The following is a 144,179-nucleotide window of genomic DNA, read 5'->3' as shown; positions in this document are numbered from 1 at the left end:
CTTCTTGTGGCTGGAGCAGGAGAGTGGAAGGGCATTTCTGACAATCATTTTGTTAGGAAAACCCAGGCTCAGGGATCAAAACAGCTCTCTTTCCCCCAAACGAAGAAGAAAGATAAACGTCTGGGTAGTCAGGAACTCCCACCCAATCAAGAAATGCTTGCCCTGGAATGGAACATTGGAAAGTTGAGCCGCTAAGAGCATTTTAGAGCCTACAACCAGGCTTCCATTCTGCCATTCCTAGAATGTCTTAGAAAGACAGGGATTTCATAATCGAAAATTAAAACATCTGGCATGCAAATGTAAGAGTTTATTTTCCCCCTTTGTAAGGACACTGAACATTTTTGCTAAGCGAGAGGAAATCAATTCTTCATTAAAATAAGATGCTCAATGTAAACAAGGCATACCATTTGTTTTGTAATTATGGACTTGGAGAGATGAAACTGGCAGTGGGATATGAACCAGACATCTCTCAGCTGTAGCTTCACACCTGAGCTTTTTTTTTTTTTAATCATTATCTGGTTTCTCTCCATTTGCTATCATTTTCTAGAAAACAAATTTTGGCCACCATTTGATTTTTCTCAAAATCACGAAAGATCATTTATTTACTCACCAATTTATATGGTATAGCCAGCCAGTGTCAGGTACTATGCTAGACACAGGAAACATAGAGCTAAAGGCACAGAGTCAGAATACAAAGGCAGTCAGACAGATTCAAAGCCTGTGCTCTGGGGCTTCCCTGGTGGCGCAGTGGTTGAGAATCTGCCTGCCAATGCAGGGGACATGGGTTCGAGCCCTGGTCTGGGAAGATCCCACAGCCCGTGTGCCACAACTGCTGAGCCTGTGCTCTGGAGCCCGTGAGCCACAGCTGCTGGGCCTGCGTGCCACAGCTTCTGAGGCCTGTGCGCCTGGACCCCGTGCTCTGCAACGGGAGAGGCCACCCAATGAGAGGCCCGCGCACTGTGGCGGGGAGTGGCCCCCACTCGCTGCAACTAGAGAGGGCCCTCGGGCAGCAACGAAGACCCAACGCAGCCAAACATGGGTAAATAAATTAATTTTTAAAAAAAAGCCTGCGCTCTTCCCCATGACACTAGGGATTGGGTGGGATTGAAGTGGGCCTGGGATGGGCAAGAGTCAAGGAAAGCTCTTCAGAAGAAATAACAGCCTCAAAAATACTTCCATTGGCCATGTCAGCATGAATATGTGTGGAAACCTAATCGGTGTGCAAGGCAGAAAACTGAGGGTAAGGCGAGAGAGAGCTTCCAGGACATGACTCCATGGAAGAAGCATCCACACTGCCCTATGATGGCAGTGCTGTGGCCCGTATTTCCACAGCTGTTGTCTTGGAACCTTCGTGCTCTCTGAGACAACGGTGGGCACTCTGACAAATAGGGTTCCAGGATCAAGTAAGTCTGGGAAGTGTTTGTCTCAACAAAGGAAAATGGGTTTCTTTACTTCAGATTTGCAAGGCCCTTTCACATACTCATGTACACTGTGAAACTCCAAGAGGGGAATGGAATCTGAGTACAAATTTCTTTCATAGGAAGCCCTACGAAGATCTCCTAGAACAAGTGGGTCCCAGAGAACACAGTCTGTGCAATGACGTCTTCCAGGAGGCATGGAGGGGCTCAGGCTGGCTGGAACCCTGAGGACTGCTCTGCCCCTTGACCGGATGGTAAAGGAAGCCCTATGTTGGGTGATGGGTGGTGGCTGGCGGGTGGTGGGTTTGATGTTTAGTGCCTGTTTTTTTGTCAGTGACCCAGCTCGTGTCTAATTATTTGAGCCCTTTCCCTGCTCCCTGCTCCTTTGGCTCCTGGTTTTGTCCTCAAGGTTGTAGAGTGCTTTAGTTCACCTGCCAGGACCTGTGAAGCCAGCCTGCTCCAGCAGGAGCTGACTTTTCTGGACTTGGCCTTTGAACACAAGGGACCTCTTAGCCTTAACCTTCAAGTTGGCTTAGCTTCTCCTGCTAGTTTTTCCTAACTAAACCTGCCCTGACCCTCCCCCCTCTTCCTTCCTCCTTTCCTCTTTCCCTCCCTCCCTTCAGCCCTTTCCTCCTTCAACATTTACCATGGGCGTCCTATGGGAGTCACGGAGTTATAGGTTTCAGTGCAGTCTTTCCTGCCTTCCGGTTCCGAACCGACTGGCTCAACTCAGGTCACATGCCTGCCCCCTAGCTCGTGGGTTGAGGGACGTAGTTATCGTAAGGGGCATGTATGAGGGGTCGTGTGAAAGACCAGATAAGTAACATGTCCTTCACATATGTTTTTCAAATGCATGTAGATCCTGTTGTGATTAATAAAACATTATGTGTAGATACTATTGGGATTTATAAAATGTATCTTAACATATATGAATTAACATTGCTTTTGTTATTATGTATTTTTTAGTCAAAACATACTATAAGCACTATTATCTTGTTGGTGTCTATGAATTTTTTGATGTTGAAAGGGGGTCCTTTATCCCGCCTAAACCTCAGGCTTTGGAGTCAGCCAAACTTGGGTTCACATTCCACCTCTGTCACATATTAGCTCGGTGGCTTTTGGCAAGTTGCTTAACTTTGAAAACCTTAATTCCCTTACCTGAAAATGGGAATGAATCATCATATCTGCTTCATGGGTTTCCATGGAGATTAAATGTAAATCATCTAACAAGTTTCATGTGGCTCAATAAATAATTATTGATTTTGTTATGAAAAAATAGAAAGACGGAGGAAGAGGAGGAAGGCGGGAGGAGAGTGAAGGAAAGGCGTTAGCTGTGAGCTAGTTAGGAGATGAGGATACCAAGGGAGGTTGAAAACAGCCTTTTCTGGTATTACGTGTCTTCCACCGTATCTTTGACTCATCTGAGGTTTAGCAGAAACTCATTAACTGAAAGAACAAGCAACATACTGCCAAGTGTGCTGGCCAATGCTAGGAGATACTTGTATTTTTGCTACCCCACAACTGAGCCCCCTTCCTATATTTCTGGATGGAGATTCGTGGGAGACAAGGAGCTGGGTGGCACCCAGTGTTTAGTGGTGACCTCCAGTGGCAGTGGCAGCGTTCAGGGGCAGCAGTGCCTGGGATTCTTTAACCAGGCTGGTCTTGCTGCATGAACCTGTATACGCTGGTGGTCACGAGCTTCTTTTAATCATCTCATCTTGCTTTTTAAAAAAAAAAAATTATTTATTTTTGGCTGCGTTGGGTCTGCATGGCTGCGCACGGGCTTTCTCTAGTTGCAGCGAGCGAGGGCTACTCTTCCTTGCTGTGCGTGGCCTTCTCATTGCCGTGGCTTCTCTTGTTGCGGAACGTGGGCTCTAGGTGCGTGGGCTTCAGTGGTTGCAGCATACGGGCTCAGTAGTTGTGGCTCGCGGGCTCTAGAGTGCAGGCTCAGTAGTTGTGGCGCACAGGCTTAGTTGCTCCGTGGCATGTGGGATCTTCCCGGACCAGGGCTTGAACCCATGTCCCCTGCATTGGCGGGTGGATTCCCAACCACTGCGACGCCAGGGAAGCCCCCATATTCTTGCTTTTTTGTCAAGTCTGCGAGCTAATCAATATCCTACCAATAAATTCTTCTTCAACTTCAATTCTCTAGGGTCAGTTTCTGAGGTTTGTAACCAAGAGAGCTGCCTGGTACACCCAGGATATAGACTCCATCTCTTCTGGCTCATCTTAGATGTTCAGACTCCAGATCTGATGGCCAAACCAAAACCTTTCTGCACAGCCCTGTTTACGTGGCAGAGATGTTGTGAACGGCATTCTCTCCTGGTTCCACAGACTGTCTGCCAGCGTGGTTGGCAGCAGAAACCCCATCACGCCACATTTCATCTCTGTCCCTCTGTGTCTGACTGTTTCTAGCTGTCGTGGGAGGGTCGGACAGTGGAGGAGTGACTGCAAAGTCTGCCTAGGGCAACGTATAGCAAGGTCCTGACTGGTGGCTCTGTTCTACTGCTGAGTTATCTTTGTAGGGTCACTTCATTGCAGAGATGACAGCAGTTAAACCCATGCATGGGGTGGCAGGTAATGCTGGCTCTCACTACTCTGACCTCTCCTCCCTCCCTCCACGTATTGTACCCCAGGAATCAGTCCTCCAGGACAACCTATGGATGTCCCAGTCCAGCTCACACTGTTGTTTGTTGTGGGAAAGGACAAGGCAAGGGTGAGTGCTGCTCTAAAATCTCAGGCTCCCTGAAAGTGTTCTACGGACCCCACATGCCTGCAAAGCACCCTAGTTTTCTTTTTGCATTTCAGATGTTAATTATAAGGAAGAGAATTAGGCATCTAAAACAAATTACACTGGCAGAGTTTGCTTCACTCGTGCACCACGGGGCCCAGGCACCCCTAATGAGATGTGACTACCGATCATCATGCTTCCTACAAACAGCCAATTGCTTCTAAGTGACAGAGCCTTACTTGTGTTGCCTGAGAATTAGCCACAGGTGTAGCGTTTGACTTGGGCGAGCATCACCTGCTCAGGGAAGTGTGGTTAGGTCAACAGCAGGAAGAGGAAGGGGGAGAGAGGGAAAGAGAGAGGCAGACACCCAAGGCTTTAGAGCTTCCTCATAATTTCCATTAGCTACTCCTACTCCAACCCTCACAGCCACCCCAAATAAATGCTTAAGCCAAGAAAAAGCAGCGTATCTCTGTCCTTTTATAGAAAGCAATTCTGCAGCTGCCACAAGATACGGGCAGCGAGTGGTGGGCAAAGAACAAACGCGCACTCTACCATGGTTCGAAAACTGTTTGTGGGCTAATTGGAAGACATTACTTAATGTTTTCTTTAATGAGAATTAATTACAAGACCCTAGTAAAGAAATAAGTCCATACATGAGATTCTGAGACCTCACACTGATGTGAAATTTCCCTAGGAGAGTTCTTCCTAAGAGAGTACCTCTGGCAGCTTATAGAATATGTGTACCTAAATATCTGTCTCCCTTGTGAGCATGAATCTTCCAACAGTATTGAGATCACACAGTATAATTGACTTATTGGCTTAAAAAGTAAGGAGAAATATGATATTGGATCAGAGGGGCCTACTTAGAGAGGGGGTGTGACTTTTAGGGCCAATCAGCTACTAATGGTTATGGGATCTGGAGCCTCAGTTCTTTCATCTGTAAACTGCAGGGGTTGGACTAGAGTTTTCTAAAGTTCTTCTAGCTTGAACATTCTGGGTTTCTCATTTCCTACCCCAAGATTTTGTCTTGAAATTGCTGGCTGTGAGATAGCAGAATTGGAAAAAAAAAAAAAAAGGCAAAATTTTGATATAATGGAACAGTTCCAGAGAAGTTTATTTTGATTGGAGTTTCAGCTTTGTTTAGGGATACTTAATGTATTTATCTATGGAAACTGATTTTTTTAAAGGAGCAATACAGCAATTCTTGAGCTGAGTCAAATGTGCAGTTCCTTTGAGAACAACCCGGTAGCTACTCCTGATTGCATATGAGTTTGGATGAATCAAGCTATATTCTGCAAAACCGTATATGCATATAGACACAACCATCCTGTGCTGTAAAAGTCTCCCAAACCATGTTCTGAGGACCAGAAGTGTTCTGGGATCCATAAGTATGGGTGCAGTGGAGGAGATGGGCAGCCTATGGTTAAATAAGCTTTGGGAGTGCTGAATCAAATTATTATACAGGTTTCTTCATAACAGGATCCTCAGAGCATTTGTCATGCCAAGGGGCTTTGCGACTTTCCTGGGACATGCAGTTTGCAGTGTCTGATCTCATTTAACTTTTGAAACCCCTTTTATGAGCATGTCAACAATTCATGAAAGACCAGTGTTCTGCAGAATTAATTTGAGAGATAAAATGCTATGCAATTAGCACACGTTATTTCAGGATTTCAGCTGAAAGTCCAAGCAAAGCAAGCATAGAAGAAAGAATAAACTAGAAAAATACAGAAAAGTGTGGACTTTGATCAATTTCCTTAGTGATAGGATTCAAATCAGTATATGAAAGAATTCGCCAATAAGAATCAGAATAATCATTAAGTTAGATTAAATACAATCAAATGATTTCTTGTAAGTGGCAAACGCAAAGCCCAATGGTATATAAAGTAAATTTGGTTTCTTTAAAAGATAGACAATTCTATTTTGCTCTTAGAAGATTTTTAAGTTGCATCATTTAGAGGGCTATAGAAAAGATATATGATTGATAGCAATTTTAGTTTTCCATTTTAATAGCTAGTAAATCAAAATCTATCCACGTAAAGAAGGAATCCTATTTTCCTTGTGCTAAGAAAACAGCGGATAAATTTCTAAGTATCATGAAGGGAACTGTGGGTATGATGTTCTTGTTATTAATCACGTGAGTTAGGTATGATATATCCAAAGAAATTCTGTTTTGCAAGTGACCATTAAATAAGGCCTCCTCTAGAGAGCAAAGATGACCCCTGGAATGTAGTTAGCAAGACAATAAATAAAGGTTTAAGAATCAGAAGTTTCCAGAATTAGTATATTTCTTATGTGGGTAGAAATTTTTTTTCCAAAAGTCATAAGATTCTGCATCAACAGAACACATCTCAGGAAGAAATCTTAAAATGAGTACAGAATTTCATCCTGAGCATAAAGAGTTTGTGTACTTATTTGTTAGAAATGCCATCTAAAACTCAAATTATTATTTTTTATTTTGATTAACAGTAAGTCTTTCTTCCTCTTTCTTCTTCCCTTTCCCATGTTGCTTAGCACCCGTGATCAGTGATGTCAGGAGGGAGGAAAAAAAGGATCAAAAAAATACCACAGAATAATTTATCAGAAGGAGTACTTCCTGAGTACACTGTAATTTTGCTCTCAAGTAAGAATTTTAAACCTTCAATGAATGATTCTTTGTCTCTTGGGAAAAGGAGGTTTCCCTTCCTGGGTGGGTCAGTGATCCTGTCTGCTCACACCAGACCATCCCTCATCGTAACTGCGACTATTATGCTTCTAGTTGAAAAGACACTGGATTTATGCTGTACAGCATGGGCAAATGGGACACCGGCCTGTCAAGTTTGATTGATCAGATTTGTAGGAGGCCATCTGAATGCCACCGAGGCATGTGGCTGGTGTTCCCTAGTCCCTGCAGCAAGCTGCCATGGTGGGGCTGAGCTGGGCCAATTTAGGCGGCCTGCACGTCTCAGCCTTGCTCAGCTTAGCTGTGGTGACACAGGCCAGGGGCAGCACAAGCTGTTTGGGGCTGTGCACTAACCACGTATGACAGATACTTTTGCCACCGGCTCTGGCTTCCCTGCAGTAGAATCTTAACTAGAAACGGTGGGAAAACCACGCTTCTACTCCAGAGGAGACTGCAGAGGTGAGGCCTGACTTGTATTTCATACTATAATGAAAAGATGGTTACATGCCAGCAGGATAATAAAACTATAAATACTATAAAAGAAGAGTTGGCAAACACCATTTCCTCAGAGAAATCTTTTCTTATGCCCCAGACTGGTTGAGGACCCTCTGTTATATAATGCCCTGAATTCCTCCTTTGTGGCACTCACTGGTGTTGTCATAAATTAATCCATTATTTAATTATTTCTTATTGGTCCTCAAATATTTAATGTTAATTCCATACAGATAGAGACCTCTCTGTCTTTCTCCCTAACACTCAGGGCAAAATGCAATTGTAGCCCTCCCCTCCCCTCCCCTCCCCTTCTCTCCCCTTCTCTTCATAAATAATTTAGTCCTAAAGCCATTAGGTGGGGCAGAACAGGATGGGTGTCCACAGTGGAAAGGGGAGTGGGTGTGGAGTCCTACACCTACATGTTAGAGCCCTAGCAGAGGAAGGAGGGCATCCATGCCCTCATATAACCAAAGGATGGGCTCGTTTGACTTGTGTCCGATAACAGGAAGCTCTTGGCCTACTCAGCCACTTTGGGAAGGGGGGAGAGGGCCATCAAATTATGACTGCAATTAGACAAAACATCTGTTAGATTGATTTTTTTCATTGTTTCAACCAGTTCCTGTGGCATTGTAGAGACAGATCATTAGTTAATTTAGTTTGATGGCCAGTAGTGTCTGTGCTAATTGAATTTTTGACTGGATGTTTGGGAATCATAAAAAGATATGCATATTTGTGTGTGTGTGTGTGTGTGCACGTGTGTATATATGTGATGTAATAGAAAGACCATGGCCTTTGAAATCATACAGATTTGGCTTTAGCCTCAGTTTCCTCATTAATACAATAGGATTGATGATAAATTTGCCTGTGGAATTGTGGTGATTATATAAAATAAGTTGTCCATATTCATTCATTATAGACTCTTGACATAAGATGCTCAAAGACAGGGGTGCTTCATAATTTTTTGTGCCACGGACCCCCTTGACAGTCTTGTGAAGCCAATGGATTCCTTCTAAAAAAAATGTTTTAGAGGGAGACCTTCAAGATGGTGGAGAAGTAAGACGTGGAGATCACCTCCCTCCCCATAAATATATCAGAAATACATCTACATGTGGAACAACTCCTAAGAACACCTACTGAACGCTGGTAGAAGACCTCAGACTTCCCAAAAGGCAAGAAACTCCCCACATACCGGGGCAGGGCAAAAGAAAAAGAAAAAACACAGACAAAAGAATAGGGATGGGACCCGCACCTTTGGGAGGGAGCTGTGAAGGAGGAAAAGTTTCCACACACTAGGAAGCCCCTTCACTGGGGAGATGGGGGCTGGGCGCGGGGGAAGCTTCGGAGCCGCGGGGGAAGCTTCGGAGACGCGGAGGAGAGCACAGCAACAGGGGTTCAGAGGGCAAAGCGGTGAGATTCCCGCACGGAGGATCGGTGCCGACCAGCACTCACCAGCCCGAGAGGCTTGTCTGCTCACCCACAGGGGCAGGCGGGGGCTGGGAGCTGAGGCTCGGGCTTCGGAGGTCGGATCCCAGGGAGAGGACTGGGGTTGGCTGTGTGAACACAGCGTGAAGGGGTTAGTGCGCCACGGCTAGACGGGAGGGAGTCCAGGAAAAAGTCTGCACCTGCCTAAGAGGCAAGAGACCATTGTTTCGGGGTGCGCGAGGAGAGGGGATTAAGAGCGCCGCCTAAACAAGCTCCAGAGACGGGCGCGAGCCGCGCCTAACAGCACGGACCCCAGAGACGGGCATGAGACGCTAAGGCTGCTGCTGCCGCCACCAAGAAGCCTGTGTGCGAGCACAGCTCACTCTCCACACCTCCCCTCCTGGGAGCCTGTGCAGCCCGCCACTGCCAGGGTCCCGTGATCCAGGGACAACTTACCCAGGAGAACTTACAGCGCTCCTCAGGCTGATGCAACGTCATGCTGGCCTCTGCCACGGCAGGATCGCCCCGCATCCATACCCCTCCCTCCCCCCAGCCTGAGTGAGCCAGAGCCCCCAGATCAGCTGCTCCTTTAACCCCGTCCTGTCTGAGTGAAAAACAGACGCCCTTCGGTGACCTACAAGCAGAGGCGGGGCCAAATCCAAAGCTGAACCCCAGGAGCTGTGCGAACAAAGAAGAGAAAGGGAAATATCTCCCAGCAGCCTCGGGAGCAGCGGATTAAATCTCCACAGTAAACTTGATGCACCCTGCATCTCTGGAATACCTGAATAGACAACGAATCATACCAAAATTGAGGTGGGGGACTTTGGGAGCAAATGGAGACTTGGGGTTTGCTTTCTGCATTTAATCGTTTCTGGTTTTATGTTTATCTTAGTTTAGTGTTTAGAGTTTATTATCATTAGTAGTTTTGTTTATTGATTTGGTTGCTCTCTTCCTCCTTTATATATATATAAATAAATATATATATATATATATTTTTTTCCTTTTTCCCTTTTTGTGAGTGTGTATGTGTATGCTTCTTTGGGTGATTTTGTCTGTATAGCTTTGCTTTTACCATTTGTCCTAGGGTCCTGTCTGTCCGTTATTTTTTTTTTTAAGTATAGTTTTTAGCACTTGTTATCTTTGATGGATTTGTTTTTTGGTTTGGTTGCTCTCTTCTTTCTTTCTCTCTTTTTTTATTATTTTTAATTTTTTTATTTTTAATAATTATTTTTTATTTTTAATTTTAATAACTTCATTTTCTTTTCTTTCTTTCTTTCTTTCTTTCTTTCTTTCTTTCTTTCTTTCTTTCTTCCTTCCTTCCTTCCTTCCTTCCTTCCTTCCTTCCTTCCTTCCTTCCTTCCTTCCTTCCTTCCTTCCTTTCTTTCCTTTCCTTTCCTTTCCTTTCTTTTTTTCTCCCTTTTCTTCTGAGCCGCATGGCTAACAGGGTCTTGGTGCTACGGCTGGGTGTCAGGGATGTGCCTATGAGGTGGGAGAGCTGAGTTCAGAACATTGGTCCACCAGAGACCTCCTGGCTCCATGTAATGTCAAACAGTGAAAATCTCCCAGATATCTCCATCTCAATGCTAAGACCCAGCTCCACTCAACGACCAGCAAGCTACAGTGTTGGACACCCTATGCGAAACAACTAGCAAGACAGGAACACAACCCAACCATTAGCAGAGAGGCTGCCTAAAATCAAAGTAAGGTCACAGACACCCCAAAACACACCACCGGACGTGGTACTGCCCACAAGAAAGACAAGATCCAGCCTCATCCACCAGAACACAGGCACTAGTCCCCTCCACCAGGAAGCCTACAAAACCCACTGAACCAACCTTAGCCACTAGGGGAAGACACAAAAACAACAGGAAATACAAACCTGCAGCCTGAGAAAAGAAGACCCCAAACACAGTAAGTTAAGCAAAATGAGAAGACAGAGAAAAACACAGCAGATGAAGGAGCAAGGTAAAAATCCACCAGACCAAACAAATGAAGAGGAAATAGGCAGTCTACCTGATAAAGAATTCATAGTAATGTTAGTAAAGATGATCCAAAATCTTGGAAATAGAATGGAGAAAATACAAGAAGCGTTTAACAAGGACCTAGAAGACCTAAAGAGGAAACAATGATGAACAACACAATAAATGAAATTAAAAATTGTCTACAAGGAATCAATAGCAGAATAACTGAGGCAGAAGAATGGATAAGTGACCTAGAAGATAAAATAGTAGCAATAACTACTGCAGAGCAGAATAAAGAAAAAAGAATGAAAAGCATTGAGGACAGTCTTAGAGACCTCTGGGACAACATTAAATGCACCAACATTCGAATTATAGGGGTCCCAGAAGAAGAAGAGAAAAAGAAAGGGACTGAGAAAATATTTGAAAAGCTTATAGTTGAAAACTTCCCTAATATGGGAAAGAAAATAATCAAGTCCAGGAAGCGCAGAGAGTCCCATACAGGATAATTCCAAGGAGAAATATGCCAAGACACATATTAATCAAACTATCAAAAATTAAATGCAAAGACAAAATATTAAAAGCAGCAAGGGAAAGACAACAAATAACATACAAGGGAATCCCCATAAGGTTAACAGCTAATCTTTCAGCAGAAACTCTGCAAGCCAGAAAGGAGTGTCAGGACATATTTAAAGTGATGAAAGGGAAAAACCTACAACCCAGATTACTCTACCCAGCAAGGATCTCATTCAGATTCGACAGAGAAATTAAAACCGTTACAGACAAGCAAAAGCTCAGAGAATTCAGCACAACCAAACCAGCTTTACAACAAATGCTAAAGGAACTTCTCTAGTCAGGAAACACAAGAGAAGGAAAAGACCTACAATAACAAACCCAAAACAATTAAGAAAATGGAAAAAGTATCATACGTATCGATAATTACTTTAAATGTCAATGGATTAAATGCTCCAACCAAAAGACATAGACTGGATGAATGGATAAAAAAAAAGACCCGTATATATGCTGTCTACAAGAGACCCACTTCAGACCTAGAGACACATACAGACTGAAAGTGAGGGGATGCAAAAAGAAATTCCATGCAAATGGAAATCAAAAGAAAGCTGGAGTAGCAATTCTCATATCAGACAAAATAGACTTTAAAACAAAGACTATTACAAGAGACAAAGAAGGACACTGCATAATGATCAAGCGATCAATCCAAGAAGAAGATATAACAATTGTAAATGTTTATGCACCCAACATAGGAGCACCTCAATACATAAGGCAAATGCCAACAGCCATAAAAGGGGAAATTGACAGTAACACAATCATAGTAGGGGACTTTAACACCCAACTTTCACCAATGGACAGATCATCCAAAAGGAAAATAAATAAGGAAACACAAGCTGTAAATGATACATTAAACAAGATGGACTTAATTGATATTTATAGGACATTCCATCAAAAAACAACAGAGTACACTTTCTTCTCAAGTGCTCAAGGAACATTCTCCAGGATAGATTATATCTTGGGTCACAAATCAAGCCTTGGTAAGTTTAAGAAAATTGAAATCATATCAAGTATCTTTTCTGACCACAATGCTCTGAGACTAGATATCAATTACAGGAAAAAATCTGTAAAAAATACAAACATATGGAGGCTAAACAATACACTAATTAATAACCAAGAGATCACTGAAGAAATCAAAGAGGAAATCAAAAAATACCTAGAAACAAATGACAATGGAGACACGATGACCCTAAACCTATGGGATGCAGCAAAAGCAGTTCTAAGAGGGAAGTTTATAGCAATACAATCCTACCTCAGAAAACAAGAAACATCTCAAATAAACAACCTAACCTTACACCTAAAGCAATTAGAGAAAGAAGAACAAAAAAACCCCAAAGTTAGCAGAAGGAAAGAAAACATAAAGATCAGCTCAGAAATAAATGAAGAAGAAATGAAGGAAATGCTTGCAAAGATCAATAAAATTAAAACCTGATTCTTTGAGAAAATAAACAAAATTGATAAACCATTAGCCAGACTCATCAAGACAAAGAGGGAGAAGACTCAAATCAATAGAATTAGAAATGAAAAAGGAGAAGTAACAACTGACATTGCAGAAATACAAAGGATCATGAGAGATTACTAAAAGCAACTGTATGCCAATAAAATGGACAACCTGGAAGAAATGGACAAATTCTTAGAAATTCACAACCTTACAAGACTGAACCAGGAAGAAATAGAAAATATAAACAGACCAAACACAAGCCTTGAAATAGAAACTGTGATTAAAAACCTTCCAACAGGGCTTCCCTGGTGGCACAGTGGTTGAGAGTCCGCCTGCCGATGCAGGGGACATGGGTTCGTGCCCCTGTCTGGGAGGATCCCACATGCTGCGGAGAGGCTAGGCCCGTGAGCCATGGCCACTGAGCCTGTGCTCCGCAACGGGAGAGGCTACAAAAGTGAGAGGCCCGCGTACCACAAAAAAAAACAACAAAACAAAACAAAACCTTCCAACAAACAAAAGCCCAGGACCAGATGGCTTCACAGGCGAATTCTATCAAACATTTAGAGAAAAGCTAACACCTATCTTTCTCAAACTCTTCCAAAATATAGCAGAGGGAGGAAGACTCCCAAACTCATTCTGCGAGGCCACCAGCACTCTGATACCAAAACCAGACAAAGATGTCACAAAGAAAGAAACCTACAGGCCAATATCACAGATGAACATAGATGCAAAATTCCTCAACAAATACTAGCAAACAAAATCCAACAGCACATTAAAAGGATCATACAACATGATCAGGTGGGGTTTATCCCAGGAATGCAAGGATTTTTCAGTATACGCAAATCAATCAATGTGATACACCATCTTAACAAATTGAAGGAGAAAAGCAATATGATCATGTCAATAAATGTAGAAAAAGCTTTCAACAAAATTCGACACCCATTTATGATAAAAACCCTCCAGAAAGTAGGCATAGAGGGAACCTACCTCAACATAATAAAGGCCATATATGACAAACCCACAGCCAACATCGTTCTCAATGGTGAAAAACTGAAACCATTTCCACTAAGATCAGGAACAAGACAAGGATGTCCACTCTCACCACTATTACTCAACATAGTTTTGGAAGTTTTAGTCAGAGCAGTCAGAGAAGAAAAGGAAATAAAAGGAATCCAAATCAGAAAAGAAGAAGTAAAACTGTCACTGTTTGCAGATGACATGATACTATACATAGAGAATCCTAAGGATGCCACCAGAAAACTACTAGAGCTAATCAATGAATTTGGTAAAGTAGCGGAATACAAAATTAATGCACAGAAATCTCTGGCATTCCTATACACTAATGATGAAAAATCTGAAAGAGAAATTAAGGAAACACTCCCATTTACCATTGCAACAAAAAGAATAAAATGCCTAGGAATAAACCTACCTAAGGACACAAAACACCTGTATGCTGAAAACTATAAGACACAGATGAAAGAAATTAAAGATGATTCAAACAGATGGAGAGATATACCATGTTCTTGGATTGGAAAAATCAACATTGTGAAAATGACTCTACTACCCAAAGCAATCTGCAGATTCAATGCAATCCCTATCAAACTACCAATGGCATTTTTCACAGAACTAGAACAAAAAATTGCACAATTTGTATGCAAACACAAAAGCCCCCGAACAGTCAAAGCAATCTAGAGAAAGAAAATGGAGCTGGAGGAATCAGGGTTCCAGACTTCAGACTATACTACAAAGCTACAGTCATCAAGACAGTATGGTACTGGCACAAAAACAGAAAGATAGATCAATGGAACAGGATAGAAACCCCAGAGATAAACTCACACACATATGGTCACCTTATCTTTGATAAAGGAGGCAAGAATATACAATGGAGAAAAGACAGCCTCTTTAGTAAGTGGTGCTGGGAAAACTGGACAGCTATATGTAAAAGAATGAAATTAGAACACTCCCTAACACCATACACAAAAATAAACTCAAAATGGATTAAAGACCTCAATGTAAGGCCAGACACTATCAAACTCTTAGAGGAAAACATAGGCAGAACACTCTATGACATAAATCACAGCAAGATCGTTTTTGACCCACTTCCTAGAGAAATGGAAATAAAAACAAAAATAAACAAATGGGACCTAATGAAACTTCAAAGCTTTTGCACAGCAAAGGAAACCATAAGCAAGACAAAAAGACAACCCTCAGAATGGGAGAAAATATTTGCAAACGAAGCAACTGACAAAGAATTAAATCCAAAATTCACAAGCAGCTCATGCAGCTCAATAACAAAAAAACAAACAATCCAATCCAAAAATGGGCAGAAGACCTAAATAGACGTTTCTCCAAAGAAGATATACAGACTGCCAACAAACACATGAAAGAATGCTCAACATCACTAATCATTAGAGAAATGCAAATCAAAACTACAATGAGGTATCACCTCACACCGGTCAGAATGGCCATCATCAAAAAATCTACAAACAATAAATGCTGGAGAGGTTGTGGAGAAAAGGGTATCCTCATACACTGTTGGTGGGAATGTAAATTGATACAGCCACTATGGAGAACAGTATGGAGGTTCCTTAAAAAGCTAAAAATAGAATTACCATACAACCCAGCACTCCCACTACTGGGCATATACCCTGAGAAAACCATAATTCAAAACGGGTTATGTACCACAATGTTCATTGCAGCACTATTTACAATAGCCAGGACGTGGAAGCAACCTAAGTGTCCATTGACAGATGAATGGATACAGAAGATGTGGCACATATATACAATGGAATATTACTCAGCCATAAAAAGAAATGAAATTGAGTTATTTGTAGTGAGGTGGATGGACCTAGAGTGTGTCATACAGAGTGAAGTAAGTCAGAAAGAGGAAAGCAATTACCGTATGCTAACACATATATATGGAATCTAAAAATAAAAATAAAAAAATTGTTCTGAAGAACCTCCGGGCAGGACAGGAATAAAGACACAGACATAGAGAATGGACTTGAGGACATGGGGAGGGGGAAGGGTAAGCTGGGATGAAGTGAGAGAGTGGCATGGACATATATACACTACCAAATGTATAATAGATAGCTAGTGGGAAGCAGCCGCATGGCACAGGGAGATCAGCTCGGTGCTTTGTGACCACCTAGAGGGGTGGGATAGGGAAGGTGGGAGGGAGACGCAAGAGGGAGGAGATAAGGGGATATATGTATATGTATAGCTGATTCACTTTGTTATAAATCAGAAACCATACACCATTGTAAAGCAGTTATACTCCAATAAAGATGTTAAAAAAAGAATGTTTTAAAAATGCTATAAAAATCCACAGATTTAATAAGGGAGACAATTATACTGAAATATAGTTATCAAAATATTAGTGAACACATTTGTGATAATGTGTGTGTTCTGTTGGTATATTCAATGGAAAGGTGTAGTGACAGATCCCATAACTGCCATAGTTTTGAGGTGGAGATGAGCATAAATGATATATTGAGATATTCTGAACAACTGTAACGATACCAACGAACCTGTGATGCTTATTGGTAGCAAAGCCACAACAATTACTAATAAAACTGTGGTCTGTTTCCTACAGTCATAAACAAAGAAAATACTGTATTTTAGTTAGAGGTTAGCGAGTATAAAAATGTCAAACTTTTCCCATCTGAGTTCACAGACCTCTGAATGCTATCATCGAATCTCTCCACGGAGCCCATGTTTAAAACCCCTCCTCTAAATAACATTGACTTATACAAACATTTATACGCCTCTCAGCTTCTCTGAAAGTTACTAAATAGAGCCTCTCTGTGATGGCTGAGGAACTTTCTGCCCTGCAGCTGCAGCTGGGTTTGTCTTCACCTGGGGATCCTGGAGGCAAGGCTTAAGGCCACCTGCGTCCCACTCCGTTGTATGTTTGATGTGCCAGGGCGTGAGCCAGAGGAGCCTGTGTGTGCTTAGACCTTTGAAATGTCCAAAATCAGGTGCCTCTGCTTGCTGATCGAGGATGTGTGTGTGGCCAGCATCCTTTACACTTTCTAATTCCTGTCACTGACCATGCTGGCCAGGCTTGCTTCTGAGGAAACTCTAATGTAGCCATAGCCACTTGTGTTAAAAGCTATTTGTCCTCTGAACTTTATTTATAAACATCCCCGCGGTTAAGGCATCTGTTTGTTCATGTTAATTTCCCCGGCCCCGGCTTTCCTAGCCGGGAAGGAGAGTTTCAACCCATGGGTAGGCCAGGCGAGAGAAGCAGGTAGCCTGTGAACTAGGCTGGGAAAGAAAGGCTCACCACAGGCCCTATGGAACAGGCAGATGGGAATGCAGGGGAAGCGCTGTTTCATTCCTGACCTCCTCTGGAGGTTCGGGGGGACAGGAAAACTGAGTAGAAGCGTGATTTTTGTCTCTGCTCAGGCTGTAGAAACAAATGAGGTGGAGAAATGAAGAATCCAAGGAGAAAATAAAAGCCTAGTTCCTACATCAGGAAAAAAAAAAAGGCACAAAAGTTGGAAGAAAATGTCTCCTTGCTTTTATCGTTGGTAAGGATAAAGAATACGTGTGGCCTTTCCTGCTTGGAAACTGGCCTCTCACGTTAGCACGGAAGAAATGATTAAGAAACAACACAGAACTTGCAACTTCGCAGTTACTGTTGTTATCATGTCCTCTTCTGTATCCACTGGCTGAAGTTTTCACGAGCTCCCTTGTGCCGCTTTTGGGAAAGAAGTGTGGAGGAAACTAGGTCGCTTGGAGTTGAAAACAGAGAAAGGAGAGAAGTGTAGTTTTGTGCTGGCTTTGGAGGTGAGCTGGAAATCACCAGCGAGAGGCCTGAGCAGGGACTCCCTGAGGTGGCTTCTTGATGTATCACATTAACAGTGGAAACTGTCCACTGAGAGAGCAGAGAGTGCTGTTGGCAGGTAGAGGAGGAAAAGATGGTGTGCTAGACAGCTTCAATCTCTGTCTGAGGAAAGGATTTCCCCCCCTAAGGCACGGATCGTTAGTAGCAGTTCCAGGCCCCTGGGTAAACAGAGGACAGAAGGATGAGAGGATTATTAATTAACAACACAGGTTGACCCTGAAATGATCAAATGAGTACTAATGAATCCCATCAGCCTCCTTGGTAGAAAAGAAAGTATGCTAAATGCTTAGAACCGGCATTAAGGTCCTTATCAGGCTACTTTTCTTACTTTTCTAGTTTGGCTGAAGTCTTATGCCTGATTTTTGCTATATAATGTAGTCAAATTTCAGGCCTTTGGGAATGTCAGTGTGTTTATCTGTAAAATAAGCTTTCTCTAACGATAATTAAAGCTATGCTTGGTCAAGGACATGTTATTCCAACCACAGTGGGGGCCTTCTGTGATAGAATGGAGGAGAAGATTCTGTACCCCTGACACTGGGATCTTTCCTCTACTTCTGTATCTTTAATTAACACTGTTATTTTCTGTGAACAAAAGCCGTACTTCCTCATTGTAGATCATTAAGTACATAAAAAAAAGAAGAGAGAAAGGGAAAATTTAGCCTCTAGTTTTACCACCCAGAACTGCCCATAGTTATTAACAGCTTATCTTCTTTATTTCTTCTCTTTTCTTGATTTCAATTTTGTCTATAAAATTATAGATTGGATTAGATTTATTTGAAGCTATTTGTTGAAGGGAAGAGAAACTGATAGAGGTCAAGCCTTTGGCTTCAGGTTGCTCACGGTTCACTGTGTCACACAGTTGGTCTCTGGCCTGTCTTTCCCCACTGGATGATGAGTAACTTGATTGCCCCGCGCAGTTAGACCCTCCTGCTTGGTGCCCCTTGCCACTTTGGATGGCCGTCTCTTATCACGCTGCCAGTTCTTTAAGGTGAGCACTCAGTACTATTTTTTTCAAAGATCATTCTTTTAACCAACAATTTTCAATTCCTACTTTAGGTCAGGCCCAATGCCAGGTGCTTTAACATACATTCTTTTATTTAGTTCTAATCATTTTTATATTCTTAGGGTGTGGGCAGTGCCTGGAACCCGGGAAGTTGAGGTAAAAAAATAAGGTATTTTGGAAGGAATGTGAGCACTGAAGTTAGACTGGGTTTGGATCCCATCCCTTCTGTAAAGCTGTGTGAAACTCAGGCCAGGGATTTAACGTCTCTAAGCCTCAATGTCCTCTTTTATAAAATAGGTGTAATACAGTCTTCAACAGAGGCTCATGGTGGAGATGAAATGATAAATGGAATATTCTGGCTCATACTATGTGTTCCATACATAGAAAATGAACGAAGGAATGAAGAAAGAATGAATGACTGATTAGAGTCCAAGAAATCAGTTCAAGGGCTACCGTGTATGTTCATGTGGAAAACGAGGAAGAACTGAGGCTCAATCTTTGGGCCCCAGGGCCTTCATTCTCTCCCCTTCAAATCTGGTCTCAGGAGAGGTCCTAATGTTAGCCATTGAATTTTAGGTGTGAGTTTAAGTTGACATGCCCCCTCTCTGAGAAACATTTGCATTTTAAATCAAATTTCTAATTGTCCGGTTTAAGTAATGTTTTGTATAATTTCAGAGGGTTCACAGTTTTCCCCAGAGCCCATCTGTGAACTCTGTGCCACCCATTAAAAACCCCTTATGTCTCAACAAGTATTGACTGGGAGGTCACAGAGAAGTAGATGAGAGACTTGTCGGGTAGGATGCATTTTAACTGGGAGCAAATCAAGATACGATTTTAGTAATTGAGGCAGGAAGCAATAATCGCCCGAACTCTGGTGGTTCCCATCTGTGTGGAAAGGAAAAACAGATTCCAGAGACCTTAAATGGTGAGAATTGAGCATCGTGAGGTCCAACTAGATGTAAGGAGAGACATAAAGAACAATTGAGAGAGGCTCTCAGCTCCGAAGCTGAGCAGCCGAGGTAATGGCACTTCCCTTGGGAACTGTAAGGTAGTGTAGAGGGGAGCTGGCTGTCTGGGGAATAGACGATAAATTTGGCTACAGCCATAGTGAATTTGGGGTGGCTGGGAAGCAGCCAGGATGGGGGGATGTCTACCAAGCAGTTAGACATGCAGAGTCCTGCAGGAAAACGGTTCCTTTCAGCCCCAACATTGTGATTCTCTGATGACTAGGGGAAAAAATGGGGCCAGAGCTTTAATCCGGGAATCTTCGCCTTAAGTGGGAGGTTGGAGGAGTCAAGAAGGTGGATAAATTGCCTGAGAGAAACAACGTGGAAAAAATTCATACAGGACCAAGTACTGAATCTTGAAATAAACCCATTTTTAGGGTCTAAGCTACAAGAAATCAAGAGAGAGAGAGACAGAGGCAGAGACAGAGAGACAGAGAGATGGAGATGTAATGCCAAACAGGGGGACATCTCAGCAAAGAATGGACCACCCAGCCAGGAGAAGAATGAGGACATAGGCACATCTCAAAAGACTGAGACAGATGGAGACTGAGAGGGGGCTTCTCTTACTGCTGATGGTGAGACAGCATTTGGGTGAGGCATGAGCTGAGATCCAGCCCAGGAGAAGGAAAGGGGGCTGCACAGGGAATTCTGAGTTTGTTTGAGTTTTCATCTGGATGACTGAGAAAATCACTGAAATGTCTGACAGCCTATTAGTGATCAGCCTGTTTTCTGCTTCAGACAGATGGGAGTACCAGGTAGAATTTAAGTCCAGTTTATAGGAAATTTTTAAAAGTTACAATTTTGTGTACTTGAGTCAGTGACTATAAGATCCATACTGTCCAAACCATAATAGCTTGAATGCACAAAAACATTTATTGTCTTCTCTCTTGACAGGTGTATTGATAAAGCACCCCTCCGTTATCTGATTCTCCTCATGAGGCAGGTAAAGCAGGTATCAAAGTTCCCTTTTACAGATGAGGAAACTGAGGCTTGGAGAGAGGAAGGAATATTGCCAAAGTCACAGGGTTTGTAAGTGGCTATGCAAGAACCACAACCCAGGACTTAGGACTTCTGAGTCAGTGCTTCTTCTGTACCAGAACCTCTTCCGAGGATAAGGCAGTGGTTCTTACCAGCCCCCTGTGGGAGTCTGTTTAGTTTATATCTTTCAGGTTACATAACCCAAGTTATAGAATCTAATGGATCTTTTGGGTTAATGTGCTAACAATTCTGCTTATTAATTGTTGTGAAATAGAAGTGGTGTGTGTGTGTGTGTATATGCATGCACTTTGGATAAGAGACAATTCAAAGATAATCTTGAACCATGGCCCTTTCAGCATCCCTCAAAGTGTAGGATAAGGTAGTAGCCAAAAGCATCGACTTACTATATGAATTTGGACATGTTCTCTCCCTTCCCTTTGCCTCAGCTCATTATCTGTAAAATGAGGATAATACCTATTTTGTAGGGAGGCTAAGAAGATTAGTATTTGATGATATTTTTGTGTATGGTGTTAGGGAGTGATCTAATCTCATACTTTTACATGTACCTGTCCAGTTTTCCCAGCACCACTTATTGAAGAGGCTGTCCTTTCTCCACTGTACATTCCTGCCTCCTTTATCAAAGATAAGGTGACCATATGTGCGTGGGTTTATCTCTGGGGTTTCTATCCTGTTCCATTGATCTATCTTTCTGTTTTTGTGCCAGTACCATACTGTCTTGATGACTGTAGCTTTGTAGTATAGTCTGAAGTCAGGGAGCCCGATTCCTCCAGCTCCGTTTTTCGTTCTCAAGATGGCTTTGGCTATTCGGGGTCTTTTGTGTATCCATACAAATTGTGCAATTTTTTGTTCTAGTTCTGTGAAAAATGCCAGTGGTAGTTTGATAGGGATTGCATTGAATCTGCAGATTGCTTTGGGTAGTAGAGTCATTTTCACAATGTTGATTCTTCCAATCCAAGAACATGGTATATCTCTCCATCTGTTTGTATCATCTTTACTTTCTTTCATCAGTGTCTTATAATTTTCTGCATACAGGTCTTTTGTCTCCTTAGGTAGGTTTATTTCCAGATATTTTATTCTTTTTGTTGCAGTGGTAAATGGGAGTGCTTTCTTAATTTCACTTTCAAATTTTTCATCATTAGTGTATAGGAATGCCAGAGATTTCTGTGCATTAATTTTGTATTCTGCTACTTTACCAAATTCATTGATGAGCTCTAGCAATTTTCTTGTAGCATCTTTAGGATTCTCTATGTATAGTACCATGTCATCTGCAAACAGTGACAGCTTTACTTCTTTACTGATTTGGATTCCTTTTATTTCCTTTTCTTCTCTGTTTGCAGTAGCTGAAACTTCCAAAACTATGTTGAGTAATAGTGGTGAGAGTGGGCAACCTTGTCTTGTTCCTGATCTTAGTGGAAATGCTTTCAGTTTTTCACCATTGAGGATGATGTTGGCTGTGGGTTTGTCATACATGGCCTTTATTATGTTGAGGTAGGTTCCCTCTATGCCTACTTTCTGGAGGGTTTTTATCATAAATGGGTGTTGAATTTTGTCGAAAGCTTTCTCTGCATCTATTGAGATGACCATATGGTTTTCTCCTTCAATTTGTTAATATGGTGTATCACATTGATTGATTTGCTTATACTGAAGAATCCCTGCATTCCTGGGATAAACCCCACTTGATCATGGTGTATGATCCTTTTAATGTGCTGTTGGATTCTGTTTGCTAGTATTTTGTTGAGGATTTTTGCATCTGTGTTCATCAGTGATATTGGCCTGTAGTTTTCTTTCTTTGTGACATCCTTTTCTGGTTTTGGTATCAGGGTGATGGTGGCCTCTTAGAATGAGTTTGGGAGTGTTCCTCCCTCTGCTATATTTTGGAAGAGTTTGAGAAGGGTAGGTGTTAGCTCTTCTCTAAATGGTTGATAGAATCCGCCTGTGAAGGCATCTGGTCCTGGGCTTTTGTTTGTTGGAAGATTTTGAATCACAGTTTCAATTTCAGTGCTTGTGATTGGTCTGTTCATATTTTCTATTTCTTCCTGATTCAGTTTTGGCAGGTTGTGCACTTCTAAGAATTTGTCCATTTCTTCCAAGTTGTCCATTTTATTGGCATAGAGTTGCTTGTAGTAATCTCTCATGATCTTTTGTATTTCTGCCGTGTCAGTTGTTACTTCTTCTTTTTCATTTCTAATTCTATTGACTTGAGTCTTCTTCCTTTTTTTCTTGATGAGTCTGACTAATGGTTTATCAATTTTGTTTATCATCTCAAAGAACCAGCTTTTAGTTTTATTGATCTTTGCTATCGTGTCCTTCACTTCTTTTTCATTTATTTCTGATCTGATCTGTATGATTTCTTTCCTTCTGCTAACTTTGGGGGTTTTTTGTTCTTCTTTCTCTAATTGCTTTAGGTTCAAGGTTATTTGAGATGTTTCCTGTTTCTTAAGGTAGGATTGTATTGCTATAAACTTCCCTCTTAGAACTGCTTTTGCTGCATCCCATAGGTTTTGGGTCGTCGTGTCTCCCTAGTCATTTGTTTCTAGGTATTTTTTGATTTCCTCTTTGATTTCTTCAGTGATCACATCGTTATTGAGTAGTGTATTGTTTAGCCTCCATGTGTTTGTATTTTTTACAGAACTTTTTCTGTAATAGATATCTAGTCTCATAGCACTGTGGTCAGAAAAGATACTTGATACGATTTCAGTTTTCTTAAATTTACCAAGGCTTGATTTGTGACCCAGGATATGATCTATCCTGGAGAATGTTCCATGAACAGTTGAGAAAAATGTGTATTCTGTTGGTTTTGGATGGAATGTCCTATAAATATCAATTAAGTCCATCTTGTTTAATGTATCATTTACAGCTTGTGTTTCCTTATTTATTTTCATTGTGGATGATCTGTCCATTGGTGAAAGTGGAGTGTTAAAGTCCCTACTATGAATGTGTTGCTGTCGATTTCCCCTTTTATGACTGTTAGTATTTGCCTTATGTATTGAGGTGCTCCTATGTTGGGTGCATAAACATTTACAATTGTTATATCTTCTTCTTGGATCGATCCCTTGATCATTATGTAGTGTCCTTCTTTGTCTCTTGTAATAGTCTTTGTTTTAAAGTCTATTTTGTCTGATGTGAGAATTGCTACTCCAGTATTCTTTTGGTTTCCATTTGCATGGAATATCTTTTTCCATCCCCTCACTTTCAGTCTGTATGTGTCTCTAGGTCTGAAGTGGGTCTCTTGTAGACAGCATATATATGGGTGTTGTTTTTGTATCCATTCAGCCAGTCTGTGTCTTTTGGTGGGAGCATTTAATCCATTTACCTTTAAGGTAATTATCGATATGTATGTTCCTATTTCCATTTTCTTAATTGTTTTGGGTTTGTTATTATAGTTCTTTTCCTTCTCTTGTGTTTCTTGCCTAGAGAAGTTCCTTTAGCATTTGTTGTAAAGCTGGTTTGGTGGTGCTGAACTCTCTCAGCTTTTGCTTGTCTGTAAAGGTTTTAATTTCTCCATCAAAACTTAATGAGATCCTTGCTGGTTGTACAATCTTGGTTGTAGGTTTTTCCCTCTCATCACTTTCAGTATGTCCTGCCACTCCCTTCTGGCTTGCAGAGTTTCTGCTGAAAGATCAGCTGTTAACCTTATGGGGATTCCCTTGTGTGGTATTTGTTGTTTTTCCCTTGCAGCTTTTAATATGTTTTCTTTGTATTTAATTTTTGATAGTTTGATTAATATGTGTCTTGGCGTGTTTCTCCTTGGATTTATCCTGTATGGGATTCTCTGTGCTTCCTGGATTTGATTAACTATTTCCTTTCCTATATTAGGGAAGTTTTCTACTATAATCTCTTCAAATATTTTCTCAGTCCCTTTTTTTTTCTCTTCTTCTCTGGAACCCCTATAATTCGATTGTTGGTGCGTTTAATGTTGTCTGAGAGGTCTCTGAGACTGTCCTCAGTTCTTTTCATTCTTTTTTCTTTCTTCTGCTCTGCAGTAGTTATTTCCACTAATTTATCTTCCAGGTCACTTATTCGTTCTTCTGACTCAGTTATTCTGCTATTGATCCCTTCTAGAGTATTTTTAATTTCATTTATTGTGTTGTTCATCATTGCTTGTTTCATCTTTAGTTCTTCTAGGTCCTTGTTAAATGTTTCTTGCATTTTGTCTATTCTATTTCCAAGATTTTGGATCATCTTCGCTATCATTATTCTGAGTTCTTTTTCAGGTAGACTGCCTTTTTCCTCTTCATTTGTTAAGTCTGGTGTGTTTTTATCTTGTCCTTCATCTGCTGTTTTTCTGCCTTCTCATTTTGCTTATCTTACTGTGTTTGGGGTCTCCTTTTTGCAGGCTGCAGGTTCCTAGTTCCCCTTGTTTTTGGTGTCTGCCCCAGTGGCTAAAGTTGGTTCAGTGGGTTCGTAGGCTTCCTGGTGGAGGGGACTAGTGCCTGTGTTCTGGTGGATGAGGCTGGATCTTGTCTCTCTGGTGGGCAGGTGCACATCTGGTGGTGTGTTTTGGGGTGTCTGTGAACTTATTATGATTTTAGGCAGCCTCTCTGCTAATGGGTGGGGTTGTGTTCCTGTCTTGCTAGTTGTTTGGTATAGGGTGTCCAGCACTGTAGCTTGCTGGTCGTTTAGTGAAGCTGGGTGTTGGTGTTGAGATGGAGATCTCTGGGATATTTTCACCATTTGATATTACGTGGAGCTGGGAGGTCTCTTGTGGACCAGTGTCCTGAAGTTGGCTCTCCCACCTCAGAGGCACAGCACTGAGTCCTGGCTGGAGCACCAAGAGCCTTTCATCCACATGGCTCAGAATAAAAGGGAGAAAAAGTAGAAAGAAAGAAAGAGGATAAAAGAAAATAAAATAAAGTAAGGTAAAATAAAATAAAGTTATCAAAATAAAAAAAGTAATTATTAAGAAAAAAATTTAAAAAAACAAAAAACAAACAGACGAATAGAACCCTAGGACAAATGGTGAAAGCAAAGCTATACAGACAAAATCTCACACAGAAGCATACACATACACACTCACAAAAAGAGGAAAAGGGGAAAAAATAATAAATCTTGCTCTGAAAGTCCACCTCCTCAATTTGGGATGATTCTTTGTCTATTCAGGTATTCAACAGATGCAGGGTACATCAAGTTGATTGTGGAGATTTAATCCCCTGCTTCTGAGGCTGCTGGGAGAGATTTCCCTTTCTCTTCTTTGTTCTCACAGGTTCCCGGGGTTCAGCTTCGGATTTGGCCCCGCCTCTGTGTGTAGGTCGCCGGAGGGCGTCTGTTCTTTGCTCAGACAGGACGGGGTTAAAGGAGCAGCTGATTCGGGGGCTCTGGCTCACTCAGGCCGGGGGGAGGGAGGGGCACGGAGTGTGGGGCGGGCCTGTGGCGGCAGAGGCCAACGTGACATTGCACCAGCCTGAGGCGCGCCATGCGTTCTCCCAGGGAAGTTGTCCCTGGATCCCAGGACCCTGGCAGTGGCGGACTGCACAGGCTCCCCGGAAGAGAGGTGTGGATAGTGACCTGTGCTCGCACACAGGCTTCTTGGTGGCGGCAGCAGCAGCCTTAGCGTCTCATGCATGTCTCTGGGGTCCACGCTTTTAGCCACAGCTCGCGCCCGTCTCTGGAGCTCCTTTAAGCAGCGCTCTTAATCCACTCTCCTCGCGCACCAGGAAACAAAGAGGGAAGAAAAAGTCTCTTGCTTCTTCGCAGCTCCGGATTTTTCCCCGGACTCCCTCTCGGCTAGCTGTGGTGCACTAACCCCTTCAGGCTGTGTTCAGGCCGCCAACCCCAGTCCTCTCCCTGCGCTCCGACCGAAGCCCGAGCCTCAGCTCCCAGCCCCGCCCTCCCCGGCGGGTGAGCAGACAAGCCTCTCGGGCTGGTGAGTGCCGGTCGGCACCGATCCTCTGTGCGGGAATCTCCCCGCTTTGCCCTCCGCACCCCTGTTGCTGTGCTCTCCTCCGCGGCTCTGAAGCTCCCCGCCTCCGCCACCCGCAGTGTCCGCCCGCAAAGGGGCTTCCTAGTGTATGGAAACTTTTCCTCCTTCACAGCTCCCTCCCACTGCTGCAGGGCCCGTCCCTATCCTTTTGTCTCTGTTTATTCTTTTTTTCTTTTGCCCTACCCAGGTACGTGGGGAGTTTCTTGCCTTTTGGGAGGTCTGAGGTCTTCTGCCAGCATTCAGTCGGTGTTCTGTAGGCGTTGTTCCACGTGTAGATGTATTTCTGATGTATCTGTGGGGAGGAAGGTGATCTCCACGTCTTGCTCTTCCTCCATCTTCCTAGATCACCCGACTAAGCTTTTCTGATCAAACGTGTTGTCACTTTACATCTGTGCTTCTTGGGGAGGTGTTTCCATTTTAAGCATGCTAATCAGGGAGCAGGTTGGGAAGGTTTTTGTGAGGAGCATGAGGAAGGAGTCTTGGAGGATGGGCTGTTGCTGCCTACTGTACCCCATTGCAGCTGGGCCTGATCAGTACCCCTGCGAGAGTCTCTAGGCCCTAGCAGCCCTGAGTACAGCACATGGGTCTTTCTATCACCAGCTTTGGTTAGAGAAGACAAATCATCTGCCTTTGAACTGGTTAGCTGGCTAAGAATAACCAACTAGAATAGAATTCAGAAAGGGCTGATTCCTCTCTGCCAGTCTCAGAGTTCCTGAGTGCCCTCAGGAGAGCGTGGTGCCTGTCTTGTGATCCGCTCAATCCTTGTCACCTTTCAGAAACCAGCCAGTGTGTGCCTTCTGGTTTCTTCTCAAGCCCTGGCTTGCCCTACTCCTCATTGAAATCTCCTTTCTCTCTCATGCAGTGGTGTCACATACAGTCTATATCAGCAATTTTCATACCTGGTTATATTCCTGAGTCACCCAAGAAACTTACACAATGTTGGTGATAATAGTTCCTGCTTATTACATGCTGGGCATTGTTCTAAGGAGCTTATGTATATTCATTAATTCTCACAGCAACCCTGTGAAATAGGATTCCTCTTATTGTCACTACTTTGCAGATGAGAAAACTGAAGCTCAGAGTGGTACAGTCACCTGCCCAAGGTTCTATAGCTATGATGGCGTCAGGATTCAAAATGGAGACTTCAGTGTTCCTGCTCTAGATCTCTCCACTCCACTCTCAAGAGTCTGCCTTTCAGAGTCCTGATACTGACCTCCCAATCAAGAGCTCCTTGGAGTGGAGCAAGAAACATTTATTTTTAAAACTTCATGGGAGACTCTAATGTGAACCAAAAGATGAGGGTCTTCATAAATAATGAGAACTAATTCTTATACTTGGCCAGCAAAGAATGTGTAGAATTTTCCAGGGAGCTGGTAAATGCCCTGTAAGTGTCAAGTTTCTAGGACAGAGAGGAGCCCACCCTTACTTTCTCCTTCTGGGGGACAGAGAATATACCTTTGTTCATTCATTTATTCGTTCACTCAACAAAATGTTGCTGGAAGTGTGCTATGTGCCAGGTGCTGTTCTAGATCCTGGGGAACATGGAGCTTATATTCTATATGAGGGAGGCAGACGCTAAGCAAATAAATATATAACAGGCTGAGTAGTGATAAGTGCTGTGAAAAACAATAATGCAGGTGAAAGGATAGATGGTGGGGTGGGATGGAGTGGTGAATGTGTGGATGACTTTAGATAGAGGGATTTTGAAAGACCTCTCTGGTAAGGTGACATTTGAGGAGAGACCTGAATGAAGACAGGAAGGAAGAAATGTAGATATAGGGGAAGAACATTCTAAGCAGCGAAAATAGCAAGTGCAAAGATCCTGAGGTGGGAGCAGCTTGGGCAGGTTTAAGGGCCATCAAGGAGGCCAGAGCAGCTGAAGTGTTCTGGGACATTCCAAAGTTTAGGATAGGGAGAAGTGAGGGGGATTCAGGGAGGTGAGATTGAGCCAGTGAGGTGAGAACTATATCAGAGGCTGCCGAGGCTGAGCCAGATGAGATGGGGCATGGGTCACTGTGTTTGACAACACAGAAGTCACTGGTAGCCTGGAGGAGGATAATTTCAGTGGTGTGGATAAGGCCGGAAGCCTGATTGGAGAGGGATCCGGAAAAACTAGGAGAAGAGAAAGTGGAGACAGCAAACTTAGACTGATTTCATTTTAGTTTAACTATAAAATGGAATAGGGAAATTAAGCGGTAGCTGGCAGTGACAATGGGATCAAGAGAGCTTGTTAAAGGTGGGCCGCACTTTAGAATGTTTATGCGCAGATGGTATGACCCAGTCAGGAGGGGAAATTGGTGATTGCAGGAGGCGCATCTTTGATGAGCTGAGAGCCGGTGGGATTCCAGGGCACAACAGAAGGAGTTGGCCTTAGAGCATTGTGAGAAGACCCCGTACAAGGGAATGTGGAGCAGAGCGTAGAGTTGCAGGGAGGTGGGGCTAGTTGGTGGTCAGCTCATGTGGGATTTCAGTTCTGATGACTTCAATTTTCTCAGTAAATAAGAAAGCCCTGAGCTGAGAGCAAGGAGGGAGTCTTCTATCTTATTCTACTATATGGAACAGCCAAGAATTATAATTTAAAAGTTGTCCTTGTAGGTTTATCCTTTAGAAACATCAGTAATCACGATAACATATTTTTATAACTTTTCAAGCACAGTTTTTGGGGGTACTCAGCAATTTCAGGTATGCATGGTCTTTGGGGATGTTCTCTTCATAATCAAAACCCAGTGCACTGGTCCCAACTGACTAGTTTTTCAATGGAAAATTCACCCCCATCTTCCTCAAGGAAACATCAGATAAGGTCTTGTTAACATTATAACATGAATTTGAAAGAGTTATTTTTTCCTCTGGTTTATGGCCATTTTGCTTTTCTTAGATATTGATAACATTCATTTCATTCATTTTGTTTCATTTCAGAGGTCATATGAGAAGCACCTATGAATCCTAATGTTTCTATCTCATTCTGTGACACAGAAAAATTGCTCCTTCAGTTGACTCCTTAGTAGATAACCCTGCCTTGTTTTTCCTAATACAGTGGTTGTCAAACTTGAATGCACATCAGAATCCCCGGGAGGGTTAGTTAAAACAGATTGCTGGGGGCTTAGTGGTTAAGAATCCACCTGCCAATGCAGGGGACACGGGTTTGAGCCCTGGTCTGGGAAGATCCCACATGCCGCGGAGCAACTAAGTCCGTGCGCCACAACTACTGAGCCTGTGTGCCACAACTACTGAAGCCTGAGCACCTAGAGCCCATGCTCCGCAACAAGAGAAGCCAGTGCAATGAGAAGCCTGCGCACCGCAACGAAGAGTAGCCCCCACTCGTTGCAACTAGAGAAAGCCCACGCACAGCAACGAAGACCCAACGCAGCCAAAAAATACCCCCAAAAAACAGAGTGCTGGGCCCCACCCCCAGAGTTTCTGATTCTGTAGGTCTTGGGTGGGGCTCCCGAGATTCTGCATTTCTGGCAAGTTCCCAGGTGCTGCTGGGGCCGCCAGTCTGCGGACACACTTTGAGAACCGCCACCCTAAGAGATTCTATTTGTAGTCTCTTCCAATAGATTTTGAGGAGGGCCAGGCAGCTGCAGGGCCTCTTTCTGTACCTGCAGGAGTGATGGGGAGGATGATAGAAAGGAGGACGGCTCACAAGCTTGCTCCACCCCTCTCTCTTCCCCATAGAAACTCTGGAGCTACCCCTGACAGAGGAGACCCTGGGTTGGGTGGACCTTGGGTCGCCCCCGCAAGCATCTCCAATGATTCTCACGTCTGTCCTTGCCTGAAAGCAGTCGTGACTACAGCATCCCCAGGATGCTTTCATCTTTCAAGTCCTGATCCCTAGTGCCCCTTCCCACCCTCCTCTCACCCAAATCGCCTGGCCCTGCTCAGATCCCTGATCTCTGGCTTCCCCCTGTCTGCTGCTAGTTGCTCCCAGTGAGCTCTCGGTACAGGATGGATGGGCCTTCATAATAACCCTGGCAGGCAGCCGTTGGGCCAGGGCCTCCCCTTTGAGGCTGGTGTCTTTGATTTCTTGACAGATTAGCGGCACACAGAAGCGAAGCCTGCGTAAGAGGCTGGAGTGAAAGGACCAGCTCTCCACATGACACACGCCTGTAGTACACTGTGACTGGCAGGTAAGGGGAAAAGCTATTTGCAGAGCCCAGCAAGCGAGACGCTAGTTCTGAAGAGCCTGCACGGCCTAAAAATAACACAAAGGGTGGGAGGGGGAGAAAGGAAACTTTAGCATGGAATATTTAAAAAAAATTAAAAATAGAAAAGCTTTGGTAAATGAGAGTCGCCAGTTGCTGTGCCGCTCACCACCTACAGGGCTTTTAGGATTCCCAGCAGACAGCCAGTAGCCGGCGTGACAGGAACAGTGAAATTATTTCGGGGAACGGAGTCAGGCCACCAATGGATGGTGGAAGCAAGTGCGGAGAGACAAAAGTGCCACGTGGCGGGCTGAACTGCTTGGGATTGACGATAAGCCGGTCTGGGAATTAATGAGATCCAATAGATGTGGGGGTTTGCCTCCAATTTGATGAACCACTTTGTCAGGCTTGCTTAACCTCGGTCTCAAATCAGTGGAATTGTAAGTCGGCAATAGGACTCTGATTCTGCTCCTCTTCTTGTTAGGATGCTAGGATGCCGCCTTAGATCTTGCACTGCCTCCTCTGCCTTCTCCCCTCCCCGCCCCTCCCCTCCCTGCAGCCTCTTCATTCATTCTGAGCTCCGGCAGATAAATGATTTGGTTTAGTTTCATCCTTATTGTCTTTCTTGGGAAATGCATGGATTAGCAAGGTAAACGAATGTCCTCCCCATGAATGAGTTGCCCTGATCAAGGACCTCATAGGTAGATAGACCCGGCCCAGCATGAACAAGATACGAGGGGACCAAAGCTGTCGTGTGTTAACAGAGTCCAGGTTTACCTTGTACCTCTGTCCAGTTCTAGGAGAAAAATGGCACCTGAAAAAAGACCAGAATTGTACAGAGGAGGAAACCGGATTTCTGCTCTCTAAGGAGTTCAGTAATTCAACCCATGGTGGGGGGCAGGGGGGCAGGTGGGAGGGGTTGGAAAAGGGGACACATGCTTTTAAAAAGACACTTCCATGAGGAGGCCCAGAGTGGAAATTCAGACTGCAGGCTCTAGAGACAATCTGATTTATTTTCCAGTTCCCATATAAGAGATGAAGCAGAGAGGCCCCTCAGTAAATGTTGGCTGATTTCAAATAAATGAGTGATGAGCTGAGCTGGCATTCATGCCAGACTCTGGGACCTACCATCAAGGTTGTTGCATTTGACTAGAGTTTTTTTTTCAGTGAGGGGTCCAGTGAACTGTCTTAGGGTACTCTGAGGACTGGCTGATTATCACCCCAGCAGTGCCTGGGTCACACATTCCCAGATCTCAAATTACCAACTGCATGCCAGGGGTCAGGGCCAGCTCCACACAGGGAGACAGTTGGCAGGGCCTCTGTGTCAGCAGCGCGGGGCGAGCATGACCTTAAGCTGCCCTCACAGTTCAGCCCCATTCCGCTCAGCTCTTGAGCACGGTTATCAGGCCTGTGTGTATATGAAAGCCCCTCCTCCCATGAATGAATTCAGTTGACAGGTATTAAAGATTGCTGAATCTCCATGGCACTCTCTGAGGATTTCAGAAGGCTCCATATCATGGATATTCTTAAGATGTAAAATGCTGTATCATATAAGATGCATCAAAAGCCACTAGGGGTGTACTAGGAGACACTTCGATAAACAGATAAACTGGGCAAAAAAATGGTCTCTTATGGAGTCGATAGTTTAGGCCTTACAGGGTTAAAATTAGCAACCTGGGCTTAGAGTGGAAGACACTTTCATAGGTCTTTCCATGGTACCACATGACAGTTCCTTTTCATGACTGGATATTCATGATTTCAAAAGCAGCAGTGGGAGGAAGATGAGGGAAGAGAATGTTATTGAGCATCTTTTGTATGCTTTGCATGGGGCCAAGTACTTCGTATACATGAGCATATCTAATTCTTAATGTTCCCTTGAGGCGGGTATAAAAGCTAGATTTTGCAGTAAAGGAAACAAAGATTCAAAGAAGTGGCTAGACCAGCACACTGATTTTTGGCATATGCATTTGACTATAAAGACTATAGTTAGTCTACATTACCACACACCAGACTGCCAACCAGATTAGCCCAGAGGGCTCAGTAGATAGGCCAGAGCTGCTCTGGTCAACTGCCAGAGGACAAAGGTACTGAGTTATGAGATGGGAGGTATCACCATGGCCTTGATACATAATAGAAGCCTGCACATTCCTTCTTTGGTGAGCAGTGAAGCCATAGCAAAACTAAAAATAGAAAAGTTACTATTAAAGAATAACAAATTATAAAACCTAAGACATGAAACAGTGTTTGCCTCATCCTAAGGCTCTAGCTGCTGTTTCCATCCTTCTTCAATTCACCTACTAAATGATGAGTTTGCTCCAATATTGAAGGAGCTCCTATAATCTTTGCAGAATGGCTGAATGAGAAAAACAAACTTGTTTTCAAGAGTCTCAGAGTTCAAAACAAGGACCAGTAGGTGGGAATTAAAAGAAGGTAGCTTCAAAGCTAACAGGAAGAACTTTCTAGCAAATGGATCCGTGTGACTATGGGATGGGTTGCTTTGGAATGAGCGAAGTTCTCTGCCTTGGACATGCTTAAACAGAGGTTTGGAAATACCTTGTGGATTTGGCATTGGCTAAATGGCCACAAAGGTCTCTGAGAGCCTTTAAGGATCTGAGAATCCATGGCATATGGTACCAATTTTCAGTCTGAAACAAATTTCACTCTTATCTGAGTCAACTCTGGTCTACTCTTCGGTGCCAAAAAAAGGGTTTGGGGGGTAAGACCCAAGCCAAAGGAGTATGTGTGGTTCTACTTGAGGCATGGGAGATTTAAAGGGAAGAGTGGATGGTTGTCACAGGTGGCAGGGCTGTCCGAGTCCTTTGCAGGTAGTGACTTCTGCTTACTGAGGGTGGCCCAGGTGAAGGCAGCTAAGACTGGAGCTAGAGAAGGACTCGATATTGTGTGGGAGGCCAGGTCATTGCCTTTAGGGTCTCTTCTAATCAAAGAATCTATGGTTTTTTAATGAGGAGCCATTTAGGAACAGGAGCTCTGCTCCCTGCCAGCTTTTCCAGGTGAGGGAAACCTTCACACTTTTGGCCAAAGCAATGCATCTAACAAAGCGAACTATATACCAGTCCTGTAATTTAGCGATCCACTTCTGGTTATATAGCCAATAGAATATATCTGGGCTTCTTTATCCTCCAAAAGACATCATTAAGAAGGTGCATAGCAGCTTTATTCATAATGTCCCCAAGCTAGAAGCAACTTACAATGTACATCAGCAGTAAAATGGGCAAGAAAACTGTACTGTATTCAAACAGTGGGACACCATGCAGCAATGAAAAAGTGGTGGCTGCAGATACATGCAACGCTGATGTGTCTCATAGACATAAGATTGGGTGAAAGAAGTTAGACATCAACAACACAGACTGTAGGGCTTCCCTGGTGGCGCAGTGGTTGAGAGTCCGCCTGCCGATTCAGGGGACGCGGGTTCGTGCCCCGGTCCGGGAGAATCCCACATGCCGCAGAGCGGCTGGGCCCGTGAGCCATGGCCGCTGAGCCTGCATGTCCGGAGCCTGTGCTCCGCAACGGGAGAGGCCACAACAGTGAGAGGCCCGCCTACCGCAAAAAAAAAAAAAAAAAAATACAGACTGTATAATTTCATATATATGAAGTCCCAACATAGGCAAAAAAATTATAGTGAGAGAAGTCTGAACAGTAGTTATCTTTGGCAGGGTTAGGGGTGGTAATTAAATAAGATGGAGAATGAAGACATTTTGGGGATAGATAGCTGGAAATGTTCTATATCTTAACCTGATGGTGAATGGGTACAAAAATTCATGTAACTGTGATCTTTCCATTTTGCTCTATATAAGTGCCCTCTCTCTCAATATATAGATATAGATAAGATATAGATAAGATATAGATGAGATATAGATATATCTGGAAAAGTAAAAAAAGAGAGCAGTTTCTTTCCCATGGAGACTCGGTTATATTCTGGATTCTTTTGGCATTCCATGTTAAAGGAAAATATCCAATCTTGTGGCTTTGGTATACTGATCCTTGAACAAAAGGAAGTATTGGGGCTTCCCTGGTGGTGCAGTGGTTAAGAATCTGCCTGCCAATGCAGGGGACACGGGTTCCAGCCCTGGTCCGGGAAGATCCCACATGCCGCGGAGCAACTAAGCCTGTGCACCACAACTACTGAGCCTGCACTCTAGAGCCCGCGAGCCACAACTACTGAGCCAGCATGCCACAATTACTGAAGCCCGTGTGCCTAGAGCCCATGCTCTGCAACAAGAGAAGCCACAGCAATGAGAGGCCCGCACACCACGACCATGAGTAGCCCCCACTCGCCGCAACTAGAGAAAGCCTGTGCGGAGCAACGAAGACCCAACGCAGCCAAAAATAAGTAAGTAAATAAATAAATAAAATTTAAAAAAAGATTATTCACTAAAACATTAAAAAAGAAAGGAAAGTATTGGACTGGTACTACTGTAACCACTAATTATGGAAGATAATATAATGTTATTACACAGATTTCAAAATGCTTTGAATCAAATTTTGGCTCCTAGACTTGGGTTTTACTCCTAGGTCCACCACTAACTTGCTGTGTGTACTCAATGTTTTTATCTTTGGAAGACTCAGTATTCTTGTGAATAAAATGGTGAGTCATTCAATAAATATTTATCAAATGCCCACCATGGGCAAGGGTAGACGTGTGGGAGAAACAGATAAATCAGACTCAGAGTTGAGAGACTCAACTGAGACACTTCATGTAAAATCACATTATAAAGAGAAAGAGTTACAGCAACGTAAGAATTTATTAAGACATGGCAATTATGGTGAATGCCTGATTCAATGCAATAAGGTAATTCTTTACCCCAGGAAATTAATACTTTTGCCTAAGTATTATTCTCAGCCTTCTGTGTATGCAAACATTTGCATCTAACTGGAAAATTTACTGAGATTTTTCAAGCTCAGCAGCACCTTTAGATGTTAATGTGATGTGAATTGAGAAAGATTTTACATAGAGTTTAGTGTGTTGGGTATAATAGAATTGCTCAACATTTGGAAACGAAGTGTGTTTTGTGTCTAGTTGCCTTTCCATGTTCTGGAGAGCTACAGAATGCATAAGTAAGTCACAAAGAGAAAAAGCAAGTATAATATGATACCATTTATATAGAATTCAAAAAGGTGCAAAAAATGCTATCCATTGTCTCAGAATGCATGCAAGCACGTCAGTGATAGAACCATACCTGCCTGTAAGCAGTAGACAATTACAGGAGAGCCATGTCTTAGATTACATTCCCCTCCAACAGAGCCTGAGACCAGGACTTGGGTGCAGGGCATTTACTGAGGGGTGATCCCAGGGAGTAGGAGTGAAGGAGCAGGGAGGGTGAGACAAGAAAAGGGGGGAAGCCAGGAAAGGGTGTGTTATTGAGGTCACTGCTTTAGGGAAAAGGGCTCAACCCCACCTCTGAGAATTGTCTGTCCTAAGGGCATTTATACAATGCTCTGTCCCCCTGGGTTGATGGTTCTCCTGGGGGTGCTAATTCCCCCATGCGTTTGTGATGTGCCTGTGAGGGTTGAGTGCACTCTTGAGGGTTTGGAGGAAAGCCTTGGAGTAAAGAAACAGAGACTCGAGGTGGGCCCTGGAAGTGGGATACTGCCAGTATGGCTGACGGCTGAAGCCAGAAGTGGGCTGAGGGCATGCTATTTTAAGTTCTTACCCCTGGGAAAAGAGGGGAAGGAATGGGATGAGAAAGGGATATACAGGGAACTTCAACTGGCTCTTTGATGTGTTATTTCTTAAGAAAATACGGCAAAATGTGAGTCTTCCAAAAAGCTGGATGGTAGGTGTAAGGGTGCTCGTTATATTATTCTTGATACTTTTCTGTATTCTTGAACTATTTCAAAAGAAAAATTGGGTTGCATCAGCATTAATTTGTTTCAGGGGAGCTCTGATTGAATAATTATGCAGAGCAATAATGTGTCAAATAGTAATATAATTTACCACTAGTTCTTAAATTAAGTTAATGTACCTAAGTATAATTTTGATGGAACTTGACTAACAAAATATTGAGTTTTATCCGAAATGTCATGGTCTAATTTTTATTCTAGTTGAGAGATCTCACTTGATAAACTTTTGATTGTATTTCCAGTTGTCTTACCAGGGCACTTTGTAAACGGGGTGATTTATCCATTTTCTGGTTGGGAAAATCACAACTCAGAGAAATTTAGTAATTCATTCAAGATCATTCAGCAGCAGAAAGGCAGGAGAATAATGCAGGAGCTCTGCCGTTTTGATTGCGATTCCCTCCTTGTTTTACCCAAGTCTTTGCAAAATGATCAACAGAGTCATCTAGGTGGTGTGGGCACAGTGGTGTGGGCACTGTGTAATTGGAGTATACACGTATGTGATTCGGCCAACACAAGGGTGTTTGGTGGGGATGAGCATAGGGATTACAGTCTCCGCATTCAAGGGTTTTATAAGTTAGTGAAGATATGGATAAGCATAGCTGTATCATCTCTCTCAAGTGTGAGGACTGTTGACTGGGCGTCCACTGTGCACAGGAGCTGTTGTTAGCATTGCTCGTTTCCAGACTATCCCAAGGTTACCAAGTTCCTCTTAACCTTTCCTTAGCTTTGTGTACACTGTCTTTTGTCCCCTGGGTCCACAGCACCTTGTCCAAGGGCAATTTGTTTGTAGCAGGAGGTGTTCTGAGGAGCAAGCAAACTCAAACCCCAACCGCAATAACAACCGCAAAACCCAATACAGCCCAGCCTTGAGGAGACCCGTTGTAAGGCCTTCATGGCTCCACTCGAGTCAAACACTTCAAGTGGTTGAACTAGGAACGTGGACTCAGAACCTTCTTTTCTGGAAGGAACTTGATCGGCTGTTTAAATGGTCACTGGGTAATACTGCACGATAACAGCTGCACACCTCTGGGCTTTTTGACACTTACCACTGATGGAAAATGCCACTTGCACCCCTTGATTTACAGAAAAAAACCCGGTGCGCAGTTACAGCTGAAGGGTTTGTTTTTCTTTCTGCCTCTTCTAACTGAATGGCATCTTAATTGAGGCATTCTTGTGGCACAAAGGCGAGTGGCTTGGCCTCCTCTGTATACTTTCTAGACCTGTCACTGAACTTGCAAATGATTAAATATCCCCTTCAATCCTGGCCCCCTGAGAGCCGCACCCTAATTTCCCAAGCTGCTCTCCGACTGTTGGCAATCCCAGCCTTCCATTTGGTCTTTGAGTTGTCAGGGCAGGCAGTGTCAGAACTGGGGAGCTCAGAGTTACAACAGAAAAACCAAGCTCAGTGACAGCAGTACGTTCCCCAGTGGCTCCAGTGGGGACCCAGTTGGAGGAAGCTGTGTACCCTCGATGCCTCCGTCACTTCCCGCTGTTGACGTGGCACCATACTGTTTTGATTTTTTTCCCCCTACTTCGCTGGCTATGCCTTCTGCTTCCTCGGTGTTCCTCAGTCCTCTCTGGCAAAAATTCTCAACGAGGAATATACGAGTCCTGTGGCAGATACTGTTGGTGCCCTAGCTGTGTCTTCTGGCTCTCAAACCATTAGCGGCAATCTAATGGTTTCTTACTGTAAGCATCTGCACCCTCTCTGCCTGAGGGTGTTCTCTAGCCACTCAACCAAGTTGTTCTTAGTCCCACAGGGGGTGGGACAGGGTGGAGAATGGGTACTAGGTGACTAGATAGGCCGGAGAGTTAATGCCCCTGGGGCGATCCTCAATCCATGAGAGATGGGAGATGATAGACAAACTCCCCAGCTTCCTTGCTGGGTGGGTGGGACAATTCTAGGTTGTGTCCCTCAGGGTTTCTCAGAGGGGCTCCAGCAAGATTGAGCCCCAGTTGGCCACCTCCCATTAATGTACCTTTATTGGCTTTTCTCCCTTCCCTGCTCATTTCTCTACTCCCTCTCCAAGTTTCCTGAGATCACCTCCCAAATGAACCTCTTGAACCAACATCTTTGTCCCAGGGTCTGCTGGTAGAGGAACCCAAACTACGACAAGTTCCTGAAATTTTATGCAAATTTTTGTTTGGAGTTGTGACTATTAAGGGCCTTCATCAACTTTTCGAAAGGGTCTATGACCCTAAAGAGGCCAAGAACCAACACCTAACCCTTCTTCTCGAGATCGGCTCATCCACTCCTGATATCCAGTCACAAAGAACCAGGTGCTTTCTGTATATATCCCACTGCAGGTCTCACAAGTACCTCACACTTACATGTCAGTTGTGGATGCTGTGCTATGCTGCCCAGCACCCCTGCTAGGACAGAAGGACCTACCTCCTCAGCTGCTGGGAAGGTTGTTAGCTGACGGCTCAGCTGTCAACCCTCTCCAGGAATTGCCTTCAGCTGAAGGGAGCCATACCACCCAAGGTTCCATGCTGTCCCCCAGGGTAATCTGCATCCAGTGGCTGGGTGATGTGGGTGGACAGGGGCCTGGATCCCTTGTCCCAACTTAGGACAACTCTTGCAGGGCTCTCCCACCTCCAGGGCCCCCCCATGAGTTTGGCTGAGGCCTTTGTGGAGACTTCATCACAGTCCAAGTTCCTTCCCTTTCTACCAACAAGGGTCAATCCTGAGAGCACTTTCCAATAGACTTCCTGCATTCCAATTTCCAAATAAGAGTCTGATTCCTAGGGACCCAGACCTGTGATAACCCAGGAAACATCTCTGTGTCCTCTCTTTCCTTATCCATCCCTATATGATCAATCACTCACTCAATCAAAACTTGAGTCTTATTGAATGTGACTTTGGAACATCTCTTGAGTGCACCCATGTTCTCCCACTCCATTCCGATGACCTCTTTCCAGTTATGGCCTGGATGTCTGAGACAGCCTCCTAACTGCTCCCAGACTCTCATTTTGCCCCTCTCAAACAAAGCCATCTTTCTAAAGAGTAAATCTGGTCTCATCACTATAACCTTTCAATGGTTCACTATTACCCTGAAGATCAAGTTCTTAATGGGACTTACACTTTTATGACCTCCATCCCTATGGGCCCCTCCAGCCTCACTTCTCCCCATGACCTGTCATATATGCGCTGCGCTCCAGCCAAACTAGACTGCTTGCTGTTTCCCAAGTTCACCACAACTTGGGGCCTTGGTTCAGACTCCTCCCCCACTTACAGTTTTGTTTTCCCAACCCCACCCAACATACATGCACACACACAGGCACATACCAATGTTGCTCCTTCTTAGAAGATTTCTCTGATCCCAGTGCCCCTCCCAGGGGCCTCCACAGCCCAACTTTGGTATTCTACAATTGGTGCATGTCTTAGGTTGGAATTCCCAGAAGTAAATCCTGAAGTAAGGATTCCTGGGAAAGCAACTTACTAGGAAGTGTTTCTGGGAATAACCAGTAGGGAATTGGGAAAGCAGGAGATAGAGCAAAGGAAGCTGAGCCAGGGTGAATTATTACGTCAAGTCCTCCAGAGGGTGGGTAAGATGATTCTAGTACCAATTCCAATGTGTGGTTTTCCCCCCACACCACCAAGCAGTCCTCCAGCACCAGCTGAAGGTCCTACAGTTCAACTCTATTACAAAACTATCTACCTGGAGGTAGCATCAGATCCCACAGGTTAAGGGCTCAGCCCTGCAAGACTGTCCAGACTTAAGGTGCCAATTGCAAGTCCAGGTTGTCACCTGTGCTTCTGATAACTGGCTATAAATCGGAGATTCTCACAACCCTCTCCTTGGGTTCAATTAATTTGCTAGAGCAGCTCCCAGAACTCAGAAACATTTTACTTACTAGATCACCAGTTTATGATAAAAGGATATAATTCAGGAACAGCCAGATGGAAGAGAGGCATAGGGCAAGGTGTGGGGAAAGGGCACAGAGCTTCCATGCCCTCTCTGGGCTCACCACTCTCCCCACATCTCCACATGTTCACCAGCCCAGAAGCTTTCCAAACCCTGTCCTTTTGGGTGTTCATAGGGGCTTTGTTACACAGGCATGAGTGATTAAATCTCCAGCCCTTTCCCCCTTCTCAGAGATCCAGGGGGTGGGAATGAAAGTTCTAACCCTCCACTCACAGGGTTCATTCCCCTGGCAACTAGCCCCCATCCTTAGGAGCCTTCTAAAAGTCACCTCATTGCACAGCAAAGGAAACCATAAACAAGATGAAAAACAAGATGAAAAGACAACCCTAGAATGGGAGAAAATATTTGCAAATGAAGCAACTGACAAAGGATTAATCTCCAAAATATACAAACAGCTCATGCAGCTCAATATCAAAAAAACAAAAGACCCAATCCAAACATGGGCAGAAGACCTAAATAGACACTTCGCCAAAGAAGACATACAAATGGCCAACAAATACACGAAAAGTGCTCAACATCACTAATTATTAGAGAAATGCAAATCAAACCTACAATGAGGTATCACCTCACACCATCAGAATGGCCATCATTAAAAAATCTACAAACAATAAATGCTGGAGAGGGTGTGGAGAAAAGGGAACCCTCCTGCACTGGTGGTGGGAATGTAAATTGATACAACCACTATGGAGAACAGTATGAAGGTTCCTTAAAAAACTAAAAACAGGGGCTTCCCTGGTGGCGCAGTGGTTGAGAGTCCGCCTGCCGATGCAGGGGACACGGGTTCGTGCCCCGGTCCGGGAAGATCCCACATGCCGCGGAGCGGCTGGGCCCGTGAGCCATGGCCGCTGAGCCTGCGCGTCCGGAGCCTGTGCTCCGCAACGGGAGAGGCCACAACAGTGAGAGGCCCGCGTACCAGAAAAAAAAAAAAAAAAAAAAAAAAACTAAAAACAGAACTACCATATGACCCAGCAAGCCCACTCCTGGGCATATACCCAGAGAAAACCGTAATTCAAAAAGACACATGCACCCCTATGTTCATTGCAGTACTATTTATGATAGCCAGGACATGGAAGCAACCTAAATGCCCATCAACAGACGAATGGATAAAGAAGATGTGGCACATATATACAATGGAATATTACTCAGCCATAAAAAGGAATGAAATTGGGTCATTTGTAGAGACGTAGATGGACCTAGAGACTGTCATACGGAGTGAAGTAAGTCAGAAAGAGAAAAACAAATATCATATATTAATGCATATATGTGGAATCTAGAAAAATGGTACAGATGAACTGGTTTGCAAGGCAGAAATAGAGACACAGATGTAGAGAACAAACATATGGACACCAAAGGGGGAAGCAGGGGGTGGTGGTGGTGGGATGAATTGGGAGGTTGACATATGTACACTATTGATACTATGTATAAAATAGCTAACTAATGAGAACCTACTGTATAGCACAGGGAGCTCTACTCAGTGCTCTGTGGTGACCTAAATGGGAAGGAAATCCAAAAAAGAGGGTATATATGTATACGTATAGCTGATTCACTTTGCTGCACAGTAGAAACCAACTCAACATTGTAAAGAAATTATACTCCAATAAAAATTATTTTAAAAGTCACCTCATTAACATAACGAAAGACAAATTCTAAGGGCTTTAGGAGCTCTGTGCCAGAAATGAGAACAAAGACCAAATATTTATTTCTTATTATAAATCACAATATCACAGTAGGTGACTTTGGCTTGGTCCTGGAGGGGAGCTCTGGACACAGTGAAGACCACAGCTCAATACTGTCCCAAACAGGGGATGAGGAAGCTGGAGTAATTATATTTATCAATACTTTATACTTACGGAATATTTATACACCCCTCAGTCATTGGTTAAGGGGACGGGAGAGGAAAGTTCCCAGGTACTTCTAGCCTTCTTTGATGCAGGCAAATCTGGCTCCAGCAGCCTGGGGGAAGTCCTTTTACAAAGGGGCATGGATGATCTCTGTAGGCTGAAAGTACCTTTAGAGCAGGCATACACAGAACTGGCAAAGAGGTCCAAGGGCATGAGGTAAAGCGGTCCAAGGGACAGAGACTGGCAGCATCTGCTATGGGGCTCTTACCTCACTGGGCTGTAATGGCCTGTTAACTACCTGTAGCCCCCTGCCCCACCCCGCCAGGCAGTGAGCTCCTTGCCCTCAGGGCCTATGTGTTCACCATGGTTGGCCTAGCGCATAGCAGGTGCTCACTAGATGGTTGTTGAATGAGCGAATGAGTGGATGAATGACTAAACGGGTGGCTGAATAACATCTATCTCTGAGGGAGCTTCCGCAGTGAGAGCAGCAGCACATAGGTACAGTTTTCCTGCATTTGGAAATAATTTATCCTTCTTGTGAGAGAAATGTGCTTATGTACTTAGACAAAGAAGATCTTTTTTTGCAGGGACCCGGGAGGAATGAGATTTATGTTCCATGCCGACCACATGTCTCACAGAAGTCTCACTTTCCCAGCTAGAGAGGTGTGGTGCCAGCAGGCAGCAGGAGTGTCAGGCCTCACGACGAGAAAGCAGCAGGTAGCTCTGGAGGTCTTCGGGTCTCAGGGCAGCCAGGAACCAGGTCTGTCAGCCCTGGGAACAAAGCCACCACACTCATTGTTGCACTTAACAATGAGGGTGAAAGGAGTTAATTTCCTTGCCCCGCACCTCACAGACTGGCTGAAGCTCTCCGAGTGACAAGTGGCAGGGCCGGGTTCTCATTCACGATTGGAAACTCTCACCTTTTCCCCTCCCTGCCCCATCACTAACTGCCACCCATTCGCCGAACCTCTTTCCTTGTCCTCTGAATTTCCTGTCCTTTCTCCAAACACGTTTTTTTCAGTATTTTTTTTCAAAATCAACTTTACTGAGGAGTAATAAATATGAAGAAAAATGTGCCAATTTTAAACATCCAGTTAGTCAGATTTATATACTCACATGTGGTATGTGTACTCACTGCAGTCAAGATATAGAACATTTCTAATGCCCCCCAGATTTCCCTTGTGTCCATTTGCAGCCAAACCCACCCTAACCCTCAGTACCAGACAGACACTGATCTGCTTTCTGTCAGTATAGATTCATTTTGCATGTACTCAAATATCATATAAATAGACTCACACAGAGATTTTTATATTATTTTATTGCTTAGTTTCCTTCTTTTAGCATAATTATTTTGAGATTCATCCACGGCATTGTATACATTATTAGTTTGCTCTTTTTTCATGGCTAGTAGCATTTCATTGTATGGATGTACCAAAATGTGTTCATCCATTCCCCTGTTGTTGGACATTTGGGTTGTTACTAGTTTTCGGTTATTATGAAGAAAGCTGCTATGTACGTTCTTGTACAAGTCTTTGTGTGGACGTATGTCTTCATTTCTTTTGGGTAAATACTTAGAAGTGGAATGTCTGAGTCATATGGTGAATGTATGTTTAACTTTATAAGAAACTGCTAAACTGGTTTAGTGGCTAGACTATTTCACAGTCTCAGCATCAATGTAGGCCAGTTCTACTTCCTCTGCATTCTTGTCACCACTTGATATTGTCAGACTTTTCATTTTTAGCCATTCTATTCTAGTGGGTATGTACTAACATCTCATGTTTTAATTTCCATTTCAACTAATGATGTTGAGTACTTTTTCATACACTTCTTGGCCATTTGTACTTGTCTTTGGGGAAGTGTCTGTTAAAATATTTTGTCCATTTTTTAATTGACTTGTTTGTTTTTATTATTAAGTTGTAAGAGTTCTACATTCTGGATGCCAGTTCTCTGTCAAGTATATATCAACTTTTTTCTCCCAGTTTGTGGCTTGCTTTTTCATTTTCTTAAAGGTGTCCTTTGAAGAGCCTAAGTTTTACATTTCAATGAAGTCCATTATCTAGTTTTTCTCTTATGGTCCATGCTTGTTTATCTAGGAATTTTTTGCCTACCCCAATGTCACAAAATGTTTTTATTTTTCTCTAGACATTTTATCATTTTTGCTTTTATGCTTAGGTCTATGATCCATTCTTGAAGCTCTCTAACCTTTCAAAACTTGAAGGGCATTTCCACGCTGATAGCTGAGGGTCTGACCGTTGGGTGCAGGGGCAACAACATGCCACTAGGTTTTGTCTCCTCTTAGGTCCTCGGTACATCTGGGGTCAATCAACCTCCAGTAGCACAAGTGTCACACGCCTGGGAATGTACAACTGCAAGTGGTATTTAATGAGGTGTCTCAGAAACGGTGTGGAGTGCTGGCTAGGTGAATGCAGGGCAGTCATTTGACCTTTCTGAGACTGTACTTTCATCTGTAAAATGGGGATAATAAAACCGGTCATGCAGGGCAGCTACCAGCATGAAGTGAGAGTGGATATAAGAGAGTGCTTAGAGGGGTCTGACCCGTGGAGGCCCTCACTGAGCAGGAGCTACTCACTCTCATGGCTGCTGCTGCTGTTGTGGCTGTATTGCCTCAGCATTATTTGAATGCCGCGCAGATGGCCTGGCCCGGGTTTTTATAAAACTACGCTGATGGCATGCGTTGATGGCTCTCTGTTAGCTCATTTGAACCTTTTTAAAAATAGGGCGCTTGCTATATTTGGCAGGTCGCTGTTCTGGTATGAAGGGACTTTTAGGGCCATGCTGATGAAGCAGCTGAGCATGGCTCAGGGGTGGCCACCCGTGAGCAATGAGTCAGGACACCTTTGGCATGCTCCTCGCAATATTTAAAAAATGAGTTCATGTGGGAACTTTCTGTTTATTCTCGGGAGCAGGAACAGATGGGAATTGTGGGAAGGCCTTAGTCTTTGCTCTGACAGATTATGTAGTCACATCATCTCCTCTCCAGTCTTCCGCAAAGTCAGAGACTGTGCCCCTAACTGTAATTGAATAGAGGCAACAGGACAGAAGTGCTTATGAATATATTTTCAGGCTTGTAGTTTTATGCATTGGACTGACTTTCCTCTTAAGCTTTACCTGTGTAGCTGAGTACTCTTTCTTGAACTGCTCTGAAGACTGATGTTTTAATTCTAAGAATTCTGACTCGCTGCCTGGTTTAGTTAGTTCTGTGTACACGATGACAGCACATAAAATGTTACGTCATCCTCTGTGCCTCAGTTTTCTCATCTGTAAAATGGGGATAACAGTAATGCCTTATAGATTTGTGTGAGGATTAAATCGGTTACTACAAATAAAATGTTTCGAAGGGTGACAGGCACGTGGTAATAGACAATCTAAGTGCTGTCTATTAGTAGTATTCTTTTATTCTACTTGAAGTTGCCTTCTTTCCCCTCTGTGAGTATGTGTGCACACACATTGAGTGTCTGGGTGAGTGTTTGGGAGAGTCTTATCTGCACTTACATTTTTCCTTTGATCAACTGAGTGTCTGTTTTGGACGTCCTTAAGTAGTAGGCAATTAGCAATTAACAATAGCCAAGATCCCTCTTAACCTTTAATGTACTGAAATTCTCCTTGCTTCGGTGACATTGTGTGGCTCCCCTCCCCCACCCCAAGCAATTTCCTGAGAGCTGCAGGAAGTTTGGGTTGAGTAGAGCATAGAAACATAAATTCCCGACATATCTTGGTGAAAAGTACCTCTTCAGCATTCTCAGCACTGTATGTCCTCCCATGGAGGGCCCCTCCTTCCCTTGCCTCATTCTTTCCATCTGGTCGCCCAAACCTAGTCCTCCCCTTCAGTCTCTAAAATGTTGGGCAAGCCATCATCCCATCAAAGTAGTTGGAGAGGCAGGAAAAGTTGAAGTGTGTGATGGGGGTGGGGTGTAGGGAGGAGGCCGCTGGTTCAGTTCCAAAGAGAAGCAAGAGTGGATAAGCTCCACTGGAGAGGGCTGGGGGGGTCAAAGCTCTTGCTGCACATGTCATGCGGGAAAACAGGCTCACAGTGAGGAGGAGGGCAAAAAAGGCTGAGGGCTGTGTTCTGAGCCTCAACCAGGGTCCTCCTACCCTAGGATGGTGAACGCGAACGCTGCCAACCCATCCTGGTTCAGAAGCCGCAGATCTCTCACCGAGTACAAAGAGGGCCAGCAGCCCTGGCTTCATGGTCCTGTGGCCAGTACAGGAGGACCACAGAGCCCCGTGCTCAGAAGGGTCTCACGCTTGGGGTTTAATGCTCTGCGGTTGTTATCTTGAAATTCTTCATAATTTTGTCCTTGAGTTTGTATTTTGTAAATGGAGTCCAAAGGCATCATGCAACCCAACGGTGCCGGGGTGTGGAGCGTCAGCTCACTGTGGTCCTGCCTCTGCTGCCTCCCTGCTTCCCCAGGTTGGGTTCTTGGCTGGTTGCTGCCCTGCCCACACCCTGTGACCACTGCCACCTTCTGCCCTCTGCTTTTATAGGGTGCCTGGGTACAGGTGTAGGAAGGGTCGGGGCCGGGAGCATGTACCCTGCGCATCATGCCGTGGGGCATCGCTATAGCCGCCTCTGCTCTGAGATTAGTGTCATGGCACATTTGGAGGGTAGGGGTAGGCTATGGGTCGGGGTGACAGGTTCACAGGAAGACCGGTTCCTTGCCCCTGGCTGGGGCGTAGCGTGTTGGTTGCGCGTTTGGCGGGATGGGGGAACTTAGCAGCTGGTGGGCCGTGCACTTTCACTCTTACCCTCGCCTCACTCATCTCATTTCTTCCCTGCATGCATCCATACACAAGGAGTTATTGAGGGACGCTGTGTGCCAGACACGGTTCTTGGCGATGGAGTATATAAGACTGAGAAAGTTCCTGCCCACTTGGAGCTTATCCTAGGGAGGTGGTTGGGAAACAGAGAGAAACAAAATAAATATGTCAGCTACGGGTGAGTGCCCCGAAAAATAAATAAAGCAGGGAAAGGGGATAGAGAGTGACTAGGGGTAAGGGTGGCAGGGTGCTATTTTAGAAAAGGCTTTGCTGATGAGGTGACATTTGAGTCCCAAATGAATTGAGATTGAGAGCCACACGGCAATCTGGGAAGACGGAGGGAACAGTAAGTGCAAGTACTCTGCGGTAGAGACACGCTCGGTTGGGGCCCGGAATAGCCAGGAGACCAGTGGGCTGGAGCAGATCGAGCAAGGGCCAGGCAGGGGCCGCTTCCTGAAGGACCTTGTAGACCATGGTGCAGACTCTGTATCGGGTTCTGAGGATGATGGGTAGACACTGGAGGGGTTGGAGCAGAGGGAGGGCATGACCAGTCCTACACTTTGGGAGGATCGCTGTAGCTGTTGTTTGGAGAACAGGCTATAGGGGGAGGGGCAAGTGAGGAAACATGGAGACCACTTGGAAAGTGATTTCAGAGATCAAGTGAGAAGTGGTGATACGTTGGAACAGGCTGGCGGCAGTCAGGGTGGGGAAGTGGTCAGATTTGAGTTGTATTTTGAGGGTAGGGTTAATTCTGTTAATGTCTCCTTCATACTCAAAACACTTTGGTGGCTTCCTAGCGCCCTCACTCTTGCGATAATCTCCAAAATTATGAACAAGGTCTATAGGACTCCCCAGCGCCTACCCACCTCTCCACCTGGTACATGTTCCTCCTCAGGTTCTCTATTCCAGCCCCTATTTTTATTGCTCAGTCCACATTCTGGTCCCTCCACCTGGGGTAGTCTCCCCCTCCCCCTAGTTAACTGGTACTCTTTCAGATCCCACCTCAATCACAAGTCCCTCAGAGGACAGTCTTCTGACCTCCCTCACTATTAGGTGGGACTCTATTGTTTTTGTTATTGTACCTCTTGCCCCGATACATACTAAACTCAATGACTCTTGTGGCATAAAGATGCAAATGAGGACGTGTGAATGGAAGGAACAGAGAGGCTGCTTCTGGAACATCCACAAGTCAGTGCCATGGGGAACTCGCCTAAAGAGCTTGGGAAAGGGGGAGCCCTTTCAAGGGCACTCGTGGTAGCAATTGGATTGATACAGGCCTGTGCCTTAATATTGAGTACCAGGCGGGGCGGCAATCTCATTTGAAGTCACCAGCTAACAAAGGCCTGTGGCATACATTACAACTTGTGTTTTACTTGTATCCGACTTGTGTGGGGATGTAAGAAGAAAATTATTCATTCTTCCTTCCACCGCCTTATCAAACGTAATTTCTCAGGTAGCTCTTTCTCACTCCTGGATGAAATCTTAGGCGGGTGCCAGAGGTTTTCAATCCCCTTCAGTCTCAAGCGTGATCTCGTTTCAGTAAATAAAACGTCCCATCCAGTCTAACCTGAAAACTTCAATCTTTTATTCAATTTGAAGCACTTTCTGCTCCCCACGCCCTGCACCCACACTCTAGCCTGCCTCTGACTGGGACCTGTGCAAAGGGGCTGGGAGAGATGCATAGTGATGTCCTCTGTTCTCTCTTTTCCACCTTTCACTGTCTCCCCCGGTCTCTGGCTACCCTTTCCAGTCCTTCCACAGTTGGTGCAGAGGAAGGGGTTGAGGACAGGACAGGGCACCCCTCAGTAGACAGGTGCAGCTGTTACTGGCCAGGGAACTTCCCAGGTGTGGAGAATGTTCAGTGTTGACTCTTATTTTGGCAGCTCTCATGGTCCCAAAGGGGACTTTGCATTGCTGGGAATCTCTCCCCAGCAAGGCCTCTGGTGAGGGTGAGCATCCTCTGGCTGGCTTCTCCCTCAGCCCCCTGGCTTTGGTACAGTCCATCCCTTGATGGGATCAACTGATCAAGTGCCTTATAAGTGGTCCTCCTGGGCAGAGCCCTCTCAGGATCACTCAGTCCAGATCCCTTCCAAGGGCCACGTCTGGCTCAGGGGAAATATGCATGCATCTCAGACCCTTTTGACACAGCAAGTGCTGGTGGTTCCGAGGGCAGTCAGCTCTCCTTACGCTGCTTCCAGGGCAGCTGGTCGGCCACAGGCTCACCTTAGTACTTCCCCAGGAGGGAGTCAGATGGCTGCCTTTATGTCCCTCAAGCTCCAGGGAGCATAGGTCAGGCTCTTCGCGGTTCTCATAAAGCCCTTATCACCTGGTTTAAGACAAAGAGAAAAAGCCCCATTCCTCTCACTCATGACGGCGAGGCACTGACAGGCACAGGCACGGCGAGGCTCATGACAGCACTCCAGCCACTCGCTCCCCACCTTTAACTTCTAATGAGTCACTTGGCTTTTCTCATATGGCCTGGAGTTGGGTAGTGGGCAGGATGACCTTATAACTTATCATCTAGAAAGGGTCAGCTTTTTTTGATTTGTGGTTGTTTTTTTCACCTTCTGTAAACTTTTTAAAAATTGAAGTGTAACAGTCACCCAGCAAAATGGACAAATCACAAGTGTACAGCTTGAAGAATTTTCACAAAATGAGCATACCTGTGTAACTAACACATAGATAAAACAAAAACAGAACATGCACTAGCCCCTTCGGGTTCTTGCCGGTCACTCCCCTTCCCTCAGGGGTAACCACTATCCTGACTTCTAGGACTACAGATTTATTTTGCAAACCAAGAAAAATTTGAGAGTGGAAGGACAATGTGGTACCTTGTCCCCCAAATGGCTGCCGCCAACTCCTTCTCTTCCTGTAAAGAAGTGCTATGTTTCCATTAAGAGGAATTAATCGTTCTTACATTCCCTTCAATCTGGGCTTGTCTGTGACTACTCAGACCAATAGAATATGGCAGGTATGATGCTTTGCCAGTGGTAGGCTGAGTCTTTAAGAGGACTGGTACTTTCTAATTCTAGCCTTGACCCTGAGTGTCCATAAAAGAAGTCCAGGCTACTCTGCTGAAGAGACAGGCCATGTAGAGGAGCACTGGGATGCCAGACATGTGAGTGAAGAAGCTGATCTTGGATGTTCAGCCCAGTGAAACCTTCAGATGACTCCTGCTTCAGCTGCCATCTGACTACAAATGAGATTCTCACCCTTGGATCTTTAAGCAAAGAATCTCTTTGGTCCCCAGCTCCTTTAACCCATCTAAGTGCAGGAAATGTGACTCCCTAGAGCTGAATTACTCACTAACTCCTTTCTCATTTCCCCCAGATGTCTTCTGCCTCCTCAAATAAGCCTTGACTCTCATTTTATCTACAGAGCTTTGGCATGGAGGCCATTCTCTGTTTCTCTGATGAAGCAAAGAGGCAAGTCTTATTGATTGATGGGAATTAACCATAATAAGGATGCTTTGATTGTAATATGGACACCAAACGTATCATCTGCTCAGAGGCAGACAAAAATCATTCAAATGACAGACTGTGGTATAAAGCTCAGTGATGCCAGGCTTCTGCACAGAGACTCAGGGGCAACTCTTATGAGGTTAAGTGTAATGGCGTGGGAGAAGGGCAAATAACAGAGTACCTGTTGGCTCCACCCTGGTCCCACCCTACTTCCCCTCCACCCTTCCAAGGCAAATAGCTGATGGGCTGCCAGACAAACGCCCCTAGAGTACTCAAGGACAGAGGAAACTAAGGTAGACTTAGCCAAGCCTGGATGGGAACCAATGGTAGAATCATTTGTACTCATCCTTTGGAGAAGAGCCATTTTTCCTTTCTGCAAACTAAGGGTGTGTCTTTTTCTTTTAGGCTTTGATGTGAGGTAGCAATATCTCTAGGTTTCACTGTCACCTTTTCTCTTGGAATTGAGACTTCTTCTTATGTAATTTTTTTTCAAAATTGTGTAAAAAAGTGCTGGTTAATTGTAGGAGAAATATGCAAATAGAAACAGGATATCAGCACTTATTGGAATCTGTCTTTCCATACTGTCAGGCATGGGCTGGCATATCAATCCCTATTCACTTTCACTATTGACATTTTGAATCCATGACCATATCGCTTGGAACTTTCTTTTATTTGAACTACAGAACTTATCACTCGTCAGTATTTACATGCCTGCAGAATGTGGCTGTAACAGGTCATATCCTAGGAGGGGAGCAATTCGCATCCAAAGTTCATTTGGCATTTTTTCACAGGTTACACTTTCTACAAGGCAAATAAATACTCTGCCCACACTGCATCAATGATTTGAAGTAGCGTGATTGCTCAGGGTTCCTGTGGTATCCTGTGTATTTGTACCCCGTGATATGTTTCACCTGTTTTCTATTATCTGAAGTAATTTCTTCTAACATTATCTGGAAGACATGCTAGAAATGTGAAGAACATGGAAGAAAGGAAAGAAAAATGAATAAAATATGTTTCAATTATCTTTTGCTATGTAGTAAACCACTACGAAATTTAGTGGCTTAAACAACAATGATTTATTATATTTTGTGATTCTGTGGGTTGGCTCGACTTAGCTGGGCAGTTCTCCTCTACATGATGTTGGCTGAAGTCACTCATGTGGCTGCATTCAGCTAATGGCAGGGTGGGAGCTGTCAGTTGGATGCCTTGGTTCTTCTCCACATGGCCTCTTCATGGTATTAACTTGGACTTTCTTGCAAAAAGGTGGTCTCAGGGTTCCAAGAGCAGGAAAGTAGAAGGTGCCAGCCTCTTAAGGCCTCAGCCCAGTACTGTGAAATTAAACTGTACCAAGTCCACAGCATGTTAGTGGCCACAACAGGTCACCGAGTCAGTATAAGATTCAAGGGGAGGGAAATAGATTCTAGTTCTAAATAAAAGGAACAGCGTGTACGTAAAGGGTGGGAGGAATTTTTGGTAGCCATCTTTAGTGATAGTTTACCAGTAAGGAGGGCGAAATATAAGGGAATGGTGAAGGAAAAAAAAAAACACACAGAAATTGAAGAAAGAAAATTCAAGAATATAATAGGAATACTCTACAAATATGCATACATTCATGTGTATATTACCAACATTTAGGATAGAGTCTTGCACAAAGAGGCTCCTAGTTAATGTTTGTTAAATGAATGAATTTGATAAAGTTTCTGTGGCAGAGCCTGGCTAGTTACTCATCAAAATGATTCATATTCTTCCTGGGCATGTAGACAGACCTCACTCCCCAGCCTCCCTGTGCTTAGGAATAGCCTGTGAGTTCTATCTGATGGAAATTCCGTGGAAGCACCATTTCCAAGTTAGATCCACAGAGACTTCTCAGACGGTATCCTTCATGCCCTTTCCCCCTTCTAGATTCCTGGAATGGAGACAATCTCCAGGGTGACGTTTTGAAGACAGTTAGCAACAAGATGGAAGGAGCCTAGGTCTCTGAATCACCACTTTCAGAAGACCCACCTGATCAGGAACCCCCAATTTACATGGTTATAGTAACAATAAATAACCTAGTTTGTGTTAAGCCAGTGACATTTTAGGGTTTATTTGTTATAGAAGCCAGTGTTATCTGAACTAACACATCTCTATCTCCCAACCCTCCTACCATTTCAAGGGCTACAATGAAGTTCAAATTCCTTATAACTGATGTTCTTAAGCTCTAGTTGATATAGTGACAAGTATATTTGGAATCATACTGGGGTAGGCAGACTTCTAAATGGCCCCCAATGATTCCCACCTCTTGAAACTCACATCTTCATATAATCCTCTTCCCCTGGATGTGGACAGACCTAATGACTTGTTTATATTTGGTAGAATAGTTCAAAGATGATGGAGGGTCACTTCCATGATTAGATTACAAAAGATTGTGCCTTCCCTTGTGCTAGCAGATTTCCTCCCTGGCTTTGATGAAGCAAACTGCCATATTGGAGAGGCCCATGTGGCAAGGCATTGAGGGTGGGTTCCACCCAACAGCCAGTGAGGAACTGAGGCCCTCAGTCCAGCAGCCTCAAGGAACTGGAGCCTCCCAAGAACTCCGTAAATGTGTTTGGAAATGGATCCTTCTACAGTTGAACCTTGAGATGAGACTATAGCCTCAGTCAATATCTTAGTTGCAGCCTTGTGAGAGACCCTGAGACAGAGGACTCAACTAAGGTTTGTCCAGATTCCTGACCTACAGAAACTGGAAAATATGAATGTGTATGTATTGTTTTAAGTTTCTAAAATTTGGGGTAATTTGTTGTGTAGCAATAGACAACTAATACACTCAGATATTTGGGTTTTAATCTGGGGTTTACCCACAATCTGTTAACACTGGTAACCTTCTAATTTCAAGTAGGCAATCTTAGAGATAAATATATGTTGAAGTGTTTCTGGCTTCTGTTTGCATTTTTAAACCATGAACTTCTGGAAAAATTGCCCTATCATACTGCTCTGGTTACCTAATCCATTATGTACTATGAAGAAACTTCTACATGATTGTTTAAAATCTGTTTGGTTTGGTGTTTGAAATTGTTGCAGAAAAAAGTCTGTAGGAAGAGAAACAGGGAGAGGCAGACAGAAATGAAACATGAGTGCTGTGTACCAAATGACCTAGGCTGAAGAAATTTGGAACGTTCTACATCCATTTGAAACACAGGAAAACCAACAGTTGCCCCCAAAATAACAGGGAAACTCTAGGAAAGTTATTTATGCTTTCATCCTGGTCAACAGCCTATTTTCAGGAGATGAGTTAAGGTCTGTGGAAAGAGCATGGAGCAGCCTGTAGGCGAAAGAGAGAGAAAGAAAAGTAAACACATTTAGAAGGTCCGGCAGCAATTGCTTCACAGTCTTGAAGACAACCATTTAAAACAAAATAAATTTATTTATTTATTTATTTATTTATTTTTGGCTGTGCTGGGTCTTCGTTGCTGCACACGGGATTTCTCTAGTTGCGGCGAGCGGGGGCTACTCTTTGTTGTGGTGCGCGGGCTTCTCTTTGCGGTGGCTTCTCTTGGTGTGGAGCACGGGCTCTAGGTGTGTGGGCTTCAGTAGTTGTGGCACACAGGCTCAGTAGTTGTGGCTCGCGGGCTGTAGAGCGCAGGCTCAGTAGCTGTGGCACACGGGCTTAGTTGCTCTGAGGCACATGGGATCTTCCCAGCCCAGGGCTCAAACCCGTGTCCGCTGCATTCTTAACCACTGTGCCACCAGGGAAGCCCTGAAGACAACTATTGACTGAAGCTGGGGAGAATCTGACCTTTCTGGATGGAACTTGTCCAGTAGTTGTCCAGTTAGCTCCATACTGAGCCTGACACTGAAGTCATATCTCTTATCCTGCTCATAATGGGTGCTGCTTTTCCCTGTAGCTAGAAATATTTGTTTCCATATTGCTATTGAAAATGTTGGGGGGAGGGGAGCTAGAACATGAAGGTCACATGATTTCAATAAAAACAAAAGAGGGGCATATTTCATATTGGTGAAAATTAGGTGTTTAAAAAGCAGATTCAAGGCCTGCTGTACTCACTGATGTTATCTACCTCATCCCGGGAGGCATTTGATTGGGAATTTGATTTAACCTCTCTGCACTTAACTAACATCATCTAAATAAAGAGATTAGGCTAGTTGGACCTTATGGTCTATGACTGCCCTAAAGTTTTATGACTTAATGACTCATATGGTGGAAATTTCAGGCCAGAAGGAAAACCCATTTAGAAGGTTTCTTTAAAAGGAAAGAGGGCTGACTGGAGAACAACTTCATAATTAACTTGAATGATGATGCTACAGGGTAAGTTGAAATTATACTAGATGATGAGGATTCACCCCAACTGTGTTTTTAATACAACCCTGATATCATTCTTGTTTGGCTTAGCGAAAGGGAACTTTCCCTGTTCTGACAGCTGAGCCTGGTCCTAAGAAAAGATTAACTGGAATCAGCCTCTCCCCAGTGACTCCGCATTTCTCAAGTGCTGAGTCACTTGGAAGAGACTGATGGTGCTGAAAATATCCAGTCCACCAGGCTTTGAGATATCAAAGCATCTTCTTAATTTGACTCTAATCTATGAGCAGATCTCAACATGAGCTGTCCTTCCACAGGGATTGTGTGGAAGTGTCTGTTGAACCTCTTTATATTATATTTATAATACATTATCCATGCTCCTTTATAAAACCAACTCATGATCATACTATTTTACTTTCCCCCTCAATTTTTTGACCTCGCTACATACAGCCCATACTCACCTGATATTTAGATGTATAAAAGCCTTTCAGTGTCTATATCAGTTGGTTAACAGATATCAAACTATTAACATTACTCCAGGACTCATTCTTGTTTCTCTTCTCTCTTCACTCAGCATACTTCCATGACTTGTTTTATCCCAAGGTTTCATTTATAATCTATATGTAGATATCTTCTAAATGTATCTCTTCTGTCATAAACTGTACCTCCACCTTAACCAGCTCCATGCTCCTGAAATCCAACATGTCCCAGAGCAGAATTCATCATCTTTCCATTCAAGCTCCTCTTCCTCACTTCTCTATTTTGGTTAATGGCTCCGTCATTGACCAGGATGTCACCTAAGGCTCTTCCTTTTCCCTTACTCTCTACACCCAGTTACCATATCCTGGCAATTTTCCTTTTAACCATTTCTTTTAGCTGTCACCTCCCCTTAGCTCCCACTATTCCTTCTTTTTTTTCAACCCTTATAATCTCTGACCTATACCACTGCAGGGGACCCTTGGACTTCCCCAGGCCACACAGTCCCAGTATGAGGGTAAAAATCAGGGCCAGAATATCTATCACAACACGGTCTTTCTTTTGCTCCACCCCTAACCATCTACTGGAATTCCAGATCCCCTCAGATGGGTTCTAAATACTTTTGGTATTCTCCAGGGAGTGTTTCACATGCACCTTGGGAGCCAGTCTTCTTGGCTACTCCCCAGGAGTTGCCATGTTCCTATTTTCCTACTTTAGCTTGCTCTAGTGATATGCATTACCATCATTGTCAAAAACAGCAAAAAATTCACTGCTGCTGGTGTCTACCAACCAATGCCCAAGGCCTTGCCCACTGAGCTCACTGAGGTGTGGTCATTGCTACTGATGCCAGAACCCAGGGCATTGTTTCCCATCCCTGTGGAGACTGTGGAAACTGATGCTGCCGAAGGACAAGTTTTTGCTGCCTCATGGGTATTTATGTTAGGGAACTGCATCCCTTTTAAAAATACTTCAGTTGTTCTTTATTGTAGCCCTCTCACCTTAGGACTTGGGTATGAATCCATGAAGCCTGAGACAGAAGGCAGTCTTAGTGATAAACAGATCTTTTTAAGAATCATTACCCTTCCCTTACAGCTTTATCCTATTGCCCTTGAATAAACATGGCACGTCTATTCTTTTTCCCTCAGAGAGAGTTATTTCCCAGGATGCACTTCAATCCCTCAGACATATCCTATGTCAAGCAGTTCCACCCCATCCATGACCTGAGCCATGAACACCGTGTATGCTCAGGAGTGGGCTGCTGAGAGCTAATAAACCAAATCACAATTTTCTATGAAGATTTTTTTTCAGCTAAAGACAATAAACTTATTGACCAAGCAGAAAAAAAAAAGTTTGTGTGGCTTTGGGATACCAGTCCACTTTCCACAGTGTTGTCATTGTTCCAAAAAACAAAACAGCTCATGTTTAAAACTTCCCTGATTAAAATCTCCCCTGCTTAAAATCTTTAGTGATTTCCTAAAACCTAAAGCACAATCTTAAGTCTTCAACAAACATGTAAAACTCTTCAGAATCCAGTCATAGCTTCCTTCTCCAGCTTTGCTCAAGGAACCAGAAAAATTCCCCCAGATCAGCAGGTTCCTGATCATTGTGTGTGGGCATGAACCACCTGCAGTATAGCAAAGAGATTAAGAGCATGGACTACAGGTTCAGGCAGGTCAGGAGTCAAGTCCTGCTTCTGCCTTTACCAGCTGTGTGATTTTAAGAAAGTTAACCTCTCTAAGCCTCAATTTACATATCTGAAAATGAGAATAATAATAGTGCCCATGTTGTGGAATTGTGGTCAGGAATAAATGAATTATAGGTATTTTCAACATGCCTCCTTTAGTGTCTCCTGGCCGTGGCGGGGAGAGAGGGGGGTTCTCCATTGCTTCTTTGGCTTTTGAGGTCTTTACTGGCTACTCAGGGTAAGGAGGGATGGAAAGAAGAATGGTAGCACTATTTGTGAACACAGATGAGGTAGAAGAACGGGGAGAAAGAGAGTAAGACAAACCAGCAATGGGACAGGGACTGGAAGATTGGGGGAGAGAGAAAAGATAAAAAGACAGATTTTGGAAAGGACAGCGTGTAAATTAGATTTTAATTAGTGTTCCTGTATGTTTCATGATAAAATCCCCCCCCACTGTCATCTCAAGAGATCTTCAGTGTTTTTAAAGGCTTTTGGTAATTGGATTTTTGTTTCTTTTGGATATGCTGAGACAGGGGCTGGCCTCAAGGCAACCCAATTTTATTTGGGTTACACTTAAAACAATCAGGTTACTCAGGGCTACAGGGTAAATGACCAGTTTCTCTCCAGGGGAGACAAACTATGATAGAGGTGAATATAATTCATGTAATTTTCTTATTCAGCAATTTCAAAAGTTGTCTCTATCTTTTAATTTAAGAATTGCAGGATTAGAGACAGCCTACCTGTAGGTTCAATTTTTTTTTTTTTTTGTGGCACGCAGGCCTCTCACTGTTGTGGCCTCTCCCGTTGCGGAGCACAGGCTCCGGATGTGCAGGCTCAGCGGCCATGGCGCACAGGCCCAGCCGCTCCGCGGCATGTGGGATCTTCCCGGACCAGGGCACAAACCCGTGTCCCCTGCATCGGCAGGCGGACTCTCAACCACTGCGCCACCAGGGAAGCCCTACCTGTAGGTTCAGATCCTCACTCTTCAACTTAGTAGCTGTGAAAACTTGAGCAAAGTATTCAAACTCTCTGTGTTTCAATTTCTTTACCTGTCAAATGGAAAAATGATAGCTTATTCCACAAAGGGTTGTTGTGGGAATTAAGTGAGCTAAAATATTTAAAGAGCTTAGAACAGTTAGAACAGTTCTTGGTACATGGTAAGCACACCACAAAAGTTAGCTATTATAGTATTTTTAGTTATCTTCCAAAATAGATAAGTTAGTTCAGAGCATATGAAAAGCATTGAAAGTTAACATACACACATACATGTTTATATTTATATAACTATATCTATATATTTGTTAATACATATAGGTATACATATATATGCATATATGTATATATATATGAGAGATAGGAAAGGAGATGAATGATCCTTTAGTAATTAACCCCAAGAGACTTTCCAACACTTATTTATCCATTCATTCAACAGATTTGTAGCTCCCCTACTATGATCCCTGCTAAAAAGGCAAGACGTGCACACCAAATGTGGCAATTGCTGAGGCCAGCACCATCTCAGACTCTAGGAAACACTTGATGATGTTAACAGAAAAACGAAGAATGATCTGGGGAGAGGATGAAGTGAAATGATTTGTCCAGAGCCATGTGTTTACCAGCACACTTTTGAATAGAGCAGGTCAATCTGCTAATCCCTTATTCTCTCTGCTTCTCCACCTGTGCAATGGAAATGATCCCAGCAGCTTTATAAAGGGATTGTGAGGATTTGTGAGTTAAATATGAACTCTTTCTGGCTCAAGGATCATCCTCTGCATTCCATGAAACAACTTTTGGTTTTAAGGCAGAGGGATAATGACAGATGGCACATTTTCTATGTGCCTTGCATCGGTGTTATAGTCACGTCTTGTTTTCTATTAGCACTCATTCAGGGGTGCCCTTGGAACTCCTGTGGCTGGTTCTGTAGTTGAGGTGGGCTCTGTTAAGGGATGAGAAGCTTCCATTAAAACTCAAGGGTGAGGACAGGAAAGCAGGGCAGAGAGTTCTGCAAACGATTGATGCATTGAGGACCAGCCACTTTATTAACGTATATGTGGAAGAAAGCCAATCAGATAGTCCTCTGGTACATGAGCCCTTTGTTTATCAGCATCCTGACTCTCAGCGTGTTTGTGAAAATATATGTGAGAGCCATGTGTACTCAGAACTCTTGCTTCTGCACTGTGAGATCTATGTCAACTCCCAGCCCTGTTTCGTTGGGAATCAGGTTCCACCCTATGAGAGCAAAGATGGGGAATGAAAAAGGAGAACTATCTTTGTAAAATCTTGACCGTGGTGCCCTCCTGAAGACATTGCATCCAGGAGAGCACAACCAATACTGCCTTTGCAATTTCACACCTGTAATGGGTGTGTTGTATCAGAAAGAGTAGCAGGGGCAGTGTTGGGTTTTGAGTGGTGTTGCTAGTGGAACAAACTATGGTCCATTCCTGTTTTCAATCAATCCTCCCACACTTGCCACTTGACTTCTTAAAATGAAGATCTCATCTGGGTCTTTGCATTGCATATGAACCTTCGATTGGCTCCCTTTTGCTTTTGGATCTGGAATTTCTTCATATGGCTCAGCACAGCCTACCCTTCCAATGTCATCTCCTGGCATGGCCCCTTCCACACTCCACAATCTAACCAGCCAGGACGATTTGGGACTAAATGAGGCGGTCCTCATGGTGGCTCAGATCATAAGTTTTAGATGCAGACTCTTGGTTTAAATCCAGGATCTCACTATTGTGTAGCCTCAGACAGGTTACATACCTCTCTGTGCTTCCATTTCCCCATCTATAAAATGGGGGGAATAATAGTATGATAAGGCCACTGTGGAAAGTAGATGCGATAATATAAAGAAAGTGTTTAGAGTAGTACTTGACACATAGCAAATACCAGGAAAGATTAGGTAGCATTATTATTATTTACATTGATCTGAATGTGGCCTTCTGTCTGACACCTCTGTGCCTTTGCACATGCAGTTTCCAAAGCCTTTCACACCCTCTCTGCCTTCTGTGCCTAAGGGCTAACTGGCTTTCAACACCTCTCTCAAGTGTCATAACTTCTTTGCCTCTCTGCACAGCCCACTGTTCGGCACTTATCACAGCAGATTATTGCAGCTTTTGAAAAGCAAACTTTTCTTTCCCTGTAAGATTGTGACGTCCTTGAGGGCAATGGTTGTCTTCATGTTTGCATCTCAAAGTCCTAGAAGTTCTGGCGTGAAACAGACCTCAAAAATTATTGATGGATCCACCAAAGAAACTTGTATAAAAATGTCCGTATCACCATTATTCATAAGAGCCCAGAAGTGGAAACAACCCAAATATCCACCAGATGATGAATGAATAGACAAATGTATTCTCTCTATACAGTAGAATTATTACTCACTCATGAAAAGGAATGAAGGACTGATACATGCTACCACACGGATGAACTTTGAAGACATTATGCTAAATGAAAGAAGCCAGACACAAAAGACCACATACTGTATGATTCCATTCACAGAGTATATGAAATGACAAGAACAGGCAAATCTAGAAACCAAGGAGATTAGTGATTGCCTAGAGCTCGGGGAGGGGATGGCAGGATTAGGGGGGTATAGCTAAAGGCCATGGAGTTTCTTTTGGGGGTGACGAAAGTGTTCTAAAATTGACTATGGTGGTGATTGCACAAGTCTGAATACATGAAAAACTATCGAATTGTATACTTTAAATGGATGGCTTGTGTGGTATGTGAATTATATCTCAATGAAGCTGTTACCAAAAAAAAAAAAAGAAAAAAGTATTGATGGAATGCAGAATGAGTGGGTGAATGAAGGGGGGGCATTTTGCTTTAGTGTTTAAAGATAAACACATCCAGGAACAAAATCTCAAGTCCCCCCGGCCCCCGCCCCGAGCAGGGGCCAGTGTTAAGGCTCCTCGCCATCCCATCTTCTTGCTGCCAAATCCCCTTTCTCAAGCACCTGCTTCCCTGCTTGCTGCCCCAGCTCCTCCTTGCTCCCTTTCAGTTTTCCCTCTTCTCTCCTACTGAGATCTTCTTCTCCTCCTTCACATTCAGCCAGCCCTTTAAGATAGTTTATGCGAGACCATGAAGGGGATGGGACCTTCTTGGGAAAACTGGAATATGAGAGCCCAAAGGGACCCTGGACACATCCTTTTGTGGGAACACGGCTTTACAGATAAAGAAGCGAAGGCACAGAGGTGTCAAGGATGATGCCTAACCTCACACATTGGCGCTGGAGCTGAAGTTAAAATCCAGGTCTTCTGTTCACCTGCTCAGTGCCATGCTTAGCACATGGCCTGCCTTCTTCACCTCCTCCATACCTACCTCCAGGCCAGAATGCTCTGGAAGCCAAAACAGGTGGAACCAAACTACATAATGAATGGCTCACTACATATCAGGCATTTTCTGTTCATTCTCTTCCAAGAATATTTCAGATAAAGATAACATCTCATCACATTGAGTTCCAAGAGGTTTTAAAAATTTTTTTGGCTCTTTTTCAGTTTTATTTAATTTAATTAGTGTGGAATGAATGATATAGTAGAGAGACTGAAGGATTGGGAGTCCAGAGATCTAGACCCCAGTTCTCACGCTGTCAGTAACTAGCTGTGTGACTGCAGCAGGACCTTTAACTGCTCTGGACCTCCCTTCCCTCACTGTAAAACTCGAGGTTGGATGAGATTCCTCCTTCGTTCTCTCCTTCTCCCCTCTCTCTATGGCTCTATAATTTGATAACTCAAGGTTGAAATAAAGAGACTGTCAGCTGAGACTTAGAGCTCTTTTCTATGTAGAGATTTTCTTCCAGAGGTACTTGTGTTAACTGAATCTGACCAGTATGAACAGTTCTTCAACAGCGTATGAACACAGGAATAATTGAAGAAGTACTTTTTGTTCATTCTGAGTATCATTATGCTAATTCGGGACATGACTGCTATGATAATAAAGAAATTAGCACCAAGCTATACTGAAATGAAGGCAAGAGATGTACCAGGCACCTTCATTTCCCAAACTCCCACAGCAACCTTATAAGGAAAAGAATATTCACCCACTGTACAGATGTGAAAAGTGAGGTTTGGAGAGAGAGCCTAACTTTCCAGGGCCACAGCAAATTATGGGTGCCACGGGGATATGGCACTAGGCCTGTCCTACTCTCTGAATTACGTTTTTCTCCACCCGATTGGCTTCCCAGAACAGCAACTTTCTTAATATTAAAAAAAAAATACCCTAAAACTCCTATTTTGGAGTCTAGATCCCTGCCACTGTCGTTACTTCTAATGCTTCAGTCCTTTCTATAAAATACTTTATCGACTAGGTATGTTACTTGGTTCCAGCTAATTTGTACTTTGCAATAACCTCTCTGTGGCATTGATTGACCTAGTTTGGCTAGGCAGAGTTTGTGGTTTAAATGGACTTTGGAAGAAACCTACTAGATCCAATCATGAATTAGCATCTGGAATCCTTCCTGCTACTTGAGGCTGCTGGGCTTGCGGCAATTGTAGACCTAATATGAGAACTGCCAGTGGGAGACAGATAATCTTAGTAAGAGGAGACCTTTTCCTGGGGAATGTTCTAAAATTTGAAAATTCTTTCTGAAAGTGCCCCAAATCATAACACACATAATTTGAGTCATTCCTGTTACCTTGTAGCTTAATCCGGAACCCACAGAGGGGTTTCAGGTGACGGTGAGGCTCTGAAAATAATATGCACTGTTTTGTGCGTATGAGTTTGTTTTGTTGGGGAGAGAATCCATGCTTTCATCAGACTCTTAAAGGGCTCCATCAACCAAGAAAGGTTAAAACCCCTGGCTGGTTTCAAAAAGCCTTCCCTGATCCCTATCTCTTAGGGCTATTCCTCTTGCAGAATTTGTGACTTCTCTCCCCTCGGGGGATGTAAACCGGGGCCTGCATCAGCCTCAGCCCTCCCAGAGGCAACCTGGAGGAGAAAGATGTTTGAAGTCAGCAGACGTGTGCTCTGATCTCCACCGCACCACTGTCTTGTGTGTCTGTGCATATAAATTGCTTAACTCAGGGCTGATGGTTAGCAGATAAGCACAGGTACAGCCTTCCTGGCTGTTAAAACTTTGAACTACCTGGTGCTGGTTGTAAATAGTTGCTTTCCCATCCTCCTGGGCTACCTTGGCTCAAAACTAAGAAGTTGTTGTAATTGATGTCTGATTCTAAGTGTGGTTCAAAAGAACATACTGGTGGGCTAGACGATTGGCTGTCTTTAAGATGTAACCCAATGTGTAACTCTTCTCATTGACGCATGGATTTAAAATATGCACTTTATAGTACACTGTTGGTGGCTGGTCCACGTCCCCTTAGCACTCACCATCCTGTCCAAGCCAATAATAACCTATGGCGGGTGCCAGAGGGTCTCCACCTGATGGTTTTCTCTCAGGCCCTTCTGGTGGGGCTGACTGAAAGTGCTCAGGGGTTAACGCCCTTGGGAGCATCCCTCAGCCAATGTTCGATGGGAGTACTCTATCTTCCCCCCTCTTGGGTAGGACAATTATCCCTGGTGGCTCAGTGGTTAAGAATCCGCCTGCCAATGCAGGGGACACGGGTTCGAGCCCTGGTCCGGGAAGATCCTACATGCCGCACAGCGACTAAGCCCGTGCGCCACAACTACTGACCCTGCGCTCTAGAGCCCGTGAGCCACAGCTACTGAGCCCGCGTGCCACAACCACTGAAGCCCTGAGTGCCTAGAGCCCGTGCTCCACAACAGGAGAAGCCACCGCAATAAGAAGCCCACGCACCGCAACAAAGAGTAGCCACCGCTCGCCACAACTAGAGAAAAACCCGCGCGCAGCAGCAAAGACCCAACGCAGCCAAAAAAAAAAAAAAAAACAACAGGGCTAACAGGGCTGAGCCCTGACTCCCCACTGTGATCATTAATGAGCCCTGCCTTGGCTCTTTCCCCCTACCTGTGTCATTCCCCACTTCCCAAATAAACTACCTGCACCCAAATCCTTGTCTCAGGTCAGCGTCCAGGGGAACTCAGCCAAAGACACACTTAAAAATAAATATTTACGCATATGTTAATGCATACATAATATTTTATAAATGTTGGGAGAAGAAAATTTTTCATATACAATCTTCTCCCCAACATCAATAAAAAGGCAAATTGAGAAATGTGAGATTTAATATTCCACAGTGGGCTGTCAGCATTTTCAAAGCCCGAAGATGTCTGATAAAACATGTAATTTATTCAACCTCATTTCCTATGATCGTCCAATATTTGCTTAACTGTATTAATACTGTGGGACTCATCTGCCTTAGTTGGAAACCCTCTCCTTAAATTCTTTTTTAAATTAACTAACAAAAACTTCTAACAAAAACCCCTGCTTCTGAAACGTATATCATCTGATATTGTTCTATGCTCTGGAAGGAACGTGTGAAAGGAATAGTCCTGTATTTCTCATAGCATGAGATAGATTTTCCTTACCACTTTTCTCACTCCCCTGCCTGCCCTTCATGAGCTCTCCCCAGCCTTTCCTTAGCATCTATCTACTTGCCAGGAGAGATAAATTAGTTAACGTTTTTCATCCGGGACTTAAGTTCTGCATTACCCATGGTTGCAGTATACTTTGCAAGATTCGGCCCCAGCTACCCAAACTAGCTCACCACTCCTTGGAAATCCATCTGTAGCTTTATATGGGTGGTGGGCTGCTCTGACTACATTAGAATTAGTGCTAGGCATGTGCTTTTCTGAAGGAGCCGCCGATATTGAGAAAGAGCAACAAGAAAGGGAGATGTGGATTAGATGACTCTAGTCTTCGTTCTTTTTACAGTGGAGGTACCCAGGAATGGTTAATGTAAGGGCCCTGCTTTGCTATAACACAATCCAAACAGAAGTCTTGTTTATAAGACTCTAACTCAGCTCCAGCAAGAATTCCCACAGCCCTTCTTTGGGATCCATGCTTATGTGTTCGGTGGAGGGAATGAAGGGAGAGAAATGGGTAGTTAGTGGGCAGAGAAGGGCCACAATATAGCTCTGTTCCTGTCCATCCCTGTCATAGCTACCATGGCCTATCTCAGACAGCCGTTGCCATGTGCTGTGTAACAAATCACCCTAAAACTCCATGGCTTAAAACAATCATTTGTTTCTTGCTTGAGCGTCTGTGCATTGGCTTGAGGTTAGCTGATTCCAGGCTGGGTTCCACTGGGTTTGTTTCCAGGCTGCAGGTTGGATCTGGGTCTGCTCCTCTGATCTCTCATTCTCCTTGGATGGGCAGAATATACGTGGTATGTTTTTTTCATGACAATGAGCAGTACAAAAGGGAAAGCTCATTTTAAGCCTCTGCACATGTCACATCTGTTAAACTCATTGGTCCAGATGAGTCACAGAGTGAAGCCCAAAGTCAAAGGGCAGGGAAGTATTTCACCCACGCTGAGGCCACGGCAAGGTAGTATGTGTAGGTATATAATAACAGAGTAGTGAAAAATTGGGGTCAATGATTCAGTCTACCAGATATTCTCATCTGGACACCCAGCACTTTAGACAGGCTGTCTCAGGGCATCACTGCAGTGCTTTAGCATTATGTGTTCATATTTCTGAATCTGCTACAAGACTGAGAGCCAGGGCTGGGCTTTTTTATCTTTCAATCCCCAGGACCTAGCAAAGTACTGAGCACACAGGACCAAAGCAGTCCAGTGTGAGCACATGGACACTCAGTAAATAGGGTCTTCAGAATAGAACAGAATTGAATTGAAATGACTTGAGGAAAGCCTTACAAAATGTGCCCTTTATGCACCCATTAGACATTTTCCCCTTAATACAGTATGCATAAAGCACGTCCAAGTTGCATTTGAATCTTCTTACGTTCACAGTAAGATGCAAGTTGAAGTCCTCTATCAACTAATCTTTCTTCTAAACATGAGATATTTGAATGGCAACATACAAAAGTCATTGTGGATTTTTAAATATTAATTAATTAATTTATTTTTGGCTGTGTTGGGTCTTCGTTTCTCATTGTGGATTTTAACTTTCCCAGTCTAATCTCATTGTTCAATTTGGCCCCCAATTCTCTCTTTATTCCCCTTTGATAAGAACTATCATTCCTCACTCTTTAATAGGCAAAATTCTATGGTTTATCTTTTTGTTGTTGTTAAAGTATTTTATTATGTCAAATTTGATTCTAAACCACGCATCCTTATCTATCCCAGAATGTATCTAGTACAATGATTACGTTTAATTGATCCACTCTCATCTATATTGATTCGCATAATCCATATACCCCTCAAACTGTAATGGCTGCATGTTTTAAGAGCTGACTATGTGCCAGATACTGAGCTCCATCATGTGTATGATCTCACTGTGTGACAACGAGGCTGAGGATGGGGTATACCAGGTACCTACCCCAGCCAGGCTGTCTGGTTCCAAGCCCACACACTTAACCACTACGCTGTATTGCCTCAATACCTTCATCTCCGGAGTGTTAGCCAGAGCATGGAGCATGGGCAGGAGACCTCAGCTCAGGTCCATCTCCCTTTGTGAGCATTGGAAAAGCGTTAGACTTTTGTGAGCCTTGGTGTCTTATTTTGTAGAAGTGGGAACTCACAGTTAACCTTACTTACCACGCATGGGAGTTGTATGTGGAAATACTCTAGAAATGTAGCATCTGGCTCAAATTCTAAGGAATCTTTATTGTATTCTCTTCTAGGGTCCCCTAGATTCCTTCACTGACCGTGCTTCCATCAGAAGTGATCTTGCTTCTCTGTTTCCTCTCCACATTTGCTGACAAGGCACATGTGGTCATCTATCCTGAGAAATTTCATTTCCCTTGAGCCTTCCTATTTGTTTGTTGAACAAACCACACATGGCTAGCAATGTCATATTCCCAGGCTTTCTTGATATTTCTTGATTAATTTCCCCCTTGTCCTTGTGGTTTCACTGTTTTCCCAGTCTCTTCCCTCAGAGGAGCTGCAGACTGTGTCTGTACTTGCCAAAGGCCAAATGGGAATTTGAGAGCTTCAGGTTTGGTTTTGTTTTTTTAAGTTGGTATTTTCTCTGATTGGCTCCAAATATTTGATTATTTTCAAAAGATAAGTCTCATTTAAAAAAATCTTTGACCTAATTATTCAACCTTATAGTTTCTCTTTGGGACTTTCATCCCTTTCTCCATCTCTCAATTCCTGGGTTTGTAATGGTGAGACCAAAAACAACACAGTCCCTGCTTCCTATATTTCACAGTCTCCGTGTGTGTGTGTGTGTGTGTGTGTGTGTGTGCGCGTGTGCGCGTGTGCGTGTGTGTGCGTGTGCGTGTGTTTGTGATCGACTTGGTGCTAAGTATTTCCACTTAACTTGTGTTGGCCTAATAAGAAAACCACAAAGGCAGACCTTATACGTTAATGAAGCATTTGTGCCGAATGCACATTGCTTGAGCCAAGGTTTCCTAGTAATTTGAAAATAATTTGCAAAGCACTGGGAAAATTGAGCCATTGTTTGACCTGTAGTTGTGTAGGCATAATGTCCCCTCTCATACTCTTAGAGCCAGTTGCAGTTTAGTTTCAGCAAAACAATATTATCCATTGTTTTAAATCAACGTTGTTAATTAGAATTGCACTGCCCTTATAGTTCTAGTTACATTGATTTGTAAATGTTTAAGGGCTTCAAATATGTAGACAAGCTAAAATATAAGGCATCTATATTATGTTTGCACATAATGAGCAATATTTTAATTACTTTTATTTGAGTCAACATCTAAGACAAATTTTTCTTCAAAAAGATCTGTATATTATTCAAATTTGAAAAACACAAAAGCTTCAGATCTTTCTCTGAACCATCACCAATAGCAGAAAACAGTGAAGATATATCCCTCCCTCACCTCTGCCATCCCTATCTTTTGCTATATAGAATTATATTGTATATGATATAGTTACCTATTACTATAAATAAAACATATATACTCATGCATATTACTGAATATACAATATGCATGCACACCCGTGTGTTACAGTACAGAGTCACGTACCCCAAAATATGTGTACGGTACTTTGGGGAATGCCTTAAGAAATTTTTCATGGGAAATTGACTATGGATTACATACTGGATTTAGAACCCCCATATTTGATGTCTCTCAACTCTATTTACATTTGTTTTAATATAAATTATTGCTAATGGGAATGTAAAATGGTAGAACCACTTTGGAAAAGTTTAGCACTTTCTTATAAAATTAAGTGCTGACTTACCATAAGATCTGGCAATCCTGCTCCTAGATATTTACCCAAAAGAAATGGAAATGTGTCCACACAAAGACTTGTACACAAATGTTCATAACAGCTTTTTTCATAAGAGTCAAAACTTGAAAGAGCGTAAAGTTTCACCAACAGAAGAATGGTTAAAAAAATTCTGCACTGTTCATACAATGGAATACTATCTAGCAATAAAGAGGAATGACTTGATGCACAAAAACAGCATGAATGAATCTCAAAGCCATTTTGCTGAGTGAAAGAAACCAGACAAACACACACACACACACACACACACACACACACACACACACATACTGTGTGATTCCATTTCTATGAACCTCTAAAAAAAGACAAATCTAACTTGTAGCAACAGAAAACAATCAGTGGTTTCCTGGGGCTAGGGGAGTATTCACTGAAAGAACACAAGGAAAATTTAGAAGATGATGAAAATGCTCTATATCTTGATTGTGGTGGTGTATATATTTGCTAACACTCATGAACTATAACTTAAAATTTTGTTTTATGTTGCTTATATTTTCCAAGGTTGATTGTAAAAATGGAAAGCAGTTTCTAAATTAAAAAAAAAACAATATTGAAAGTACTCATCATCAATTTCAATGCCTTTGAAAGAAATGCTATGCTTATCCCCATGGTCCAGGCACTGCTGACATTCCACTGCCCTCCCTTGTCTCAGAAGCACAGACCTGGTGCTTACCTGTCTTTTCTCAGGTGACAAAACCAGTGGCCAAGGTCAATCTAGGACCCCTGCCACTTTGCCTCCAGTCTGGTTCCTATATTTCTTTCTTTTTCGTAAATTTGTTTTTTTATTTATTATTTATCTTTGGCTGGGTTGGGTCTTTGTTGCTGCACGTGGGCCTTCTCTAGCCACGGCGAGCAGGGGCTACTCTTCACTGCGGTGCACAGGCCCCCCCATTGCGTGACCTCTCTTGTTGCAGAGCACAGGCTCTAAGTGCACACTTCAGTAGTTGTGGCTCGCTCATGGGCTCCCAGAGCACAGGCTCAGCAGCTGTGACGCATGGGCTCAGTTGCTTCGCGGCATGTGGGACCTTCCCGGACCAGGGCTCGAACCCATATTCCCAGCATTGGCAGGTGGATTCCTAACGTCTGCGCCACCAGGGAAGTCCCTGTTTCCTGTATTTCTCACCACTATCTTTGTAAATGGTTCCCCTACTTTCTCAACTAATGTCAAAACATACCTTCAGCTGGCTGCCCTTGAGACTTAGGTTGAAGCGTTCTCCCATTTCAGCTCAGAGCTGGCACTCAAAAGGTGCTTGTATATATGTGTATGTTTAAGCCTAGATTTTTCATAAGACTAATAATTAATCTTAATTAATTTCCTAGAATCGCCATTCTATACCTGCCTTGTTTTGTGGGACTCCTTAGACCCAGGGTAACTTAATCCAGCGTTCCTTGTTGCTGGTTTTTTCTGGGAGCCCAGCTATAATGGAAGCTGTTCTGATGCTCATGTCCCTGGTATGGAAAGATAAACTGCTTGGAGCGTCACGCCATCTTTTTCCTTGCTTGCTGTCTTCTTCAGCAGGGAGGGCTGCTGACAGCTGAACAGCCTGCCTCATTAGAATTCACTGGGTGAGCTGATTCTCTGTTTAACTGATGAGGGAATTCTTACGCCAAGCGGGTGGAAGAGAGGTTCGTTCTATCAGAAAGCTGCTTTCTTCCTGCTTTGCTGTTGGGGGCCAGGGAATGGCTGGTAGACAATCTCAAATGGCCTGTACAGGAGATACCAGGAAACACCAAACCACTCTTCCACGAAGAAACAGTGAAAATCATTTCCAAAGACCTGCTTATTGTATCGTGTCGCACACACCATATCTTCCTTTTGAAAAATGGTGACTACACTTTATTCCCCTCAGAGAATAGAAAGCCTATGCAAGTTGACATTCCTTTACTCCTAAACATTCCTTATGCACAGGAACTTTGGGCCTTCACTGAAGTGGATGGAGGAAGGAGAGGCTGTCCTCTTAGGGCACACTGAGGCTTTAACATTCTGCCTGTGATCACACTGTGGGGAACTCCTTTCCACCAGACTTGTCTGACATGTTGCATAGCAAGACCTGGGTTTCTACATTAGCTTCAAGCACTAACCTTCGTACTACAAGCGGTCTTCAAGACCAAGTCTAACCCATTTGTTTCATGAAGAAAGAAGCCAAAAGGTGACATGAATATTCCCCCAGTTACAGAAGACTTTCTGAGGTCCCTGCTGATCCAAGATCCTAAAGACCACATTCTTAACAGGGAAGGCTGGCCCTCTTCAAAGTCGCGTCACAGTGATTCCAGCATATAGACTCTAAAGCAATTGCTCTTCTTTGTTTTCAGCTAGACTTGAGCCAAGTCATTTTATGGTATGGCAAACTGAAGAGTGTGGGGACGCGTGCAAAATGATTTATCAATCCCGAAGGAGTTTGAGCTCTTGTCTCTGAATCTCTGGAGGGCTTTGCCCTGTGCTTGCAGCTGTTTGAAACAGGATCTGTTTTCCATGAGATGACAGGAGGCATCAAATGGTGGTTTTCTTCAGAAGAGGGAGCTGAATAGCCCATGACTATCTAAGTTAAGTGTGCCATAAGGGAAGGTTGTTGGAGAGGCTAGTGATATGAAAAGTGTACCGATTTCCTCTCTTTTTTAAAAAAGACTTTCTTTTCCTTCAACTTTCTCTTTTATTTCTCCCTTTAATTTTCAAACTAAAAAAGAAACACGTGTTGGTTGTAAAAAAGTTCACACAATACAGAAGTACATTTTTTTTTACCGGTTAGGTATTGCTACAGAACAAACCACCCCAGAAATTAGTGGCTTAAAAAAAAAACCCAGCATGTATTTTGCTTTTGAATCTGCAATTTAGGAAGAGATGGTCAGATTCTCCACCCCAGGATGACTGGGACCTCAGCTGGGAATGCCTGGAAGGCCTAGGGGCTGGTTGGGCCTTTCTCTCTCTTTCCTCATGTAGTCTCAAGGCCTCTCCATGTGGTCATTTCCTGTGCCCTTTCAGTGCGGTAGCCCCAGGGTGGTCAGCCTCCTTCCATGGCAACTGGCAAGCATCCTAAGAGACCTAGCAGAAGCTGCAAGCCTTCTCATGACTTAGCTTTGGAAGGCCCAGAACATCACTTCCCCTGAATGCTCTCTGTCAAGTAAGCCACAAAAGTGAGCCCAGTGCAGCAAGTGGGGCATTGATGCCACCTCTTGATGGGAGGAGTAGCAAAGAATTTTTGACCATCTTCAATCCCTGACGTGCTCATACTTACAAACGCTGAATCACACACCCTAGAGGTAACTTCTGTTAACACTTTGGTATGCATTTGAGCATGTGTATTCTTTGAAAGTGTAAATACCACTATTCTGCATGTGATATCTATGCATTGGGATCTGGGTTCGATTTTTTTTTTTTTTTTTTTTTTGCGGTACGTGGGCCTCTCACTGTCGCGGCCTCTCCCGTTGCGGAGCACAGGCTCCGGACGCACAGGCTCAGCGGCCATGGCTCACGGGCCCAGCCGCTCCGCGGCATGTGGGATCTTCCCGGACCAGGGCACGAACCCGTGTCCCCTGCATCAGCAGGCGGACTCTCAACCACTGCGCCACCAGGGAAGCCCTAGATTTTTTTTTTGGTAGGGTTGTGGCGAGGAGTGGGAGGGGGCCATGTACTGTAAGTTCTACAATTCTGTCATGGGCTTTTGCTTTTCCAAACCCTAAGGCCCTGCTTCAACAGTGCGGTTCTCTCAGGAGTTTTATCTGTGGTTGAGCACCAGATCATCCATGATAAACATTCTTAGTGGTCCTTGTGGTGCTTTGAGTAACTCAGAATGGTATAATCACGTATATCATCTCGCTTTGTCTTCCCAGCTGCCCCATGAGGTCAGTACCGTGGAATTGCATTGTACCTACTATTATCAACTGCTCATACTTCTAGCCCCATTTTTCAGATGAGTTCAGAGAAGTTAAGTAACTCACCAATGTCACTTAATTAGTAACTGGCAAAGCTCGGCTTCAAATTCTAGTCAGCCTCATACCCAAACCCATGCCCCGAACCCTTTCCATTCATTCTAATTTTATAGAATAAATAAGGTCAGAAAGTCATTTGACAAGTTTCATTTCCCAGAGTGGATGTAACAGGCACAGAAATATGACCATCAGATTCCGATATTCTGGAGTGTTAACCTCTCATGAAGTGTGTTTTGTGTTGCCTATAGCAACAGTCTATTGCTTCCACTTGAGGGAACTACTTCCATGGGCTTAGCATCTTGAATAATCTAAGAACAGTGGGAACATTACTGAGTGGAGGAGGCTAGGAAAATCTAAAAGATAAACCTGAGGACGACTGGATCCTAAATTAGAAATGGAACATATATAATTTAGGAAACAGTTAAATTAATCACAGACACAAACACAATTTCAAGCCATCACGACAGGGTGGTTTTTTGTATTGATTGTGACTTCTCTCCTGTTAGAGCTGTGAGGAAGCTCTGGATGCATCATTGGGCTGATTCTGGAACAGGTCCCCTTTATCTTTTCTCCCCTGTTTCTTCATTGTGTTTTGACTTGATTCAACATTCACACGCCACCAGTTTCATCCAGATAGAAGCTGGACTGGTCACATCCCTACTGACAAGTCGAGCCATTGCTGCCAGGGGGCTTTCTGGCCCTCTGTAGGCAACCGTGCAGTGTTCAGACCAGAGACTTTCTCCTTTGTTCTGCGTGGACTTCCCCAGCTGTGTTTCTATTGCCCTAGCTCTTTCTGTCCCCACGCACTCTTTCTTAAATCTGTGCGGGGCTGGAGTGTAGCTCTCAGTGCAGCCGCAGTCCACGAAGTAATGAACTCAGCTGGGGCCTGCTGCAAAATGCTTTCTACAAAAACGCCTGCTGCCTCTGGATGTCTGTAAATGTCCTTGGCCCATGAATGTCTGCCATTGCTAAGATGGGATGAGTCTGGGTAGCTATCTCAGGCTTTAAGAGAGAAAAGAAAAAGTTTAGTCCGGAATGCTGCCTAGAAGACTTTCCCTCCATTATTCATTAATCCTTTTACCTATAGCTTGTTCGTTTGTTACTGCATTCATTCAACAAGCATTTTTTGAGGTCTTCTATGCCAGACACTGGATGAATAGATATTGGACGTGTAAGTTTAAATAGAAAATGGTCCTGAGACCCATGCCGTGGGAGCTTACAGCGCAGTGGTGAGGCTCTATACTCCTGCTTTTAAGTGTTCCTTGTTCCTTTCCCTTTTTCTCTCCTAATCTCTTCCTGCTGCCCATTTTAATAGAAGTTACCTCACTTAGGTTTTGCTGTTAAATTATTAAATTCATTCTAAATTTCCATGACTATTCTTAGAAGTTTTTATTATTATTCTTACAAGTTATTATTATTATTTCAAATCAAGGTGATTTTTATTCATAGTATCCTTTAATTTCATGATTATGTCTATTCTTTTATTTCTTTAATCATTTTCAGGATCTTTATTTTATGTTCTCCTTCAGATCTTTCTGTTATTTGCTGTGGTCAAGTTACAGTCTTTCTCTTTGTTGCATCTGTCTACCATTCCTTATGGTAGTTCATTTCCTTGTGCAACTAGTCATTTTCTTTATTGTGAGTATATCTTTAGATCTTCTTTCCCTCCGTGGGGATCTCTGGAGTCTTCAGAGCAATTTCACACTTACTTTTGCCAAGGCTCCGGGGTCTCCTAGGCCCTGGACCAGTTTTAATGTTAATGTCTCAGCTTGAGTTTTCTATACGCACAGGTAGCATTGACTCACACTTCACATCTACAAGGAACAGAGGCTTAGCTTCTTGATTTTGTCATAGATGTCTTTTTTGATTTACCTGCTTAAAGCCCAAACAGACAGCAAGGATCCTTATTGCTTTAGTGAGCTGGTGAACAGTATCATAGTGTGCCCTTTTCATGAACAGGAAAGATTTCTAAGGCTCTAAGCTCTATGAGCATGCCTCAGTTTGAGCTCTCACTTTGCATGGGCCTGAGGCCACAGTTTGTGTGTGTGGGGAGGGTATTGAAGCCTCTGTGGCAGTCACTGTGCTGAAGCTCTTATGGGACTCCATGGCACCAGCGTGTATTCACTGCCCTGGCTTTCATTTCCCTCTTCTCATCTGGAATTTGGGGGTTTCTCTTTCTTTCAAGGCCAGCTTTGTGCTTTTATAAAATTTGGGGAGGGACAGTACTGTATTTTATCTAGACTTCCTATGTGTTGTAGCAGGAAAGTTTTCTTCGGTTCATAATATTTAAAAACATATTTTGAGTACCTGTGTTATTCCAGGCACTATGCCCACTGATACACTGTCATCACTCAGAGCCTATGTACTGTCTCCAACATGTTTCATTTGAAATAACAAATTAGAATATGGGGTGGCCAGCAGCACTGGCTGCAAGCTGATAATAGCAAAGAGATGAGGAAAGAAGCTATTAAAAGCAAACACATAGCCAAAGAAACCATGATGTTCTGGATCCAAATAGTGTGAACACACCGAGTTAGATGTCTGCATCACACGATAGCATCATCTTATCACATCATAGGACAATAGCTGGTGTTCACAATGGTGTCCCTGCAGAGTTGTCACCGTATGTTTAAAGCATACTGAGATTGTATATCAGCCACTTAAGGAGTGTGAAAGCTCACACAACTAAGGGTGTGGGGTTGGGGATCGTGTGTGGCAGTGGTGGAGAAACTTGAATCGGTTACCAGGGAGAAAGTGGGTGGGAGGACTTGGGTTGTGTTAATCTTATCTGTCCCACAAAGAAACTTCAGAGGCAGCCTCGTGGGTTTCAGGGAACATGGCAAAGCTGCCTTAAAGTCTCAGGCTGCCAGGAAGCCTGGGTTGGTAGCTTAAAATAATAGGCAAGAAGCCCAGCTTCACCTGAGTCCAGAACAGCCTTGGCAATTTGCAAGTGAACTCTCTTCAGGCGATTGGAACGAGACAGACAGAAGGAGTCAAGAGGGAAGGGAAGAATTCCAGAGACCGGAGGATGATTGACCTCAAGGGAGCAAAGGTGATACCTGCCAAGGCATTGGCAGCCAGCTAGGACAGTGCCTTCCTTGGCTGGGGCAAGGACCAGAGGAGGACGCTCCAGGTCCAGGCTGCTGCGGGAGACATGGGTGGTGCTCTTATGAGACTGAGTGGTGTCTGGGGAGAGTGCCGAGCTCCTTACCCAGAGGGAAGTGAAGAGGAAGCAGCCCTGAGACCTAAGTTGGTGACCAGGCTGGGTTGGCTCCAGGTGAACTTTGAAAGTAGGTGAAGATTATTTCCAGCAACTTCCTTTGCTGCACCAGCTCCTGTCTCATAGGGTCCTCTCTTCCTATCCTTAGCTCAGTTCTCTCCTCCTCTCTCTGGCTGTCCTCAAGTCCACCCCGTCTCCACCACTTCACTGAAACTGTCCTCTCTAACATCACCAATGGATGGCAAATCCAGTGGAAACGTCTCAGCGCTCATCTTATTTGACGTGGCGTTGGACAGTGGAACTGTAGTGGGTTGAGGAGAGAATGGGAGGTGAGGGTGTGGAGATGATAGAGGTATTTTATGTATTTTCCTCTGAGAAGGCACGAGAGAAACTTCTACCAGCATATGGAAAATTGGAACACGAACACTAGGGTCTTGAGTTTAGCTTGGCTTTAGGTGGGGCTGCTTCCTTCCCTAAAACTGGTCCTGGTGGGAGAAGTGAGAAAGACAGTGGTGGGGAACTCTTCCTTCTGGTGAGGACAGGACTCAGAGACTACAAAGATGTTTACTCTGCCCTCCCAGGCCTCGGGTGACATTAAATAATGATTTCTATTTATGTCAATTACTTCTCATTTTTGTGTGTTACCTTATGAGGCAATAAAATGGATATACATTGTTGAATGTAAGTCATTTGAAGTTGTGAGTTGTTTTGGATTTCAACTCTAAACTCTCACTTAACAAGGTAAGCCACAAGGTTAACCACAGGATCTGTGAGTTGACAGATCTATTCCACTTAGACCTGTCAACTTATATATTTCCGTCATTCCAAAATTATTCATAATAAGTGGGAATTCCCTGGTGGTCCAGTGGTTAGGACGCTGCACTTTCACTGCTGACGGCCCAGGTTCAGTCCCTGGTCGGGAAACTAAGATCCCACAAGCTGCAGGATGCAGCCAAATAAAACAAACAAACAGAAAACCTCAAAACAAACCAAAAACACAAAATTATTCCTAATAGCCATAAAAACTGGAAACAATTGAAATATCCATCAGCAAGTGCATGGATAAACAAAATGTGATAATTCATACGATGGAAGTTACTCAGCGACGAAAAGGAATGAGCTACTGATACACGAGCTACATAACGGCACGGTTTCTATCACTGGATAGATCGTAAAAATGTTGTTACACTGAGTGATAGAAAACTTGCCCAAGTAAATACAGTATGATTCCATTTACCTGACTCTCTAGAATATATAAAACTAATCTATGATGGTAAAAAATCAAGATGATGATTGTCTCTGATTGTTAGGGTTAGGGTTAGGAAAGGAAAGGTATGTGAGGGAACTTTCTAGATGACGGCCATGTTCTTTATCTTGATAAGGGTTTGGGTTACACTGTTTTATGCCTTTGTCAGAATTCATCAGATAGCAATTTAAGGGGTGTGTGTGTGTGTGTGTGTGTGTGTGTGTGTGTGTGTGTGTTTCACTGTATAGAAATTTAACCTCAAGAGGCAAAAAACCCCAAATATTGAACTTCAGTTAATGATATGCTTATGGATGTACTGGGGGGAAGTGAACTGGCATTTGCAACTCACTTTAAAATGTATTTTTTTAAAAAGACGGGCTAATGGGTGAATAAAGGGATAGATATGTAATAAAGCAACTGTAGCGAAAGGTTAATTGTAGAATCTAGGTATTGATATGGGTATTCACTATAAAATTCCTTAAATTTTTCTCTGTTTGAAACATTTTCATATTAAAGAAGAAAAAAAAAGCAAACCAATTCAAAAGGAGCCTCACTTGGGGGCACTTTGTGTCTGGAAGCCTGAGCCCACCCCTGGCTGAGTTGCCATCATTGCCAGACTCAGTGGTGCATGGATCTTCTGCCCCCTCTTCTGTCATCATTATAGTCTAGGTTATTCTTTCCAACCACCTAGGCAACCTCTTTAAGCCAGTTTTTATTCCTGGACTTGCCTGGGGGTCATCTGTCCTGCCTACCCTTCTTCCATTGGAGTGGTGGATAACTTACAAATGTACAATTGTTGAATGGAAAATATTGGGAAGCACAATATTTCCTTACAAGCTGCCAATGATTACTCTTGATTGCATGGGGAGAGAGATGCAGGGACTTAGAGCTTGATAAATTGGCAAACATTACTCCCACTTCTCTCCTTCCTTGCCCCCTCCTCTGAACTCTATTGAATTTGTAATGATGCGATCTTTCACCTCCCCAAATTGTATTGTAAAACCAGAAAACATACATTCTCTGGAATTGACATTCCCATCTCATGACCTCATTTGGCCAGGGGTTCAGCTACGATTTGCCTGGAGGTTCACATCCCCCTGTGTGGGGTTGAGCTGACACCGCATAACCCATGACCTTCCCACCATTGCAATCTCTTGCACATGAATATTACACAGAATGCCAAGTGTAGGTCAAAAGAGGCTGCCGGGAAAACATTTTTTTAAAAGCTTCCTTCTTCTCCATGCTTGTCTGCTTGCAAACAGAATGCTGCATTTAATATTTTTCCATTGTTATCTCAAACCTTTTGTGCAGGAAAATGAGGTATAAATAAATGAACACATAAGTAAATCTTTATTTTGAGGCAGAGAATTGTAAGTTAACCCCTGCCTTAGCATGTAAAGTTGTTTCTATCAAAAGATATAGTTGAGCTAGATGGAGGACGCTCATTTATTTGATCTAAAATCACTAGAAGAGAAAGCTGTTGGCCCACGTCTCAGTTTCTAAGGTAATCAGAAAGCATTTATGCTGATAGTTAAGATGTAGCCTGGAGTGCCTCTCCAAGGGTCAGAGTTGACCTTTGAAGGAAAGCCAGGTTTCAGCAAGGAGGGCCAAATGCATTTGCAGTAAGACCAGAGAACAGACATGAAGCCCTGTTTCTGTGGCTGGGCTGATTTGTATTCATTCATTTGATAAATATTTCTTGAGCACCTACTTTGTACCAGGCATTGTTCTTGGGCTCTCAGGTCCTTGTGTATGGTCTGTTATGTGGCACTGTTAATTCTGTGTAGTTCAACTCTTCTGCCAGACTTCGACCCTTCTGGTTGTGTTTTGTTCTATTCATCCCAGCAGTTTTTTTCCACCTCTGTTGTTTCACTGGGTGAATCATCAGGCCCCTCATGGTTGGTTAAATGCTGATGTTCTGTGACTACGAGCAAAGCTTAGAAATGGCCCAGTGGCAGACCATGGGAAGGTGGCAGGAACAGCAGCCGGGGCTCAGGCTCCTGACAGTTGGCAGCTGCTAACTCCTCCTTAAAAAGCCAGGCAGGACCTGATGGTGCCAAGCTCTGGAAAGAGATGAACTTTCTTTGCTGTAGCCTTGGATTTTGAATAACTACCTACAGTTGGCTAGTCTGCTGGCATCCCCGTGTGCATATATTGATGGCTTACTCAGGTGGTGGGTTGTGTCCTTTATGCCTGCTGGCCTGGGTGAAATGTCTCAAGTTGACTTGTTGATAGGAGTTTGTTGGCAGAGGCTGTGAGACTGTGGCCCTGTGTTCAAATCTGGGGTTGGCTAATGGCCACGCTCCCCAGATGAAAACCCTTTACTCATCCTTATTACTTTGCCATCTCCTTCCTCTGCTTATCTACTCCAGACTGCCCTACAAAAGCCAGTCAAAAATAATACAAAGGGCAACCATGAACTGGCTGTAAATTACAGCCAGAGTAATGTTTGAAATTCTTCCTTGAGGACCTAGCTCCTCTTGAAGCCCACTTCATGTGCTTTAAAAAAGTTTTGTAAAAGCTGGTGCCCTTTCTTTTCCCTGAGTTTGTTGAGTCTAAGGATGTATCTGCAACTGTGTACATTTGCGTGTGTTCTAGTGTGAGCATACTAGAGTATGAGGAGTGACTTTTCAAGGTTGTAAGTGTGAAAAAGAGAGGTAGTTCAGCATAAAATAATAGTAACCGTTTGTATCAGTTAGCTTTGGTGTGTAACAAATCAACCCCAAATTTAGTGGATTAAAGCAACAATCATTGATTTGCTTAAGATTTTGTGGCTTCTGCTTTGAGCTGGCTTGACTGGGACTGGATGGTCTAGGATGACCTCACTCATATGTCTGGAGCCTCAGTGGGGATGGCTGAGACAGTTGGGATTGCTGGGGCTTCTCTGTTCACAGGGTCTCTCATTCTCCAGTAGCCTATGCTGAAATTCTTCACATGGTAATGAAAATATTCCCAGCAATAAGAAAAAGAAAACCTCAAACTTTTGTTTACATCATTATTTGCCAATATCCCATTAGCCAAAGCAAGTCAAGTGACAAGCTTGGACTCCAGTAGGTGGATTAAAAGACTCAGTTTCTTGATGGGAGGAGCTGCAAAGAATTTGTGGCCATTCTGTATAATCTCTACCACACTGTGGATGATGATATGGGAATAAGCACAGGTTTTAGAGATGGAAGACACAGTCAAATCACAGTTCATCTGCTTAATAGCTAAGTGACCTTTGACAATCAGCTACCTCTGCTGAGTCTGCTTTCTTATCTAAGTATGGGGGAAATCACATCTACCTCAGTGGATGAAATGAGATCTTTCATTTATCCATTTTTACAATAAGCATGTCCTGAGCCTCTGTGCCAGGGCCAGGCTATGCCAGGCTCACCCTCAAAATATCAATGCTTTTACAAATATTGGTAATATTCATTATAATGTCATCTCCATGAAGGTGAGATCTTTGGGGAAGTCATTTAGCTTCTTTCTCACTTTTTTCCTCATCTTCAATAAGAGATAATATTAGCAAATTTTATAGGGCTCTTGGAAGAATCAAATGAGAAAATCCTTGCAAAGTAAGTTGGCACTATGCCTGACCCATAGTAAATGTTTAATAAATGTTAACTTTTGGTATTGCTGTTATTACAACTGCAAGGTTACCTTCCTTCTCCAACCGTAAAGCCTTTCTCAAATTAAAAAGACAAAGGTGGGTGCCCTCCTTCTGCCAGTATCACTCTCTCCCCACTGCCTTTCCTCAACGCCAACCTCCAGGCACGTGGAGAGATAGAACTGGGCTATCAGGAACGTCCCCCTCACCCGTCCCCAATCCCCAGCCCAGCAAAACAGAGATCAGTGGGGGAAGTTCTGAAAGGCTCTCTCTCCTCCAGTCTCTCTCTCTCCTGGATGGATCTACAATATAATAATCAAGGCATGAGATCCCAGCAGAGGTCTGACGGGAGGTTACCCAGCATCTCAAACCGTAGGGCCCATCGGAATCCCCTGGAGGGCTTGTTAAAACACAGAGTGCTGGGTCCCACCCCCGAGTTTGTGGTTCGGTGGCTCTAGTGTAGGGCTTGAGAATTTGCATGTCTGACAAGGTCCCAGGTTTTGTGGCTGCTGCCGGTCTGGATCACACTATGAGTAGCTTTATATCGGTTTGTTTGAGAGCCTTTCAGATAGTTAAGGACAGTGAGTGGGTCCTGCATTCTTTCCTCAGTCACCTCTTCTCCAGGTTAAACATGTTAGGCTCCTTGCTTCTCCTTATTCTGTGTCAGGCTCTGTCCCTAGTCCTGAGTATCCAAAGATGGAAAATATTTAGACCCTGTCCTCAGGGAGCTTACACTTAAGTGGAAAAGAGAGAGAAAAAGAATTCGCAGCAATGTGACCACAATAAATATTTCCTCTGTGCCTACTGTGTGTTGTGATTGTCCCCAAAGGCTGGTGATTCAGCAGTGAGCAAGGTGGCAGAGTCCTTGCCTCACAGAGTCTTCAGGCCAGTGGTGGAGACCGACCAGTGAATAGGAATTATGTCCAAAGTGGTAAGAGTGTGGAGAGAAAAGGTCAGAAAGCTCTGGAAGCACAGCAAGGACCCCAAAGTCCAACATGTGGCCAGAGTGTTGGGGAAGGCTTCCGGGGGCAGGTGATGCTAAGATGAAACATGGAAGATAAATAGGAATGACGCAGGTATGGGATGGGGTGGGTGATTCAGGCAGAGGGATGTACAGGAGCCTGGTGCAATTCAGGACTGCTGAGAAGTGCTGTGTGGCCCCAAAGAGGCTGTGCATGGGGTCCTGCGAGATAAGGTGGGCTGGAGGAGGGATGGTGAGAAGTGAGGGTAGAGCAGGAGAGACTGCCACTTCCCAGGTGGACGTTGATAATCCCTGCCTTCACTAAGAGCATCTGGTTTCTTCCCTGAGGGTGGCATTTGACATTATAGAGCCAGACTCCACACCCATTCCACTCTCCTTCTGGAAGATGGAAGACAGTTTTGTTCCACGTGTTATCTGGACACCTGGAAGCATGACACATGTCGGGGGAGAGTTGGCCCAGGACTAAACATTGTCTAGCGCCCCAGTAGGACATGTCTGGCCCAGGGACCTCATGCCTGCATCAGGGCCAAGTGTGCTATAGTGGAGCATGTATGCACCATAGTGTGTAAGGGGATGCTGGAGTGAGACAGTTAGGAGGAGCTTAAGGGGAATTCTATGGACAAAATCTAGAAGGGAGTAGAAAAGACGAAGTAAATGCAGAATTCAAGACATCTCATGACGCTGTAGTCTAAATTAAAAGCTGGAGGATCTGAGCTCCATCTTTGACACTGACTTACTGTGTGACCTTGGACAAGTTGCTTAAATTTTCTGTATCTCAGAATCCTCAGCTATGAGAAGAAATAATAAACCCCAATTCACAGGGTCGTTAAGAGACTTAAATGAGGGGCAGCTCCTGGCAGAGTCGGCAGTCAGGAAACCTGTGCTTCTGTGCTGTGTTTGCCTGCCCCAGGAATCCAAAGAGAAGGTGGCCCCCATCAGGCTGCGATGCCCAGCTGAAAGAATTGAAATTCCAAGGCTGAAAGAGCATTGATGGCAGGAATGGTTTTCTGCTTTAAACTTCTGCCAGGCTGAGAGTGGCCATGTTCAGTTGCTCTGTGAGCTGGGCTCAGAGGCACGTGGGCGCTGGAAGTCCTGGGGAAGAAGGCTGGTGCTGAGAGCAATGATCTTTGATGGAGACAGTGCCCCCATTTTCAGAGCGAAGAGCAAAGCTAAGAGTCACTAATAGGAAGACGGAGCCCTGAGCCTTGTACTCAGCAAGAATGTGAAAGGCTTTCTCTTGTCATCTTTAGTGGACTATACCTCGAAGGGCAGTGTGGTACAGTACATTGCAAACTGAGGATAATGATTTGTGCCTCTCTTTATACTTTGAAATTACTTCATTGACATCATTTGCTCAGTCATTCAAACCAACATTTATTGAGTGCCTAGGTTGGTGTCAGACTCTCATCATCTTGGGTATTCACCAATAGTCCTTTTAAATTGACTCCCTTTGGGGATTCTCCTTGCCTTCCATTGATATAAATAACCAGGAGTGACCTTATTTTTCTTTCTACTTTAGCCAGGCCTGGGGAAACTTCCATTTGCATTCCTTCCCCTTTGGTGATGCCTGAATGGTTAGCTCGCTGTGGTTAGTCCATTTGGTTGGTTAATGAACTGAGCAAAGAGGTTAAGGTCATAGTTTTGATCCCAGGGGCTGATTTACCTCTCCACCTGTGTACACCATCCCTCTCCCCTACCCCAAATGTCTATGCTTCCTCCCACTTCCAGGTCTATGTACAATTTTTTCACTCTACCAAGAATCATCTGGCTCTAGCCTCTATTTTTTTTCATAGATCTTTATTAGAGTATAATTGCTTCACAATACTGTGTTAGTTTCTGTTGTACAATGAAGTGAATCAGCCACATGCATACATATATCCCCATATACCCTCCCCCTTGTGTCTCCCTCCCACCCTCCCATCCAACCCCTCTAGGTGGACACAAAGCACCAAGCTGATCTCCCTGTGCCATGCGGCTGCTTCCCACTAGCTATCTGTTTTACATCTGGTAGTGTATATATGTCCATGCCACGCTCTCACTTCGTCCCAGCTTACCCTTCCCAATTCCCATGTCCTCAGGTCCATTCTCTACGTCTGTGTCTTTATTACTGTCCTGCGCCTAAGTTCTTCAGAACCATTTTTCTTTTTTTTAGATTCCATATATATGTGTTAGCATACAGTATTTGTTTTTCTCTTTCTGACTTACTTCACTCTGTATGACAGACTCTAGGTCCATCCACCTCACTACAAATAACTCAATTTCATTTCTTTTTATGGCTGAGTAATATTCCATTGTATATATGTGCCACATCTTCTTTATCCATTCATCTGTGGATGGACACTTAGGTTGCTTCCATGTCCTGGCTATTGTAAATAGTGCTGCAATGAACATTGTGGTACATGTCTCTTTTTGAATTATGGTTTTCTCAGGGTATATGCCCAGTAGTGGGATTGCTAGGTCGTATGGTAGTTCTATTTTTAGTTTCTTAAGGAACCTCCATACTGTTCTCCATAGTGGCTGTACCAGTTTACATTCCCACCAACAATGCAAGAGGGTTCCCTTTTCTCTATACCCTCACCAGCATTTATTGTTTGTAGATTTTTTGATGATGGCCATTCTGGTGGGTGTGAGGTGATACCTCATTGTAGTTTTGATTTGCATTTCTCTAATGATTAGTGGTGTTGAGCATGCTTTCATGTGTTTGTTGGCAATCTGTGTGTCTTCTTTGGAGAAATGTCTATTTAGGTCTTCTGCCCATTATTGGATTGGGTTGTTTGTTTTTCTGATATTGAGCTACATGAGCTGCTTGTATATTTTGGAGATTAATCCTTTGTCAGTTGCTTCATTCGCAAATATTTTCTCCCATTCTGAGGGTTGCCTTTTCGTCTTGTTTATGGTTTCCTTTGCTGTGCAAAACCTTTTAAGTTTCATTAGGTCCCGTTTGTTTATTTTTGTTTTCATTTCCATTTCTGTAGGAGGTGGGTCAAAAAGGATCTTGCAGTGAGTTATGTCATAGAGTGTTCTGCCTATGTTTTCCTCTAAGAGTTTTATAGTGTCTGGCCTTACATTTAGGTCTTTAATCCATTTTGAGTTTATTTTTGTGTATGGTGTTAGGGAGTGTTCTAATTTCATTCTTTTACATGCAGCTGTCCAGTTTCCCCAGCACCACTTATTGAAGAGGCTGTCCTTTCTCCACTGTACATTCCTGCCTCCTTTATCAAAGATAAGGTGACCATATGTGTGTGGGTTTATCTCTGGGCTTTCTATCCTGTTCCATTGATCTATATTTCTGTTGTTGTGCCAGTACCATACTGTCTTGATGACTGTAGCTTTGTAGTATAGTCTGAAGTCTGGGACCCTGATTCCTCCAGCTCCGTTTTTCTTTCTCAAGATGGCTTTGGCTATTCGGGGTCTTTTGTGTTTCCATACAAATTGTGCAATTTTTTGTTCTAGTTCTGTGAAAAATGCCATTGGTAGTTTGATACGGATTGCATTGAATCTGTAGTTTGCTTTGGGTAGTAGAGTCATTTTCACAATGTTGATTCTTCCAATCCAAGAACATGGTATATGTCTCCATCTGTTTGTATCATCTTTAATTTCTTTCATCAGTGTCTTATTGTTTTCTGCATACAGGTCTTTTGTCTCCTTAGATAGGTTTATTCCTAAGTATTTTATTCTTTTTGTTGCAATGTTAAATGGGAGTGTTTCCTTAATTTCTCTTTCTGATTTGTCATTGTTAGTATATAGGAATATCAGAGATTTCTGTGCATTAATTTTGTATACTGCAGCCTTACCAAATTCACTGTTTAGTTCTAGTAGTTTTCTGGTGGCGTCTTTAGGATTTTCTATGTATAGTATCATGTCATCTGCAGACAGTGAGAGTTTTAGTTCTTCTTTTCCAATTTGTATTCCTTTTATTTCTTTTTCTTCTCTGATTGCCGTGGCTAAGACCTCCAAAACTATGTTGAATAATAGTGGTGAGAGTAGACATCCTTGTCTTCTTCCTGATATTAGAGGAAATGCTTTCAGTTTTTCACCACTGAGTATGATGCTTGCTGTGGTTTTGTCATATATGGCCTTTATTATGTTGAGGTAGTTTCCCTCTATGCCCTTTTTCTGGAGAGTTTTTCTCATAAATGGTATTGAATTTTGTCAAAAACTTTTTCTGGATCTATTGAGATGATCATATGGTTTTTATTCCTTAATTTGTTAATGTGGTGTATCACATTGATTGATTTGTGTATATTGAAGAGTCCTTGCATCTCTGGGATAAACCCCACCTGATCATGGTGTATGATCCTTTTAATGTGCTGTTGGATCCTCTTTGCTAGTATTTTGTTGAGGATTTTTGCATCTGTGTTCATCAGTGATATTGGTCTATAATTTTCTTTTTTTGTGATATCTTTTTCTGGTTTTGGTATCAGAGTGATGGTGGCTTTGTAGAATGAATTTGGGAGTGTTTCTCCCTCTGCAATTTTTTGGAAGAGTTTGAGAAGGATCAGCATTAGCTCTTCTCTGAATGTTTGATAGAATTCGCCCATGAAGCCATCTGGTCCTGGACTTTTGTTTGTTGGAAGATTTTTAATTATGGTTTCAATTTCATTGCTTGTCATAAGTCTGTTTATATTTTCTAAATCTTCCTGGTTCAGTCTTGGAAAATTGTACCTTTTCAAGTATTTCTTCGTGGTTGTCCATTTTATTGGCATATTGTTGTTTGTAGTAGTCTCTTATAATCCTTTGTATTTCTGCAATGTCAGTTGTGATTTCTCCTTTTTCATTTCTAATTTTATTGATTTGCATTCTCTCCCTTTTTTTCTTGATGAGTCTGGCTAAGTGTTTATCAATTTTGTTTATTTTCTCAAAGAACCAGCTTTTAGTTTTATTGATCTTTGCTATTGTTTTCTTCATTTCTATTTCATTTGTTTCTGCTCTGACCTTTATGATTTCATTCCTTCTACTGACTTCGGGTTTTCTTTGTTCTTCTTTCTCTAGTTGTTTTAAGTGTAGGGTTAGATTGTTTATTTGAGATTTTTCTTGTTTCTTGAGGTGAGATTGAATTGCTATAAACTTCCCCCCTTAGAACTGCTGCGTCCCATAAGTTTTCAGTTGTCGTGTTTTCATTGTCATTTGTGTCTATGTAATTTTTGATTTCTTCTTTGATTTCTTCAGTGATCTCTTGGTTATTTAGTAGCGCACTGTTTAGCCTCCATGTATTTGTGTTTTTTACAGTTTTTTTCCTGTAATTGACTTCCACTCTCATAGTGTGGTGGTCAGAAAAGATGCTTGATATGATTTTAATTTTCTTAAATTTTCCGGGGCTTGATTTGTGACCCAAGATGTGATCTATCCTGGAGAATGTTCCATGTGCACTTGAGAAGAAAGTGTATTCTGCCACTTTTGGGTGGAATGTTCTATAAATATCAATTAAATCTATCTGGTCTATTGTGTCATTTAAAGCTTGTGTTTCCTTATTTATTTTCTGTTTGGATGATCTGTCCATTGGTGTAAGCGAGGTGTTAAAGTCCCCTACTATTATTGTGTTACTGTTGATTTCTCCTTTCACGGTTGTTAGCATTTGCCTTATGTATTGAGGTGCTCCTATCTTGGGTGCATAAACATTTATAATTGTTATATCTCCTTCTTGGATTGATCCTTTGATCATTATGTAGTGTCCCTCCTTATCTCTCATAAGAGTCTTTATTTTAAAGTCTATTTTATCTGATATGAGTATTGCTACTCCAGCTTTTTTTGATTTCCATTTGCATGGAATATCTTTTTCCATCCCTTCACTTTCAGTCTGTATGTGTCCCTAGGTCTGAAGTGGGTCTCTTGTAGACGGCATATATATGGGTCTTGTTTTTGTATCCATTCAGCCAGACTGTTTCTTTGGCTTGGGGCATTTAATCCATTTACATTCAAGGTTATTATCGATATGTATGTTCCTATTACCATTTTCTTAATTGTTTTGCGTTTGTTTTTGTGGGTCTTTTCCTTCTCTTGTGTTTCCCACCTAGAGAAGTTTCTTTAGCATTTGTTGTAGAGCTGGTTTGGGGATGCTGAATTCTCTTAACTTTTGCTTGTCTGAAAAGCTTTTAATTTCTCCATTGAATCTGAATGAGATCCTTGCTGGGTAGAATAATCTTGGTTGTAGGTTTTTCTCTTTCATCACTTTAAGTACATCCTGCCACTCTCTTCTGGCCTGCAGAGTTTCTGCTGAAAAATCTGTTGATAACCTTATGGGGATTCCTTTGTATGTTATTTTTTGGTTTTTCCCTTGCTGCTTTTAATATTTTTTCTTTGAATTTAATTTTTGATAGTTTGATTAATATGTGTCTTGGTGTGTTTTTCCTAGGGTTTATCCTGTATGGGACTCTCTGTGCTTCCTGGACTTGGGTGGCTATTTCTTTTCCCATGTTAGGGAAGTTTTAAACTATAATCTCTTCAAATATTTTCTTAGACCCTTTCTTTTTCTCTTCTCCTTCTGGGACCCCTACAGTTCGAATGTTGGTGCATTTAGTGTTGTCCCAGAGGTCTCTGAGATTGTCTTCAAATTCTTTTCATTCTTTTTTCTGCTCCTTGGCAGTTATTTCCACCATTTTGGCTTCCAGCTCACTTATTCGTTCTTCTGCCTCAGTTATTCTGTTATTGATTCCTTCTAGTGTATTTTTCATTTCAGTTATTGTGTTGTTCATCTCTGTTTCTTTGTTCTTTATTTCTTCTAGATCTTTGTTAAACAAATTTCTTGTATTTTCTCAAGGCATGCCTCCATTCTATTGCCGAGATTCGGGATCATCTTTACTATCATTACTCTGAATTCTTTTTCAGGTAGATTGCCTGTTTCCTCTTAATTTATTTGGTCTTGTAGGTTTTTACCTTGCTCCTTCATCTGTGACAATTTTTTTTTGCCCTCTCATTTTCTAGTTTTTCTGAGTAGGATTGTGTTCCCGTCTTACTGGTTGTTTGGCCTGAGGCTTCCAACACTGGAGTTTGTAGGCTGTTGGGTAGAGCTGAGTCTTGGTGCTGAGGTGAGGACCTCCATGATACATCACTCCAGTGAATATTCCCTGGGGTCTGAGGTTCTCTGTTAGTCCAGTGGTTCGGACTCGGAGCTCCCACCTCAGGAGCTTCGCCCGACCCCTGGCAGTTCACTTGGGGGTTCCTCCCATCTCCTTGGGCATCAGGGTGCCCCACCAGTGGCCGGCAGTCACCCTAGTTGTGGGGAGATGCTAACTTGGCGTCTTCCCACACCGCCATCTTGACTCCGCCCCCTCTAGCCCCTAGTTATTGAGATCTAATGTCATTTCCTCAGCAAAGCCTTACTTGCCCCACAGACATGGTCAGGTGCCTGAGTTTACATTCTCATGGTGCCCTGTACTTCTCTAGTGTGGCATTTATTGGTATTTATAGTTCTACATTTGTTTTTTTCGTATTGCTTAATGTTTGTCTCCTTGTGTTAGTTTGGGTAGTGCTCAGCTGCAAGTAATAGAAAACTTGACTGATTGTAGTTTAAATACATGAGGGTTTATTTATCTCCCACAACAAGACAGGACATCCAGCAATGGTCGAATGGCTCAATCATGCCACACAGGACTCAGACTACTTTTCTCTTCTTTCGCTGCTGTCTATAGCAAGTATATTCCAGTCCTCATGTTTACAAGATGACTGCTGCTTCTCAGGCATAGCATCTGTATTCCAACCAGAGAGAGAGGAGAAGAGGAAAAGTGAGCATCAGTTGACTACCGTTTATGTCTCATGGCCAGAACTGGGTCACATGGCAACTTCTGGTTGCAAAGGAGTCTTAAAAAGTTAAGTTGTTGTTGTTGCGGGTTAGTGTTTACAACCTATAGAATAGAGCCAAGTCAGAGAGAAAGGGTAAGCCAATTAAAGTGGACCAACCTCTAGTGCCTTCCCTACTCCCTTGTTGAACTTCAGTAAGAGAGGAGGGACCGTGTTTCTTTTGTTCGCCATTGCGGTGGGTCCACCTTGTATAATATCTGTCCCATTGTAGATACCTGGTAAGCATTTTGTTAAATGTTAATAAATGTATTCTAGCAGAGAGCACCTCCCACTCTAGGTCTTAAGAGGGACCAGAAGAGGATAGATGGATCAATGCCATCTTACCACTATGGGTAAGAAGAATTTAAAGTGGACACCATCAGAGGTCCCACTAGCCTTTACATTGCCTTTGCATGAATTAGGAAAAGGCACCCACCCCTTCCTCAAGACACATTACTGCCATCTACTGGAAAATTATCTTCATAAAATGGCAAATCTACCACACCTATTTTGAATGGTGCCCCCATAGGTGCAGTGAGGTCATTCACCAAACAACCTGCACAGCCACATGCGGCCACCTTGCAGGAAACATATGCATGCATTACCAGTAGGGTAGAGGTGGCCAATGAAGAAGCCATCACACCTGCCTCTGGAAGCAGAGGAGGGGGGCCCTTCCTGTGGAGCAAGCCTGAAGGTTTTACCAGGGCTGATGAGAGCTTGCCGTATGTAAAGACTTATTATTCTGAGGTAGCAGGGGTATGGTAAGAAGACCAGAAGGTGTGTTTGAGTTCCACTCTTCACTTTCTGCCTCTATAATACTGTTAGAATCACTTAATCCTTCTAAATTTCTGTTTCCTCATCTCTAAATTAGAGACAAGAACTCCTGTCTCAAGAGATGTGTTTTGAGTATCCAATGAGATAGTGTACATGAAAGGGTTTGGGAATCTGCTCAGCATTAGATAAATGTCAGCAATTGTCAGCATGGAGAGCTGATAGGAAATACTGAGTGAGTGTTCCAATCTTATCTCTACCACTGCCCAGCTACATGGCCTTGGGCATGTTTCTTAATTTCTCTGGGGCTCAGTCTTCTTATCTGTAAAATAGGTCTGATGATATTAGAATCTACTGCCCAGGAAATTTGTGAAGATTAAAAATAGTAGTAAGTGTTCAATAAATGTTAACTACTAACTTTAAGGCAATTGTGCCTTGTATGATACTCTGCATTTTACAGGCAGTATTTCATTGAAATTGTTAAATAAGTCACCTTTGACTTTTGGGGAAACAAAAACCAGAAAATGAAATGTAACAAGGTTCCTAGGCCTTTTTGCAAAGAGAGTCAAGACTGTGGGAAAAGAGTGAATCAGCATATTTCTGTGACTCAGGGTCTGTTGTGATGTCTCTGCTGTGTGAAAAGGAAACCTCTTTTTGGTGGACCTTCTCCTCCCCTTCCCCACCCCACCCCACCCCACCTCCAAACACTCTTGGCCAAATCTGGATGCTGGTCCTACTAGGTTGTAGCTAAATTTTCTCACTAAGTTGGTCAGTGAGATTGATTTCATGGAAATTTCATTATTTTACAAAGCAAAAAAGAACCAAAGGGAAGAAGGCCAGCCAGGCAGGCAGGGTAGGTCAGGAGGAATCTTGGTTCTTATGTGTTCTCGTTCTCCCTTCCACACCGTCCTCCACAGCCCCTCTGGGATAGAGCCCGGTGACTTCAGAGGAAATCTGTCAGATACTGGAGCAGAGAAACAGTAGGGCAGAGGATTTTGAAATAGAAAGCAAGCAACAAACTTGTGAATTCAAGTGCTGTTATAATAGCTGGCTCTCTCGTACACAGTCTCCGAGAGCCCAGTGGGTCTGTCTGGTAACAATATTTTATCCTGTCGTCTTTTCCATTTGTCTCCCCTTCACCACTGTAATGACCCTCCCCCTAATCTCTTCAGGGTATAGAATTATGGGGGAAACAAGATGTTTTCCCTTCGCATTTCGCTGGAGTAAATAGTACTTCATTTTCCTTCCTTCTGCCCCACAGAAGGAAAGCTACGTTGAGCACCTGAACTCCTGGGCTTGGCTGCTCTGTGGCCTGAAGCTGACATCTTTTGTGCATGTCATGGTTTATAGTAGAGTGGTTAAAACTCAGCTCCCATTCTGGTGACTAAATTTTATTGACTTTTCCAGGGCCTGTGGTGGGACTGACATGTCCCCCATTTAATTACTTCCTCCTTTTTGACAGCAGATTGAGTTAACCAGAGGACACGCAGGTGGCTCTGGGGCCAGGGAACTTGGAGTGGCCATGGCGAGGCAGCTGAGAGGGGGCCAGGGTGAGCACAGGCTGGGGATGTAACAACCTGCTGGCAGTTGTGAGCTGTGGTTTTACGGTTGCACTGGGGGCAATAACCAAACAGTGGGGCTTTTGGACTAATTTGAAGAATGCTTTACATAAATCCCAGCTGCTAGCCATATGTCCGACCCGTGTAGAGGGGAGGGTGTATTTCCCTGAGCTCTTGTTTCCTTCCCTGGAAATCAAGACTAACCGAGCCTCTAAATGCCTAGCCCCAGCCTTTAGGGGAGGATGGTCGGCCACAAAAGCTTGAGCTGATTTAATCCCAACCTAAATTTATATTATGCTTTACCACATTTTCCCTTCCAATAACGTTGTGTCATTTTGTCCTAATAAAACCCCACAGTAGAAGCCAGGTAGGAATCCTCCATTTACAGATGAGAACACCGAGGCCCAGAGAGCCTGTGACCAATAATAAAAGCAAACAGGTTGGCACTTACTAGGTGTCAGGCAGGTTTCTAGACCGTTCAGAGATATTAATCCATTTCATGCTTGTATCAGTCCCAAAAGGCAGGTACCATTATTATCCCTGCTTCATTGAGGAGGGAACTGGGTCCAGAGACGTTACTTGGCAGTGACAGCTGGAACTCACATGCAGGTACTCACATTCCAAGTTCAGGTTTTCCCCTGGCCACACCCCTCCTCTGCAATTTGCTCCTTAAAGATCCTTAATTCCTGAAAGCATTAGGTGCGGCCATCTAGGTTTGGACTCTTTTCATCTGGTATTGCGAAGTCTTTCACTTAAATTTATTTGATTAATCCCACCCTACCTACTTGCCATGAAATCAGAGGCATACCCAGTCCAAAGGAGCTGTAATGCGTTAGGAGATTACTCCCAAACCAAGACTCTGGAAAAATACAGGTATCTAGGTGTTGGAAGTTGTGAAGCTTGGCAGCCTAATGCCTGGAACAGGTATTTTCTCTCTCCTCCTTCCCTGGGAAGACTGGGTGTGGCTCTCACAGGACTGGCTGATTTTGTGAGCACACGCGCTCCCAACTTTCACACACCCAGAGAGTCGGGCTCTGCCTTTGGGAAAAGGTCACTCCAGGCCTGACTTCCCTGACAAGTATGGGTTTCTTAACTAAGGTGTCTCCACCAGCCTGTGGTAAGTGTGAACCAACCAGGCGGAATGGAGGGAGCTGTTTGCATGCGATAGTATCTTCAGCTGCCCAACTTTCTCGCAAGAGAAAACCAGTAAAAGCTTTGCTCCGCATTCACTGCTGCCCCAAAGAAAATCTCTGGGTGTGTCCAGATTTTATTATTTCATAGCCAAAACCAAATGTAGACCAAACCCAAATTAGATTTTATGACTCCCACTTTCAGTTCTGAACAGCAATTTCCTTTCCTCATTTGCAAAATACCTCTGCAGCCACGTATTGGGTAACATGAAACAACACAACACAACTTTGGCTGAGAAACCACAAACATTGACTATTAGAAAGAGAAGAGCAAGATGGTTTGGGTCGTAGTCATCGTTAGTCATATTTATTTAATTTGGGGGCGATGGTCTATTCCTCTAGGCTGGATTCCCCCGGAAGCCGACTTTGTGACAAGGATTTGGGTGCATGTAGTTTCTTTGGGAGGTGATTCCAGGAAGTATCACTAAGGGGTGGAGAAGTGAGACAGAGAAGAGAAGGAAACCAACTCATAGTGTCAAAACTGGTTACCACTGTAGGCGACAATCCTGCTGGGGATCCCAGGGAGATGGTATGGGACATGCCTCCAAGTCCCACCCGACGGGTGGGGAAGCTGAGATCTTTCTCCACCATCTCCCGTTGCTTACTGGCTTAGGGCTGCCCCTGTGTGAGTTACCTCCCCAGCACTCTGGCCGAGATCTCCCACCTATGGGCTGAGAGCATCTCATTTGCTTACAGTAAGAAGGCATCAGGCTACATGGGGACAGCGAGTGCCAAGGAGACAAGAGCAGGACACTGACATTATCTGCTGCTCTCTGCTTAGGAGCTGAGCCAGTTTATGAAGGAGAAACGTCTGAGGGCACACAATATATTGGAATTAGGATTCTTTTGGTTGCAAGTGACAAAATGCCAGCTCAACCTAGCTTAAGAACAACAGCAAAAAGTGATATCAGCTCCAGGTGCACAAGAAATGCTGTCAGGGCTCTGCCTTCTGTCCATCTCTTGCTTCTGCTCTCTTCTTTGTTGGCCTTATGGTCTGGCTGGCTGAGAAGAGATTGGAAAAAAGATGGCAACTCTAGGCTTACATGATCCTTCTTCCTCGTGATCTCAGAGGAGAAGAGCATTTTTTTCTAACAGCTCTGGTGAAAATCTTGAAGAAGGCTTTGATTGACCTGCTGTGGGTCACGTGCTCATCCCTGTACAAGATGATGTGACCAGGAGGATGGAGTACTCTGACCGAGCAGACTCAGGCCACGTGTTGTGTTGGGGAGGATGGTGTCATGCTACCCAAATATCACGGACCAAGCAGAACATGGGGGATCTGAGGGAGGGGTGGTTCTGAAGTATGCTGATAAACCACCATTTAAACAAACAAGCAAACAAAAACCAAAGGCCCCGATGTAAAGCCGACTTCTATGGTGTGGATATTCCCACCATTACTAACTTCAAGCTAGCAACATGATGTCACTAAACATGGGATTGGGAAGAGATGCATACAGTCAGTCCTCATGAGACAGTACGAGCTGGCTCCAGCGCACCACTGAGTGATTCCCACACACAGGGACCCTGGGCAGACAGTGTGGCCACTACGGCTATAGAAGACAAGGCCAAGGTCTAGCTTTTGGAGCCTTGGTAGCCATGAAGACCCAGGTTAAGAGCTCACAAGACAGCTTGCTTTGTTCGGCATGTGTGATGCTTGGGATGGACTAATATACTAAAATCCACAGTCTTCCCCCGCAGTCTTCGCCTTGCAAGCACTTCCGGGAAACACTTAACTGACAATCTGATGATCTCAAATTAATGTTTAGCAACATGTACTCTGCTATGGTGTACGCTCCAGAAGGCAGGGATCTTTGGCTGGTTAGTTTAGTGCTCTATCCCCGAGGTTTAGAAGAGAGCTCAGGGAAACACATAGGTACTCAGTATTTGTCAGTTAGGATGGATTCCCCAACAGCGCACATGTACACACCTAGTGAGTCACCAGCCCCTTGCTTGTGATGTTCGAGGTGTGCAGACCTCACTGTGTATCTCAAGGCCGCCTCCACAGGCCTCCCAGACTTTGTCTCCCTAATCCCGGAAGGGCCCACAGTTGGTGACTGATGCCCACAGTCCACATGCCACACTGCTTCCTGGTGTGAGGAAATTGTGACTTTGGCCCTTTGGCCTGTAATTGCCATTTTGTTCTCCTTGCTCCTTGATTTCGCCAGCGTGGTGCTCTTTGTTGTTTTACAGCAGGAGGGGCGGCTCTCCCCTCCTGCCTTGCGGCTCAGCCCTTCCCGGGCAGGGACCGATCGTGACCATGATGGCTCCTCCTCGTTAAGTCACAGGAGTGGCCGGGGGCTTGTCTGATTAGAGTTTCCTAACACGTTGGTACAGAGAACTTTCTGCCTTTGCAGTTCTTTTGTTTGAAAATAAAAAGCATAGCTAGGAAGCTGCAAGGTTAAAAAGTTGTTAACTACACACACACACACACACACACACACACACACACACACACACACACACACACACACACACACACACACACACACACACACACACACACACACACCTCACTCACACCAAACGAGATTTGCTGATAACAGGAGAATGGGAAGGCCTGAAGCTGAGGGAGCATTTCAAGGTCACAGGCAAGGAGGGGCCTGCGGTGGTGGTGATGGAAAAGATGAATAGACAACAGTTGAATGCATTATTTAGTGTGTTCCACATCGCAAAGCCAAGAATGGTTCCTTTGCACCAGAAGATTTGATGTATCGGGCTGGCTGTCTTCTCAGAGGACACCCCCCAGTCTCCTCTGGAGTTCATGGAGACATGGTTGTCTAGGTGACAACTGTCAGGCAAGAAGCTGCAAGCTGAAGAAGAAAATCGCCTCAGCTAATAGACCGGCGTGCTATTATGTACCTGAAGGTTTAACTGCTATATTACCCTGAAAGAGTCATTTGGAGGGGAGGAAGGAGCTGGCTTTTCCCTGGGCTACATCAGTGAATTCAATTTCTATTGGAGAGAGACTAGCATTTTAAAAACCACGGTGTGTGGAGCTTCGAGTCCTTTTCTTCTTTCCGTGAGAAATGATTTAATAATGAACTTACAACTGCAGTGCCTCCAGTCAGCCCCCTGGAGTCTTGAAGAGGGAAGAGGCAGTGCGGAGGGGCTGGTGGCTGGCAGGCTCCATCCTGTTCTGTCCCTGCTCGGGCCCTGGCTCTGTGACTGAGGTTACCCCAGAGCAACTCGGTTCAGACGCGGGTAGCGCCTGAGCGATCATTTTCCTCCCTCCTAAGATTGCCTGGTGCCTCTAATTAACGGTTGTGAATTCCTTAGATGAGGTTGTTATCAGATGGAAAGGGGCTAATTGTACCGGTCACAATAGTTAACCTCTTCCAGAAGGAAGGGTGTGTGTGTGGGGGGGGGGTGTGTCTGTGTGCGTGCGTGCATGCCTTGGTTCTTTCTGCAAATGAGGCAGAAAAGCTTGAGAATCATTGAAATTCTTTGGCATCAAGACACCAGCAAATGAAAGACTGTATTCACTAAGACTTTTTTACCAAGCAAAGAGCGGTCAGCATCTACTGGGCTCTCTCTCTGTGCCTGTGAGGGCACTAAGCGCTTTCCCAGCTTGATCACATTTCACCCTCAGCATTCCTGAGTCTTAAGAGCGATTATTATTATCTTCAGTCTACAGATGGAGAAACCAAGGCTTAGTGAGTTTAGGAGACTTGTCCAAGGCCCCACCCATGCCAGCAAATGTGAGGGCCTTTTACGTTCAGAAGATCCCACCTAAGGCTGAAGGCTGAGCACGGGAACCTGAGATTCCTTCGTTAAGAGGAAAGTAGATGCTCTGTGCAAGGACCTGGACAGCTTGGCCAGGGCCATCCCGCTCTCCACTCACCCGGGCGACCTCTTGCCTTAACTTCTGCCCCAATTCCTGGCTCTGCCCTGTGTTTTCTTTGGCCCCATTCTTGGACTGCACACAATAGCTCTGTTCTATTCCCTTGTGGCTCAAGTGTCTGGCCTTAAATTTGACTACAGGCCATCACAGGCAGCCCTCCTAAGTTATACATATGTTGGCTGGTCTCTACCATGGGCTGGGTGCTGCTGGGAAGCTGAAGAGGCAAAGATAAATGGCATCAAGGCATTGCCTTGAGGAAGCTCTCTCTCTAGAGATGGAATGAGATGGGAAATCACACAATCAACACAGCATGATCAGAATACTACTACTACCAATAATGGAAGAATAACATTAATAACAAGACAACTGTTTTCGGAGTGCTTCCTATGTGGCAGGCCTTGTGCTGAGCACTGGAAACAAGCCTATGATGTGGGTACTATTATTATTTCCACTCTAAAGGTTAGAAAATTAAGGCATACGGAGATTAGATCATTTGCCCAAGGTCATACTTGTAGTAAATGGCAGAGCAGGAATTTAAACTAAGGCACTCTGTCTCCAAAGCTGATTCTATTAACCACTATGCTCTATTGCACATATATAGACCAGTGCAGAAGCATGTGTATATTATAAAGGAAGGACAGAAATTCCTTCCTAAGTATAGTGGTTCACTGGAAGAGAAAGAGAAAAGGTATAAATAGGAGGGGGAAAGGCCATGTGTCCAGAACCCTGAAGACACAGACCAGACATTGGGCTTCTGTTTTTGACCTTATGGCCTGTATCTGAGGTTGCATAACAAATCATTTCAAAGCTTAGTGGCTTAAAATAACAATAATTGTTTATTATTGCTCATGGTTTCTGTGGGTCAGCGATTCAAGAGTGGCTCATTTGCATGGTTTCTGACTCAAGATCTCTCACGAGATTGCACTTATATGTCAGCTGGGGCTGCAGCCATCCAATATAGCTCACTCACATGGCTGGTAAGTTGGTTCTGTAACCAACGTTCTTCTCAATATGGGTCGCTCCACAGGGCTGCTTGAGTGTCCTCATGACATGGTGGCTGCCTTTCCCAGAGCAAGGGATCCAACAGACCAAGGTAGAAGCCGTAATGCCTTTATGACTTATATGTAAGGCACACAGTGTCATATCTGCTGTATTCTATTGTCTATATACACCAGCTCTGATTCAACATAGGAGGGGACAGAAGGACACAAATATCAAAAGGCCAAGACCACTGGGAACTATTTTGTAGTCCACCAACCAAAGTTTAAAGTTCTCATGTACTGAATGCAAAAATCTATACAGTCTTTCCATCCCCTACTTGCCTTAGGTTTGCCATTCCAAGCTATAGTCTTAGGATCGAGGGACTAAGTATTTATGAGGAGACGGTATGTTTGATATCTTAGAAGCCCTATTGTCCTGAACAAAATGGTGACTTTGATGAGGAGGAAAGAAGGGAATACAAGGCTGATAGGGAAGCTGGGAAGAGGGGCTGGAACCGGAGACGCCTGTAGGTCTTTAGGTAACTAAGCCAAAGTACCAAGCCCCCTGGAGATCTACTATCATTTAGACCACTGGCCAGGCCCATGTTCTGGTCCATAAATCCTATGGGGACAGAATCTATTTAACCAGATTCTTTTGCTTCCAGATTGTATGTTTGCTTTTTGACTACATGCAGAAGGAAGTCACAAGCAATGTTTTCTGTGGGAGAACTTGGATCCTACTTTCTTTCTTCTACTCTGGATTATGTATATCTGGATTATGTATATCAAAGCCATTGATGAATAAGTGGCTATTCAATGGTAAGTTAAAATACTATATTGGAAACAAACAGGGATTTAATAGACTCAGTACTTTGTGGCATCCTACTGTGTGCTGGGCTAGATAGCCTGCTAGATATCAGGATAAGGGAAGGAAGGTGGTACTGCCCTTATGGTGCTTGTGAACGACATGTATTAACCAAATAACAATACAGGTAAATGTCTCATTATGAACCGAGGTGAACACTCTACAGGAAAGGACATGACATCAGGAGATTAAAAATTGAAAACACTAAGGAATTGGTGCTTGAGCTGAGATCTGAAAGGTAAATAGGTTAAAAAAATGGGAGGAAGAACATTGCAAGCAGCGGGAACAGCACGTGCAAAATGTGTTTGTGGAACTGAAAGGGCCCTAGTGTGGCTGAAACAGAGGGAGTGAAGGGGGGTATGATGTAAGATGAGGGTGGAGAGGCCATCAGGGACCAGATCGCGTGGAATCTTATATAGCCGCGTTAAGGATGTTGGTTGTAATCCTAAACAATGGGTAGCCATTGAAAGGTTTTAAAGCAATACAGTGACATGATCAGATTTGTGCTTTGGAAATATCACTGTCCGCCATATGGAGTCTGAATTAGAGAGGCTAAGACTGGGGGTAGGAAAAGCAGTTAGGAGGGAGGCTATGTCCAGAAGAGACATGTTGGCGATTTGGACCAGGAAGTTGGTAATGGAGGTCAAGGGTCAGGTGAGAATATTAGGGGAGGATGAGAATTCAGAATGGAGGCTCTAAGAAGTAAGAGGAAGAATGTGGTGTGTGAAAGACAGGTTGGGTAGAGCAAGGTAGGACTTAGTCTGCAGAAGGAGGGCTGTGTAGTGTGACTTAGTCTGCGGGAGGAGGGCTGTGTAGTGCCTGGAGTGTTTGAGCAATGAACTTCGTTGCTAAGTGGCATTGGCCATTCCTATGTAGGGTTCTGGTGTATAAGTACCTTTGGAGCTGTAAGCAATACATCTGTAATGATCAGTGTTGCTATTCTACCGAACAGCAGCCATGTCATGTCACCAAGTGCTCCCTGGAGGCCTTCATTGAATAGAGCAGTTCTTCTGGCGGTTTTTTATTATATAGTTTGTAAAACAGGACAGGTGGTGTCAAAAATGGGTTTTCAGGTGGGGTCTTTAAGAGTGAACAGTCCTCGAGAGTGACTTCAGACGGCACATCTGAAATTATTACTGAATTTAATTTAAAATATAGGTAGTTTATAAATAGGCAGACCCAAGACCAATGGAACAGATTAGAGATGGAACCAAATACATATAGGAATGTAGTTATAAATTTCCAAATAGTGTGGGAAAAGAGGGACAGATTAATAAATGGTATTGGGACAACTAGTTAACCATCTAGATAAAATTAAAAGGAATCCAGTCCTCATATCATGTAACAGGACAAATCCCAAATTTGATCCAAGATTTGAATGCAAAAAGATAAAATCTTAAAGATTACTAGCAGAAAACATAGGGAAACTCTTGTATAATCTTGGAGTAAACAAGGCCTTTCTAAGTATGACTTGGAAACTGGAATCCATAAAAGAAAAGGGTGATAAATTTAGTTACATGAAAATGAGACTAAACTCTCTGCATGGCAAAAAGAACAATAAATAAAGTTAAATAAATAAATAACTAGAAGAAAAGTCGCCAGCCAAATCACAAAATACAAATCTCCCTGAAAAAAAAATTGATACAAACAACAACCTAACAGGAAAATGGACAAAGGATACAGACAGTTCACAGAACGGGCAATATAAATGTCTCTAAAAGGTATGAAAAGATGCTCCACCGTGCTCATAATATGAGAAATATAAAATAGAACTATACAAAAGTACCATTTCTTTTTACCTGTCAGATTTATGAAAAATAACAACAGCCTACCAAGTGTCTATTGGCCAAGCTGTGGGAAACAGGCATGCTCATACCTTACCTGTGGGAGGGTAAGTTTGGTATGATCCCCTGTGCCAGACGATTTGGCAGTATCTGCCAAAACTACAAATGCCTATTCTATTTTGCCCGCCTGTTCAACTTTAGTACTCTATCCTATAGAAATACTTGCTCTTACGAAGTGATGTATATGCAAGGCTATTCATTGCAGCATTATTTGCAATAGCACAAGATTAGACACAACCCAAAATGTCCAACAATTGAGAACTGGTTAAAGAAATTATATCACATCTACCCAGTAGAATACTATGCAGCCATAAAAATGAACGAGGGCCATCTCTCTATAATGATACAATCAGATCACCAAGATACACTTTGAAGTGAAAAAAAGCAATGAGGAGACCGTTATGTACTCTTTGCTATGTTGAGGATGTAGAACTGACATCCGTACTCATACTTGTTTGTATTTGCATAAAGAAATTAGGAAACATACACGAGGAGACAACCATATTTCATTGATTCTAAGATATACCTTTTTTTCTCATCTTGACATCTGTGAAATAGGAACGTATCTTCCATTATATGGCATTTTAGAATATAATTAGCTGTATTATCTTTCTTAATGGTACATGAAATAATGATGCATCTTAAAATTGATGATGTCTTAGATTGGATGGAATACAGTAATGACAATAGTTACCTATGAGGAGGGGAGCCTGGGGAAAAGGATGAAGAGGAGTCTTTTCATTTATATGTTTTCAAATGGTTTTTGTTTGAGCATGTGAATCTATGGCCTACTCAAAAGTTGAATAAATAATATTAACAAAAATTTTACATATATATATATACACATACACATATACATATTACATATAAACAGTAGATTAGTTCCTGGGGTCTACGTCCTTCTATAGTGATGGCCTGAGTATGAAATCCAGTTCTAAGATGTTAAAATGGGATGCAAACTGACCCACACTCGGAACATGTTAATTGCTAAGAAGACAACAGCTGTGTACTGTGCTGACCTGGGTCCACCTGGAAAGCTGTTGGCCCCTCAGCATTGCAACTGGTTTTGCCAGTAGGCAGGACACTATTAGTTTTCTAGATGCGACTAACGCACCTTTAGTTAGGGAACCAGGAAGACACTGGCTCGTCATAAAGCTTTATGAGAGATGGAGGCATGCTCTTAAGGCTTCTGTTATGACCTCGTAGACATTTTCAGAGCTCTCAGGCAAAAATCAATGCTTGGGACAACACACAACTAAACCTGGATCTTGCTTTTATTTTTTTCTCTCTGTGAAAGACTAGATAAGCTCCAAATTAGATAGGTTTTTCTTTTTGGCATTTATTTTAGTGATGAGAGCAATTGCTTCTCTACCCCTCCTCCCTACTTCCACAGACCTTCATCAGCCTCTTTTGGGTTGAATGTAGTTTCTAGGTAAGACATTGACAAAAAGCAGGGTGACAGATGCCACAGGAAGGGCCAGATGTATAGCATCTTAAATTGTGTTCCAAACTCATCTTTTTAATAAAAAAGAGAACTGGGAGAAATCCTGGAAGGGATTTTATTTTTGTGAGAGGAAAGGCTAACCTTCTGGAATGCCTAGCATAGGTTCAAGAGACCTGGATTCTAGGTCCAGGCTCTTCAGCAAACAGATGGATGCTTTCTGTATACTCTTTTTTTTTTTTTTTTTTTGGCGGTACGCGGGCCTCTCACTGTTGTGGCCTCTCCCGTTGCGGAGCACAGGCTCTGGACGCGCAGGCTCAGCGGCCATGGCTCACGGGCCCAGCCGCTCCGCGGCATGTGGGATCCTCCCAGACCGGGGCACGAACCCATGTCCCCTGCATCGGCAGGCGGACTCTCAACCACTGCACCACCAGGGAAGCCCTCAGTATACTCTTAATGGCTCTTTCCCTCAGTTTTCTTATCTGAAAAATGGATGCGATAGTGGTACTTATTCTGCTTTCCTTAAAGGTCTGCAGTGAGAATAAATGAGTTACTGCTTGGGAAGACACTTAAACGCACATATATCAAAGTTCTACAGATAGAGAGGAGCTTCTGTTTTTCCCATCATTTAAAGGCCAATCAGAATGTGTGCAGAGAGGCCATTTGACAGACACTGTGTGTGACAGTTGGGAGCAGGGAGGGGCTATAGGCTCGTCACCACCTGATGAGGTAACAACAATAATCACTAAATTGTCCTTCCCAAAGTACTTTCACATCCTTTATGTCACATCATCCTCTAACAGTCCCGTGTAGTGGGTATTAGCATTATAGTTCCCACATTACAGATGTAGAACCTGAAATTATGAGTGAAGCTGAAAGTTGGACCCAGCTCAAAACTTCGTGCTCCTTCCACAATACTGCCCTGCCTGCTCTCCTCTTTGCTCTGAATCTATCTCAGCAACATGTCACAGAATCCACAGAAAGCTGGGGCCTGGGCTGTTCTGGGGACCTGAGATGGAAATAGGGAGGGTCAATGGAAACTTTTTCTACTTCTAACACAGGCTATTAGCACACATGTATTACGACACATGGTGACCATCTGGAATCACTTAGATCATTGCTGAAATTCAGCCCAACAACGCACTCAGGTTAGATGGCATTATAATGCCCTAGTCCTCTAAAATTTTGCTTACGGGGAGAATGCCCTTGGCAAATGGTGATTAAGAGTAACAGTAATCTGTTGACACACAAAATAAAATGTCAGCCAATGTATGGGGTCTTGGTACTAATTTAGTTGACCTTAAATGTCTTCAAGCAGCTTGTGTCCTAATCTAACCATAGATGTCACTGTTAATGATCTAGCCATGCAAGATTATACCAACAAAAGGGACACCCGCAAAGGGATCCAACTAGTTCCTTAAATCAGGTGCCCCTACTGAGGAGCAAAATTACCAGTTTCAGCTGGTGGTGGATAGCGCTGGACCAGGGATGGGCAGACTACAGCCCTCAGGCCATATCTGGCCCCTGACCTGCTTTTGTTTGTTTGTTTGTTTAATATTTATTTATTTATGTATTTGGCTGTGCTGGGTCTTAGTTGCGGCACGCGGGATCTCCATTGCTGTGTGCGGGCTCTTAGTTGGAGCATGCAGGATCTAGTTCCCTGACCAGGGATCGAATCTGGGCCCCCTGCATTGAGAGCATGGAGTCTTAACCTCTGGACCACCAGGAAAGTCCCCCCTGACCTGTTTTTGTAGATAAAGTTTTATTAGAATACAGCCACACTTATTTGTTAAGTGTTGTTGGCTCTGTGCTGTAATGGCCGAGTTTAGTGGTTGATGGGTTGACGGACACTGTGTGGCCTACAAAGTCGAAAATATTTACTGTCTAGCCCTTTACAGAAAAAGTTTGCCGATTTCTGGTCCAGACAACGAATGTGCAGGTGAGTTCAGACTTGTGAGTGCAGCCAGAAGCGCTGGCCATGTCTCCATCTGATGGAAGAGAAGGGCAATAGGAATCCCTGGCTAACCATGCCCAGAGAGGTACTCCAAGGGGCCTGGCTCCAGTTGAAAGGGGGCAGTGGTCCCATGGAGTCAAACATCAGGGAACCCTAAACCACATGTTTATAGTTTATCAATTTCAGTTGGGGTCTGAAGAGCCTCAGAGACCTGGCTGACCGCTCTCTTGGCTGCCCTCTCTACCAGCTTCTGTGGTGTTTGAATTAAGCTGGAACAGAGTGAGCCCTTGTTAGAAGGCTATTGTGAATGATGTGCCTGGGACGTTGGAGGCCTCTCTTAGACAGTTAAGTGACTTGACAGGCATTCTTCAAGGGATACTAGAGAAAGCAGTGATAGCAGTGAATCAGGTTCTCACAGCCCTGGAGGAACCTCTTGAACCAGGAACCCAAACTAGTAGACCTTGAGGGACCCTCAGAGATCATCTAGACCAAAAGAATGGAATGGCTTGCTCAGGGGCTCGCCATGAGTTAAGTGGTGAAGTGTTCTAATCCCATTCAGGGTGTTCCTTACCTTTCTACTCACTGTGACCTAACATCAATCCACAGCACATCAATGTCTCAGATACCCAGTGGGCTGCGGGAGCGTTTATAGGTTCGGCATGGCCTATCCCTTATGATCTGGACCTGCTAGGCAGAGATGGTTGTTTTAGCGAAGCCACAAACCCATGGTTATCCCTGAAGCTGAGTTTCTTAGAGGTTAAAGGGATGGGAAGGGTTGTAAGTAAGCCTTTGTGGGCATATGGGAGAGGAAGGAAGGAGCTATCAGAAATGGTTGCTGTATGGCTCTTAAATAAAGGTCTGGATGAGTAAACCTGGGTCAGAGCCAAAGGGGCAGGAGTCAGGACGAGTTGCCAAGACACTGGGAAAAAAGCCAAGACATCCCAAGAATAGTGCCAGGATCTACACTGCTGGATAAGAAATCAGGCAGAGCAGAATCAGAATCCAAAGTCAGAGTCACTAAGGAAAAGGACAACCCTGGGAAGGGAAGGGGTTCCCTTCTGAACACTGGGATCGTGCAGACAGGCTGAGGTCATGGCAACAATACGAGGCATGTTGGATTAGAGATTCTGTCAGCTGATGACATACCTACTCTCCCATAATAATGATTAGTGTGGGTTCACAGGGTTCCAGAATGTCAGTGTTGTTTTGTAGGTGACTCTGTAAAAGTCTGGAAGAACTGTGTGCAAGTTTGGTCTACATGGTGACCACTATTGCTATAAATATGTGGAAGGATAACCAATTAAAAACACCGAGTCCCCAGTCACACAGTTTCAGGGTACCTACAGAACTGCCCAGGGGTCAAGATGGTTGCAGGATCGAGTGTCACATTCTGTTTGGCAAGAACCGAGCACCCACAAACGAGCACAAGGCCAGATTAGTAGAAGACCTCAGCAGCACGCTGAACCCAAAGGCACAAAAGTGGACTAAGAAAGACCTTGAGAAATGAGTTTGGAGGCGCCCCACTGAATGTGGAGCTCTAGCCCAGCTCTCCTTGCCACAGACCATTTGGAAATGCGGCTGCTCCTGTAGAATAGGGGCCTGTGCTTGGAAATAAAATCCTGATTATTGAAGCTGAATGTCAGTCTAATTTGTCTTCGGTATTTGATCCAAGCCAGCTGAACAAACTTACTGCATACCTGCGGACACCATACTCTGTAATAGGCACTAGGGGCATGAAGATGAATGGACATAGCCGCTTCCCTCTGCGGTCTTTCTGCTTAATAGAGGAAACACACACATGGACAGATCATTTTGGTGTAATTTAGTAAGGGCCAGAGTGTTAAAGGAGCATAAAGGAGCATCATATAACTCAGTATAGGGTGTTATGGAAGCTTCTGGAAGGAGAGGACACTTGGTTCCCCAATGGTGTCCGTTATGGGATAGTCAGTGAGGCAGGAAGAGAACCAGGGGACATAGAAACCAGGGAATGAAGCAGTGAAAAGGCAACAGTGTCAAATACAGCAGATGACGATGAAACAGTTTTCATCGGATTTCGAAACAAGGAGGTCATTGGTGATCTTAAGGATAGCACGTTTTAGGGGAGCCAGAGTGGGTGGGGGGAGCCAGTGTTGGGGGCTGAATGGAATTGAGGAAATGGATGCAGCCAGCATAGGCTTGTGACTGAAAAGGAAAGGAGGGCAATGGACAGTGGTTGCAGAAGGTAAAAGGGAAGTGTGTGTGTGTGTGTGTGTGTGTGTGTGTGTGTGTGTGTTGTGTTTCTTTCAAGTTTGGGTTTTTTGGATTGGAGGGATATTTCTCGTGTGTTATAGGCTGAGAAGAGAGTGAATAAAAAGGGCACAATGGGGCTTCCCTGGTGGCGCAGTGGTTGAGAGTCCACCTGCCGATGCAGGGGACACGGGTTCGTGCCCCGGTCCGGGAGGATCCCACATGCTGCGGAGCGGCTGGGCCCGTGAGCCATGGCCTCTGGGCCTGCGCGTCCGGAGCCTGTGCTCCGCAACGGGAGAGGCCATGACAGTGAGAGGCCCGCGTACCACAAAAAAAAAAAAAAAAAAAGGGCGCAATGACAAACAGAAGAAAGAAGGAAGATGGCTGCTGAAGCTGGGAGGGAGAGGCTGGCCTCGAACAGGAAGGCTGACCCCCATCCTCTGGACTAGTGGGGAGGTCAGGAGCAGTAGGTGCCATGGAGTTAAATCAGTAGGAGGGAAAAGGTGGGGGGGCCTCAGTGGCTTCAGCTTTCTTAGTTGGCTGGGGTCTTAGCCATCTTGGTGTGGAGGTGGCACTGTTCGGCATGTTTCCCTCTCTGTCGAGGTCTCCCTATGACAAATATCTCTGCATCTTTTTGGTGATAGATTTAACTTTACAGTCATTGGTCCTGGGTCTTCCTGTGGAAGGAGAGCTCCCCGAAGACCTTGGAATAACCAAGAGGCTGGCCAGTAGGGCAGAAGGTGGAATTGCAGGAATCTCCTGACTTCCTGCAGTCAAGGGTGGGCACCGGATCTGTCGTGCCGTTCTTCAGAATGGCTCTGCCCTTCCTTGACAAGGGCTTATTCTGGACCATGGCGCAAGCCAGGACAGGAGTCTTGCACAGAGTAGAGGCCTCTATTGCAGCCACTGGCCCCCATGATGACTCAGTCGTACCTCTTCCTCCCAGTTTTATAGCCCACTTGAACCATCCCATCTTCTCTGTGCAGCCCTGAATGCGTGAAGCTGTCCATGCATAGTTCCCATCCCACCTCCCCCAGGACCTCAGACTTACAGATCTCTTGACTGCCCTCCGCCCTCCAACCCCATTCCTGTTATAATACACTTTGCTTCAATTCAATGCAATGACAATAACTTTCTTTGTCTTTAGCACTCTCTTGGCATTTATTAACTACTGCTTTGTTTCTGCTAGTTTTTCGTGTTGGTATATCTTATCGCTTCCCTCTCAACAAAACAGGGACCTTCTTGACGCCAGGTATGGAATCTTGCACATTTGGTTTCAGTATTCCCCAGCAGCAGCTCCATAGTTGCTGCTAAATAAATACTGCTGATTTATTTGGCTAAACCGATGGATAAGGCAAGCATGGGTGTGCTCTGCCTTGGGGCGGGCTGGTTCTTTTCTGACCCATGGAAAACCAGGCCTTTGAGAGCAGACTCCCTCTCTGGGTGGAGCCAGGGGTAAAGTTGTCAATAAACATGACTTTCTTATTGAAAAGTGTGTGGATGGCGATTAACAGCTTCCCTGATGGTCCGGAACATACTGCCACAGGAGCGCATTTGGAGAGGAAGGATGTGGTGTGGAAACCTGTACCCTCCATGGCTCCCATGTCCCCTGCAACCCCCCAGCCACCGCCTCCTCCGCCACCCTGCCCTTGTTTCCAGATTTATTCATTCCTGTGGGCAAAGTCTGCCAGGCACACAAGCTGGTCCCACTAAGCAGAGGGCATGGTCACCCAGCATTCCTTTTGCTTGCAAGTAATTTGTCCTGTTGCAAAGGTGAAACAAGACTTTCTTTTTTCCATCTGATTTATGGAGCAGGAAAAAAATGATGGTGTAAGGAAGAACTACAGAGGTAGCTACTATCCTTCTTGGGCTCTCTGTTGGAGAGAGTTCAAGATCTGTGCTTCATGAACTTGGGCTTCGCCTGCTGAGTCTGTTGCACCTCATTATAGGGCCAAACCATGGAGAGCTGGGAGGCTGAACTCTGTTTAAATGTTGGTCTAAAGAAAGCCCTTCTTGGAATTTTCAGAGGAGGAATGTTACTAGATGAGTAATGATCTTGAGCATCCTTATTAGGTAAGGTGTTTGGATTTGGTCTTAAAACTGGAACAAATCAAAAGGCCATTTCCTTGCTTTTTGTGGTTAGATGTGAATTAAAATCATGGATTTTCTGATTCATGCAAGGACAGACTATCCTTCATTTTAAGCCTTGATATTTTTGCCTTTATCTTTGTTTCTTGGGTTGTTTCTCACTCTAAAAAGGACAATGTAATACTTGGGTAGTGCAAAAAAGTTTCAAGGCATTTCATTATAAAAACTTAAATTTCCCTTTGTTCATCCTAGCTCCAGTCCAGGCCACATGCCAGGTACCCTTTACAACACACCTAGAACAAGCTTCTTATGTCACCCCTTCTGAAGTAGCACTAAACGGCACCAGGGTAGAGCACAAGGTCATATATTTAAAATAATAATGAGGGGGGCACCTAAAGGTTAGGAATGGCCATGTACTCGTCTTAACCACCCTAATCGCTCCCTCCTCTTAACATTGGATTGGTAAGTTCCAGAGCACTGGTTTACTTCTGTGATGTTTGATCCCAAGGCTCAAACTCACTTCCCTGTCCTTGCAGACGCCATCTGGTCCTGAGGTGCAAGTTCTCTTTACTTCAGGCTAAACCCAGCTTCCTGATTCAGCACAGGATCACTTGGGTAGCAATTGTTGGTCTTTCTGTAACCACAGGAACCTATTTTGCAGAGGGGACAGTCTTAATGGCAAAGACTGTCTCCATAAATATACTCATACATGTCCCGTATTTGCATTGTGGTATCTGGCCGTTGATAGCATCAGACAGTAACAAAGCAACGTTTTTGTCAACTCTAAGGTAGAGCGGTGATTCTCAAATTCGAATGCACCTGTGAACCACCTGGGGCTCTCGTTAAAATGCAGGTTCAGTAGGTCTGGGGAAGGGCCTGCGACTCTGCATTTCTAACAGAGTGCCCAGGGGGTGCCACATATAGATCCAGTCTCACTTTAGGTAAGTACACATTTAAAAACCAAAGGCTCTAAATAGGTATTTTAAATTTGGTAGAACAACCATGTGAAGGCATGTGGCTTCTGATTTAGTCTCACAGTCCCTTCTCCTTAGCCCTTAGTTCACCTGCATCTGACCCAAGATAACTTGAGTTATTTGGCTTTTAATTCCAGGAGACAGGAACCTTTGGGATCTGCCGGTTATTAGTGCTTGATGAATGTTGTTTGTTCTTATTGAAACTGATTATGAGTGTCCTTTGAATGTTAGGTTCTAAATCAGCCTTGCAAACCTAGTGGCACCTAGCTAATTTTGGTCCTGGCTCATCTCCGTTCTGTCTGGCCCCTGAGGTCTTTCATCAGGCCACATTATTTACTTGGCTTCAGATAGATATAGCTAATATCTGTATATGTTAAAACTTTATTCTATAATTCACCTGCTTCCTGAATTCAGATATGCTTTCCCCAGTTAACCCAAGATGGAATCATAGCACGTTGAGACCAAAAGGGACTTCTGAGGCCAGGGCCTCCACAAACCCTTGGAGATCATGCTTGAGCTTTCTTTGAAATTATTAAGCTGACTGGCAGTTCCCTGCCTCATACAGCAGCCTGTTCCATGGTTGTGATGCTCGGACTGAGGGAGAGTTCTTCAGATCTGCAGCTACATGTTACCTCTCTGTAATTTCCACTGTGATGTTGCCTTCTAGGACTAACCCCTCTTCTACAGTACGGCTCTTCAACAAATTAAAGGTACTCTTGTGACTCCCTGTTTCTTATTTTCAGGCACAAATGTCCCATTTCTTCAGTTATTTCTTGTATATCAAAGTTTCCAGACCTCGTACCTTCCTGGTCACTGGGCGCTACATGCTCTAGTTTGTCAGTGTCCTTTTCTCCCTAGCCTTCTCTGATACGGCCTGACCAAACCTGGTTCTGAATATCTATCCTGGCAGCCGTGTTTTGCTGTTGGCTCATATTGAGTCAAGAAACCCCCGCCCCCCAGGGGCTTTTCAAAGGGAGCTGAGTTTCACAGACCAGGGACACTGACTCTTTGAATCCAGTGCAGATGTTTATAGTTATCTTTACTGGATTTCATCTTGTTTCTTTCCATCCGGTTGAGATCTTGAGTCCTGCTTCCAAAACTTCATCCCTGATAGCCTACTTGTCATCAGGATACTCACATCCTGTTGGGTCTTTCTTTCTTTCTTTTTTTCTTGTTTTTGGCCACACCATGCAGCACGCGGGATCTTAGTTCCCTGACCAGGGATCGAACCCGTGCCCCCCTACAATGGAAGTGAGGAGTCTTAACCACTGGACCGCCAGGGAAGTCCCCTGTTGGGTCTTTCTGATCCCATCTATCACCTGCCAGGCTAGCCTCCCATTCCCCTACCACTTGCTTTCCTTGTAAAGTGAGGACCAAGACCCTGGGATTTGGAGGAGAAGGGCTCAGAGACATAGAGCAACAAAATGCAGTGGGTCCTACAGAGGGGAGTGAAAAGGGAAGAGGAGTGAGAGAGAAAGAGAAGTGGAAAGGGGAAGGAAAGGCCAGAGGAGGCTGCGAGGGAAGGAAATCCTTTGACATCGTGGCTGGTTGGAAGTCTAGCGTGGTAGGTCGGATGTGGTTGAATGTACATGTGAAGTGAATGTGTATAAATCAGGATGTGTCTGTGTAACCAAGATATAGACAAGCATAGCCTCAGATATGAACAAAGCAGCGCTTGATTGCTTGCCTTTATTCAGGAAAGACAATCTTTCCCTAAACCTGAATGCAGACTGAGCAGGTCTCATTTCTATAGATTGGTTTTGGTTTGGTTTGGTTTTTACATATAGACTTTATCTTTTAGAACAGTTTTAGGTTCACAGCAAAACTGAGTGAAAAGTACAGAGATTTTCCACATACTCCTATACCCCCGAGTCTCCCCCAGCGTCAGTGTCCCCCACCAGCGTGGTTCATTTGTTAAAATTGTTGAACCTGTATATAGACACATCATTGTCACCCATAATCCATAGTCTGAAGTTGTACATTCTATGTTTTTTTTTTAAATAACAATATTTTGAGTGTCTTTCTTTCTGGTTTTTATTGTATAGATCTATTTAGTTATCATAACTATTTAACTATCTAGTTTCAGTTACCAACAGTATATGCTATTTTTTTAAACAATAGTGAGAACCAATAGATATAATTTTTTTCTCCTCCTTTTTTTTCTTTTTTGCTTAAGTTGTGAGCATTTGCTCGTGTCACTAAGAAAAAACTTGATATTTTTTTCAGAGACCAAAGAGGAAAAAAATGTATCAGTGGATGATTACTATGAGCTAGTATAGTGAGTCTTTATAATTAAGAATTCACTAATTCACTAGAAAAGGTGAGTTCAGTTGACTAGATGCATTTGGTGTTTTTTTCCTTTGTTCATTTAAGTAACATTTTAGCCATAAAATATGTCCTCTGTTTAGCTACTCTGTCCCCTCTTGTTTTTCCTTATCTTTTTTTTTTAGTTTCTTCTCACCTTCACCCTCATTGATAAACAGTTAGTGCTTAGCATCAGCATCAGAATCTGTGTGTGTGTGTGTGTGTGTGTGTGTGTGTGTATGTGTGTGTGTGTATGTGTTTGCACCTTTTCAGTCACTCAGCTTGTCTCCACTGGATCTTCCCTGCATAGCTAGAGATTGGTAGTAACAATATTCCACAAATAATCATTTTTATGGGCTTTAGAGCAGCTTTTGGATCAGAGCATTCATTCTATATGTACTTGTGCCAATTTTGCTATGATATTCTTTTACTTTTATTTTTTTTACCTTATGACCTCCTTCACCCATTCCCCCTGCCTGTCCCCACCTGCCCCCCACTGCCAGCCTCTGACAACCCACCATGTTGTCACACATGGCAACATTTCCTTCTTTTTTATGGCTGAATAGTATTCCATTGTATACATATATCTCAATTTATCTACCCATTCATCCACTGATGGACACTTAAGCTGTTTCCCTATCTTGGCTATTGTAAATAATGCTACAATGAACATGAGAATGCAGATATCTTTTCCAGTCAGTGTTTTTGTTTTCTTCAGATAAATACCCAGAGGTGGAATTGCTGGATCATATGGTAGCTCTATTCTTAATTTTTTGAGGGACCTCCAGGCTGTTTTCCATAGTAGCTGTCCCAATTTACATTCTCAGCAGCAGTGCATGGGAGTTTCATTTTCTCCACATCCTCCCCAGTACTTGTCATTTCTTGTCTTTTTGACAATAGCCATTCTAATAGGTGTGAGGTGAGATTGTTTGTTGCTATTGAATTGTATGAGTTCTTGAAATATTTTGGGTGTTAACCTTTCGTCAGATATATGATTTGCAAATACTTTCTCCCATTCAGTGAGTTACCTTTTCATTTTGTTGATGGCTTCCTTTGCTATGCAGAAGCTTTTTACTGTGATGTAGTCCCAGTTGTTTATTTTTGCTTTTGTTCCTTTTACTTTTTGTGTCAGATTAAAAATATTATCACCAAGGCCTATGTCTAAGAGCTTACCACCTATGTTTTCTTCTAGGAGTTTTATGGTTTCAGGTCTTACGTTCAAGTTTTTAATCCATTTTGAGTTATTTTTTTGTGTATAGTGTATGATAGTGGTCCAGAGGTAATAGACTGTAATGGTCCGTTCAAGTCATAATTGAGCAATTAGAATGTCCCGTCCAAGATGTTAAAAGTCAAAACTCCAAGCTTGGCTTAGCATTAAATTTTTTCCCTGCCTGCCTCAGACCTCTTTTAGACTGAAAGGCTGCAGTGGAGAGGTAAGGTGGAGCAGAACTTCTCCCCAACTTCCTGCTCACTAGCTCCATTTGTTGGCTGCCACTTGGCTTCAGCCACTGTTGAAGCTGGGAAAGGGAGGAGAGGCCAGGAAGCAGACAGCTCTGACTTGCCCGAGTGGCGTTGCCCTTCCTGGATCTCATTTTCAGATGGTTACAGCTGAGGCCCCAGCTGGCATCCCTGGATGGGTACGGAAGATGAATAAAGCCAGCTCCTTCTTTCTTGTACTATTCTCTTGGGCTTTACCGAGGTTCCCATGGCTAGAGACCTCTCTCCTACAGTTCTCTTGACCTTGGTCGGATATGTCATCATAAAAGGTGGTGACCTTGGGCTGCTCCCCAGTTAGAAATCTGGCAGGACACCTCCAGCCTCTTGCTGCTGAGATTGCCTTGCACTACCGGTCAGGATCCAAGTGGACTCCACATCAGCTCTCTCTCTGCCATGGCCACTTTGGATCTATGGGTCACACTTTTCCATCTCTTCTCCCAACATACTCTGAGAGTCCAGGGTCACCCCAAGGCAGCAGTCTCTACTGACTTGGCCACCAAAGCACTTAGCAGCCTTTTGCTCTCCCCTTGATGGCCCCAGGCTGGAGGGAGACCTTGACCCACAGAACACTTTAGCTCTCATGGGCATGGGTAAGGTTCCTGGGGGCTCCCAGCTGCAGGGAACATACTGCAAAGTATCTTGAAGGCCACTCACTGGGCTTGGGGTTAAAGACTAACACCCCAACCCCTGCCTTAAAAGGGGGAGAAGAGGGCATTCACTCCAGAGCTACTGCTCTTCACCAATCTCCTTGTATGCAACCCTCTTTTCCCACCCTCTGACTCTTTTGTTTTTTAAATTTTATTGACTTTATTTTTATTTTACATATTACTGTTCTTTCACTACCCAAACATTCTTTCTCACTCGTTCCCATCTCCCATCCTTCCTCTCTTCCTTCCTACCTTGTTTCCTTTCTTCCTTCTCTACCTTCCTCTCTCCTTACTTATTACTTTAAATTCCCTTTCCTTTTTTTTAAACATCTTTATTGGAGTATAACTGCATTACAAGGTTGTGTTAGTTTCTGCTGTATAACAAAGTGAATCAGCTATAGATATACATATATCCCCATATCTCCTCCCTCTTGCATCTCCCTCCCACCCTCCCTATCCCACCCCTCTAGGTGGTCACAAAGCACCGAGCTGATCTCCCTGTGCCATGTAGCTGCTTCCCACTAGCTATCTATTTTACATTTGGTAGTGTATATATGTCCATGCCACTCTCTCACTTCGTCCCAGTTTACCCTTCCCCCCTCCCTGTGTCTTCAAGACCATTCTCTACGTCTGCATCTTTATTCCTGTCCTGCCCCTAGGTTCATCAGAACCTTTTTTTTTTTGATTCCATATATATGTGTTAGTATACAATATTTGTTTTTCTCGTTCTGACTTACTTCACTCTGTATGACAGACTCTAGGTCCATCCACTTCAAATAACTCAATTTCATTTCTTTTAATGGCTGAGTAATATTCCATTGTATATATGTGCCACATCTTCTTTATCCATTCATCTGTTGATGGACACTTAGGTTGCTTCCATGTCCTGGCTATTGTAAATAGAGCTGCAATGAACATTGTGGTACATGACTCTTTTTGAATTATGGTTTTCTCAGGGTATATGCCCAGTAGTGGGATTGCTGGGTCATATGGTAATTCTATTTTTAGCTTTTTAAGGAATCTCCATACTATTCTCCATAGTGGCTGTATCAATTTACATTCCCACCAACAGTGCAAGACGGCTCCCTTTTCTCCACACCCTCTCCAGCATTTATTGTTTGTAGATCTTTGATGGTGGCCATTCTGACTGGTGTGAGGAGATACCTCATTGTAGTTTTGATTTGCATTTCTCTAATGATTAGTGATGTTGAGCATTGTTTCATGTGTTTGTTGGCAATCTGTATATCTTCTTTGGAGAAATGTCTATTTAGGTCTTCTGCCCATTTTTGGATTGGGTTTTTTGTTTTTTGATATTGAGGTGCATGAGCTGCTTGTATATTTTGGAGATGAATCCTTTGTCAGTTGCTTCATTTGCAAATATTTTCTCCCATTCTGAGGGGTGTCTTTTGCTCTAGTTTATGGTTTCCTTTGCTGTGCAAAACGTTTTAAGTTTCATTAGGTCCCATTTGTTTATTTTTGGTTTTATTTCCATTTCTGTAGGAGGTGGGTCAAAAAGGATCTTGCTGTGATTTGTGTCAAAGAGTGTTCTGCCTATGTTTTCCTCTAAGAGTTTTATAGTGTCTGGCCTTACATTTAGGTCTTTAATCCATTTTGAGCTTATTTTTGTGTATGGTGTCAGGGAGTGTTCTAATTTCATTCTTTTACATGTAGCTATCCAGTTTTCCCAGCACCACTTATTGAAGAGGCTGTCTTTTCTCCATTGTATATTCTTGCCTCCTTTATCAAAGATAAGGTGACCATACATGTGTGGATTTATCTCTGTGCTTTCTATCCTGTTCCATTGATCTATATTTCTGTTTTTGTGCCAGTACCATACTGTCTTGATTACTGTAGCTTTGTAGTATAGTCTGAAGTCAGGGAGCCTGATACCTCCAGCTCCGTTTTTCTTTCTCAAGAATGCTTTGGCTCTTTGGGGTCTTTGTGTTTCCATACAAATTGTGCAATTTTTTGTTCTAGTTCTGTGAAAAATGCCATTGGTAGTTTGATACGGATTGCACTGAATCTGTAGTTCGCTTTGAGTAGTAGAGTCATTTTCACAATGTTGATTCTTCCAATCCAAGAACATGGTATATCTCTCCATCTGTTTGTATCATCTTTAATTTCTTTCATCAGTGTCTTATAGTTTTCTGCATACAGGTCTTTCGTCTCCTTAAATAGGTTTGTTCCTAGGTATTGTATTCTTTCTGTTGCAGTGGTAAATGGGAGTGTTTCCTTAATTTCTCTTTCAGATTTTTCATCATTAGTGTGTAGGAATGCCAGAGATTTCTGTGCATTAATTTTGTATCCTGCTACTTTATCAAGTTCATTCATTAGCTCTAGTAGTTTTCTCGTAGCATCTTAGGATTCTCTATGTATAGCACCCTGTCATCTGCAAACAGTGACAGTTTTAGTTCTTCTTTTCCAGTTTGTATTCCTTTTATTTCTTTTTCCTCTCTGATTGCTGTGGCTACAACTTCCAAAACTATGTTGAATATTAGTGGTTAGAGTGTGCATCCTTGTCTTGTTGCTGATGTTAGAGGAAATGCTTTCAGTTTTTCACCATTGAGAATGATGTTGGCTGTGGGTTTGTCCTATGTGGCTTTTATTAGGTTGAGGTAGTTTCCCTCTATGCCTACTTTCTGGAGAGTTTTTATCATAAATGGGTGTTGAATTTTGTCAAAAGCTTTTTCTGCATCTATTGAGATTATCATACGGTGTTTATCCTTCAGTTTGTTAATATGGTGTATCACGTTGATTTGTGTATATTGAAGAATCCTTGCATTCCTGGGATAAACCCCACTTGATCATGGTGTATGATCCTTTTAATGTGCTGTTGGAATCTGTTTGCTAGTATTTTGTTGAGGATTTTTGCATCAATGTTCATCAGTGATATTGGCCTGTAGTTTTCTTTCTTTGTGACATCTTTGTCTGGTTTTGGTATCAGGGTGATGGTGGCCTCGTAGAATGAGTTTGGGAGTGTTCCTCCCTCTGCTATGTTTTGGAAGAGTTCGAAAAGAATAGGTGTTAGCTCTTCTCTAAATGTTTGATAGAATTCGCCTCTGAAGCCATTTGGTCCTGGGCTTTTGTTTGTTGGAAGATTTTGAATCACAGTTTCAATTTCAGTGCTTGTGATTTCTCTGTTTATATTTTCTATTTCTTCCTGGTTCAGTCTCAGAAGGTTGTGCTTTTCTAAGAATTTGTCCATTTCTTCCAGGTTGTCCATTTTATTGGCATACAGTTGCTTGTAGTAATCTCTCATGATTCTTTGTATTTCTGCAGTGTCAGTGGTTAACATCTTTTCTTTAGCTAGAGATGTTATTTAAGGTGATGAGTTGAGCCATTTGGGGCAGGTACTCGGTTTTCCTGTGTCTCTCCCATATATACAAAAGTTATACATGTTATTAAACTTCTGTTTGGTTTTTCTCCTGATAATTTGTCTTTTTTATTACTGGGGGGTGGAGGGGGTCTCATACAAGAATCTAGAAGGGTAGAGGGAAAATGATCTTTCCTCTCCAACACAGCCATACATCTCGCAAGGCAGAAGCCCAGAGGGCGTAATTTCAGGACCATGGTCTCATTCAGTATGGCACCAGCTCTGTCCCACAATAAGTAAAAAATTCTTTCCTCCTAGCGGTGCTCTGAATTAAGGCGTTCTTTCTGGCATTTTCCTTTCCTTCCTTTTTTTGCATCTCACGTATGCTGACATGGGATCCTCTAGCTTTAGATTTTGATGATGTTCTCCTAAGAACATAGAATTTCTGAGAAGATCAAATCCCGCCTACCTTCTTTTTAACAGCCGTGTTCTTCCTCCTCTTCATTTCCTTGGTCATAAATGAGAGTCTTTCTTTCTATACAATTTGATTTCTTTCAATTTCTTTCCTGCATTTACAACTCTTTGTCTTTATTGTGTCTGGTCTTTTCCTGTCTCTCCCCTCCAGGGTACTTAATAGCAGAGTCTGCAAAGAGCATATTTTACAGAAAGCGCTCCACGGATTACAATGCCCACATTTATTTGCTGAGAAAGATTTTCATTAGGTTGTATTAGAGTGTTCTGGAATCACCTGGAAGGTGAACTCCTAGTGAATATGTTTGGGTCCGGATTGTTAATTGAACTGTGTGCAGCCTCAAAATCTTTCTGCAACCTCCTGGGACTTCTCAGCCTGATTGCTAGAGACGGAGGTTGGGCTTTGTCACCTGCTGCCACCACCTCAGCAGGTGACTGGGGCCAGTCCAGCAGCATGTTGGCTCTGAGGTTTCCTGCCAGGGAAGACAGATGATAATGCCTCACTCCTCTGGGCCTCGGGTAAGGGGGGGCGGGTTGGGGAATGAGGCAATCTGTGTGCGCCCACAGAACAATGACTTCCTCTGAGGATTAAGGCCAAGACGCTGGACTCTTTCCAGCCAGTGAAGACTCCTCATGTTGCAACAGCGCTCTTGGCACCTCTGCCCACAGTGCGGGTTGACCTGGCTCCCCAGTGAGGGAAAAAAAAAAAGACCTTATCACTGTAACAAGGATGCTTGCAACAGTTTCCTTCAGGCCAACCCCTGGGTGTTGTAGGTGAGGAAACAGGCCTGAGGTCAAAGTCACTGTGGTGGCTTTGTACTGTAGCAGCTAAGCTGGAACTACCTTTCACGGAATTCTTTTCCTTTCCCTCTATGGTTAGGGTTGGCCAGAAGAGCAACGGGGTGAGATTTGGAAGGTGGAAGTGAAGGAGCAGCCATGTCTATGGTTGCTGTGGGCGGCGGCACCAGGGCAGGTGGGCGCGTGTGCAGCTTTGGGCTAGAGGCCACCCATCTCTCCCTCCCTCCCACCCACGCTGCTGGCTTCAGGCTTCACAAGGGACACGGGGCAGCAGCCCTAGCACACCGCTTAACAGTCCCCGCAACTGCGGAGGGTTCTGCTCTCTCATAAATCCCTTACTCTGTAGCCTAGGAGGGGTTTCTGCGTCAGACCCACCCCTAACCGATACAGTCCACAACTTTGTTTGCTGCAGAACCCAGGGCCCTAGGCTTCCAGCACAACGTGCTTCCTGCTTCCAGTGTCACCTCTGCTTAGAGGTTCTATCAGCCTGGTGCAATGCTAGTATTGATAAATGTTGAAAAGCAAATGGGGAGGTTCTGGCCAAGGAAGTCCTCAGGGCATCCAGCCAAAAATTTGTCATCAAAATGCCTGCCTCACCCCCCAAGCCCCATCTCACACTGTGCAGGGTATGCCGTGTTTGCATTACTCTTTGGGCCAGAGCAGAGTATGTAAGTGTGATAGACACTAAATCAATCCTGGGTGCTTGGGCGAGAGATTCTGAGCACCATCGGATGAGTCCCGGATACAGTTAATTCTCTCCAGTGGTTTTGCCATTCTTAGTGTGGGAAAGGTGGTGAGGAAAGGTCAGCCAACGTGTATTGAATCAGGCCGTGTGTGGTGACACCGTTTGCCGTGGGACTTGGGGAGCTAGAGAGGGGCACCTTTAAGTCACTCTCCCTCTTTCCATACGTCTCCATCCCCAAGATGAAACATTAGGAGGTCTGAAGTCCAGGAAATCAGAGGGGTGGAGCTGAATTCACCCCTGGTCGGTTAGTAATTAAACAGAACCGTATCAGGGATTAGTTGTTAGTTAATGGGGAACCAGAGAGTCCCACAGGCCCCCAGAGGTTGCTATTGAGATGTCAGCCCAGCGGAGCAGGCTGGCGGGGTAGCCTGGGTCACCTGCTGTGCTGTCCGGTGAGTCTCTACTGCATTCAGGATCTATGGCCACGCCCCTCGTCTTTCCACTCTAGCTGCATTGGCTCCCAGGGTGTACTTTGCGTCTGCCAAGCACCCTTCTACCTCAGAACTTTTGCACTCACCATCCCCTCTACCTGGGTCCCTCTCCCCCGAGAGAGCATCCTGGCAAGACTCACTCCTTCACTCCTGTTGGTCTTTGCTCAAAAGTCACTTCATCTCGATGAGCCTTCCCTGACTACCCCACTATACATCTCAGCCCTCCCCCACTCTCCATCCCCCTCCCACGTAGTGGATGTTTGTTTTGCCTCGCCTCACTCTGCAGGGCGCTGTTAGCACTGTATTCGCCCTTGACACCTCCTGAAACACGACTCCACAGACTGTGCCGACAATAGTGCCTCCTAGAGTAGTGTAACCCAGAGGTACAGAGCCCAGTATTTGTGGAAAGGAGGCCATGGGTGGCTCCCTCTCTCTGCTCACCTGCTCGACTCGCCAGTGTAAAAATCCTGTCAGCAGCTTCTAAGGCTGCTGCTCATATTCGAAAGCTGCCCTGTGTCAGGATGGGGAAGCTGGCGTGAAGCACCGGGCCGACTTTGTTTGTTCATGGTTTATGTTCAAACTTTGACATCTTATTTCCGAGAGATGTGAGAAGAGCACTTGATAGGCTGTCTGCTGCAGTTTCTCCTAAGGGGTCTGCCAAAAACTGCGTGTGATCTCAGGGTCTAGTTTTCTTCGCCTTCTGCAGGTAAGCTTGTTTATAAGGAGGAAACATTTGTGCCGCTCAGCAGGTTTGAGAAACCCGGTGGGAATGTCTGTTTATTTGTCTTTTGATCACAAAGCCTGGGGTTCGGCTCCAAGGCTGAAAGGTCTCCAGGCCTCTTTATCTCCTCCCCTAGAGACTTTAATCTCTCCACTGACATTCCTTCGGCCCCCAGGGATTCCCCAGCTGGCCTGCCCAGAATCTCTGTCCTCAGTCTGACCTCCCACCAGCGACTGGGGTTTCATCTGAGATCGGCTCCAGAGCCTAGCCTCTCCCTCTCCTTTGGCCTACAAACAAGCAAAAGGAAGGGTTACCCGGGCCGCCCAGCCTTCCCAAAACCCCGGTAAACATTCCTTTGGGGGAAGGAGTCTTTTGTTTTAAGCCACGCCTTATCACTTGCCTTTTATGGAAGCTGAGCACTGAAGTCAGGTGAAGGGGCGCAGTGTGCAGTTCACTCACTTTGTAGATGAGGACACAGGGGTTCTGGGGCCTGCCAAATCACACCCGACTTCTCTGGAAACGCTGCTGGGCCAGCCCCCCCAGCCTGCCTCTGTTGTATGATCCCCCAGGCGGTTTGCAGGCTGCCCCACTGCCCAGTGCAGTGTGAGCTGCCCACGCCCAGCCGGAAAGCCCAGCGAGCAGAGACAATTTTCTTTGCATCAGCATGCAGCACCACGCAGCGTTCCCCACAGGAGGAGAGAGTGAGAAAATGAAATTCAAATCACCCCTCCGGTGCGCTTTTCACTCCCTTTCCTGATAAGGCACAGAGAGAAACTGATTCTGTGGGTGAGCAGGCGGGTGTTGACAGGGGCCACCCGGGGCCTTTCTACTCTCCCCAGGGGCCCCTGATAGGACCCACTGAGAGCAGCCCAGGGCTGAGGACACAGGCGCCTCCAGACCTTGCTCCTTGACACCGGGCTTGCTTCCCCAAGTAGCTAACCAGCCTTTCAGGGTATGTGGCTGCACCCATGTCCCGTCTCCCTCACTTGGCACCAGGCTGAGTAAGCACCTGGGTGTTCCGCGACCTCAAGAGACTGTGAACCGATTTTGAACTTGCTTCCTCAAGTCATTCTGCTCTGGAGTAGAGGGCTTTACATCTTTCTCGAAAAACTAAATAAAAACAAATGAGAAGTCGTCAGCTTCGTGCAGTGACTTTGCTCATGCAGAAGAATGTAAGGTAAAAGACGAGAGACTACAAGAGGCAGCCTTTGTGCTCTCTGGGTGTCCTGGAAAAAGAGGGCAGGCAGGGTTTCTGTGCACGAGGCAGGAGCTGCTTTTGCAGAAATGGAAATGCTCCCCCGTCTTTCCTTCCACACTAAGTTGCTTCATTATATTTTCAGGCGAGCGAGTCATGGGTTCCTGGTGCGCGGGGCTGTCTTTTTCAATTAATGCTTTTCACAGAAGTTCAGGTTTTAAACATCTCCCCCTCTCTTCCCAGGTCTGTTACATTTCCCAGAATGGTTCCCAGTGCTGGAGATAATTCCTTTTCGGAGAACCTACATTTCTCACCTGCTGATTGCAATTAGCCACTGCCAGCTGGGGCCTGGTATGCAGCTGAAACGCTAACAAGAAGTGGAGACCACGCGGAACCCAGACAGGGCAAAGGATGTGAATAAGTAAGGAAATGGTGCCTGTGTTTATAAGACACTCCTGTGAATTCGAGGTTTCCCGACCCTCTGGGTGGCCCTCCCTCTTTGGGCTCTGTGCCCGTGCTCTCCACCCCTCCCCCATTTCTTTTTTTTTTTTTTTTTTTTTTTTTTGTCTGTGGGCTTGTAGCCTACAGTTAACATCACGGTCACGAATTTACCACTAAATACATTTTGTTAGGCAATAAACAGCCTCGGAAGAAAAATGAAATTCGACTAGGACTTCTGTTCCAATAATATTTGTGAGCTGTGGTGGATTCAGGCAGGCCCTGCTTACAGGTCTTAGAGCTAACCTTGAACATAAGGGCTGGCTGGCAGGGCTTGGAGAGGACTAGGGAACAACTAATCGGAACCCCTCGTTTTATAGATAAGGGCATTGAATCCCAGAAGGGGAGCATGGCTCATCCGAGGTCTTAGAGGAAGTCACAGGGCTGGGCGAAGTCCATGTCTCCTGACCCCCAGCCCAGGGCTCTAACCACAGAACTGCCTTACCTTTGATCATCTTGGGTAGCCAACCTGTAGAGTCTGTGAGGAAAACACCAAAGAGATTGGTTGGAAGGTAGTCTTTGTTGGGCAATGTGCTTTCCAACCTAAGGAGACACTTCTTTCCTTCCGCATGAACTAGTACCAATGTTATACCCCTGGACATTGTCATCCACGGTCCATGGATGACCATGATCCCCTGCCTGCCCCCTAGGGGGAGAATGCTCAGCCTTTGGAGCTGTTTTGGGTTTGTTCTGTAGGCAGCAATAGGGAACAACCAACCAGGGGGAAATTAGCAGCTGTTCCTGGGAGCTCCACAGCGTACATGGAGGGAGGCTGGCCTGGGAAATCTGTGGCTTCTGGTGCAACCGTATCTGCTTGGGGGGATCAAGCTGAGTCCTTTGAAGCCATTCCCTACTTGCACTTAGAGGGTCGGGCATTCCCTTGTCCAGCTCACTTTCCACTGGGAAAGGCCACCTTGTAGGGTATTGGATAGGCTTCCAGGGCAGCGGGCAGTAATGAAAAGTGCCTGGATGTAGACTCTAACCCCAGCTCTGTTCTCTGGTAGACAGTGTCTCTCAGCCTCTGTTTCTTTATTGGAAACTTGGAGACTCATTCTGTATGGCTCACTGGGCTTGCTAGAGGATGAGGGAAGGAGACGTAGATAAAAGTAGGTTCTCTAGAAGTATTCATTTTCCTTCCTTCTAGTACTGAGTCTCCAGTTTACAGATGAGGAAAACTAAGGCCCAGGGAAGTAAAAGTACTCTCCCAGGGCCACAGGCTCCTCCATTGCCTCCAGCCATCTACTATGTCTTCTGTGAGGCACTCAGAGAAAAAAAACCACACCAAGTTTTACTAACACAAAGTTCGTTCTCCAAAGAGAAGTGGATCTGTCTGCTGGTAAATGTTTAGCAACTAGCTGGGGGTAGGGGGCAGGGGAAGGGAAGTGGGGAGGAAGCTCTGATTTGTAGTGTTGTTGTTTTTATTTTGAGATAATTGTAGGTTCACATGCAATTAAAATAAATAATATAGAAATATCCCCTGTACCCTTTATCCAGTTTCCCCCAATGGTAACATCTTGCAAAACTGTCGTACAGTATCACAACCAGGATATTGACATGATATAATCCACCAGTCGTTATATTTTGCTTCCACTCATTTGTGTTTGTGTGTACTTAGATCTATGCAATTTTATCACATGTGTAGGTTCGTGTATTCACCACACAGTTAAGATACAGAACAGTCCCATTAACACAAGGATCCCTCTGTTGCTGTCTCCACTTCCCTCCTGCACTACCTTGCCCCATCTTTAACCCCTGACAACCTCTAATCTGTCCTCCATTTCTAAACTTTTGTCATTTGTTGCATAAATGGAATCATATAGCATGTAACCTTTTCGGATTGACTGAGTGAAAGCCTCAGCATAATTCTATCAAATTTGATTCGTTTTTATAGGTAACAATAGTTCATTCCTCTTTATTGTTGAACAGTATTCCACAGTGTGGGTGTATGACAGTTTGTTTAACCATTCACCTTGAGGAATGTCTGGGTTGTTTACAGATTTTGGCTATCATGTATAAAACTACTATGAATATTCATATACAGGTTTTTGTGTGAACATAAATTTCCATTTCTTAGGAAAGTTTGCACTCCACCTCAGATTGAAGTTGTTGAATTGTATGGTAGTTGCATGTTTAGTTTTATAAGAAATGGTCAAATTGTTTTCCAGAGTGGCTTTGCCATTTTCCATTCTCACCAGCAATATATGAGTGATCCATTTTCACCACATCCTGGCCAGTATTTGCTATTGTCACTCTTCTTTATTTTAGCCATTCTGATAGATATATAGTGATACCTCATTGTGGGGTTTTTTTGTTTGTTTTTGTTTTTGTTTTTGCGGTACATGGGCCTCTCACTGTTGTGGCCTCTCCCACTGCAGAGCACAGGGTCAGGACACGCAGGCTCAACGGCCGTGGCTCACGGGCCCAGCCACTCCGCGGCATGCGGGATCTTCCTGGACCGAGGCACGAACCCGTGTCCCCTGCATCGGCAGGCGGACTCTCAACCACTGCGCCACCAGGGAAGCCCTCATTGTGGGTTTTTTGTGTACATTTTCCTAATGGCTAATGAAGCTGAACATCTATTCATGTGCTTATTTTCTATCTGTTCTATCCTCTTTGGTGAAATATCTCTTAATGTCTTTTGTCCATTTTCTAATTAGGCTGTTTGCTTATTTACTGCTGAGTTTTGAGAGTTCTTTATATATTCTACATTCTAGTCCTTTGTAGCTAATATGTGATTGGCAAATATTTCTCCCTAGTATGTAGCTTGTCTTTTCATCCTCTTAAAAGGGTGTTTTGCAGAGCAAACATTTTTAATTTTGATGAGGTCGAATTTATTAATTTTTCCTTTTACTGATTGCACTTTTAGTGTCAAGTCTAAAACCTGTTGTTTTCTTTTTCGAAATGTTTCATACTTTTATTTTTTACCTTTAAGCCCGTGATCCATTTTGAGTTAATTTTTTATAAGGTATGAGGTCTGGGTCAAAGGCTGCTTTTTTTGTGTGTATGTGGATTTTTTCCCCCTATGGATATCTAACTGTTCTGGCACTGTTTGTTAAAAAGGCTATTTTTCTCCATTGAATTAACTTTTACACCTTTGTCAAAAATTAGTTGGGCATATTTGTGTGGGCCCACTTCTGGGTTCTCTATTCTGTTCCATTAACCCATATGTCTGTTTACCCACCAATACCACTGCCTTGATTACTGTAGCTAAATAGTAAGCCTTAATATTGGGTAAAATAATTCCTCCCTTCATCCTTCTTTTTCAGGATTGTTTTGGCTATTCTAGGGCTTGTGCTTTTCCATATAAATTTTAGAATAAGTTTGTCTACGTGTACAAAAAATCTTGCTCAAATTTTGATAGGAATTGCATTAAATTTATGTATCAATTTGGAGAGAATTGACATTTTTACTATGTTGAGTCTTCTAATCCATTTATTGGAATGTCTTTCCATTTATTAGGTCTTCCTTGATTTCTTTTATCAGTCTTTTATAATTTTTAGCATACAAATTTTGTGCACGTTTTGTTAAGTATATACCTAAGTATTTCACTTCCTTTGGAGTAAATATAAATGGTATTGTGTTTGTAATTTCAGTTTCCACATGTTCATTATTAGTATATAAAATGTGATTGATTTTTGTGTGTTGATCTTATATCCTGCAACCTTGCAGAACTCACTTATTGGTTCCAGGAATTTTTAAAAATAGATACCTTGGGATATTCTGTATAGACAATATGAAAATGGGAACAATTTTATTTCTTCCTTTCTGATCTTCATGTCTTTTTATTTTTTCTTGTCAATTGCACTGGCTAGAACTTCCTGTACTCTGGTGAATATGAGTAGTGAGAATGAACATCTATACTTCGTTCCTTAACAGGAGAGCATACAGTTGTTCACCATTAAGTATGATGCTGGTTTTAGGTTTCTTGTAAATACTTTTTATCAAACTGAGGTAGTTTCCTTCAATTTCTAATTTACTGAGAGTTTTTATCATAAAGGGTGCTGGATTTTCAGTTGTTGTTTCTATGTCCATTGATATGATCATATCATTTTTCTTGTTTAACTTATTGGTATGATGGATTACACTGATGGATTTTTAAAGTAATTTTATTATTTATTTATTCATTCATTTTTTGGCTGTGTTGGATCTTCGTTGCTGTGCGTGGGCTTTCTCTCTAGTTGCGGAGAGCGGAGGCTACTCTTCATTGTGGTGTGCGGGCTTCTCATTGCGGTGGCTTTTCTTGTTGAAGCACACGGACTCAGTAGTTGTGGCTCGCGGACTCTAGAGCGCAGGCTCAGTTGTTGTGGCACACGGGCCTAGTTGCTCCGTGGCATGTGGGATCTTCCCCGACCAGGGATCAAACCCGTGTCCCCTGCATTGGCAGGCGGATTCTTAACCACTGTGCCACCAGGGAAGTCCCCTGATTGATTTTTGAATGTTGAAACACCTTTGCTTTCTTGGAATAATCACACTTGATCGTGGTATATAATTATTTATATACATTGTTGGATTGTATTTAATATTTTGTTGAGGATTTTTAAAATTTCTGAGTTCATGAGGATATTGGTCTGTAGTTTTCTTTTCTTTGTACTGTCTTTTTCTGGTTTTGGTATCTATATAATACAGGCCACATAACGTGAGTTGAGAAGTGTTGCTTCCTCTTCTATTTTCTGGAAGAGATTGGGTAAAATTGGTGTTAATTCTTCTTTAAATATTTGGTAAAATTCTTAAGTGAATCCACCTGGGGCAAGGGACTTCTTTCTGGGGAGTTTTCAATTACAAATTCTATTTATTTAATGGTTATAGTAGTGTTCAGGTTATCTATTTCATCTTGATTGAGGTTTGTTAGTTCACAGTTTTTGAGGAATTGGTCAATTTCTTCTAAGTTGTCAAATTTATGAGAGCAAAGTTGTTTGTTGTATTCCTTTATTATCCTTTAATAGCTGCAGGATCTATAATGATATCCCCTATTTCATTCTCGATATTGGTGATTTGTGTCTCTTCTCATTTTATATGTCAGCTTTGCTAGAGGTTTATTGATTGTTTTTTCAAAGAACCAGCTTTTTGTTTCATTGATTTTCTCTGTATTCCTGTATTCAATTTCATTTATTTCTGTTCTTTTTTTTTTTTTTTTTTTTTTTTTTTGCGGTACGCAGGCCTCTCACTGTTGTGGCCTCTCCCATTGCGGAGCACAGGCTCTGGACGCGCAGGCTCAGCAGCCATGGCTCACGGGCCTAGCCGCTCCGTGGCATGTGGGATCTTCCCGGACCGGGGCATGAACCCATGTCCCCTGCATCGGCGGGCGGACTCTCAACCACTGCGCCACCAGGGAAGCCCTCTGTTCTTATTTTTATTATTTCCTTCCATCTGCCTACTTTGGCTTTATTTTGCTCTTCTTTTTCTAGCTTTTTGAAGTAGGAACTTAGATTATTGATTTGAGATCTTTCCTTTTTTCTAATATAGGAATTTAGTGCTATAAGTTTCCCTCTCAGCAATGCTTTGGCTGAGGCCCACAAATGGTGATGTGTTCTGTTTTAAGTTGGTTTATTTCCATGTATTTTTAATTTTTTTGGAGACTTCCTCTTGGGTCCATGGATTGCTCAGTAGTGTGTTGTTTAATTTCTAATAGTTTTATTTTTGTTTTTCTGTTATTGATTTCTACTTTGATTCCATTATGGTTGGAGAATATATTCTATATGATTTCAATTCTTTGAAATATATTGAGGTTTTGTTTTATGACCCAGGATAAGGTCTATCTTGATGAATGTTTCATAGGATATTATTTAGGAGACTATGTGTTTAAATCTTATTTTAGCAGGCATTTGTCCTGTTTAGGTTTAGCTTATAGGTATTGTCCTACTTTTGTGGCTTGTAGTTCCAGTGACAATTTAGTTTTCTGAGCCCTTGGAATGATATTCTGGTGTGTTTCATTCATCTGGCTCTGCTTGAGCTTCTGTTACATCTCTGCTGGTGGCATTTGCAGGGATGAACAGTGTTTTCCAAGGCCTCTCAGTATTCTTAGGTGGGATGTGAAGCATACCAGACCTATGAGAAGAAGAACATTTCCCTTGCCCTGTTCATTGGTCATTTGGTGCCATTTGGCTCCCCATTCTATTTCTGCAGGTACCTCTGAAGGAGTAAAGAGCCTACTTGAGCTGCCTTCTGTCACTGAAAAGAGAATGAGGAACTATGGGGCCTGGGTGACTCTTTGCCATTAGGTGGAGGGTTGGGTGACATTGTCCCTGGGTCACCTTCTGCTGCGGTGGCAGAAGTGGATGGCTGGAAAAGATGGGGCTTGCTAGCCCTGCCGATGCCTGTGTAAATGTCTGTCTGATGCTGGGTGATGTGTGGTGTGGTGTGGATTGGTCTACTCAGGACTCACTCTTGCCCCCGCCATGGACAGATTGAGCCAACTGCTATTGTTGGATGTGGGCAGGGGATGGGTCAGCCTCCTGAGCTCCGCTGGTACCATTGCTGTGAATAGGCTGGCCTGCCACTGCCACTGCCACTGCCACTGTGTGTGGGTGTCCCTGCTAAATTCCTTCTGGGCTTATCTTTTTGTGGTTAAAAATGAAGGAGAAAAATAAAAACCCAGGGAACTTACCACAGTATTTTTCTTTAAGTCCTGAGGTCCCTAACCAGTCTGTCTTCTTCTATCCAGCATTTATAGTCCATTTATCATTGTTTGTTGAATTATTTCTGGGGTGTTTAGCAGTAGTTAGAGGGGAAGAGAAGAGAAAATTGAGTCTATGCTATCTTGTCCCAGAACCAGAAGCCAGTTATTTAAAAACTCAAAATTACTGCTCAGAAAAGGAGTCTTTTCTGGTGATAGATATACAGTATTCATTTTATAATATTCTTTATATATTCCTGTGGGCTTAGAATATCAAAAATAGCTGAATGTAAGGCTATGCCAGGTGTAAGCTAATCTCCCATTGACATTACACTTTGTATTGTGGTTTACTCTCTATTATACTTATTTTCATCAACAAAATACTTGTTTGGTCAAGACACATTAGCTAGGAATTATTTTAATCAATGCTAAATTTGGATGGCCATCTGACAGAATAGACTGAAAATGAGGCAAAGAAATTTAATGCAAATTTAGTCATTATGCATGAGAGCATGGCCTCACAATTGCAAGAGTTACTTGTTGATGTAAAGAAGCCTTTTAAGGATTGCTTTACAAAGCAATGAAGTAAGTGGTTACCTTTGGGGATAGTAAATATAAACCTATAGGATGATTAAAAGAAAAATTGTCCTAATTCAAGGATGGGAACTTTCATTCAAGTAGCTTTAAAAAATTTTCTTTTTGTCCTTGATGTTCTGAAATTTCAATATAATATGTTTAAATTTACATTTGTTTTTATTCATGCTGTTTAGAATTTGGTTTAACTTTTAATATGAATGCTTTCTATCTTTCTCTAATTACTGTAATTCTGGAAAATTCTGTTCCCTTGTTTTGAACTCCAATTAGATGTATATTGGAGCTTCCTCTCAGTATCTCTCTCAACTGCTCTTTCATTGTATCCTTTTATCTCTTTGTACTGTGTTTTATAAATTATGCAAGACTATCTTCCAATTCACTAATTTTCTCTTTAAGTCCAACTTAGAACCAACCTCATTTATTGATTCATTTTCCTAATTATATATTTTTTATTTCTAAGATTGCTAAATGGTTCTTTTTCATGTCCACTGAGCCATTTTTCATTTTAGCTACTTTACCTAGTTACATTTCATAATATCTTGTTCTCTCTCTAATATTATTCTTTCCTTTATCTCTTTGGGGATTGGAGCTATACCAACATTCTAATATTAAAGTCATTTTTATATTACTATGTTAGTTTCATTTTATCTGGAGTAAATTCACTTCCTATTATTGATTTTGTCAACTGTCTTTCCTAATGTTCTTTTTCTTCATGTATTTGGAATTTTTGTTTTCAGGCTTATCTTGAATGGGAGTTGATGCTATTTTTTTCTTATTCTGTTTATGCAGTCACTTGTCCTTGTCTAGAAGTTTTGGAGTTGCCTCTACCTGACCCACTAGACTCCCATGACTTATATCGGTTGCTTAAAGCTCCCATTTATGATGACATTGAGATATCATCAGTTCAGTCACAGAGCCATGAGTAGCTTCAACCAGATCTGAGCTATTAGGCACTCTTACTCCCAGTTTAACCCATAGTCACTGAGCCCCACCCTTCTCCCCTCAACTTGAACCTGATTCTGGTCTATTGCCAACCAGGCCCATAGCTTTTGTTCAGTTACTGCTTTGAGTTTCTGTTTCCCAGAGATGTTTTTATTATTGATATTTTAGAACATAGTTGGGTTTCTTTAATTTTACCTTATAATATGTGATCTATCATCCTTAATGATTTTTTGGGAAAAGAAATAGGTATCATCTTGACTTTATTTTATTTCCTTACCTTTATTTTCCCTTGACCTGATTTCTATATCTGCTTAGATTAACTTATTATATCAAATTTATACAAACTACCTCTAATCTTTCCTGGCTTGATGAAGAGTATAAATAAATAAACAAATAAATACAGAGAGATACATAAATAGTACACTTACATTCCACCTACAGACTATTGTAGTTGTTAAGCCATCAAATCTCCCTTACTTCAGCTTTATGTGTTCACCTGCCAGAACCAGATCTTCCAGAAGTTTAGTCCTGGGGTTTGGTGCTGGCTCTGGAACCCCTAACTCTCCCTTCATCCCCAAGATAAGAACACATCCATTGTGGCTTTTGATCTTATCATTTTGACTATATGAAACTTGAAAAAATATTCATTCACCAAACACTTGTTGGGTGGTTTATTATGTGTCATGTACAATGATAGGCACTGTACTTATGTAGATGAATGAGTTAGATCCCTACCTTTGATGAATCCCACATCTAGTCAGGGAGAGAGGTAACTTAAGAGGCAATGTCACATGGTATCTTAAGTGTTATGACATAGCCATGGTGTTTTCTAAGTATTGAGGGTGGGTACCTAGAAATCAGAGAGGGCAACCTTAGGTAAAAGCTCTCCAAGATGAACCTTACAGGCCAGGTAGAAGTTTTCCAGGTGAATAAAGAGGTGGAAGTACATGCTTGTCAAAGAGAAAAACTGTACAAAGAGGAGCAGGAACTGCTGTGTCTGTTAGTGACTGAAGAGGAGGCACAAGGAAATCTAAGGGGAGGGGTGAGAGGGGAGATTAGAGAGGTGCACAGGTATCACATCATGAAGGGCCTGGTACACTCTGTTCTTGAGTGTGAATTCTTTCCTGAAAGTGATAGGGAGTAATTTAGACATTTTAAGCAGAGGACTTAGCATGATTAGATTTGTTTTTTAGGACCGTCACTCCAGATTGCAGGAACTTGGGACCAGATACAGGAAATGACGAGGATATGGATTCTGGCAGTCATTAGAGGAGTCGGAGAGGGCAAGATGTGTGGGAGAGATGCTTGGGAGGCAGACATGAGTGAGCTTGGTGATGGTGAGGCTGAGGAGTGTGAGGAAGGGCAGGAGTCAAGGACAACTCACAAGTTTGTGACTTTTTTTTTTTTTTTTTTTGCGGTATGCGGGCCTCTCACTGTAGTGGCCTCTTCCGTTGCGGAGCACAGGCTCCGGACGCGCAGGCTCAGCGGCCACGGCTCACAGGCCCAGCCGCTCCGCAGCATGTGGGATCTTCCCGGACCGGGGCATGAACCTGTGTCCCCTGCATCGGCAGGCGGACTCTCAACCACTGCGCCACCGGGGAAGCCCCAAGTTTGTGACTTTTGTAATTGGGTAGATAAGATGTTGTCACTGGAAATAAGAAGGAGCAGATTTGTGGGGAGGGTATGGGAGTGATAATAAATAGGGGTTGGGACATGTTAAATTCTAGAAGCTTTGTGGGTCTTACAGATGAAAATGTGCAGTGGTAGGCGGACGTGAAAATCTTGAATTCACAAGAGAGCTGTGAAAGGCAGGTGGAGAAGGCTGTTGATAACATTGGCTCTTTGAATGTATGCAAGCTGTTCGAATCACCTCAGTAATAGGGGCAAATGCACAAAATTTGTCTGTTTTCCATGTATCATCCTTCTCACCAAGAAAGGCTGAAGGTTTCCACCGTCACTGATAAAAGAACGTGATAGGACCTATCATTGATCCAAGGAAGAGAAGACTTGGGACAGTCTTCCTATCTCTTGGAATGCAGTGGGATTCCATTATTACCCAGTCCCTATTTACTGGTTGTGTTAGACCCCTTGTCATTGAAACTACCACATGTAGCAAAATGCCTGCTATCAACCCAGTTAACTTACAACACAGGAATCTGACCTATTCCCTAAGACTTTTCTACTGCATGGAAAAAGCACAGAGAATGGTAACCAGTGTGTTTTAGGTCAAGTAAACAACAAAAAAGAAATATACTTTAGTTAAAGAAAGACCTTTAGGTTAGAGACAGAGGAACTTTCCATGAGGATCTTGGCTAAGTGCAGAAATGGTTTACCCAAAATGTCAGGGAATTTCCTCCCTCAAATGCATCTAAGAATAGAACAAACATTCATTTTATTAGGAAAAAAAATTAAGATAGATTAGTAAAAGCACCAGCATTGTTTAGTGGCCCTTCTGCTGCCCTCAGGATGAAATACAAAATCTTAGTATGGCTTACACAGCTCATCATGGTCTCTTCCCTGCTACTCTAACCTAATTCTCTCCTCCTAATTCCCTCCAGATCCAAACCTATTGCATGTTCACTGTCTCCAAAGGTCCATGTTCTATCCCCTTGGATCTTCTCTCTATTTGGAACCCTCTTCCTCCTGCCTCATACCTCTGTTGACTCTGATTCATCCTTCATGTCTCACCATAGATACTACTTCCTTCAGGAAATCGTTACTGATCTTCTAAATTATAGTCGTCTCTCCTGTGTGCTCATATTTATTCATTAAATCATTCAGTATATTTTTAAGGGCTTACTTTTGTGTCAGGCACTGTGCTAAATTCTGAAAAAAAAAACAAAACCTGGCCCAGTGGAGTCTGTTGAGGAAGAGAGGCAGTAAAAAGTCAACCAATGGTATTAATTAGTACACAAGGTAAGCTGCTGTCCTAAAAATATCCACCAGTAATGTAGCATGAAGAACACAGACGTTTATTTCTCTTTCAGCAGTCAGGGGTAAGTGCTCCAGGTCAATGGGCAGCTCATCTTCAAGCAGTTGTGCAAGAACCCAGACCAAGAGTGGCTCTGCCATCTTCAGTGCATGGCTTCCAAAATCACTGCAGTCCAGTGCTGTCCAATACAGTATTCTATAATGATGAAAATGTTCTATCTGAATCTGTGTGGTCCAGCATAGTAACCACTAACCACAAGTGACTATTGAACACTTGAATTGCGACTAGTACAACCAAGGAACTGAATTTTCACATTTAACTAATTAAAATGTACATTTAAATATCCCCATGTGGCTGGCTAGTGGGTACCATATTGGACAGTGTAGCCTTGTTGTCACTCCAGCCAGTGGGGTGGGAGAAAAAGTGGAATTCCAGGGCCTGAGATCGTCTCATAAGCAAGTGAGGCCAACTTTATACCCACAGCTTCGGCTCACTTTTCTTTGGACCAACTGTGTTTCCCTGCATCTAAGTTGGCATCAGTTGTGTGACAGATCATGATTTTATTGTGTGTGCCCCTAAGAAAGAAAAAAATGCTGCCAGTTAAGCTCTTACAATGCTTTTTAAAAAATCACATGGACTTTCATTTTTTGGCACATTGAAAGAGCCTTTTAGGTATACTAAGTATACATGAAAAGGAAAATATAAATAAAATAAATTCCAAAAACTTGAGTCTAACTCTTCTGAAATGCTTTTCAACTCAGAATTGCTGATGTCAGTGGTTTTCCACAGAAGATCTTTCTCTGTGCCCCCTAAAACGTCCATTATGTAGAATTTCTTAAAAGAGTACTCTACTATTATATCGAGGATTTTCTTCCAAGATGCAGAAACCCGTTTGGCAAGTATTGATTCTGGTGCTTTGCCATTCGATCAAATTAATAGTATTATTTTCCCCTCGATTTAAACAAATGTTGCTAGAAGTTGAGAAGTTTTGACATGGATATTCAGTCTTACAATGGTCCTGCTTGACACATGAGTTGGTCATATCAGCCTCTCACAGCTTTGACATTTCTTTTTTCCGTTCTGAAGTGTTTGGCCATTTCTCCTGCTTTCAGTTGCCTTGTTCAACATGAGATAGGCAATCCTTTTGCTTGTATCTCAGAAGCAAAATGTTAATTCAGCTTCATCTACTTGTAGATGTCTTCCTTTCTTAGGTCTTGTAAACACTTGGTTGTTACTTTGCAAGAAAATATGAAATGGCTGCCATTCCTCCAACGATGAATGTTTGCTTCACTGATGTCAAATTTGTGCCCCAGTGCTCGTTTACACGCCTTTCTGTGTACATGATACCTTTTCATTTCAATGCTAAATCATAGTATAATCTTTCTGAAGACATTTTAAACAACAATTCAATTGAGCATGTGTAGCATCAGTGATGCACAGATCTCAATTGAAGTGATGACAGTATGAATAGCCACGACCATCGTTGCATATATGAGGGCAATGACAACCATTTCATGAGTGGCATCTGGCCTACAGCAGTGGTGACATGCCATTGACTGGGTGGCAGGAATCAGTGCCAGGACAAAGCAAAGCCAAAGCCAAGCCAGTTACAGGTGAGCTAAGAGGATTCTGGCCTGTGGGGAAATAGAAGAAAAACCATGTATGGGCAGAGAGAGGCAAAAATGAGAGCCCGCTTGGGACTTCCCTGGTGGCTCAGTGGTTAAGAATCCACCTGCCAATGCAGGGGACATGGGTTCGAGCCCTGGTCCGGGAAGACCCACATGCCATGGAGCAACTAAGCCCGTGCGCCACAACTACTGAAGCCCGCGTGCCTAGAGCCCGTGCTCTGCAACAGGAGAAGCCACTGCAGTGAGAAGCCCGCACACCACAGCAAAGAGTAGCCCCTGCTCGCCGCAGCTAGAGAAAGCCGATGTGCAGCAACGAAGACCCAACACAGCCAAAAATAAAAATTAATTAATTAATTAAAAAAATGAGAGCCCACGATAACCTTGAAAGGGAGGAAGGAGGGAGGGAAGGAGGGTTGTTTTCTGAAGACTCCTTAGCTTTAGGCCAATGGTATATACATGTATGTATCTGTTATATGCATGCACATGCACATGCATATACGTACATACACATTTGTGTTTTAATCTACCAATTCTTACTTGACCTAGCTCACGTGGGTTTCTGTACTTGCAAAAAACAAAGACTAGAGCACGAGCCTTTTATGATCTGTTTTGATTCAAGGGCTGACCTTCCAGAAAAAGTCCAAAGAAGCTGATCTGACCACAAAAGGAACTGCATTGGTTGGGTCAGTGTGAGGGATTCTGACTAAAGAAGAAACATGAATTTCACGCAGCTTAATATGAGCTGACACTCAAGCACGTACCCTCTATAGGATTTCACCCATGACTAACAAGCCTTTTAATCATGGCAAGAAGACACGGAGATTTTGCAGACATGCTTTTGCAGTACCCACATTTAGTGTTCCTGACCCTGTTTTCTTGCCAGATTCTGAGAAGCACCTGCTTCTTTTCAAGCAGTTGTCAGATCAATATTTAATCAATTGCCTTTTGATATTTGGTAGCGCTGAATAAATGGGATGCCAATATTTCTGCTCAGAGCCTTTCCTCTGGTGTACCTCATTCCGTTTCTGTGAAAGTCTTCAGGAACCTCTGAGCACTAAGTGGCACGTCCTCTGAGTTCTGTGATATCCCCCTCTCAGCTGCAGAGGGGCTCAGTGGCACAAGGAGATGCAGGATGCTGGTGTCAGCGCCACTCTTATTAAAGCAGCGTCCTAACTGAGTCATGAAAGCAGGAGTGCAGAGCTGCATTCGGGACACTGGGGGGGGGGGGGCTTTGCCAGGTGAGGGCTATTTAATAGACTAGCCACATTAAAGACAGGCAATGATGTAGTGAAAGGAGCCTAATGAGCAGAAGTGAGGCTACCGTATCTAAAGAGAAAAAATAATGAGCTGCGAAATATCCCCCAAGGCGAGATTGCCAGCCTTCCGCAAGGAGGTCTCAGCCTATAGGTAAAAGAGGCTCATGTGGTCCCTTATCCTTGCATGGTAAACAGAAGTTCTGTGGGCAATTAGGGACTGAGCTGAATGTGGGATTTGAGGAACGAGAATTATGTTGCTGACTCTTTGGAGATTTCCACACCCAAGACCCCAGCTTTAATTCCCAAAAGCAACAGGGACATACTCGAGCTGTGAATAGAAATTAGGAACATCACATCATCAAAAACAACCCGCTCAGTGTCTGTGCAGCAGACGGACATCTGGATGTTAGTTTTAGAAATCTCAGGGATTGGCACCTCAGGATCTTTCTAAACCTGTCCTCAGGGGCCATGCCATGGGGCTGCCTTGAGGGCGAAACCACCTTCTAATGAGACCCTCTTGGTCTTTCAGTAATGACTCTTCCTAGAATGGGATCCAAGCTGGGCATGCCCTACCCATGATTTTATTTCTTTTACAGTTTGTATGGGAATGCCAGGCTAGATTTGGGTACATCTGGGTGGGAAAAAATTATTAAACACAAAGTGTGACTACATTACTAATGTGAAGGAAATAAAAGAAACAGGTTTGGTTCCTACCCTTAAGAAATATATAAACCTCTGTCTTTAGACAATGGATCATTTACAGAGCAACTTTTCAAGTTCACATAGTGGGAAAGAGGATGATACCTGTGCTTCCCAGCTGAGGAAGGGGACAGGGCAACGAAATATATATATATATATATATATATATATATATATATATATATACACACACACACACATATAATGAACCTGTAAAAATAATACAACTTTATGATAATAAATCCTAATTATTTATGAATATTTTCTTCAGTATTTTCTAAATAGGTGCTCACAGCAACCCTATGAGATAGGCAGGGTTAGTATTGTCCTGCCATCTTACATGTGGGAAACTGAAGCTCAGTGGGATTGAGTCAGGAGTTCTTAATCTTTTAGCTACTGGAATGCGAGGACGAGTAGAGTTTACACGCATGATGCACTCCCACAGTCATATCCAAATTTAGAAGAAATTCACATTTCTAGGGTAAATAAATAGTACTATAAACTTTTCTGGAGGGGGGGAGTGAGGCAGGCATAGACATTATATTCATAACAATTTTATAAATATGTGAATAATGAGATCATTTAAAAATATCACAATTTTATCAGAAAAAGAATCCATAAAGATGACCAATTAGGGCTAAGATTACTATATTATTTTGAATCAGTCAAGCAATCCACAGAACCATTCAGGAACCAATGATGACAGTGCATGTTCCATTAAAATTGTTATTTAACAAATTACCCCAAAACTTAGTAGCTTGATACAATAGCAATTAGCTTTCACTGTTTTTAGGGGTGATTCATGTGATTGCAATCAGATAGTGATTAAGGCTGGGACAGCTGATGTTTCTTTCTCTTCATATTATCTCCGGATTTCTCCACGTGGTCTTGCCCGGTGGGCTAGTTTGGGCTTCCTTACAGCATGGCTGCTCCAGCCTGAATGTTCCAGCGAGCAAGGCAGAAGCTGCATGACCTTTACTGACCTAGACACATTCTGTTGGTCACAAGCAAATCACAGGTCCCACCTAGTTTCAAGGGGTGGGGACAGAGATCCCCACTTCTGTCTGAGAGAAGTGTTCAGGTCACATTGTTGTATGTGAGAGAGAGTCATTATTATATGTATGTGAGAGAGTCATTATTATAGCCATCTTCGAAAAAGAAAATCTGCCAGAGTGTGTCTTGAACTAAGGATTATGATTAATTTAATTTTGTTCCCCCTGAGGTCCACACAGAGAAAAAATGTGGTCAATCAAATTTTCTGTAATGGAACTTATTTTTGAAAAAAATGAGGCTTGAATTTTTCCAAACTTTCATTCCATACATAAATGTAATAAAGTAGTAAACATGTAAATTGAAGGAAAAATAGAAAAAATCTTATTTTATTGTTAATATCACAAAAGATAGAATTTATAGAGAATTAACATCTTATTATAAACATGAAGAGCATTTTACAACTTCACTTGTGTTATCGCTTTGTCTTGTATTTTATTGGGAAGTTAACTACTGTCTCATAGACAGAAATGTTCCTAAGATCCTTTTCATTCATGTGCAATATAGAAGCCCGCACACCACTTTTTTTTTCTCTTGTCTTTCCTTGCAGTTTGTTATTTAAAATGTATTATTGTGTGAAATAGAAAGGGAATGGAAGCAGTTGTAGAATCACAACTCGTGGGCACTGTAAAAATCCATAATCATTACTGTAAATACTGCTAGAGCAGTAACTGTCTGATTTGGCTGGGGCATGGTTTGACGGTTTCACAAACTTTTCCACCTCAGAACCGATAGCAGCCAGGGAGAAAGGATATATATCCCTGAGTCCTTGGATACATATCCAAGTAGCCTCAAGGCTATGGGTGACCTTGAAAATTCATGCACATTTTACATTCTTTTCAAGAAGGCATCAGTACTTTTGTTTTAATATATATTTAAAAAGGATGTTCTAGATACCATCATTTGGCGCTGAATGGCAATGTCTATGACTTCGAGCACCTCTGCACAACCCCTCATAGCAGTTTGAGAGGCAATGGATGGGTCATGCTTAGTTTCCATAATGCCGGCTATAATTTCCCTAATACTTTCTCTCTTTGAGAAAACACATCAGAATGCAGGAAAATTAGAATGATGTAATTATTGGCATTACTTTAAATTCACTCTAATTTATGTATTTTAAATTGCTTTCAAATTTCAGCACTTGGCTCTTATTGTTAACTAATTGCTTGAGGCACACCTCCCAGTGATTATGACACCCTAGAACGTTCTAGGCACCTCTGCTAAGAATTGCTGGGATTAGTGACTAACCTAAGGTCATGTGGTTAATTAATAACAGTGCTGGTATTCAGACCCTATCTTTGAACTCCTTATCTTGTGTTTTCTCTCCTACACTTGAAAGCCATAAAAACTCCTAACAAAAATCCACATTCCTAAAGAAGGCTGGGGGCCCAAGTTAGGCCTAAAAGAACATTTGGAAAAGAAAGTAAATTTAGTAACTTATGCTGTATTATTTACACATTCAATTACTTATTTACTCCTGAGAGGATTAGAGAAGAAACATATGGTACCGAAGAGTCTCTGTTTTTAAGCCAAGCCAGACTTCACTCTCTCTGCCCGCCCCAGGTTCCGCAGCAGAGCTGCTCCATGCTGGCCCCGCACCCCATGCCTAAGGGGCTAGGCAGGTGCTGGTGGTACTGGAACTCCACTGAGCCTTGATATGGCGAAGCAGAAATGCCATGTCATAGGTCTTGCGAAGTGAGGAGTGTTATAATCAGTGGGGGTGAGGGTCCCATGGCAAGGTTACTTGGGCCACACAATGCTGTAGAGGTGAGTTATGGGGGGGCACTCACATCCACAGGGTGGCAGGATCCCACCACTGCTTGCCATCATGTTGTACCCAGATACCACCATTTGCCTCAGAGGCACAGCTCTTGTTATTGAATGGGCTTCACTTCTTTCGTTATAGGGAATTCCCTCTCAGGGGCTCTGTTGCCCTCCATGAGATCATGCTTCTACCAGAGACCCTCTAGATAAATATCATGTATATCCATGTGTCCAAACCCCAAGATTTTTTTTTTTTTACCCAGCAAACTTCTTAGCTTCTATTAAAACAGTGGATGTATATATAGTGGTGGAGAGGGAGGATGTCACCTGATTTCATTCACCATAAGCATCCCAGTCCCAGCTTTGTATCGTCTAATAGAGCTTGTCACACTGGCTTTAGGCAAATCTTTGGGGAAAGGTCTGAGAGAGAGAGGGAGACTGGTGCTAGGACAGAATTGCTAAACTAGCTCATTGCATGCACTTGAATCCACCAAAAAATATTGAACAAAAAAATCAGAATATAATATAATCATTATATTCATATATGTATATATATATATTCTGATATATATATATATATATATATATATCAGAATATAATCATTGTTATTGTTGTTTGCTTACTTGTGTTTTCTTTTCTTTTCTTTTAAATCTTTTTAGGCCAACAAAGAGACTTGAGATGTTAGAAAAATCCTGGAAGCCAGCAGACCTGGATTTCAATCCTCATTCTCCTTAACTGATCTGGCTATTCACTTCCCCTTCCTGAGCCTTGGTCCCTCGTGTTTCCTGGAGGGTTAAACTAGACAGTCTCCCAGAGGCTTTCCAGCACTAACATGCTATGCTTCCATGAACTTGTGAATTCAGCATCCTGGAACTTAGACCCATTGGTTGCATGCCCCTTCATAAGTCTTAATGGATAAAAACAGAAAGAAATTACTGGGCTTCTGCTACCTCAAAAAAGTCTGAAGCCAAGACAATGCAGGCAATCCAGAAACTCAAGTCCCTGAAAGTGTGAGTAAAATACTGGTTGTTTTGAACCCTCTGCAGAATTAATAGGCTGAGTCAAATGCCTTTGTGGCACAGGTTTTATTGAAACTGTCAACGGGGTGAGAGAGTAATGCAATGAGTTGCTGAGGAGAAGACATGAATGAGGCAAGTGGCCACTCACCTTGCACCTGGGTCCCAAGTCCCCAGAGGCTCCTGGCTCAGGTAAGAGGCAGCAGGTGGAGGGGAAGGGGAAAGGGCTCACTTTGGTGTTGAGTGATCCAGCTCTGGGTTTAAACGGCTTCAGGAACACTTTTTGCTGGCAAGCCAGGGATCAGCTCTTTCTTCAGGAAGTCCCAGGTCTTACATCAGTAAAGGGTTTGCCAATCTTGCTCAAGAAAAGATCCCAGTTCCCTCACTAGCACCAAAACCATCTGGGTCTTCCAGGTCCTATATTTAAAAGGCTTATTATATTTAAAAGCCTTTTCTCCATTCTTCTCCTTGATCACTTCTCATTCATCCACCAACACCCAGCTCAATGTCATATCCCCCTGGAATTCCCCAACTCCAGATAGAAAGAGGATTCCAAGAGATGAGATAGTCACTTCTCCCAGAGCACTGAAATCTCACCATAACCCATCCCTCTGTTACAGGGCAGGTCACCTTATATCATAATCATTTGCTCTTATTTTTGTATCAGTTAGGATATTTTGATTGCAAGTGTCCAAAAAAACAAAACAAAACAAACAACTGGCTTAAACCAAAATGAGAATTTATTGGTTTGTGCCACTGGAAAATTCACCTTCAGTTGCAGCTTAATTCAGCTGCCAATACAGCTACTCCAAGATCTATTTGGGTGAGCTCTATTCTCAGGTTTCCTGTGCTCTCTGGCTTTTATATGTTGCTCCTCAGGAGCTATCAAGCTTAAATAATCTCAGAACTCCTGCCAAGAACAGAAAGAGACTCCTTTTCCCTGAAGCTAGAGGAAAAATTTGAGACATGAGTCTTCTTGATCCTGATTGGCCTGGCATGTATCATGTACCCATCTCTAACAAATCACAGTGGTCTGGAGGATTGAAGTCTCTGATTAGCTTAAAAGAGGTCACATGTCCGATTCATATTGTCCAGAAGTGGAGGTGAGTTTCTTGAACCTTGTAGGCTGAGAGCAGCAGCAGAGGGGTAGTTTTTACTATATATGAAGGATCTACTGAGGCTGGGTTGCAAAAATAACAAGTGTCCATCCCTGTGCTGTGAGCTCTTCAGGGCATAGCGCTGTCTGGCATACAGTAAGCACTTAATAAATGCCGAATGGGTTCATGAATGAGGAAGAGAATGAACACAGCCTGGCCCTACCTCCTTTTCTCTGCTCCACTCTCATCCATTGCCCACCCATGGCCAGTGGAAGACATCAGCCTTTTGGGGACTGGGGATTAAGCAGTTGATATCTTCCTGCACTCTTCCCCCTTCTACAATTCTAGCCAATATAATTTTGACCAGTCATGATTCAATTGCTTTTGTTCAGAAGCTACAGAAAGAAATTATTTCATGCTAATATTCTTGAAGGATTTTCTACAATATGACTAGATTATTGCTAATCTAATAAGATACCATATAATGGTGATATTAATAATACTATATGATTTTTCCAGCAATCACATTGCTCACTGAATGAAGATTTTGAAAATTTTCTTTCTGAAAAGTTTTGGATAACCAAGATATAGATATAGTTCATTGTGTTGCTCTGTAGCCTTCTATACATTCACAAAAATAAGCAAATTTTTAAAAAGCTATCACTTTTGTGGTACAGAATTATGAGTATTTTATTTCTTTATTTATGTTCCTCTGTATTTGTACTTTCTCTACAATGAGCATTCATCAAAATGTACTTTGGATACTTTTTTTTTTGAGAGGGGGAACTTTACAGGAGATTCCATTTTCCTTAACTATCACTTTGGGGCAGATTCCTTTCAGACTGAGCAGGTGGATTGGATTCAGGGGTTCCACCCCAGACCCAGGCCTATCCCTAACATATGCAAAAATCAGGGCACAAGTCCAAATGGAGGCCTGCATAGCATTTGTATACTAGTTACAAGGTATAATTAAGTTTATAAATTGTTAAATAAAATAGGTCTGTCTTCCTACCTTGACAGATATACCTTCATAACGGTCTGGAGGTTCAGCTTTGAGTTTAGAATCCTTGGACTCCTCCAAGTTGTGTGCTGGAACATGGTGGCATGGGAGGGTGAGCCTCTGGCCCTTGTGCCACTGTTCTTCTCTTCCTATTCCTGGCTCCAGCCCACATTGCAAGAGGTCCTACGAGCCTCCGTGTCCAAATTCCATCACCCCACTTTGGAAACAGCCACTCCATGGACACTTCTTGGGGCTACGGGTGCACATCAGCTATGTGGTACACCCTCGGGGGAAGCCCTAGGGAAGAAGCCTGTGCTGGCCCTAGGCACATTTTCTTGCCCTTCTGAACTCTTTACCCCCACGAGGAAGGGTATGGCCAGTGGAAGGCCAGAGTGGGAATCTTCTAAAGCACAGGGCCCAGGGCAGGGGATCTCTTATTTGGGGCCAGGAGAGAAACTGCCCATGATTGAGGATGCTGGGTCACAGATAAGATGCAGTGGCCCCCTCTATGAAGTAGAAGATGGCAGAGCAGAGTGACGGGTACCCACTCCCTCTTGTGGGAGCACCGGAATCAACAACTAACTGCTGAACAGTTGTCAACAAGAAGACACTAGAACTCACCAAAGGTGATACCCCACATCCAAAGACAAAGGAGAAGCTGCAGTGAGATGGTAGGAGGGGCGCAATCACAATAAAATCAAATCCCATAACTGCTGGGTGGGTGACTCACAAACTGGAGAACAATTATACCACAGAAGTCCACCCACTGGAGTGAAGGTTCTGAGCCCCATGTCAGGCTTCCAAACTGGGGGTCTGGCAACAGGAAGAGGAATTCCCAGAGAATCAGACTTTGAAGGCTAGCAGGATTTGATTGCAGGACTTCGACAGGACTGGGGGAAACAGAGACTCCACTCTTGGAGGGCAACACAAAGTGGTGTGCGCATCAGGACCCAGGGGGAAGGAGCAGTGACCCCATGGGAGACTGGGCCAGACCTACCTGCTAGTGTTGGAGGGTCTCCTGCAGAGGCAGGGGGAGGCTGTGGCTCACCACAGGGACAAGGACACTGGCAGCAGAAGTTCTGGGAAGTACTCCTCGATGTGAGCCCTCCTGGAGTCTGCCATTAGCCCCACCAACGGGCCTGTAGGCTCCAGTGTTGGGTTGCCACAGGCCAAACAACCAACAGGGAGGGAACCCAGCCCCACCCATCAGCAGACAAGCAGATTAAAGTTTTACTGAGCTCCGCCCACCAAAGCAACACCCAGCTCTACCCACCAGCAGTCTCTCCCATCAGGAAGCTTGCACAAGCCTCTTAGATAGCCTCATCCACCAGAGGGCAGACAGCAGAAGCAAGAAGAACTACAATCCTGCAGCCTGTGGAACAAAAACCACATTCACAGAAAGACAGACAAAATGAAAAGGCAGAGGACTATGTACCAGATGAAGGAACAAGATAGAACCCCAGAAAAACAACTAAATGAAGTGGAGATAGGCAACCTTCCAGAAAAAAGAATTCAGAATAATGATAATGAAGATGATCCAGGACCTCGGAAAAAGAATGGAGGCAAAGATTGAGAAGATGCAAGAAATATTTAACAAAGACCTACAAGAATTAAAGAACAAACAAACAGAGATGAACAATACAATAACTGAAATGAAAAATACACTAGAAGGAATCGGTAGCAGAATAACTCTGAGGCAGAAGAACGGATAAGTGACCTGGAACACAGAATGGTGGAATTCACTGCCACAGAACAGAATAAAGAAAAAAGAATGAAAAGAAATGAAGACAGCCTAAGAGACCTCTGGGACAACATTAAATGCACCAACATTCACATTATAGGGGTCCCAGAAGGAGAAGAGTGAGAGAAAGGACCTGAGAAAATATTTGAAGAGATTATAGTCAAAAACTTCCCTACCATGGGAAAGAAAATAGCCACCAAAGTCCAGGAAGTACAGAGAGTCCCATGCAGGATAAACCCAAAGAGAAACAGGCCAAGACACATAGTAATCAAACTGGCAAAAATTAAAGACAAAGAAAAATAATTGAAAGCAGCAAGGGAAAAATGACAAATAACATACAAGGGAACTCCCATAAGGTTAACAGCTGATTTCTCAGCAGAAACTCTACAAGCCAGAAGGGAGTAGCACGATATATTTAAAGTGGTGAAAGGGAAGGACCTACAACCAAGATTACTCTACCCGGCAAGGATCTCATTCAGATTCGATGGAGAAATCAAAAGCTTTACAGACAAGCAAAAGCTAAGAGAATTCAGCACCACCAAACCAGCTCTACAACAAATGCTAAAGGAACTTCTCTAAGT

General features: G+C 43.4%; 1 long non-coding RNA gene across 1 annotated transcript; it reads left to right on the top strand.

Annotated features, from left to right (window-relative positions):
* The first annotated feature begins 26,017 nt into the window (after positions 1 to 26,017).
* Positions 26,018 to 121,039, top strand: LOC132514042 (uncharacterized). Its single transcript, XR_009538609.1, has 3 exons — positions 26,018 to 26,043; positions 30,504 to 30,599; positions 121,011 to 121,039. It is a non-coding gene; the product is annotated as an uncharacterized LOC132514042 (long non-coding RNA).
* The last annotated feature ends 23,140 nt before the right edge of the window (positions 121,040 to 144,179 follow it).

This window comes from Lagenorhynchus albirostris, chromosome X (assembly GCF_949774975.1).
Source record: "Lagenorhynchus albirostris chromosome X, mLagAlb1.1, whole genome shotgun sequence".
Taxonomy (NCBI): domain Eukaryota; kingdom Metazoa; phylum Chordata; class Mammalia; order Artiodactyla; family Delphinidae; genus Lagenorhynchus; species Lagenorhynchus albirostris.
Note: the sequence above shows the minus strand (reverse complement) of the source record. Positions and strands in the feature narration are given on the sequence as shown.